Here is a 123,605-nt window from a genome sequence, read left to right as displayed (position 1 = left end):
TTGGGTTACTTGTCTTTTTATTATGGAGTTGTAATAGTACATAGTTTTTCTAGATAGAAATCCTTCATCAGTTATGTGATTTAAATATTTTCTCCCATTCAGTGAGCTGTCTTTGCCCTTTTTTGATGGTGTCCTTTGAAGCACAAACTTTAATTTTGATGAGGTCCAATTTATCTTTTTCTTTCATTGCTCATGCTTTTGGGGTCCTATATAATTCTTGGGTTTCCCTGGTAGCTCAGACAGTAAAGAATCTGCCTACTATGTATGAGACCTGGGTTGGATCCCTGGGTTGGGAATATCCCCTGGAGAAGGGAATGGCTACCACTCCAGTACTTTTGCCTGGAGAATCCCATGGACACAGTTATTACTTTTAGCTGTTTATTTTGAGTTAAGTTTTTTATATGGGGTGAGGTAAGGATTGAACGTATTATTTTGCATGTGGCTATCTAGTTGTCCCGGGGCAACTGTTGAAAAGACTGTTCTTTCTCATTGGATGGTTTTGGCCCCTTTGTAAAACAAATCAGTTAACCACAGATATATAGATTTACTTTGGAGTCTTAATTCTACTCCACTTGTACCTATGTCTTTTCTATGTGCCATCACCACATTTTTAAGATTTGTTTTTTTGTTGCACTGGGTTTTTGTCGCTGCCTGCAGGCTTTCTCTAATTGTAGAGAGCACAGGTTCTAGGTGCTCAGGCTCAGTAGTTGTGGCACACAGGCCTAGGTGCCCCATGGCATGTAGGATCTTCCTGGACCAGGGACTGAACCTGTGTCCCCTGCCCTGGCGGGTGGATTCTTAACCACTGAACACCATGGAAGCCCTCATCACACTGTTTTGATTATCATTGCTTTGTGGTAAGTTTTTAAAGATTATTTTCTTCTTTTGAGTCCACTGTGATGCCATATGAGTTTTAGGATTAGTTAGTCAATTTCCACAAAGCAAGCTGGGATTCTGATAGAGATTTCATTGAATATGGAGATTAGGGAGTAGAACAGTTCCCAACTGACAATGGTTCAGCTTACTATTTTTTTACTTTATGGTGGTGTGTAAGAGATAAACATTCTGTAAAAACTGTACTTTGACTTTTGATCTTTTCCTGGGCTAGGGATATGTGGTAGGATATTCTTTCAGGACGTTGGGCAGCAACAGTGAGCCACAGCTCCCAGTCAGCCACACAATCATGAGGGTAAACAACCAATACACTTAAAATCATTCTTTTTCACTTTCAGTACGGTATCAATAAATTACATGAGATATTCAACACTTTATTATAAAACAGGCTTTGTAGGTTTTGCCCAACTGCAGGCTAATATTAAGTGTTCTGAGCATGTTTAAAGTAGACTAGGCTAACCTATGAGTTTGGTAGGTTAGTGTATTAAATGTATTGGCTTAGGATATTTTCAGCTTACAATGGGTTTATCAGGACATAACCCCATGGTAAATCGAATAAGATCTGTAGTGACATTTTAACAATGTGCTCCATGAACATTATTTAGATCTTTCTTAACAATATTTTGTAGTTTTAACAGTACTTCTTTTGTTAAATTTATTCTTAAGTATTCTTCTCCCTTAATCCCAAGTATTCTTTTTGATGCTTTTGTGAATGGAATTGTTTTCTTAGTCTCACTTTTCTGGACTGTTCACTGCAAATCATAAAAATACAATTGATTTCTGTATATTGAACTTAAGTCCTGCAACCTTGCTGAACTCATTAGTTCTAATAGTTTTTTAGTGGATTCCTTAAGACTTCCTATATCTGCAAATACAGTTTTATTTTTCCTTTCCAATCTCAATGTCTTTTCTTTTTCTTGCTTAATTGCCCTGACTAAAACCTCTGACTAAAGCCAAAGCCTTTGACTGTGTGGATCACAATAAACTGTGGAAAATGCTGAAAGAGATGGGAATACCAGACCACCTGACCTGCCTCTTGAGAAACCTATATGCAGGTCAAGAAGCAACAGTTAGAACTAGACATGGAACAACAGACTGGTTCCAAATAGAAAAAGGAGTACGTCAAGGCTGTATATTGTCACCCTGCTTATTTAACTTATATGCAGAGTACATCATGAGAAACGCTGGACTGGAAGAAGCACAAGCTGGAATCAAGATTGCCGGGAGAAATATCAATAACCTCAAATATGCAGATGACATCACCCTTATGGCAGAAAGTGAAGAACTAAAGAGCCTCTTGATGATAAGTGAAAGAGGAGAGTGAAAAAGCTGGCTTAAAGCTCAACATTCAGAAAACTAAGATCATGGCATCTGGTCCCATTACTTCATGGCAAATAGATGGGGAAACAGTGGAAACAGTGGCTGACTTTATTTTCTGGGCTCCAAAATCACTGCAGATGGTGACTGCACCCATGAAATTTAAAAGACGCTTACTCCTTGGAAGGAATTTATGACCAACCTAGACAGCATATTAAAAAGCAGAGACATTACTTTGTCAACAAAGGTCCATCTAGTCAAGGCTATGGTTTTTCCAATGGTCATGTATGGATGTGAGAGTTGGACTATAAAAAAAGCTGAGCACCGAAGAATTGATGCTTTTGAACTGTGGTGCTGGAGAAGACTCTTGAGAGTCCCTTGGACTGCAAGGAGATCCAACCAATCCATCCTAAAGGAGATTAGTTCTGGGTGTTCATTGGAAGGACTGATGTTGAAGCTGAAACTCCAATACTTTGGCCACCTGATGCGAAGAGCTGACTCATTTGAAAAGACCCTGATGCTGGGAAAGATTGAGGGCAGGAGGAGAAGGGGACGACAGAGGATGAGATGGTTGGATGGCATCACTGACTCAATGGACATGGGTTTGGGTGGACTCTGGGAGTTGGTGATGGATAGGGAGGCCTGGCGTGCTGTGGTTCATGGGGTCGCAAAGAATTGGACACGACTGGGTGACTGAACTGAACTGAAAACCTCTGGCAAAATATTGACTAGAAGTGGTTATGGCTGATATCCTTGTATTGTTCCTGATCCTTAAGTATGATGTTAGCTGTAGATTTTTTGTGTAGTTGTACTTTACCAGATTGAGGATGTTCTCTTCTATTCCAGCCAATGGCACCTTAACATTCCCAAACTGAACTCAACACTTGCTCTTTGCTCTACTTCTGTCACACTCAAATCTCTCAGTTGACACTATTATCTCCTGTTTTCTCCCTAGAAGCAGAGTCCAAGAAAGGGATTCTGTGCAAGTGGTTTATTGAGGGAGTGCTCTCAAGTAAAACCTATAATGGAGTGAGTGAAGCAAGATAGGACAAGAGGAAAAGTTAGGCAAAGATACAGGTTCAGCTGATAAGTTTAGCTTCCACTGGGAACTCTTGGCACATAAATGGCTCACCTTGAGGAAAGCAAGGAATTTTGTACCTTAGTATCATTTGCTGACAACACAATTACTAATTACATATCATCACTGATAATGCAATCCCTATCAGAATCCTGACTGACTTCTGAACAGGAACTAATATCATACCATTGACTGTGGTGTTATCCCTGGGAAGGAACAACCTTCCAGGGATTTCCAGAAGTGGCTTTTGTTGGCAGAGAGTGATTCCCAAGAAGATGCAGCAGTGAGCTATTAGCAGCCAACACTCACTTCCTGGTAAAGAGGCTTTGAACAGAGTACCAACAATGTCTACTATATTGGGGCCATTTGTGTTACAAAGTTCTCTATATCTAAGCAGTTTCTCCATAAGTCAAGTTAGTCACAATTTCTGGAAACACAAGAGGGTTTGCAGTTGGTCCAGAAATTGCAGATGACACTCATCATCTTCCTTCAGTGACACCTATTTCAGATTCATCTTCCTGCTGACTACAATTTTTGTTAGTCTAGATAGCTTACCTCTGGGGTGATCCAGATCTTCATCCCTGAGGGTTCTGGGCCCCTGAAGATCATGCCCTACCAGGCCGTAAGTGTTTAGTTATTTACAGTTAAAATTGAGTACAGGAGAACTAAAAGTTAACCCAGGGATCACATGTGCATCAAACACTTTTCTGTTTGTATTCATGATGTAAAAGTGATCCTAACTCCTCATCACAGAGCTAATTATCCCAGACAGTATGGCAAGTTTTCTGCCTGATAATCTGCTGGCATTAGGAGCCCAAAGTGACCAGATGGCAGCCATACCTTTATTAAGATTCTTATGCTGTGCCTGGTAGAAGCATCTCCACTCTGGGAAACAGGATCTCCAGACCCACAGAATTTAAAGTTGCAAGGACAGGAAGTACAAATGCTTCAAGTGGCTCACGGAAGTGATATTGAACAGGGTCACGCCTATCTCCACCCCTTGGTTCCAGAACCCATGAATTCTACCTTTTGTGGATAAAGCACCCTATTATGGTCATGTAGGTTTATACTGTATTGTGAAGGACAGCACTCCATCCTTAATGGCACCACAGATGCACCTTCAAAAGGCCATCCCACTACTCTACCAGGTCAGAAGCTTCTGGTAAAAAGGTATTTTTAGGAGCAGTGGGCCCCACTGTCATGTGCCCATTACTGTACTTGCTTTGCCATTAACTGAGAACCTTGTTCCACGGCATTCTTACGTAGGGCCCAATGCCAGCAAATGGCTCAGGCACTTACAGGCAAAGCAAAATATATCAGTCCTGATCAGAATGTTAAACTGTTGTTTTTTCCAGAATGGAAAAGGTTTGATGTAATCAACTTGGCACCAAATGGTGAGCTGTTCTCATTGAACAGTGGTACTTAACAAGGGGATCAGCACTGCTCTTTGATGCTGACAAGACAGACATTTAGAAACAGCAGAGCTCAGTCAGCCTGGGTAAGAAAGGAGTTCATGTTAACAGGTTGAAAAACAGGCTCCATTTCTGCCACCACAGAGATTCTATTTATAACCACACTATGCACGAACCGGGATAGCTGAAATTGTCCCAACTAAATTATCCTATCCATACAGTTTATTTATTTAGTGAATACAAGTCCCACTTCTGGGGAATACAAGTCTCACTCTCACAGATCCACCTAAACACTCTTTACCAGACCCCATTTTCTGATCTTGCTCCTTTTGGGTCCTTGACCAACCAGCCCACTGACTCTGAGTTCATGTATATCCTTGCCTCCAGCCACTTCTTTCTCCAAAGTGGATGGTCAACTAAACTGCCTAAAGTCCTACTCATTGAGAGAATTTCCCCTCATCACTGTCTCTTAGGATTCAGGACCACTCAGGAAAAGGCTATTGAGAAGCAGCAGTCCTCACTTGGCTTAGTTTGCCCTAACATGATCAAGCTAGGCCATCCACAAACCAGACTTGGACTTTTTCCTCTGTCAAATGGTTGAAGGAATTCTTATGTTGCCATAGGTATGAGCTACAAGAAAGGTTTTAGTGCAACAGATATAGGTAATATGAAGGCCTGAGGCCCTTTGTTTAATTTTCTTGTGCCAAGTTTGCTTGGGCTTCTTCCAAAGTGAACAATTTCCACTGTAAAATATATTGTTATTGTATCCACCGAATCTTATGACTTGGCATGTCTGACAATAACACGCTGTTTATATGGGCAACTGGTCACATAGTCACTTGATATTTTGTGGTCAGACACTGAATTTCTTTCAGGACCTAACAGTATGCCAGGAGATGCTTTGCAATGGTGAAACTTTCTCTACTGCAGAAACAACCACCTAACTCCAGAACCCTAGAGATCTGTGCTGGAATTCTCCTACTGTGGATTGCCAGACAATTCACACATCTTTTCTTACCACAGGTACCTCTAGTACCATGGAACTTTCCAGGTGTTATGACCCAAGCAGCAGGACTGCTTGTATGGTAGTCTGGACCTGCTGTGAAGGCCAGTATTGTATTCCCAAGCTCAGACTATGCTGCCTCCAAAACTGTAATATGCCTACCAAGGTATTGAACTTCTTAGGATAAAAGGCACAAGATACAATAACTTATATTTACCTTAGAAAGGATCATTGGACACGTAGAAACTTAACCAACATGGCAGGGCCCTGCGTCTTTTGAAAAATTTATCTTCTACCCTCTGGAGTGTATGTGTCTCAACAAGGAATCCAGAATAATTGACACTGTTTGTTCATCAGATCTGATTAGTACATCCTCAATACCTGAGTAGTATAAGCTTAATAAAGCAAACAAATGGGATATATTACAGAATATCCAGATTCTTTTGGACTGTACTGTGACAGGGAGAGGAAGAACTAACATAACTCTATATTAAAATCAAAACATATATTGTTGACCATCAACTGCCGCTCCAACTAATTCTGATACTTCTTCCTGATTAATATTGAAAGAACATACTCACTAGATTGGGAAACTTTCTGTTAAAAAAAGGCCAAATAGTACAAATTAAGAGCCACATACCTGTATCAGAGGCTGTGTCACTCTCCAGTAAATGTGTCCAACCTCTTACGAGATGGGCCACAAGGGAGTGTGTTTCTCTCTCGTGGACTCAACATGTGTTTGTAGGTGAAAAGTCTTGTTATCTCTACAAGCCAGAGAAGCTCATCCAATGTAAGATTTGTTGTGTTCAACCAGAATATCAAGTCTAGTTGTAAGGGCCAGAACAGACCCTACAGTTGTAAGGGTCAGGACTACTAACTGCGCAAGTTTACAGCAGTCCGTTTAGTCGGTGTTTGCAAGGGCCAGATGGTGAGACTAAACGAGGATATGATGGGGACCAACACCCTGTACCCTTTTTAACTCTTAAAGAATATAACTAATTGCTGCCATTTCCCCCAGAATGCAATAGTACTTATTTACTATTCTCGGCAGAGGTGGGGGTGTAGTTTTAGGGATTCTACTTGGGCTTTCTGCCGACTGCCAAATATGTCCATTCAGATTACCTATCGCAACTGGAAAAATGACTATAGATTTTTGGACCCACCGTGAGACAGACTTGGGCAAGCACTCCAGTTATTACCTGATCCCCTATTTTCCTACTGTAATTGGGTTGGGGTGGGGGCTGCAGGGATAGGAGGTGTGTGGCAGTGCTCTAAGTCCCTGGGTTTCAGTGTCAACTCAGACCCTGTATCCTTGTATTCCAACTAAAAAAATGTGGACAGTCTTCTTTCCTGAGTGTGTGGTTAACTAGGTAAATGGTGTGGTCAACTGAGGAATTTAGCCTGAAAATTGTCTCAAGCCTAGAAACTAGGCAAGGAATTGTGACCTTTCATTGAAGTTACTGACCTCAGTCTTCTGTTCCACCATTCTTGGTTACTCTTAATTATATGTAAATTGATTTATCCTCCTTGACTATCTATGGCCTCTAGGACTCACTGTCCATTAGTCCCCTCCTCTTTGACCATGCTGCCCTTATGGAAATTCATTCACTCTGCTTCTGAGAGTGAAGTGTTGCCATTTGGTCTCTGCTTTCAGAGGCAAATGCTAGGATCCTATCATCCCCACCACTACCAGGGAAACAAGTTCTTAAACAACATCCTCTTCCATCAGCCTCCACCCAGAGACAACCCTTCTTAACTTCTCAAACATGCTGGTGACCCCTTCATCAGGGCCTTTCCTTTATAAAAAATTTTCCCAACGCCTTCCTGAGAAACAGTCAGCAGGTGGATTTTCCAGTGACATATACATTCATTCTGGCATGCATACTTCCGCTAAGACTTTTGATCACTTCTCATATGGTCTGTCATTTCTCCCTGACTTACTGTGGGCCATCATTTCTCCTAAGCTCCCCAAAAGCCATCTCAATAGCATAAGTGCCTCATGGGATCCTTGGGCTGCGGGTTCGATCCCTGGGTCAGGAAGATCCCCTGGAAGAGGGCATGGCAACCCACTCCAGCATTCTTGTGCCTGGTGAATCCTATGGACAGAGGAGCCTGGCAGGCTACAATCCATGGGGTCGCAAAGAGTTAGACATGACTGAGGCGACTTAGTACACACACATGGGGCCCTTATTAGGATGTTCCAAAAATCATAGGAAATGGACCCCATTATCACAGTATTAACTTGATTCTTAATTCATTAAACCATCTAAACAACCAAGAATTTGTTTTCTAATGTACAGAATTTTGGAGCAAGGGGGCATTTCCTTTAAAGTATGACAGTAGCATAAACCGGAGAAGGCAATGGCACCCCACTCCAGTACTCTTGCCTGGAAAATCCCATGGATAGAGGAGCCTGGTAGGCTGCGGTCCATGGGGTCACTGAGGGTCAGACACGACTGAGCGACTTCACTTTCACTTTTCACTTTCATGCATTGGAGAAGGAAATGGCAACCCACTCCAGTGTTCTTGCCTGGAGAATCCCAGGGACGGGGGAGCCTGGTGGGCTGCTGTCTATGGGGTCGCACAGAGTCAGACACGACTGAAGCGACTCAGCAGCAGCAGCAGCATAAACATGCACAACTGAAAACTAAGCTTTGTACTGGTTATTTTAAGTAGCAAAAGGAAGGCTAGAAAAATACTAGAAACTTCCTTACAGTGACACATTCTTGCTAAAGAAAAAGTTCATTAAAAGCAACACTCAGATGGAACAAGTATAGAAATGTATCTATTTGGCTGATGCAGCTGTGGAGAGACTGAGGAGGGCCCCAGAGCAGAGCTACTCAGGTAGTTGGAAATTTGTACTGATCTGTGAGTAGTTTACCACTCTGTGACAAGACGAGTTAGAAATTCAGTTTTTAGAAACTTTTTAGCATTTTATTTTTTCATATTCATTTAGGCTGTGCCGTGTGGCATGTGGGATCTTAAATCCTCGACCAGGGATCAAACTGGTGCCCTATGCATTGGGAGCGTCGAGCCTTAACCACTGGACTGTCAAGGAAGTCCCCAGCATTCCAACATTGCTATAATATCTGAACGCATAAAGAGTGGCTTTATCAGGCAGAAGGGATTTGGTCAGTTTGGTGTTGTCAAACTTATATGGTGGGTCGCCCACAATATGAACTGTGCATATGGAAAACATACTGGTGGGCAAAGGACAGGATACTTGTAAAACAGAACACCTGGTCCTTTACCAAAGGACCTTTACCAGTCTGAGAAAGACTGCTCTATCTTTCCATGAGCCCTAGAAGAGTTCAAATAGTATTTTTGGAACAGACAGTAACCTGAGGCCAATCAAATCATGTTCAATGAAAATGAAAATGAAAATGAATGTCTCAGGAACAAAACTAAGGTGGTACCTGTTTAGGTTTCTGGAGTAAGTCCTGGCCAGGCCACAGAAGTGAGAATGTGTAAAAGAAAACTGGCACATGGATCAAGGGGCAGGGCCCTTCTGTCCTTCCCACCCCCCTTCCCATCCTCGTTCAGTTTTTGGCTAGAGCTATAAGGAGACAATTTTGGCCATTCATGTCCTGTGACCACCATCACAGGTCTGCTTGTACTTTCCCATCTCTTGCAGAGGCGAGGAGTCTCAGACTCAGGCCTGGGCTCTTCCCTACTGTGAGGTACAATAGCTGGACCTTCCTAAACAGCCTGAGGTCTTAAAAATATTTCCTTCCTCACCAATACCACAGAACGTGTAGGGGATCTTAAGGGGAGACAAGTCTTAACCCAAGGGAAAGTGTCATGTCAGGTGATCAGAGTGCCACAAATGGTAAGTACAAATTTGCTCTGGTAGTTATTTTCTGAGTGCTGAACGAGGACAGCCAGCTGGTCTGAACCAGAATATCCACCAACATGTGGTACCCAAGATCTACAGATCCACTGGCTCCCATAGTGAAAGGCAAGGTCAGCTCCAACAAAAAAAATTTAGAAAACATGTTAACAATACATTACTAATATTAACATAATAATGTAAAATGTTAAAATACAATACCAACTGAAAGGCTTCAAAAACAGAGAAAATGAGGAATGGTGGTCATTCAGTCTGCTCTACCAACTGAGGTGCAGACTGAGCTGGGAAGAGACGTGATGGTAGAACCCAGCAGTGTTAAGCTAACACACCTCACACGGCAGCGTAGAGAAGCTGAGGAAGATTAGGAAAAGAGCTGGATGAAATACAGACTACCGTCCTCACTCAGAATATTTATTTGTCAGGAAAAAGGGCGCAGGCAGCATCCCACCTCCCTTTTCCCAAGCTACCTCCCTGAATCAATGGGCAGCAGTCAAAGAAATCAGAAGTGTACGTGTGTAAAAGAAAACGGTATGCAACTGGGGAAGAGCAGTCATTCACTTCCTAGACACACTATAATTACAGGCTTGCCAGCGAGACAGCAGGGCTGGTGAGAGTGGTGGATGGACTAGAACAGGGGAAACAGGACAGGACTTTTTCCTCACAGTTTGGGCTCAGAGAAGGGTTGGAATAAAGAGGTATTTAAAGTAGAGAGATGAGAGGAGAGGTAGGGGGTAAAGGAAGGTCAAGGGCTGAGTTCACCCAGATCACATAGCATTATAGAAAGAACCAGGGCAGCTGCTTGAGTTCTCAGGCTGGACAGGGAGCTGAGGACTCTGTACCTGGAGAGAGAATTCCAGGGCTTCTCTTTCAACCTGTGATTAGATGCAAAAGGCCCCCACTTACTTTGGAGAATTCACAACAGTCTGAAGGCAAGAGGGTGTGGCGACAGACCTACGGCCCCAGCCCAGGCTAAGTTTCTTTGCACTCATTCCCAAAGGCCCTGCTTAAGAGAAGTACAGAAATACAGAGTCTTAGGACGCTGTCCCTGATCCCCAGGTCCAAGAGAGGGAGGAGAGACAAGGCACGAAGACCTCGGGTACAAAAGTGAACATCAGTGTGGCCCTGTGTAACATGACTTTGGGAGAGGGAAAAAGGTGCCTGCCCCCAAAGAGTTGCCTTCCTTCACTTGGAAGGTAGCTGGGCCTTTGCTAGCAGCAGAAACCACAATGGAAAGGTTCACAGTAATGATCTGCAGAACAGGCCTTATTCCTACAAAGAGAAAAAGCCTCAGCTGGTATGACACAATCTTGGGTGGGATGACAGATGGCAGTGGGCAGCCACTCTGGTAGACGACACTCCTGCCTCAGTTCTCAGTGCTTCTTCTGACTCCAGACGTTCCCCCATGGCTGGGAATCAGGGAAGAAAGTGTGCTGTGTTTCACATGATCAGACACTGTTCGCCATTGGCACCTGGTGGGCCCGATAGATTAAGGGCATCCAGGTCAAAGTTGAGGCCAGGAGGCTGGAGAAGAGATGAAGGGACTCAGATAACTCCTCCCATTTCAAAAAGTTAGAGCTTTTGAAGGTCTATCCCCTGCAGCCACTATTATTACCTTAGGCGGAATCACTAAAGGTTACAGAATAATGGAAACTTGGGCTCAGATTAAAGTCTACAAGATGGTATACTCACCATCTCCCCAGCAAGCTCTTTTGGAGGATGGCCCAAATCTTGTAGCTGGAAAATAAGGAGGAACACGAGATAAGCCCGTGCCTTGTGGCCTCCCCTGTGCGCCCTCCCCAACTTTGGTTCGGCTGTGTGGCCTCCTTTCAGGATCTGCCTGCAATGAACACTCAAGCAGAAAGCAGCAGCAGGCAGACAGTGAAAGGCCTTACCTGCTGCATAAGATCCAGCACCACCTCAAAACGAGCCTTCTGAGTGGCCTCACTGTCTGTGGGGGTCTCTGCCTCAAACTGCTCACATATTTTGCCCATGACACTATGTTGTTCCTGATATTTTTCAAATTGCTCTGGAGGTAGAGAGTCTCGGTGAGCCCGCAACCATTCTGGATACTAAGTAAACAGAGAATGGGTGGTGAAGAATTAAGTGAACAATGCGTAAGTAAGGGTCATAAAATACGAAGAACACGAAGGGGCCAGAAAGAGAGGAGAAGGAAAAACTAAATAAGCAAGTTTAGCATGAGAAGCAGCACTGACTTCAATCAGATCACCTGGCTATGCTAGCCTTTATGGTCACCATTTATGACAAACTTTTTCTGTGACGAGCCAGATGGTCAATATTTGAGGCTTTAAGGGCCACATATGGTTTCAGTCACATATTCCTTCTTTTGTGTTTAACAACTTTTAGAAGTCTCTCCAGTAACACTATAAACTCTTTGATGGCAGAGACCATCATTTAAACTACTCTTAAAATTGTTCACAGCATAAAGTCAGTAAACCATCAGTGACATCTTGTTGGAGAAATGAATGAAATTGGAAATGCAAGAAGGAGTTGATCAGACAACAACAGAGTCTTAGACTAGTTTATAGAAAACTATTAATAGAGCTGAAGGATTTCCCTGTCTACCTTAAATATCCTCAGTAAAGTAGCTTTACTCTCTTGGAGACACAACTCCTCCCTAACTCTCCCCCTCCAAATAAATAAACAAAGGAGAAAAAAAGATGAACTTGTACACTTGAGTTACTGTCTTTACAGTCTCTAAATAGACAAAGTAGCCCATAGGAGTTGATACAATGAGGAATAAGGAGGAAAAGCATAAACAGAAGTTCACAAACCTTTTCTGTGATTTCCTTCAGTGACGGGTACAGCACATCCCTGGACAGTAGGTTCTGCATGATACTCTGCATGATGGGGAGGATGGTCCCTTCCCCATCCCCTTCGTCCATGCCCAGCCCTTCCATGGCCTTGGTCAGTTCCTCTTCTGACATGCCAGAGTTCTGGAAAGGACAGAAGAGAAATGAGCAAGTATACCACCTTCTTGGGACACTTACCAACTTTTCAGGTGGGAAAGAACTATTTAAACATGCCTGTAGCAAAATAGTGAGGCAAGAACAGACTTGAGATGATAGCCAAGAGAGTCTGTCTTTTGAGACTCTGCCAGTGAAGTCTCTGTGAGTGGGACCCTTGTGGTTCCCTATCTCTTCCCCCTCACCTGAAGGTCAGTGGCATTCTTGGCTAGTCCACTTAACGTCTCCTTTAGGCAAGAGGTGAATTCTTGTTGGGAAGTCGCATCACTGCCTAGGAGAGATGAAAAGAGCCTAAGTCATTTAGGATTTTAACTGTTTGCTTGCTTAGACTGACCTGGTTACCAGCTTGGACATGGAGCATTTATTAGTGAATTACTACACTCCAAATCTTTGAATACTCTACGTTTATCTTCATAGTTATTTCCACAAATCTACGTGGACTGTGTCTCAGTTTGTTCTCTACAATGACACCCACATTAACACTGATCTTTAAAATTATCCCTTTTCAATAATCTTTTCTGTTACTTTCCAACCTATCTCACCCCTTTCATTAAACAGGGTCTCCTTTTTCCTTCCATCTCCTCCCCTATACCATGGCAGTGGTATCATAATTCCTGTCAACTTTTACAAAAAATTTTGGTGTTGTCAAGGGACAATAACCCAAGAGGTTTGTTCAGATATTTCCCACTGTTTCCCCTCCTTACCTACTCTCCCAGCAGCCTCTGAAAGCTTTTGGAACTGCTCTACCAGGTGGGGCTCTTCCTCAGCCAACTCTTTCATTGCTTTCTCAAACTCTGCAGTGGCTTGGGAAGCCAGCTCGCTGTCAAACAGTTCCTGGAAAAACTTCTCCTGGGAGGCAAAGAGGGCATCCTGCAGGCGACAACGTGGCCAAAGTACATCTCTTACTTGGCGCCCCACTGTACATGGTTTCTGACAGAAGCCACAGGCAGTGGCTCTGGGAGATGCAGTGCTTCCCTCCTACCCACCTCAATTGGACATTCTGACTACTTCTCCTTATGAGAACAGCAAAAAGGCATCCGGCCACTGAGGGAAGGCAATGGGCTGGCATTCCCAATCCAACCATTTAAATCTGTTCTTTGAGATCCCTCTACTTAATCTCAAGTCCCTGTTTCACAAGGACTGAGGCCTGCAAGAGCACTCAGCAATGTGAGGCCAAGGCACCCTCCCCGACTCCCTTCTGGCCCACAAGGGCCTGCCCCACCTCTGCTTGGAGCTGCACACCCATCCCCTCCCCATCCCTTAAGTGGGTAGAATTTATACTTTGGCAGTGTCTCCTGGCGATCTCTTCTGGGGCCCTGAAGCATCAGGGGCCGTGGTGGTAGGAGGGGGTGCTGGGGAGGGTTTGGCCTTATCGAAATCATCAAGAGCACCTTCAGAGACAAGAGACACAGTGTATATGTTGGTGATGGATGAGAATGCAAGGCTAGAGGGGTTTCTGAGCAAAGCATTAAGAAAACAATCTTTCAAGCTGCCAACCTTCCTAAAATGCTCTCCTTTTTTGAGTCTCCCTCTCCTGACCCACTCTTCAATAAGCTTCTCCCTCCCCCTCCCCATTATCTAATGTATTGTAATCATAGAGGAAGAAATCTCTTAAGGTGGAAAAAACATCTCTCAAAGCTGTAAGACGACAGTTCATCTACATGATGCCTCTTTGCCATACTTTAATGGTTCCTAGAAATCCCATACAGATATTCAAGGGGAACAGAGAACACAGATGTCCTTAACCTCCCTAGAACTCACTCTGGAGCCCTACAAGGAATAATCTTTGGCAAGAGAGCAGAAGCCTTAAGATATTTCACCCAGCTTCCCATGGGTCCTGGTACAAACTGAGGGACTCCATATTATACTCCACCGGAGGGCCCTGAACTCTCTTTTCTCTTTCAATTTAGCTCTCCCTCCCCAGAGTTGCTAGAGCTCCCTGTGGCCTCATCTCTGCAGACTCACACAGTCACTTAGCACTTCTCACCATTTCTGTTTATCTTTCCACCTGCCCACTCTGTGACTGAGCAAGAGACAAAAAGTATTCACCTCTACCCTGAAAAACCTCTGTTCTCACCACCACTATATTTGCCAGGCCTAGGAGTAAGACACCAGCCCCACTCTGGACAAGAAACCAAACCAGAGAGGAGTGGATGGCAGGGCTGAGAAGGAAAAGTACAGCCACCTCCTTTCAAAAGAGAACTGTCTTACCCTGAGGCTGTCTCACCCTGTTTTTCAAAATAATGGGAAGGGTTTGAGCTCTGACATGATGAAAGAACTGGAAAGGGGCCTGGTGGATGAAAGGACTGGGAGAAAGAAAGGAGTGTCTTTTCTATTAAGGAGGGCAGGAGCGTGCACAGAAGAACGCACTACAGGTTTGCTAATAGTTAATGGAAGCAATCCGTGGTTGTTCGGTTCGCTGCCCCCCGAGGACCAAATGCTGCTGCTGGTGGGGAGAGTCAGGACTTCAGAACTTACTAATCTAAAGTAAGGGGAGTTTGGAGAGGGAGCGTGAAACGTCCTCTGGGTTAGTTTCCCCTCCGGCAGAGTGATCAACAGTGTGGGCCGTTCAGGGACCCAGAGAGAACTCCTCAACTACCGCTGTAGAGGAAGGAGAGGGTGACCCAGAGATTTTCTCGAGGGTCGCAGTCAGACTCTCCGCCCCCGGCCAGCCTTTGGCGAGCCTTACTTGCTCCGCCCCAAACATCGCAGGTTTACCTACCCCCCTGAATGGACCCTTACATCCGCCCTCTTTGGGGCTTTCCCATGACGGGCTCTTACTTTCCAGAAGCTCTTCCAATTCCCGGTCAGCTTCGGCCCGGACACCACCGTCCCCCTCAGCCGCGGCCATCTTGCCACCTCTGACTTGCCGTAGGAGGTGGGACTCCGCAGCTCCGCTCGCCCCGCCCCCGAGCCCGCCCCTCTGCTCGCGCAACCAATGGTATTGTTGGTCCGTGCCAGGCCGCCATTTTTAAAGGGACAGGAGGCTCCAATTCCCACCCCTGCCACCTCTCTTCTTTCTACTGACACGTTGACCTAACAGAGGTGAGTTTACTCTTACCTTCTGCCAGGTTTTTTTTTCTTTTACTGGCCTGGCTTCCTTTCTTTCAACTTCCCACATTACCTGGCTTCCTTATTATTTTTTCCAGAGCTGTGGGTATGCCAAACTGGGACAAACTGCCTACGAGCCACCAGAAGCTGTGCATTTGTAATCAGTAAGGCAGTTGCAGTTACGGCATACCCAACATGGTAGTTTTATCTCACTTCAGTATTTTACTCACATGTCATCTTCTCTGAAATGCCTTCTTTGGCCTCACTAAATAAAACTGCAACCCCTCCCACACACATACATATACAAATCCTGTCCACTTTCCCTCCATTTTTCTCAACCCTTACCTCTATCTGACATACTGTATGTTTTACTTATTTATCATTTCTATCTCCCCTTAAGCCCTTTGCAATTTAAGCACGATGATGGCAAGGATTTTCATCTGTCATCTTCAGTGCTGCATCCCTAGCTCCTGGGCTAGGGATTAAAACTTAGGCATTCATTGTCTACTCTTTGCTCTCTCAGATCCTAAAGAGGCATGTTTCTCTGCAGAATCTACTGGCTATCTCACATTTCCTGTACCCCATTAAAACTATCACAGGGCCAAGAACTTAGAACTCGATTATTAATCAAATTGGGTAGAAAAGTGACTCTTGGACTTTGGATTAAGCAAAAAGGCTACTGTAGAGTTCCCTTCCCTGAACAGAAAAACATCTACTTGTGCTTTATTGACTACACCAAAGCCTTTGACTCTGTGGTTCACAACAAACTGTGGAAAATTCTTCAAGAGATGAGAATACCAGACCACCTGATCTGCCTCCTGAGAAATCTGTATGCAGGTCAAGAAGCAACAGTTAGAACAGGACATGGAACAACAGACTGGTTCCAAATCGGGAAAGGAATCCACCAAAGCTATATATTGTCACCCTGCTTATTTAACGTATATGCAAAGTACATCATGAGAAATGCTGGGCTGGATGAAACACAAGCTGGAAACAAGATTGCCGGAAGAAATATCAATAACCTCGGGCATGCAGATGACACCACCCTTATGGCAGAAAGTGAAGAAGAACTAAAGAGCCTCTTGATGAAAGTGAAAGAGGAGAGTGAAAAAGTTGGCTTAAAACTCAATATTCAGAAAGCTAAGATAATGCATCTGATCCCATCACTTCATGGCAAATAGATGGGAAACAATGGAAACAGTGAGAGAATTTATTTTCTTGGGCTTCAGGATCATTGCAGATGGTGACTGCAGCCATGAAATTAAAAGACACTTGCTCCTTGGAAGAAAAGCTATGACCAACCTAGACAGCATTTTAAAAAGCAGAGACATTACTTTACCACAAAGTTCTATCTAGTCAAAGCTATGGTTTTCCCAGTAGTCATGTATGGATATGAAAGTTGGAGTATAAAGAAAGCTGAGCATTGAAGAATTGATGCTTTTGAACTGTGGTGTTGGAGAAGACTCTTGAGAGTCCCTTGGACTGCAAGGAGATCCAACCAGTCCATTCTAAAGGAGATCAGTCCTGGGTATTCATTGGAAGGACTGATACTGAAGCTGAAACTCCAATACTTTTGCCACCTGATAGAAAGAACTGACTCCTTGGAAAAGACCCTGATGCGGGGAAAGATTGAAGGCAGGGGGAAGAGGGGACGACAGAGGATGACATAGTTGGATGCATCACCGACTCAATGGACATGAGTTTGAGCAAGCTTCTGGAGTTGGTGATGGACAGGGAAGCCTGGTGTGCTGCAGTCCATGGGGTCACAAAGAGTTGGACATGACTGAGTGACTGAAGTGAACTTCCCTGACTTATAGCCTTTTCTCTACACAGAAGTGAATCATGTGTAGTTGGGGGAGACTCAGATAAAGACAACTCCAGACATCCCTTCCCTTCTCTGGAATTGTTCTATTTAGATCTGCCAGAATGCATCAACTGCCTTAGACAAACCTACTTTACCACTTAGAGGGCATCTGCTGTTGTTCAAAATCCTATGTGGGGCACCATGGAGGACAGAGAGAGAAATCAGGACCAGCCCTTGCTGTTAAGGTAGTTGTCTGGGCATTAGGCTGGAGGTGGGTATAGACATAGACACAGCAAGTATGGCCAAGGTCATTGTCTTATAAGAATTCAGGATAAAGTATCATAAAGTTTAAAAGGGAGAAACCACATCTAAATGAAAAAACTCACTTCCTGACTTTCATCCTTAGCTTCCTAAACACACTTGAGTACTATGTCAAGCACCAGATTAGGTACTTACTCTTTCCTTGACATATAAGGCACATACTTTTAAAGTCATACCTGTGCAAAACCTGCTGTGATCGTCCAAGCACACGTACTGTAACTTGGGAAAAACACTCTGAACTAGAAGTCAGAAGACCTAAATGCTAGTCTCAACTCTGTTATTAAATTGCTTTGCTCAAAACCTTTCTCCACTCTAGGACTCTATTACAAATATGATTAAAAAAAAAAAAAACAAAACAAAACATGAAAGCTGAAACTCTAAGGTTGTTTTCACATCTAAACTTCTGTAATCTAATTCTTCCCTGATTAATCTCTTTCTCCCCAATAGCTGTAACATCTATTCCAGGTTAACTCCAAACTGCTTATATGTGTCTCTCTAATACAACTGTAGTTACAACAAGCACATGTTACAGGTATTTCTATTGGCTTCACATTAATATAGTACTATAAGTATGCTAATAAGGAAAGTATCAGATAATTGAATGGAGTTGAAAATAGGCATGGTTGTTCTATTTCTTAAACTCGCTTTACCATTTTTTATGAATTTGTTTACTGGTTGCACGGGGTCTTTGTTGGTGTATGCACTTTCTTTAGTTATGGAGACAGGGGGCTGCGCTTCAGTTGCGGTGCATGGCTTCTTGTTGTGGAGCGCACGCTCTAGGTGTGCAGGTTCAATAGTTGTGGTGCATGGGCTTAATTGTTCCATGGCATGTGCAGTCTTCCCAGACCAGGGATTGATACCATGTCTCCTTCATTGGCAGGTAGATTCCTATCCACTGTACCACCAGGGAAGTCCATTAAACTTGCTTTACTACTGAAACGCCTAACACCTCATCTCAGTATTTACTCATCTCCTACCTTTCATGTATAGTGAACATTGCTGCAAGAGTATTTTACAGCCTTTTCTTTGTATCACTCTCTTGATTAAGGACATTTTTGGTTCTCCACTGTTTATTCAGTTCAGTTCAGTTCAGTCGCTCAGTCATGTCCAACTCTTTGCATCCTCATGAACTACAGCACGCCAGGCTTCCCTGTCCATCACCAACTCCCAGAGTTCACCCAAACTCATGTCCATTGAGTCGGTGATGCCATCCAGCCATCTCATCCTCTGTCGTCCCCTTCTCCTCCTGCCCGCAATCCCTCCCAGCATCAGGGTCTTTTTCAGTGAGTTAACTCTTCGCATCAGGTGGCCAAAGTATTGGAATTTCAGCTTCAGCATCAGTCCTTCCAATGAACACCCAGGACTGATCTCCTTTAGGATGGACTAGTTGGATCTCCTTGCAGTCCAACAGACTCTCAAGAGTCTTCTCTAATACCACAGTTCAAAAGCATCAATTCTTCGGCATTCAGCTTTCTTCACAGTCCAACTCTCACATCCATACATGACCACTGGAAAAACTATAGCCTTGACTAGATGGACCTTTGTTGGCAAAGCAATCAGAACACTGCTGCAAGAATATTTTACAGCCTTTTCTTTGTATTCCTCTCTTGATTAAGGACATTTTTGGTTCTCCACTGTTTATTAATCAGCTTCAAATTCTTGTCTGGTATTCAATTACTTCACATTTATCCATTTTGTTTCCCAGTTGGTGATGGACAGGGAGGCCTGGTGTGCTGCAGTCCATGGGGTGGCAAAGAGTCGGACACGACTAAGCTGAACTAAGATTATGTAAGCTTCATGAGGATTGTCCACTTTTTTCATATCCCTTAGTTCATTATGTTTATATTGATATGCAAAACTAATTTTATAATTTAAGTTTTAAACTTAAAAAACTTTTACCAAAATAATCAATTTGCCTAGGTTACAATAAGAATGTTTATAACTGTTATGAAATTAGTATGCAAATTTTTTGAAAAGGCAGACTTATTTTGGGGATACTATGTTTAAGAAGGCATCTTTTTAAAAAAAATTTTAAAATGTGAGATCTTAGTTCCCCAACTAGGGATTGAACCTGTGCCTCATAGAGTGGAAGTACAGTCTTAACCACTGGACCAAGGAAGTACCAAGAAAGCATCTTTTAAAGCTAAAAAGATACATAGGCCTGCACTCTTTGATGTAGGAATCACACAATTCTAGGAGTTTATCCTCCAGGCTCACTTTCCCCACCTGTACAATGTATGTTCAAGATAGTCATTGCACCACTGTTTATAATAGTCAAATATCAATCAATAAGTATATCCATCAATAAAAAGACAACTTAAAATCCTTAAGTAGTATGCTTCCATTTAGATACAAATAGGGGGATAGGGAAGAACACATTGACATCTGCTTGTATATACATTTTAAAAAAAACCTCTGGCAGGATTTAAGGAAGCTAACAATGGCAGTTACCTGTTTTGGGGAAGGTGATAGGAACTGGGTGGCTGAGGGAAAGCAGAGGAGGAAGACATCACTGAATAGCTTTCTAAATTTATTGATTTGTGAACTAAATGTACTGTTTATTGAAAACATGAATTTGAAATGACAGTACATATTTTCATCAAAGGTGCATTATATCACACTACCAAATTAATCTTATTACATGACAAGCAAAATATGTTGTACTATATAGAGTGTATTACTAATTAGCAATAGATGGAAGGTTACAGTCAACAATGGAATAGGGAACTACTTGCTTTCTACCATTCTCACAGCAGTTTACTTTAAAAAAATCAATGGGTATTTACTATCTTTGTAATTAAAAATAATTATTGAAGGAAAGATATCTGCTTGGATGGGGCAGCTACATGAAGTAAGGAGGAATGTGAGCGTGTCCAGGAAACAAATGACAAACCACAAAACTCTCATAAAAATCTACTTTATTTCGTGTGAGAAACAAAATACAGGAACAATCTTTGGAAAGAATCAACAAAAGGTGATATGCATTTCTGGGAAAACAAACAGTTTCTTCTCAGACTTTAAGTTTCTGGGCACAGAGAGGCTATATCTGCCTAGGAGTTTAAATGCCCAAGGAAAATGGGGATGGCTAAGAGCTTGGTATGACTGAGTTAAAGACGCTATCTTATTTATTACATCTCATTCCTTTCTAACAAAAGGTACACATGGGGTGGAAAGGGAAAGGATAAATATTGAAGGAATTTACTATTTAAATGTTCATCACAAATGTTCTTTGAAAGATCTAGGCTGGAAAGGCAAGGCTAAGTGTGACCACAACTATAAGTCACCTTGAGAAGACGAGAGGTTCTCAGAGGCGACAACAACAACAAAGTCAGGTTTAGACTTGATTAGCCATACAAGAAGAGAAAAGGACATTAGATTTTAAGGCAGGGAGAACTAAACACCAACACGAAGAGTAGTTAAGGAAGAAAGAGCTAGAAGAATATAAAGACTCTGCAGGAAACATGGTGTTTCACCCTACACACAGAAAGGGGCCTCAGCGAAACTGCAGAGGGCTGATCCTCAAACCGATCACGTCTTTGCCAATCTCTGTCACCTGTGGAAGAAGAAAAAAGATTAGGGGTTTTTGAGGGTGAGAAGCCTAGAGAGTCTACTCCCTGCCCTCCTAGTGAGCACAGGAGAGTGCTTTGTTATGGTTACTGATTGGTAAGGAGTGGTGGGGAGAAGTTCTACCTTTCTCCAATGTCATTACCTTAAGGTGTGAGGCGGGAATACAGGAAACAAAAGGACCAATATGCCTTCTTTCCCCTTCCCTCAATACTCTAGATTCATTTCTCAAGGACAGTACTTACCGTAGTGACCTTGCAGATCTGACCCTTAAACTCAGGGGAATAGCAGGCTCCACTGAGCGGACATTTCTCCACTGGCTTTCCACGGTAGATGGGCCGATAAGATGCAGCACAGATGTCGAAAGGGTTGTGCATGTCATAATTGAGCTGATAGGCATCTGTGGGGTTTTTCTCACAGGCAGACAGGATTTTGCGGGTCTAAGGGAGGGAAGGAATGTTTTATTTAAAAGGACTGAAAACTGCACACCACAACTCAAATGACCTCAACACCATGGTTTAGCAGTTTCTTTGATGCAAGAAGCAATTGTACTGAGTGAATACAGAATATGTCCTCCGCACAGGTCATATGAAGGAATAATAACTGCCATTCCTATTGTATCACGGTTTTTCCTTTTCTATCCCAAAGTGGCCCTATGGAACTAGACCCATAGTGAAGTGAAGTGAAAGTCGCTCAGTCATGTCCAATTCTGCGACCCCATGGACTATACAGTCCATGGAATTCTCCAGGCCAGAATACTGGAGTAGGTAGCCTTTCCCTTCTCCAGGGGATCTTCCCAATCCAGCGATCGAACCCAGGTTTCCCGCACTGCAGGTGGATTCTTTTACCAGCTGAGCCACAGGGGAAGGCCAACTAGACCCATACTTCTCCACGAAGTCTGAGAATTGTCAGGGTTAGCCAGGAAAGGGTTAATACTGGCTTTCACTGCCCAAATAAAAAAGCTTTCAGAAAGCACAAGTAATGGGACATGTATATATATGGAGGTAACTGGTGTTGGTAAGGAGAAACCTTGAACTTAAGGACAGTGCGGGGCTGACTTTCAGCTACAGAGGAGCTATTTGATGTCACAGGTCACATTCTCACAGTGGAGCAATGTCTGAGTAAGGTATTTGCTTAGTTTCCAGGAGTTAAAGGGGGTCCTCATGCCATACAGAGGTCCTCATCCTCTGTATGTAAACAGAGGATGGCATCTTGTTGGCTCTTTTGTTGAATGCTGTAATACAACACTTTGTTTCTGAGACAAGAACCTTGGTCTTTGACCCCCTCCATGTAAGAGGAGATCCAGTTCTCCTATGCTCACTGAAGGAGTTCCCATATACCTGTTGAGCCACCTCCGGCTTGGGCCCGAGTTCCAACAGGCGCCGAGCAAAGGCGGCAGCAGTCCTGAAGTTCTTGAGCTTGAAGAAGAGGTTGAGGGCTGTACGCAACACCAGGATCATGTGCACTGGCTGCAGGTTTGAGTGGGTGAAATAGGCTGCCATCTGGTGGACAGAAGGAGGAACATGTCAGGCTGATGCTAAAGCTAGGCTAGATCATTTATAAGTTGTTACACATGCATTAAAAACACAACAAAACAACCAAATAAAAACCAGACTGGCTATAAAACAGAGAAAGCTTCTGCCTCCTAGTTATAGAGAACTTATGGGATGAGAAAGAAAGGTGGAGAAATACATTCTATTGTCACAGAAACAGGCCCAAATTTCTCTTACTCCCCACATTGAGACCTAAAGAATTCAGACTCCATAGAGGCTTCCCAGGTGGCACTAGCAGTAAAGAACCCACCTGCCAGGGCAGGAGAGGTAAGAGACCCTGGTTCGATCCCTGGGTAGGGAAGATCCCCTGGAGACAGAAATGGCAACCCACTCCAGTATTCTTGCCTGGAGAATCCCATGGACAGAGGAGCCTGGCGGGCTACAGTCCAGAGGGTCGCAAAGAGTCGGACACGACTGAAGTGACTTACTATTTATTCATTCAGAGGGTATAAGGGAGGATGCCTCTGTACTGCTCAGAGGTCTTACCTCACAGATGCGCTTCTGCTGTTCTAGAGTTTCCTTGGGCAGTTTCTTCCTTTCTGTCTCCATGGACAAACCCACAATGTACTCACGGCAAATGGTGATAAGCTGCTGAGCCTGGAGATAGGGGACAAAAGAAGGTCACGGTACAGATGCACGACTGGGGGGGTGCCTAGCACTGTGACAAGCAGCTAGACTGCTCTCACCTCTGCAATCTCTTGTTTATTGTCTACAACAAGAAGTGGCACGCTGAGTAAAATGGACCGGAATTTTTCCACAGCCTCCTCAAACTTGCCAACTGTGGTGAGCTGGTAGCACAGCTGCAACCGTTGGATGAGGTCATTAAGCTTCAGGCCCACAGCTGGTACACCGTTCTTCAGCCCTGCATCCTTCCTGAAAGAGAAAAGTAGAAAGAAGACAGGATGATTAGGAGCCCACCTCAACCTAACTTCTTCTGGAAACATGATCACAACAGCCTACAGTGAAAAAAGCCAGGGAAAAGTGGCAAGTCAAAGATCTTTTCCTACTAGGAAACATCAGCTCTGGGACAATGCTGATATTCCCTGAGGCTACCATCTGAAATATCTACCACAAGCTGGAACAGAGAGAAGCAAGGGGCCTTACCAATTGCGATTAGGATAGCCATACATGGAGGGCAGGCAGGGCAGAGCCTGATAGGTGGTGCGGCCTCGGGCATAGGTCTGCAGGAACAGTTGCTTGTAGGGGCCAAACTGGGTTACCCCTACTTGGTCGTGAAGGAGCTGGAATACAAGAGGAAGAAAACATAAGGATCTGAGCTCTGCTACTTAAAAACTAGTTGACCCTGGGCAAGGTATTTAAGTTCTCTCTACTTGGTTCCTCATCAATAAATTATATTTAATTATAGGACCTACTTCATTAAATAATACCCATAAAGCATTCATGATAGTGACTGGCAAACAGTCAACATTAGATGTTAGTGCTTGCTGCAGCTGTTGGTACTGTTATTGCTACCACAGCACATGGCTTAGTGTTCAAAACATACACCTGTTCATGAAGGGGTGAAGGGGTGCTGACTTCATTGATGTGAGCCAGAAAGCAGGCTATAAACCAGTGGAAAATGGCTGGAAGAATCCTCTTTAAGAGATTACTAAGCCGTACTGAAAGCAGATGAGAGGTGATACATATACACCTCTGCCCTTGTGGGTATAATAATTTCCATCTGGTTAAGATGAGTCAGCCATCCCCCTGGGACCCCAGGCACATTCGGTGAAGGCCAAGGTAACTTTAAGACTCACTCGCATGGCTGTTTCAAAAGAGCCGGCCAGGATGTGATCAACTGGAAGCTGAGAGTTATTACACCAGATCTAACAAGGAACAGAAAACCCAAGACAAGTGAACTTTTGCTCTTTCTCTTCCCAACAATCCTACTCTATATCTGTAACAGAAGAGTGTCAATATTCTTTACACATGTAATCAAGTATAGCCACCTCACAAACATTTACCCCTCCAGGGCTGTATTTCTCTGCTTACCTGAGTTGGGCTGGTTCCCTTGGTTGGGGGCACAAAGAACCCATCCTCAGCTCCCCCAGCTGCCCCAGGGGGTATATCCTAGGGGAAAAAGAGAAATGAGTCATTTTTTAAGGCATTCAAGCAATTTGTCCTGATCAGTTCAGTTCAGTCGCACAGTAGCATCCAACTCTTTGCGATCCCATGGACTGTAGCACGCCAGGCCTCCCTGTCCATCACCAACTCCCCGTCTACTCAAACTCATGCCCAATGAGTCGGTGATGCCATCCAACGATCTCATCCTCTGTCGTCCCCTTCTCCTCCCACCTTCAATCTTTTCCCAGCATCAGGGTCTTTTCCAATGAGTCAGCTCTTTGCATCAGGTGGCCAAAGTATTGGAGTTTCAGCTTCAGCATCATTCCTTCCAATGAATACTCAGGACTGATTTCCTTTAGAATGGACTGGTTGGATCTCCTTGCAGTCCAACGGACTCTCAAGAGTCTTCTCCACCACCACAGTTCAAAAGCATCAATTCTTCAATTGATGCTTCAAAAGCATCAATTTGTCCTGATAAATCTAAACAAAACTATCTTATTCCCAGCCTCTGCTGGTGAGGGGTGGTGGTTGTGGAAGATGATTCTCAAAATAGTAGAAATTTCAGTAGTTGTAACAAAAGCTATATACGAAAAGTTCCAATTCAAACAAAAAAGCTTGCTGCCTTTTCATAAGCTGCCACTGTACAACCCTAGTTATGTTCTTCTATCTTTCAAGTGGGAGATAAAGAGCAGATTAGGAGGATCTAGATCTCCGCCCTTTTGGGGTCCTTAGGACAGGGGTCGGGGGGTGACAAGGCTGCTGACCTCCACAGGGGTAAATGGAGAGAACCATACAAGGGTGAGAATTCCACTTACCAGCTCAGGAGGAAGCTCCAGATCTTCTTCCACATCCCAGCCACCTCCTTCTTCTTGTCCCTTGCCAAGAGCATCATCCCCCAAACCTTCTGTAGCCTCTACAAACCCATCTGTAAGGAAAATCCAGGCACAAAATAGATTTGCAACATGACAATTTTAGCCAAAGGCAAGAAAAATGTTGGGATCCCATGGTCCAGGACCCTGCAGAACTGCCCACAGCCCAGTCCCACTCCAAGGAGCCCATCTGCCCAGAACAGCCCGAGATGAGCATCTTACCTTCATCCAGCTGCAGCTCAGCATCCTCTCCCCAGCCCTCAGTACCAACAGTGTCAATGTCAATGTCAGCAGCCAGCGCGCCTCCCTTCCCTACAGTGGGAAGGGACAGAAAGGAGCTGGTTATAGTCGGTTAACTCTGAGATTCGGCCTCCTCTGCAGGCAAGATGTATCCCTAAGAAGCAGGTGCCAATGCTTTGTCTACTTACTGTTTTTGTTTATTATTTGTTTTTGTGGTATCTATGTCATGCTAACTTGCAGGTTAGCATAGGTTTCACAGAATGAAGGAATAGAAGAGAGATGAAAACAACTGACCTTCCTGCTAGCAAAAACTGCCTCTTAAACAATCTTTTCCTAACCAGCCTTCGGTACCAATTCTTGGCATTTCTTGCTGAGATCTTTGCTAAGTTAGCACCACTACTGTGTAAACAGGGTGTGAGGACAAAGGTTAGAGGGGAGGATATGGACGAAAGAGCAGTGCTGGGTACAAAATGCCCAAGGTCTATTTAAGTAGGCTCTTAGTTGCCAAGAAACTCGGAAGAAACAAATTAGTAGACTTTTCCAAGAAAACAGTGTAAAGATGAGTGGCAGTGAGTATAGTCACATGACAGAATTGAGGCAGCTGAGGTTTGTATCTTAAGATTGTATGTCATGAATGATAAAACACAGAATGGAGAGTATGACTACATATATGGTAAAACCTAAGAAAATACACCGAAAGTTAACAGTGGTTGTTAGAAGCATGAACCAAGAGACCTCTTTCCCTCCTATTTTCTGAATTTTCATATCTCAGCATGATTTTATTCAGTTTTTAAAAGGCTGTACAATAACTCTGATTGGCATTTCAGTGCTCCATGAGGCGTCACACAGAAAAAAGAATAGATGGAAAGGACATTATGGCTAAGGGTACTCTCTAGAACAGTTTCTCACAAAACAAGCACACAACAAAAATGCTATGGAAGAAGTGGACATCTACCCTTGCTGGCAATGGAGCCCTCGAAGAACCCTTTGGACACAGTCAGTAAGGGCCAGTTGGTATCCAACGGCATGATGGGTGCAGGTGGCTGAAGCAACTTGGCATTAGGGTCAATGTCGGGGATCTGGAAGGCAAGAGAAGGTTAAAAGCAAACAGCTCTCAGGAACATTGTAGGGGAGGTTGTGGAGCTTCTTTTGATCTCAGTGGGAGTGACATTTATAAGTTTGAAAGTGAAAGTGAAGTTGCTCAGTCGTGTCCGACTCTTTGTGACCCCATGGACTGTAGCCCACCAGGCTCCTCCGCCCATGGGATTCTCCAGGCAAGAATACTGCAGTGGGTTTGCCATTTCCTTCTCCAGGGGATCTTCCTGACCCAAGGATTGAACCCAGGTCTCCCGCATTGCAGGCAGTCGCTTTAACCTCTGAGCCACCAGGGAAGCCCCTTGTAAGTTTAAATAGTCCCAAGATATCAGAGTTAATCCTGTAATCAGAGACACTTTACATAAAGACTCACTGTCTCCTTCTCTGGGTCAAATGTCTCCTTCAGGCTCTCAGCTTCTTCGTCTAAGCCGTGGGTAGCAGCTGTGAGATAGGCCAGTGACTCTGTGAAGAAAACAGACTTTGTGGTAAAGGTACATTTCCAAGTGTACCATCAGCATCCTGATGTCAGCCTCCTGGTATTCAAGTCCTGGCATAATCCGCTTCCCTTAAGTGTGGGCTGGACTTATGGACTCACTTCTAAGGAACAGCACGTGGGAGAAATGATGGGATGTCATTTGTGAAATCAGCATACAAAGATACGGCTTAATCTGAGGGGCCCCACCTGCTCTAAGGGAAACCAGCTGCCATACTGTGAACCGCCCTATGGAAAAGCCTACATAGCAGAAAACTGACGTCTTCCAGCAGATAGCCAGCGAGGACCCAAGGCTTGCCCACAGCCACACGGTGAACATGGGAGTGGATCCTCCTCCACTTGAGCCTTGAGAAGTCTGCAGTCTTGGCCAACACCTTGATTGCAGCCTAATGAAAGCTAGTGAGCCAGAGGCTCTCAGCTAAGTCACACTGCAAACTGAGATAACCAATGTTTATTGTTTTAAACTACTGTTTTGGGTAACTAGCTATACAGTGATAAATAACTAAAACAGTTGCTTATCCTTAAGATCTATCAGTGTTAACAAGAACCTTGAACTCATTCCTTTCTCTTCTCTTTCACATCCCACATCAGTCCCCTTCAACAAATTATGTTGGTTCAACCTTTAAAATATATGCCAAATCTGACCACTGCTCAGCTGTTCACAGGCAGCACCTTGGTCCAAACCACATCTTTCACCTTTCTTATTCCCTAATGTATCTCAAGTGCTAGTGTGATGCTTGGTATATACCGTGGGTTCTCAAAAAATATCCCTTAAATATAAAATAAATATATGAGTAAAACCCCCAGACTTGAAGTAAATAATAAAACTCTAATGGCATTCAACCAACTACATTTACTATAGTATCTGCTCCAGGACCTTTTAAAACCCACTTTCCCAGTGATATTAGCTATTTTCCTACCAGTGTCTACAGAAACTATATTTTCTGGCCGTCCCTCCATTTGGCTTTGAAGAAAGTCTTCTGAGCATGGTAGGAGCATGCGGTCTCTTCTGAAAAATGTGCAATGAAGGAAATCCCCTCACCACTATACATGAATAACTTGCCATAAAGAAAGTACTTCCTGAGGCCACCCCCCACCCCATGTGAGTTCTGGATACTTACGCTGCCCACAGTTCTTCAGGATCCGCACCCGCTCGGACACATCTCCCAGGTAAAGGGCATTCTGATAATGGCCACTCATGTCCTTTCGTATCTCAGCTGCACCAAGACAGTAAGAGGCACTCAGTTAGGTCTTCTCTCTCAAGTTCTCTCTTGCCTCTATTTGCCGTCTTCCTCCCCACAAAGACCCCTCTTCCCATCCTTAGTTTCTGGGGTCTTACCAATCTTCATCATCTTGCGAAGTTTCTCTAGGTTGCCAGTGATAAGGTACAAGAAGGAAAGTTTGTCAAAGTTTTTGGTGCGCTGATAACACATTTCCACAATCTGGTGGTTCCCCTGTAGTAAGGCCACCTCTCCCAGCTTTTCCCAGCAGTTCTTGTCATCTAGTGCTTTGGCTGCTTCCAGAGCAATCTAAAGAATCCCCAGGATTAGAGTTAACAAGTTGGAGGTTATTATGACTGAAAACCAGAGTCTGCAGACAAAATGTCCATCTCTAAATAAATCTTCCAAGCAACTCTTTATACTTCATTCCACCTAGCTTTGCTTTCAGTAATTCTACTGAAAATTCAATCAACAAATGGGATCCCTTAGGATCCATGGATCGAAGTGTCAGATCATATTATCTTCCTCCTCAGAAATTTACAACAAAATCATCTTCTAGCAGTTACTGATTTCATACAGTCAATTGTTGCTTAGCTATCATATTTCCTATCTGCCAGGTCTGACGAACAGTGTGGCTCCTCAGAAGAAGTAATGGAAGAAGGAAGTTCAGAACTATTTCCACCCACTTAAAAATAATGTTTACAGACTCTACACCTCAACATTTAGTAAGTGTTCCTTCATCCAAGCAGCCAATCGGCAAATCAATGTCAAGGAAATAATGAGATTTTTCTAATTCTATCCTATCATGCTTCTGTTGTAAAAGTTATTGAATTCAGACTAACTCAGAATGACAACAACAGTAGAAATGCTGTGGCAGAAGCAAAAATGGGCAAATAAGCAACAGGAAGATGGCTCCACAACTTAAAAAATCCTAAAATTCATTACATTGGCTGAAGAAGCAAGCCCAGAGTAATGTCTTCCCAAGGCCACCGTAACCCCCTCGCCTCCTCTGCAACAAAGTAGGGGCTTATAACCCTACTTCTCTCACCTCAATGTTTCCACACTCCAGTGCCAGACTAAAGCGAGTTTTTTCATCCTTGACGAAATGCAGTGCCACTTCAGGATATCCCTTCTTCTGAAGATAAGCAATGATAGACTGGCCTACAAGTTTCGCATTTCTCACCATGTGTAGCACCTAGACATTTGGGGTGGGGTAGGCAGGAAATAGAGATCATTTATAGGAAAAAAGGAGCACTGCCCCTCTCAATACTCCTAATATGCTTCCTCATTTCATACCTCGTCATATTTTCTGTTGATCAGGGCCAGTTTGAACTTGAACTCAGTGGGATCAATGGTGAGCACCCGAGGACGACACTCCCTGTCCAGGCAATATACATTGTTGCCCTTCACCCGCGTGACGTAGATAGGTAAATCCAGAGTTCGGATGATCCCGTAGTCCCTGAGAATAAGAGTTGAAGAGCACAATTTTCAGCAAATGCATGGGTAAACCCAGCCTATAAGGAAGTAAGACAAGTCTAGGACCTAATCTTTTATCTTCTCATTACCCCTTTCTCAAGTGCCATTTGAACAATGGTATAGATGTGAAGTGAGTCAAAAAACAGCAGAACTAAATGCCAGACTTATTTGATTCTCTTGTGTGAAGTGGGAAAAGGTGGGGCAGATGGTATGATTTCTCTTTATAAGCTAATACTCTACAGTCTAAGAGACACAGCTATCAGAACCAGACCTGAAAGTTAAAAATCTTAAGTTCTGATATATAATCACTAGCCCGCTGCTGCTACTGCTTAGTCACTTCAGTTGTGCCCAACTCTCTGATGCTAGGGACTGTAGCCTGTCAGGCTCCTCTGTCCATGGGATTCTCTAGGGAAGAGTACTGGATTGGGTTGGCATGCCCTCCTTCAGGGGATCTTCCAGACCCAGGGACTGAACCCGGGTCTCCTGCACTGCAGGCAGATTCTTTTACTGCTGAGCCACCAGGGAAGCACCACTAGACTACTATCAACAGCTAAATCCTTCCTTATAAGCTATAAGTGAAAGTAGAAGACAGGTACGTGTGACGACTTCTGACATACAAAGAAATGATGCAAAGCATGTAATGTTTTAAACTAAACAAAAATTAAAAGTTTACAAATGAAAACTTATGACTATAGCTAACACAATACTTGAAGGATAATTTATAGTGTTAAGTACACACATATTAGAAGAATACTCAAAAATTAATGAGCTCTATATGTTTAATATTAGGAGAAAGACTAAAAATTAATAAGTATCCATCTCAAAGACTTTATTGTTCTTTTAAAAGTTAAAACAAAGAATATACTTGGAAGGAAAAGAATAAAGCCAATAGTAGAAATTAAGAAATAGAAAACAAAAATACAATAGAGAAGTTCAAATTATTTGAAAATAGCCTAATAAACTAAAAATAAAGTGGAAAAGATTTGTGGACCTACTATGGCAACCCACTCCAACATTCTTGCCTGGAGAATTCCATGGACAGAGGAGCCTGGGGGCTATAGTCCCCAGAGTCACAAACAGTCAGACACAATTGAGAGACTAACACTTTCACTTTCTTTTACCAGATGTAAAGACTTACAAAACTATAACACTCAAGACAGTGCAGAATTCGATCGCAGATAGACAAAAGACCACAAGAAAACAGATCTTTGCATTTCTGTAAACGTGATTCATATATCACAAAGATGGCTCTGCAGAACTATGGGGAAAAGTTGGTATTTTTCAATACACGCTGCTGCTGCTGCTGCTGCTAAGTCGATTCAGTCATGTCCGACCCTTTGCGACCCCATAGACAGCAGCCCACCAGGCTCCCCCGTCCCTGGGATTCTCCAGGCAAGGACACTGGAGTGGGTTGCCATTTCCTTCTCCACTGCATGAAAGGGAAAAGTGAAAGTGAAGTCACTCAGTCAGGTCCGACTCTTTGTGACCCCAAGGACGGCAGCCTACCAGGCTCCTCCGTCCATGGGATTTTCCAGGCAAGAGTACTGGAGTGGGGTGCCATTGCCTTCTCCCTGAGTGTCCTTATGAAAAAGGAAAGCTGAGCCCACTACACTTTATACCATATACAAAAATCAACTTCAGGTAGATTATAGACCTAGATGCAAAAGGCAAAACTATAAAGTTGTCATAGGAAAGGTAAAAGAATGTTCTTATGATCTTGGAGTCAATAAAGATTTCTTAACTAGGACACAAAACTTGATATCCATAAATGATAAGGTGCATAAACTCAACTACATTAAGAACTTCTGTTCATTAAAGGATCTCAAAAGAATAAAAAAATATGCAGCAGAATGGGAGGTGATATTAGTACTTGCAATACACTGCCGTCAAAAGGACTGATGTTCAGATAAATAAAGAACTCCTATAATAAAAGAACAAGGATAACTTATTTAAATGAAAGATAAAAGCCTTGAACAAAATTCATAAGAAAGGAAATACTGATGGATGGCTAAATAAAAAAAGTTGTCTAATCTCCTTGGGAATCAGATAATAGCAACGTAAAATTACAAAATACATCCCATATCTGCCAGTCAAAAATGAGTCTGACAAAGGCAAGTGCCCGCCAGGGTGACAAGCAAGGAAACTTTTATACAATGCTGGGGGGCATGCAAATTGCTAAAACCACTCTTTCACATTAGTGAGCAAATGTGAAGATAAGCGTGTTCTACGACCCAGCAATTCTGCTCGCGGGAAACGCCCTAGAGCAATATATGTGCATATGAACCAGAGTACATGTAAGAATGTTTAAAAGAACATTGTTCCTAATAGCCAAAACCTAGAAATCGCCCAACTATTGGTCTAGTATAGAACTGATAAACTGTGCTATATTCATATAAGCGAGTATTATACAACAATGAAAACAAATAAATTAGAGCTATAACATGGATGAATCTTACAAACAATATATTGAGCAAAACAAGCAAAATATAAAATATATTCAGCATGACTTAATTAATATGAAGTTCAAAAGCAGGCAAAATTAAATCATTATTTTATTGATAAAATAATGGTGGTAAAATTGCAAAGAAAAGCAAGGAAGAAATTATCATAAAAGTCAGAATAACGTTTTCTTTGTGTGGTGAAGAGAGAGAGTTGTGATCAATAGGGACCACATGGCAAAGGGAAATGTTCTATTTCTTAACTCGGGTGGCAGTTACACAGATGTTCATTATATAACTGTTTGCTATTTCATATATTTATAACCTATATAATTTTCTATATTTGTGTCATATTTCACACAATTTTAAAACAGCTGAAAAAAGAATGTTCTGATGCCTCCAGCACATATATGCCAAACAATGCTTTTCCATAAAGACAGTTCAAGGAGGACTTCAGTATGTCTCTTGAGACAGGATAGTGATTTTCAGAAGCCACTTTCTCCCATTCTGTATTTCAGATAATTAACTTACCCAGTGGTGACAGCATATTTGATGTGGTTGCTTGTGGTATAGATAAATACCCCACTCTCATCCCAGGCCCCACTCTTGACACGAATGTTCTCATGAATGTTACATAGAGCCTCCAGTTTGCGGTTACAGATCACAATGGCTGTAAGAGGCATAGGACATGAGTGCTCTGCTGGACAGGGTGAGTGAAGTAGGCTGGCAGGGACGGGGAGGGAGGGGCTGGTCTCAAATCAGGGTGGATATAATCAAGACTTACCATGTTTGGCCAGTAGTGCTACATGGGACATGTCTGCTGACCAGATAACATATTTCACCTTGGAAATCTTCACAGATGCCAGAGTCCTGGGATAGAGAGAAGGGCAAACATGAGTGGGTCTGATCCCCTTGTTCCAGGTTATGACTTACCGCCTCTTCATCTTCAAATTAATGTAAACCCTAATTTCTCTCTTTTTTTTTTTTTTTAGCATTTAATTAATTTTTTAACACCAAAAACATTTTGTATTATGGTATACCTGATTGACAATGTTGTGGCAGTTTCAAGTGACTGGCAAAGGGACTCAGCCATATATACATATGTATCCATTCTCCCCCTAATTTCTTAACACCAAATAAGCATTTTTGTATTACAGTTCGGTGACAAATATTTTGGCTCACACTGTACACTTCCACCTTCCTCAACTCCCTGACCCTCATTCCCATGTGTTATTAGGAACTTGTGTATGTCTATTTTCACCACTGCACCATAAGCTCTGTTAAGTACAGGAACTATGCCATTCATTCCTGTGATCCTATTCTAAGTCCCAAGAGCAACCTTTGTTCAGATAAATGCTCTGAAAACAAATTAACAAGCCCCTTGTAACGCTTGTTGTGTGTGTGTGTACAGGATGGAGGGTGATCACAGAGGGAAAAAACTGATGAGAAAGAGCCTTGGAATTATAGCACAAAAATTGGCCAAGCCACAAGTCAAACTCACTTGGGGAAAAAAGCTCCCACTAAAGATTTCCACCCTCCCCCACTATAAACCTGTCTGCTTAGGGATATCTGACATGTTACCGCTTCTGCTGTACATCAAAGAGCGTGATGGATTCTGCATCTCGAAGCAGGAGGTTGCCTGTGCCAGCATAAAAAATCTCATCGCAGTTAGGCACCTGTACCTTTTTGGTGATCTCATTCTTTAGATTCTTGATCAGAAGCTGAAATGAGTATACAAGGTGGGGTTAAGAGGAATACATGTAAGATGACGACAGGTGACAATGTCCCTTAGCAATTATTCCTCAGCTTTGATAAACCATTTGTTTTCTTTTTCTGGCTGTCCAGGTCAATCACCACTATATGTAGACCACTCTAGCTAAGATCCTCTTGATAGGGTCTTAATAGCCCTTCTTTTTTCTTCAATTGAAATATCCTAAGTCTAACTAAAATCTGAATTCCTTAATCAACCAGAGAGAGAACAGAGCACTTCTGGGGCTTAAATTTTTGTTAAATATTTTCTTGAGAGAGCTTTGCTTAACTCTTTTAGAATCCATTATATTTTAAATACCAATGGATGTAGTAGGATAAGGCAGAGGATCTACTCCTTATCCAGCTCACCTATTTGGGGCGGGGGGGTGGGGCAGGGGGACAGGCCCAAGCTGCACGGCTTGCGGGATCTTAGTTCTCTGACCAGGGACTGAACTCTGGCCCCGGCAGTAAAAGCACTAAGTCCTAACCACTGGGACTTACCAGCTCACCTATTTCAAATTTGATGTTTCTTTGGCCCCTGTGTTATCAAGAGTGAGTTTAGCTTGGTTCTTAAGCCCAGAGCCACAGTGATCCTCCACCCAATCAAATCAATTTTAAGGCCTTTTTTTCCCCAAGGGGTGTGGGGTAGAACTAAGGAGAAAGAGGGTTTCCCTGGTGGCTCAGACGGTAAAGAATCTGCCTGCAGTACAGAAGACCTGGGTTCAATCCCTGGGTCGGGAAGATCCCCTGGAGAAGGGAAAGGTTACCTACTCCTACTTCTTCTTGCTTGGAGAATCCCATGGACAGAGATGCCTGGCAGGCTGCAGTGCGTGGGGTCGCAAAGGGGACTAACGCTTTGTTGTGTCCGTGGGGACACAACCAAGGGACTAACACTTTCACTTTTTTTAGGAGAAAGAAGCCAATACACAGGAAAACAGCTGCCCAAGGGAGAATAAGAGAAAAATCATGCTCTTCATTTTGCAATACAGAGGTCAATGCCACCACACTCCCCAAATTAATTTCCCTTTTTAGTCTTAACTCACCGAATGCATCCGATCTAGGACAGCAAACCGATTTCGAGCAACCCAAACAGCTGTCAGGCCTGAGGATCGTTTCCCTTCAGGAGCTAAGAAGAACAAAACCAAAGGGCAGGAGCATGTGGTAAGCTACTGGCAGGTGACACAGTCAGGTGCCATGAAGCTGCCAGTCTTGCTGGCTGCCATGCTGGCTTTGCCAGTTCAGCTGCTTCCTAACTAATTCAGCCATAACCTGAGGCTATTGTCAGGGACTTTTCCCCACCAGTCCCCTCCAAACTCCAACCTCTACCCCTGCCAAGCCTCTTTTCTCTAGGCCAAGTGATTTGAGCCAACACCATATACTGGCAGAGAAGGACCACCCATCTTGGGAGACAGCACACTCCATCAAGTTAACGAGCAGGGCCTCTCTGGCCAAGCTGTGGCACAAAGCAAGCAGCCTGTGAGTATCTTGGACCTCCTGTCTCAACAAGCTAGAGGAGAGACACAGCTCTCTCTCCAGGACCCAGCTGCTCTGCTGCTTTTAACATGCAAATACAGACCTCCTAGTAGAGCAGGGTGGGGCACAGAGTTCCTAACTAAATCCAGGCAGTTCTATGCTGGGCAGAATTTTGCACCAAGTTGTTGCTCCATTAATGTCAATCAATCATTCTTAATACCAGGAAGAAAGTTACAAAATGCTTCTCAGTTTCCAAGTATTTCACTGACTAATTAGAATTCTAAATAGGCACTCCACCCTCTGGGAAACTTCAAAGGGGATACACAGAAGGATGCACTAAATACTCTTATCTATCAGTATCAGCAGGACACTGGACAATACACACTGGCCAGCCTTGCCAGGCCACCCCTTGACAACCAGAGGTCTCAGGCAATTTTAACAAAATTAATTATTATCACAACCAACAGTCCCATTTTCCAGGGGCTGGAGAACCACATTATTCCAGCTTTTGCTCTTTCTCTTCCTCTATGTTCCCTATCATTGGACTCTATCTTTATTCCTTTAATAATTACCATCTCCCTCATAAAATGGAAAGGAGAAAATAAAAGTGGTTATAAGAGAAAGCAAAAATATTTTAGACTCTATTAACTGTAAACAGATGGGGAAAGGAAGCAAGGGGATGGATAAGCAGGGACTAGATAAAAAAAATTGGTCAGAAATGGCTCAACTGATTAATTTATAAGGGAGACTTTTCATTTATGGATACCAAAGACATATAGGTTTTCTCTTCTCACCATGACCACACTTACAGAACAGTGATCATATTAGCAGCAATAATGACACAGGAGCACCCACAATAGGGCAGAACTAGCAAAGTATCTCTCAGACTCTGTTGATGGGGTCTAAAATATCATGGAAGTATGCTGTTAAGAGTAGGGACCTGAGGTACAAGCCTCTGACCTACAAATCAGCTGGAGGAAGTACACTAAAGGAGACTCCAATCTATTCTGAGAATGTTTTGTCAGCAAGTGCTAATGGTAAGGACATTAACAAGGGATGGTGGTGATGGAAGAGGTAGGCAGGGTCTCAGCTGGATCCTGGGATCCCTGGTGGGGTGTGGGGCTGTTAACAGCCTCATCGTTTTGACATGCAAAAGGAAGCAAATCGGATCTGGATATGGATGGGAGAGCATAAATCCCTAGTCCCAGGATGAGACATTGCAAGATTGGAACCACATTTTTAAATAAATGAAACTACCAGGGTGAAAGTCATATCAGCTGACAATAAACTAGGATAACATGCTGTGCTGAAAGAGAAAACGGAGAGTGTCTAATAACCAAATTATAAAATATATATATCTAGCTGGAGTAATAAAATGGAGGAGGAACATGAATATTTCACACCATGGTCGCCTCTGATGCAATTGGCAGCAGCACCTGCCAACGACATGAGTGATGTGGCCATGGCCTGGGGATGGAATGAAAAACTTGAAGAGAAGAGATGATTCGGGTGAGGAGAGCTAGGAGCAGAGCTGGGAACACAAAGAGAATGCCTACCATCAGGATTCTGGGAGTCAGCATCCTTGGGGATGGTATACAAGTCATAGGTACTATTTTCTAAATTGCTGGCTCTCTGTAGAGGAATGGGAGAAATTAAATTGTTAGTAGGAGTCCCCAAGATACCAGTTTACTCTGACATAGAAAACAGTATCATTACACAGATAGCAATCTGAAACTATACTCTTCACACCCTTCACTCAGAGGACATTTGGATGCTTCTACAGCTAAAAATTATAGGGCTCTTTGCCAGAGAACTCAGCATTCACATAAGTTTTGTTGCTGTTGTTGGAGTCGCTAAGTCATGTCCAATTCTTCGCAACTTTTCCTTTTATCTTCCAAAGACATAATTTCTGAATGAAAGCAAGGACTGCTCTCTATTCCACAAATTAACAGATTAAGAAACCAATATTCCAATGCCCCACCTGAGTAAACTCATCAACTTAAAGTCTGTTTGAAGGGAAAAAAAAAGACATTAAAGAAAATTGCCAGGAGGAAAATATGGGACAGTTAAGATATTGAAAAAGGACTGGGATCAGAAACTAGAAGTCCTATTGGGAAAAATAAGTTTTCATTCTTCTGATTTGGCAACCAGGGCAATAAAATTAGGATGTTGTTTCCTTTTTTAAAAAATTGTATGGCAAGAAATGAGGCCCCAAGATAACAATAACGAAAGGAATGCCTCTCAAAATCAGCTCTACTATTTTCACCCAAATAGAGAGATCAAGATAAGCATCTCCTTTGCATAGGATACAGTCCCAAACATACTTTCAAATTACTTTTAGTGATTTGGGTGATTTGACTTGATGCTCCATTAAGTTTAGAAGTTGTCAGCCTTATGACAGATGTAAGTACACAAACCCTGAACATGAGAACAGAAGTCTACCTGGTTTGAGCCTTTGTTTACTATTTCAGCTCTCTCAAAATGACCATTAAATAGTTTCTAAGAAGCCATCAGAGATCCTCTACGGGTATGAAACAGACCTATGGGAAATGAGGAAATGCCAGGAGGTTTACTTACTGTACACAGTAGGACTGCGTTTTCTGCTGGATTGTACGACATACTGAACACTGGAAACTTGGAACCACTAGAGATATGTATACCAAGAAAAGAGAAATTTAGGAAAGAGATATAATGAAAACAGGAAAAAAGGAATTACTCCTGTACTTCCTTCTTATTTAATCTTTACACATATACTTATCACTTTTATAATCAAGAATAAAAAATTAATGAATAATGCATCTATTTCTTTCTTCCTTTAAGACTTAGGGACTCCCCTATTTCAGCTTTGAGTGAAGTGTTTTTAAAAAGCTCACCTAGTACAAGTCTACTTATTCAACAGAAGGTATGGTGAGCACTCACTGTAGTGAGTGAGACTGGTTCTTCCTGGGTACAAATTCCTACACATAATTGCAGTGGACACCACAGAGTAACATGATGTGATTTGCTTCGGGCTAGTTTCTCCTGTCCCTTGGAATATTAACATAAACCCATCTCTTTATTGTAGTAATGCTGGAGGGTGACTGTCAAACCCTTATGCCAAAGCTTGCTACCATGAATGTTTCAGCATGCTAATACAGCTGGCTTTCCAAGAGGATAGCTCCTTTTCCCAGGCACCCCAGAGGTTATTGTATCTTCAGAGTTAAGAGTTTCCAGAGACATATATTCTGGTTTAGAGTTGTGTGCATTTTGCTGAAAAGCAAAGAAAGAGTTATAGAAAAGAAATGCCAAATAAAGGCAAACAGGTCTGTCACCAAGTTGGGCTACTCTCAACCAGGAAACTTTCTCCAGTTTTCAAGACACCTGCCAAACTGGCTGTACGATTTCCTTTCCTCAGGATCTCTAACATTCTTAACAGGGGCGCTCCCATTCGTCTCATGACCTTGCCCAACATGCTCCTGGGGATTCTATCTGTGACAGGAGATGAGATCCAAAATGTTGTTAAAAGAACAAGAGTCCAGTTTGCAGGTACTGTATCATGGTAACAGATGAGACAATTTGGAGGGAAGAAATTAGTCTAATTTACCTCCGCAACTGCATCACAGCTACGTCTTTGGAGCTGTTGAAATCCAACTGACGTAAGAATCGGTCCTTGACATAATGGAGCATATTGCCATGAACAGCATAGGCTGGCCGTTCTCGTTCCAGTTTAAATACAATCATGCCACCATCATGGCCTGGGCCACAGGGCAAGGGAGGAAGAATTAGTTGCAGGTAAGAAAGAAAACTGGCAACAGCAGATACATGAAGATAATGACTGTGTATGTATGCTACAAACAAAGTTAAGACATTTAAATGCAATCTTTATTTGTCTGAATGCCCACAATTCTTGGAATCTTTATTCAAGTGAACACCTGTAAATCCTTCCCCAATACTCACTCTATCATACTGGCACATTAGACAAGTCCTCCTTCATGTTCTAACAGCCCGTACAAACCTCCATCATAGCACTTATCTTGCACTGTAATTGTTTAGGTATATCACCCCCACTATACACTGAGCTCCCTGAAAGCATAAATTACAATAATTTCCATCATTCCCCAGTCACTATCATATAATAAACATAAAAGGTATGTGCTGAATAAATGAATATTAGTTTAAAAAGACTTCCTGATTCTGTTTTTTAAAAATGTTTCACTTTTCTCTACCAGCATTATCCATCCTTCAGAAAAACTTTCAATCTTTGTCCTCCAAGTGTGCACTCCACACATAAACCAGATCATGTCACTCCCCTACCCAATACCTTCCAATGGCTTTCCATTCATTCAGGATAAAATCTTAAATTCGAATGGCCTACAAGGCAAAGTCCATTCTGCTTTGGTCTTACCTTCTATTACTTCACCTATTATTGGCCACTGTGATGTTCCTCAACATGTTAAACATCTCTCACATCACGGTCTTTGTATTTGCTGTTCCTATTGTCAATGCATATGTGATTCCTCTTCACTTTTTCAAAGCGGCAGTCCTACACTCTTCCCTCTCTATCCCACCTACTTTTGCTTAACTCTCCTTTAAAGCAGTTTTCACCATACAATGTTACACATATTCATTGTTTTATGGGTCTATTTCCCTTCACTACAAACAAAAATTCCAGGGCCTCAGGCACAGCGCTCCCCAGGGACTGCCCCAGGCCCATTTCCAGCCCCAGCCACCCCACCAAGATGCCACCGGCCCACACTCCCCAGGGCCTACGCCTGCCCATGTGCACTCCAGCTCCAGCCAGCCTGCCAAAGCACCAGGTGCAGTCTACACAGGAGATGCTCTCACACAAGGCCACTCTGTGAAGACCAGGAGAGGTAGCTGTTTTGCTTAAATCCACAGAAACAAATGCCAAAAGTCATTCAAAATGAAGAGACAAGATGTTCCATACAAAACAACCCCAGAAAAAACCCTAATGAAAGAGGTAAGTAATTCACCTGATAAAGAGTTCAAAGAAGCAATCATAATAATGCCCACCAAACTTGAGAGAAGAATGGAAGAACTCAGTGATAACTTCAACAAAGAAAATATAAGAAAACCAATCACAAGTGAAGAATACAATAACTGAAAAATTATGCTAGAGAGAATCAACAAATTAGATGAAACAGAAGAACAGATATTCGATCTGTAAGACAGAAGAGTGGAAATCAATTGGAACAGCAAAAAAAATTTTTTTAAGTGAGGAGGCTTAAGAGACTTCTGGGACAACATCAAACATACTAACTTTTGCATTATAGGATTCCCAAAGGAGAGAAAGGAACAGAAAATTTATTTGAATAATAATGACTGAAAATTTCCCTAACCTGCAGAAATATATATCAAGGGCCAGGAAGCAGAGATTCCCAAATAAGATGAACCCAAAGAGATCTTCACCATGACGTATTTTAATTAAAATGGCAAGAGTTAAAGAGAGAATCTCAAAGGCTGCAAGAGAAAAACAATCACATACAAGAAAAATCCTGTAAGACTATCAGCTGATTTTACAGGCCAAAAAGAAATGGCACGATACATTTAAAGGAAAAGACATACTACTTATCCAGCAAAGCTATCATTCAGAATTGGAGAGTTTCTCAGACGAGCGAAACCTTAACAGAATTCATCACAACTAAAGCAGCCTTATAAGAAATGTCAAGGCCTCCTTTAAGCAGAAAAGGCCACAACTAGAAACAAGAAAATACATGAAAGGAAAAATCTCACTAGTAAAAGCAAACACATAGTAAAAGCAGTGGATCAACCACTTAAAAAGCTAATATGAAGGTTAAAGACAGGGAGAACAGCTGACCCTTAAACAATACAGGTTTTAACTGCACTGGCTCACTTATATGCAGTTCTCTTTCACCAAGTATGTATGATAATACTACATAATCCATGGTTGGTTGAATCTTCAAATATGGAACAACACATCCAGAGATTCGACTTTAAACTTATACACAGGTTTTAGATTGCACAGACGGTCAGTGCCCCCAGTTTCCACACTGTTAAATGGTCAGGTGTAGTACAATCAACTATAATAAATAGATAAGGGAGGGCCTTCCCTGTGTGGTCCAGTGGTTAAGAATCTGCCTTCTACTGCAGGGGATGTGGGTTCAATCCCTGGTCAGAGAGCTAAGATGCCACATGCAGGGTGTGAGATCTAAGCCCCCAAGCCACAACTACTGAACCTGAATATCACAAGTAGAGAGAAGCCTGCACACTGCAACGAAAGATCCTGTGTGCTGCAACTAAGTCCCAACACAGCAATAAATAAATAAAAATTTTAAAAAAATAGTTAAGGGATACACAAAATAAAAATATGACATCAAAAACAAATGAGGTGTGTGTTAAAAATGGAGCGCTTCTAGAATCTCTTTGAACTTAAGTGACTATCAGCTTAAAATAGACATATATATACAGTTCAGTATATATGAACCTTATGGTAACAACAAACAATGGACAGACAAAAAATAAAGAGAAAATCCACACGTACTAACACTAAAGGAATCCATCAAACTGCAAGGGAAGAAACCAAGAGAACAAGACAGAAACAGAGAAGAACTACAAAAACAACCAGAAAAAAATTAACATCATGTCAATAAGCACATGCCATGCTGTGCTCTGCTAAGTCACTTCAGTTGTGTCTAACTCTTTGCGATACTATGGCCTATAGCTCTCCAGTCTCCTCCTCTGTCCATGACATTCTCCAGGCAACTGGAGTGGACTGCTATGCCCTCCTCCAATAAGCAAATGGTTATCAATAATTATTTTAAATGTAAATGGACTGTGTCAACCAAAAGACTTAGGGTGGCTGAATGGATTAAAAAAAAAAATGAGATCTATCTATATGCTGCCTACAAGAGACTCACTTTAGATTTAAAGACACACAGACTGAAAGTGAAGGAATGGAAAAAGATATTTCATGCAAATGTAAGAGAAAAGAAAATTGGGACATTTCTTATATTAGACAAAATAGATTTCAAAACAAAGATCATATCAAAAGACAAAGGGCATTACATAATGATAAAGGGGTCAATCCAACAAGAGGATATAATATTCGCAAACATTTAACCACACAACACAGGAAAACCTAAATACATAAAGCAAACATTAATAGAAATAAAGGGAGAAACTGACATAAAGGGAGAAACTGACAACACAATAATAGTAAAGGACATTATATTCTACCAACATCAATGAACAGGTCACATACAGACAGAAAATCAATAGGGAAACACTGATCTTAAATGACACATTCCCAGACAGAATTAATAGAGAACATTCCATCCAAAAGCAACAGAATACATTCTTTTCCATCTGGGAGTTGGTGATGGACAGGGAAGCCTGGCATGCTGCAGTCCACGGGGTTGCAAAGAGTCGGACATGACTAAGCGACTGAACTGAACATTTTTTTCAAGTGCACACTGAACATTCTCCAGGACAGATCACAAGCTAGGCCACAAAACAAGGCTCAATACATTTAAGACTGAAATAATTTCAAGTGACTTATTCAACCATAAAAGTATGAATCTAGAAATCAACTAGAAGAAGAAATCTAGATAAAACACAAACACATAGAGACTAAACTATAAGCTACAAACAACAGGTAGGTCAACAAAAATAACAAAGAAGAAATAAATACCTGGAAAAAGATGAAAATGGAAACAAAATCTATAGGACACAGCAAAAGCGGCTCTAAGAGGAAGTTCACAGTGAAAGAGGTTTACTTCCAAGAAACGAGAAAAATGTCAAGCAATCTAAATATATTAAAAAACCCAGAAAATGAAGAATGAGCAAAGGTCAGTGAGTATGAAGAAGAAACGATAAAGATTAGAGCAGAAATAAATAGAAACCAAAAAAAAAAGGAAGGAAAAAATTAAGAATTGGCTCTCTGAAAGATAAAATCTACAAACTCTTAGCCAGACTCATCACAAAAAAAGAAAGCCCAAATAAAATTAGAAAGAGGAAAAATTACAACTGATACCAAAGAAATACAAAGGATTATAAGAGAATACCACAATGATATGCCAACAAATTAGACAACCTAGAAAAAAAAGGATGAATTCCTAGAAACATACAATCTTCCAAGACTGAGTCATGTAGAAACAGAAAACCTGAATAGACCAAATACTACTAACAAAATTGAATCAGTAATCCACAAACTCCCCAAAAACAAAAGTCCAGGTCCAGATGATTTCACTGGTAAATTCTACCAACATTGAGAGTTAATACCTATCCTTCTCAAATTATTCCAAAGACTGAAGTGGAAAGAACACTTCCTAACTCATTTAATGAGTAAAACATTGCTTTGATACTAAAAAGCTGACAAAGACCATAAGAAGCCAAAAACAGGCCAATATCCTTGATGAGCATAGATGCAAAAATCCTTAACAAAATATTAACAAACCAAATACAATATATTAAATTATTATAACTCAAAAAGTTCCATAAACTAAGGGACATTGTTTTATACACTGCTAGAATACCAGCACCCAGACTAGGGCTGATACTCAGTATGCATCTGCTAAATTGATGAGTAACACTCAGCTTCTAGCTCCTCAGTCTGAGAACCTCAAGTGTCCGGTATTAGTCTCTAAGTCTCCTAATCAAAAAGGAACTAAGGAACTAATCAAGAAGAATGCGCTGTAGGAGAATTCCCTGGCAGTCCAGTAGTTAGGACCCAGTGCTTTCACTGCCAAGGGCCCAGGTTCAATCCCTGGTCAGGAAACTAAGATCCCACAAGCCACATGGTGTGCCCACCCCCTCACCCCCCGCCCCGCAAAAAAAAAAAAAGAGAGAGAGAGAATGGGCTTCATTATTAAATGAATTTTGGAGGAAAAAGAACACTGTGCCAAGAAGATATAGGGGGGAAAAGGAGAAAAGCTTCAACTACATGGCTCTTAGACTTTACTTTGCCTTGTCATCCTACCATATACTTACTGGAGACAAAGTTAATGGAGAATCACTCTCAAGTCTTAAAAACTGAACCAAAGTGAACAAGAGAAGAAGTGGCCCTTACCTGCTGCAAAGAGGTTAAGGTTAGGGTGGGCAGCTAAGACCCAGAACCGATCATGGTCCCTGCGGAATGTCTGAACTCCAGTGCTAGGAAAGCAAAAGGTATACAAAGAAAAATATTAATTTCCAAGAAAACTTCAGCCTATCACATGCAAGAGTATTGAGCTGTAGGCCAACACACTGATAAAAAGTAAACCAAGTACAGTGAAGGGACACATTTTAAATAAAGACAGCCACAAATTCTACCAAAGAACAGAAAGAGGACTTTAAACCGACTCTATTGCTTTGGTATTAAGACTTCCCCACTCATCATAATTTTCTACCATGCTGTTTTCATTTAATATTCCTTATTTCTGTAGCTACAGAAGAAACTGCTTAAATATAAAGCAGAAAAAGAACACAAGCAGAAATTTCTATTTGATGGAAAATTTGTAAATGATGGCTAATCTCTGGGTCCCTTTGAAAGGTTGTTGTTGAATCACACAAAGACACCAGGATTTTTGGCCCCCGGAGGAGAAGAATTCAATCTGGGGCCAGAAACGAGGCTTGATTGCTCAGAGCTTTTGTGTAATAAAGTTTTAATAAAGTATAAAGGAGATAGAGAAAGCTTTTGACATAGGCATCAGAAGGGGGCAGAAAGAGTACCCCCCTGTTAGTCTTCAGCTGGATGTTATAACACTAGCAGTCTGTTAATAAAAGAAAGGAATGTCTTAAAACTCAGAATCGCACCAGGCCCCTCACCCATAAGATGCATTTTGGGATAATCTTGGCACCAAATGGTTCATCCTAGGCCATAAAATGATTAACTTGAATCTTGTAGAAGGACAGGTTACCATACAGATAGTTTCATTTACATAGATTAGGGCAACAATATCTGAGTATAACATACTGGTTTGTCAAGTAGGTTCTGAGCTATTAGGCAGGACCAACTTGAAGACAGAGTTTGGGGTAAATGTATAGTATATTAGCATAACTTAAGACAAACACTTCCATAAAAAATGCATTGGTTATCTCAAGGTTTGGGAATAGTTAACTTCAGGTGAAACCAGGTGTCATTATGGCAACACAGTATTTTAAGAGAAATCTCCTTTTAAATTTGCATAGAGAAGGAAAAAAATATCGCTAGTTTGTTTCCTCCTGCAGCTTAAGAGAGATAAAAATGTCTGACACTTGCAGGCTATTTGCTCTGTTTGGAGACCCCTGGCCTTCCTGCCTGTTACCCTCTCACCTTCAAGTTTTCATAAAATATAATTTGATTTTTCTATATGCAGAGGATGATAAGAAACAAAAATTATTAATCTGATTTTTTAAAAGAACAGAGTAAAAGAGAGAAAGGGGCTTTCTCCTGGGTTTGGTCACACACCACCATAACCCCCTTACCGCTTAGACATGTCCCAGACTCGGATACTCTTGTCCTCAGAATTGCTGAGGATCAACTCTTGACGAGGGTGGAAGACAGCACAAGATACATTGTTGTAATGGCCTCGGCAGGTATCAACTTCCCATGCTTTTGATTCTGAAAGACAAAAAAGAATTAGGTCACCACAATTCCCTACTACTGTAAGTTTGGGATTTTGAATTATGACATCCTTTAACCAAATGCTGCTTTTGCTAACTCACTTCAGTCGTGTCCGACTCTGTGCGACCCCATAGACGGCAGCCCACCAGGCTCCCCCATCCCTGGGATTCTCCAGGCAAGAACACTGGAGTGGGTTGCCATTTCCTTCTCCAAGGCATGAAAGTGAAAAGTGAAAGTGAAGTCGCTCAGTCGTGTCCGACTCTTAGCGACCCCATGGACTGCAGCCTACCAGGCTCCTCCATCTGTGGGATTTTCCAGGCAAGAGTACTGGAGTGGGGTGCCAACCAAATGCTAGATACTACAAAATCTTAAGTAGTATCCCACTTCTTTCTAATAGGTCAATTTCCTTCATTTATGACTCTGAATCTAAGTATTTCTTTATTTCATAAAGAAGATGAACTATAGCACCCCTTCTCTGTCATTCTTCATCTCCTTACCCTGCCTTGTCACTAGCTGCCATTATAAAAGCTTCATACGGCAGGAATTTTATCTGGTTTAGTCATCACTGTATCTTCAGAGCCTTGAACAATGGTTAATACAAAGTAGGTACTCAATAAATAGCTGTTGGATAAATGGAATTCTTTATTAAAATTACGTTCATACTCCTCCAAATCAGGATACCATCAAATGAAAAAAAGGGAATAGAGCAAATGTCATGTTCCCAGGATAAGCCTAACAACCTAAGGTAGAAAAATGGGTCACTAAATCCAGAACACCTGACTTTTTCAGCTTGCTGGTCAGCAGCCAATATTTTAGGTATGATAACACTGTTACCTCACTCACCATTCATACGCCAGATCTTCACTTGACGGTCATCTGCCCCAGATACAATGAGTGGCATAGTAGGGTGAAATGCAGCCCAGTTAACTCCACGATCATGACCCTGTACCAAAAAAAAAGTGGTTTGCAAAACCAAAAAAAGTGATTCTTCATATCCATTACTCAAAGCAATGGACCAGTGGACCATGCTCATGGTCATAAAAAATGTCTCTGATTTTCACTCCATGTGAAAAAGACTCAAGGGACCGCTGCTGTAAGATTTGACCATGAGTCACTAACTACATCAGTCTATCCAATAGTATTCCCAAACTCTCATGGGAATTCCCAAATCCCTTCTCCTCTAAATTCAGCTTCATTTGCATTTGGGATATACTGTCTTGCTTTGTTTCTGGCCAATTATATTGTATTTCTCCAACCAGCTATTAGCATCTCAAAAATAAAGACCAATTTAATAACTTAATGAAGAAATTCTCAAAGTGTGGTCAAGAAACTCTATCCCCAAGAACTTTTTAGGAAACCCCAGCAATGTTAAAAATTACTTTCATAATACTACTAAAATGCTATATACCCTTTTCACTCTTATTCTCCCATGAGTATAGAGTTTTACAGAGGTTACATGACATGTGATGATGTCATTGCTTTGATGGCTAATAGACTATATCCTTATATATCTCATATTTTTAAAAGTTCTTGGTTTCAATTTCAAATATGGTAAAAACTGACAGATATAATGCACATAAAAACTCTCTGGGGTCCTCAATAAGTTTTAAGAGTATAAAAAGGTTCTCAGACCAAAAAGTTTAAGAACTGCTGATTTTAAGATATCTTTTATAAGATACCTTATAAACCTATTTATAAGTTTATACTCTGTATCTGAATCACAGATAAAGTAGTGTCAAATTAGCAGTATTTTTGAGGTACCATACTGTGGTGAAAAACACCTGGGTTCTGGAGTCAGACAGACACAAATTCAAAATTCAAAAATTCAAAATTCAGTTCTTCAATTTACTAGACACGTGTGTGTGTGTGTGTGTGTGTGTGAGTCACTCAGCTGTGTCCGACTCTTTGCAACCCCATGGACTGTAGCCTGCCAGGTTCCTCTGTCCATGAAATTCTCCAGGCAAGAATACTTGAATGGGTTGCCATTTCCTTCTTCAAGACACAAGTAGATTTTGGTAAATAACTTACTTTCTCTAAACCTCAAATTTTTCATCTGCAAAAGGCAGTTAATAGTATCTCTACCTGCAGACAGCTGTAAAGATTAGATACTTTAAAAAATCTAGTTTCTTTCCCTTATGCCTTTCTATTTTCCCACCATGCAAACAAGTTACTTACACATGGCTGGTTCTCAATAACTTTGATTAACTATCCTCCCCTTTCCCCAGAGGCTTCACAATGGACTCTGCTTTGGGATGGTGATGGAGCCTATGCCAGCTTTCTCCCTCTCTCCCCAGTGGGTTTAAAAGGTAACATGATTCTCGCTCAGGTAGCACTTAAACTTCAATTGCCTACTGGCTCACCTACCATTCTATTTTCAGTGCCTCAAATGGCACCTGGCACTCAATAAGCCCTGCATAAGCTTTGGTGAAGGAATGAACGCATGAACAGAACACTGTCACTGCTTCCCTGGAGAAGAGCCCACATCCAGCCACTGGCTAGAGAGATAAGTACCTCTAGTACATGCTTCACCACTGCATCCGTAGTTCCAAACAGATCAACCCCCGTAATTCCTCTCACATCCGACTCCACTGCACCAGGGGACAGGTTTTTTTTCCTTAGACCTTTGAAGGGGTGAGGAGTGGGATGAAAGATGTAAACATAATGTTACCAAAAAGAGCACAGTAATTGAAGCACCCAAAGGTACAGTGATACACCAAAATTAAGGAAAAAGAAGGGAAAAAGAAATTTAAGGAGACTGAAGAAAGACGCAAGAGCTCTTATGTATCTCAAATATAAAACAGTTTATTTGGTGGATGATATTGTAAAACTATAAACTGCAAAAAGTGTACTCTTATTTCCTTCTTGACTCTTGGGCAGTGGACAAAATGATTAAAACTCTCATTATTCCTTTAAACACTTGCTCAAGAGACTGGTTATAGATCTGAATATATGTATTTTGTCATTAAAATTTTCAGAGGCTACAGGGAGAAACCAGCCTGTAATTTGAAAACAACAGAAAAAAGACACCAGGATAAGGTCAGTCTTATGTGTATAGGACCAACACCTATGGCTCAACAACAATCTGTCTTTAAAATCTGAATTATCTGTGCTATAGTCAGAACCCAAATTACGATAACACGACTACCTTACAGGTGAAAAGCATCTTGCAGTTTTCAAAGTTGATCTGATTAACCCTCTGAGGTAGGCAAGCAGATATAATAATACCAGTTTATAGATGAGAAAATGCAATTGGGACTAAAATCCTATCTTCTGGAGTATTTGGAAGGTGGGGAGAAGAAAATGAAACTACTTGGCATTTACAAAATTAAAAAGCCAAATATCTGTAATAGAAGGGGGAAAAGCTATCATTGGAAACAAAACCTAAAGTAGTTTTAAGTCTAAATGTTGGCACCTGTAAGAAAGTACAAAAAATTTAAGTTCAATGACTGTATTTATCTTTACTGTTTTAAAGTTACAAAATAACTTTTCTATTATAATGGCATATAAACATCAGCATTAGAGAAGCAAGTGCTTAAAAGGGCACAACAGTTTTACTTATCTTGCACCCTGTCCATGGTAAGTATTTAGCCAACTGATAGAAATAAGGCCAATGCTTAAAAAAATAAAAGAAGCATTCTTCCAAGGCTTCATAAATACATTATTACAGGGATGCCTCCTTTCACTTATTTCACTTTATCCATTTAATGGGATCTGTCAACTTTTTCTAATGAGTCTGATGCATGAAACAGATTCAAAGGAAGATACAAAGACAGACAGCTGTGAGGAACTTCACCTCCAATAAGCTTCAACAAACACATTAAAAGGAAAGCTGTATGACAGAATGGAAGCCTTTGTTGTGATTGCTTGTAACGATCCAGGAAAAGGGGAAGAGCAAAAACAGACAGATGAATAGTGACAGGCAGTGAAAAGATACTTTGAGAAGAAATATTTGAGCCTTCAACAAGCTACTCACTAGGACTGAACGACAGATGGAAAATTTCTACAGCAGCTACTCAAATCCAGAGGGAGGGGAGGACACTCTCAGAATGGACCAGTTTGATGCACACTTCCCAATGGGAACCAGGGGAAGTAGTAAAAAAGAGAGGCATGAGCACAGGATTTGGCAGCAAATTAATACTTTTTTAGTAGTCATTTCAAAGATTAAGCCTGGCTTGACATGCAAAAGTATAAGCACATTAAAATAATTTCACTGTCAGTTTACTTGGAAGCTCAAGCTAAAAAAAATAACTTATTTTTAAAATCTAGGTTGTAAATATATTCCCTTTAAAACAAATATCTTTTGCCAGGCTAATACAAAAGATCAGGTTACACTAAGCCCCCTGGCTTAATCCTCATGGGAGAGGTATCTAGAACACAGGTTTTCCTTAAAGATCTCTGTTTTCTTATTATTTACTTAGTGCAGAGAGTGTCCCTCTTCAAAGAGAGGTACTCAGAAAGATTAGAATTTTAACCAGTCCTCTAGATTTGAGGGTTTTTGTCTTCTGACTCAGAACTAATTTTTTCCTCTTGGAAATACTGTCAATATTAGCTCTAGTTCCTAACAAAGCTGACTGCTAATTTCTCTTCCTGTGTTCAGATTTATTTGAACCAAGGCAAAAGAACCCTGCTAAAAAGAGTATGCTGACTTCTAGAGGAGAAAGAATGTGTAAGTCTATCCCAAAGGCTCCTTCCACTTGGTTAAATACCAAAGCATCTCCTTCCACTCTGGTTAAGGGGTTACTGGAAATCAAGAGAGTTGTGAGTACAGAAAAACACTTAGAAATGGTAAAGAGAGCATTAACATTAGTAACATTAGTACAAAATTTTCAGTACCACATATACTAAGTATAGCAATTATAATGGTATTATATAGTAATCCATGCACTTTACACATTCAAGAGCAAGCATAAACCCCAACTGGGGTCAAACTTTCTCCCTCTCTTCTCTGATTTAGGGCCTTTGATTCTGATGCAAATGTTTTCCTACGAAAGTGAAGAAAATAATTTCTTACCCTGGGCATTTCATGAAGACCAAAGAGAATCCATTTACCTAAGGACCCCAAATTGCTTTAGCTAGGTTACAAGGAAACTGCTCTGCCAGCTTCAGGTGGCATAAACACTACTCTTAAAGAGTGGAGCAGTATAAGGCCCTTCTCATCCCCATGCTCTAGGGAAGATTTAAGCCCCAGTGGTCTAAGGATTGGTTTATGCATATAACAAATTCACTTCTCTGTGATCTAGAATGGAAGTACTTGTACACCATTCTTAGAACTGAGAAAACAGTCACTAAAAACTGTCTTAGTAGCAGGTAACTCTCTCACAGATCCCCAGTTGAGAAAGGCTATTCTAAGTAACTGCCCCTGGTCAGCTGAAACAGCATAAACTGGGATCCAGCCCCATTTGGCTCCTAAATGCTGAGACAGAGAGGGCTTTGAAAGTGTGCACAGTTAAAAACTATTAAAAGTCAAAGCTTGGTTACTGGAGGAGTGAATAATAAGCTCCCTGGTACTAGCAGTGAGGAGAGGGCACAGGATCCACAGTGCCTGTGCCTACCTCTTCCTGCTGGCATGGCTGGTCACATCTGGGTGTACTTCAAAAAACCTAGCTAGTCTGACGAAAAACTGCAATGGCAGAAGCCCTTAGGAGAACAGAGTAGGACTGCCCTATCTCCAATACAATCTTGTTTCTACCACTTCTTTCTTGATTCTGAACCTTTGAAAACTGCAGAGCATGATGCAGAGCTTTTACTTTCCAACTGTCCTCATCTTCCCCTTGGCTTGTTTCCATACTACATGAATCTTAAATAACTGCTATTACAACATTCCAAATGTTGCTCCCAGGAATCCAAATTTTCAACTTGCTGTTTATTAATGGTTAGAACAGCAAGTATTAATATCATACTGCTCCAGCCCACCACAACACAAGGAGTTGGGAAAAGTTATCAACTTTCTTTGTTACCACAAAGAACCAGGTAAAGACCTACAAGGAGTCCTTTTCACAAAATGGAAACAGTGCTCTGTGGACTAGCCATGGACTTTTCAGAGTCCAATCTCTAAGAGTTTTTAAGGCAACAAACAAGTAGAAACAATTTAGCAACTGCTAAATAAATCTAACTGGGCAGAGAACTATAGCATTTAGTTTCATTTCCCTACTGAATTTCTCAACAAAGCACTTCCATTTTTCTAGTATGTCAATCTCATAGGTACAACCCTTTCTCTGCATTTAAATTCTCAATTCTCCTCTATACAGTCCTAAAAATTTAAATTCTTATCCCCAAATTAAGATACTGTATATAAACTATGAAAGGAGGAATTATCCCAACTACTCAAAATCTACAAGTTATTTAATTTTTCATCCTGGAAGTCTGCCTGTTAAAAGGTTTTCTGGACATGAAAATCCTTCCTCCAACCCTCATTCTCTTTACAGTAGACGGTATATAATAGAAGGATTTTCCTATTTCTAAATGAAGCCACAGGATCTAAAAGCCCTGTTTCCCTGTACTAATCTATTCCCCAACTTCATTTCTGTCAAAGATTTTTCTTATTTTAGTGGAAAGCTTGATTCTTAAATACTCCCAACAGTACAAAGACTGATTTAACTAAGAAGTGGAATTTTCTTAAAATTAAATTTTCTAGAGCAACCACTTTCCTGAGAATACTTCTAACGTGAACCATCAAAGCACATTTAATATCTTCAGAAACAAAGACACTATTAAATGAAAACAGAATACTCTAAATTTTTCTGTTCCAACTCAACTACCCTCACTATTTTAAGCAATTGCAGTTTTGCGCCAGACACAACCAGGCTGTCCCCTGAACTTGGGCAGCTCACCAGAAATATCCCAAACGCGCACAGTCTGGTCCAGGCTGGCTGACACGACCAGGTCTTCTGAAGGGTGGAACTGAGCGCACATGACGTAATGATTGTGCCCTGTTAACACACTGCAAGAGGGAAAGAAAGACAACACCAAATCAGAGGCCGGAACCAACAGGCTCCCACATGTCAAACGCCATATTCCACACCGAACAGGTGCACGTCCAAATACACTCTTTTGGAGGCCAAGGCAAGTCATCCTAACAATTCTGAATTAACAATAATAAGCAGAGTCGGCTGTTTCAAGCTTGGCTCTCTTCTCGCTTGTAATGTTTCAGTGTTTATTACTAGTTTCAAAAGAACTGAGACTGCACAGCATTCCTCTCATTAAAGATGCATTAAACTATCAAAATAAATGAAATCTTATTCATACTAAAACTATCTGTTAGCTTTTAAGGGGGTATCCCTTTTAAAGGACGTCACTTTAAATGGTCCTTACATACTTATCAGATCAGTACATACTTATAAAAAGCTCTATAACCAAACACTAGGCAGGACAGAGGTCTAGACCCTGACTCAGGTTTCTCGGAAACAGAACTGAAAACCAGCTAAAAATTTTGTCCCAAAAGCCTAGCTATATGACTTCTTTCCCCTGGAAAGAAATGATCAGAAAATCCAGGTTCACATATTACTAATGACACTGCTTCTGTATTTATCTTTTTATATACAAGAGTGTCTTACAATCAGTAATTAATCAGCAGACATAGCCCATTAGGGACAGGAGATGATTGTTCTAAAGAGAAGCTGATTATAAGAAAACTAGAAACGAAGATTTTTTTGAGCTCTCTGTCTCCTGCTTTACCAGACACAGGTTCTGGACTGCCAATTCCACACTCGGATGGTCTGATCATCTGAGGCACTCAGAATCCAAGGGTATTCCTGAAAAATATTCCAGACAAAGGGTTTGAACATTAACAGACGTGTTCTTCCAGGTTCCATTTCTCTCTTTGGAGGAAATATTTCATTGTCTGACATCTCAGCTAGTCTCTAACTGATTCTGAGTTACCAGGCTAGTGGTCTATTCCTCCTTACCATGCTACCAGCTCTTCCCAACGTTGGTACTTTCAACTATAAGGTTTAAGAGTGGAAGCAAGACCATGATAGATTCTCAGAGACAAATAGTATAATATATATTTACAATTACTTTTACATATGTGCTTATGTATATGTGATTTATATTTATAAACAGTTAATCTTGTAAATCAAGATCCTGTGAAAGGATCTCTACTTAACTCTAAGATTGGAATATTGTTTTAAAGTCTGACTTGTCCCTGCCAGACCATCCAGTCTCAAAAAATTCCAGAGTCTCAGAGAAGAAAGCAGAAAGTAACATGTAAAAACAATTCATCCCTTCTACAGTCTTTAAACTTTTTAAGAGAAGGAAGTATTTCTTAGTCACAGTTGTCTCTCCGGTGTTTAGCAGAGAACTTAACGAGCACAAGTAAGCACACACTTACTAAACTGAAAAAAATAAAAGGAAGTAAGTTTTTCGTAAGTTCACAGCTGAATGGTAACTTGTTCTGGGCAAGAGTCTTCAGTGAGCCCTTCGTGGCAATGACAAACAGTTCCTTCTGAATAAGTTACCTATTGAATGGTTGTCATTCTCAACTATTTCAGCTATAATTTTCACATTCATCTTCTCCTATTCTACCCTAATTCTTTTTAATTTTAAAAAAGGAAATAGAGTGTAATTAGCCCAGAATTTATTGTTTATTTTGTTATACTTTTTCTTACTTAATTCAAGAGACTTAAGTTTACTAAAATAGTACAAGTTAATTCTAATAGCATATATTAATAATTATAGAGAAATCCAGTCAGGATGGGATGAGATTAAGAGGCTGGGAGTCTTAATCTTTAACTCAGTATCTGTCTGCTATGAAACCTAAAAATCAAAAAAGGTAGTAAACTTGGCTCAGGGAACAGCCTCTACCAGACCCTAAAGTCCTAGGATAAAAAGCACATGATTGTCAATGCTTCAAAACATTGGTTAGCATCAAAATGACATCTTATCTTGACATTCCTCCAAGAAACACCTACTTAGTAACACCCCACATGTGATTAGCCTGCAAACTTCTGTTTGCCAGTTCAGCAAATTTAAAATCAAATCTCTACTTTTCCTTACAGAGAATCAATGCCTTCCTCATAAAGGCCACTGAATCCAATTAAATTCAAATATAACCCCGAGTGCTTCCTCTTACAGAAGCAAACAAAGCAGAGAGGCCGACACTCCACAGATCCTAGAAGAATCAATAATGTGATTCTGTCATCAAAAGCAATCTTCAGGAGCATGGAGAAGATTCCTACAGGGAAACTGAAGAATGCTCCAAAGCTAGAGCTACAACAGTTACTTACATGATGAAAAAATGTAGTGCGGATGTAGTCTAAGTGCCCAAGCAATGTGAAGAGACAGCGCCGAAGCTTGTAATTCCACACCTGCAAAGACAATAATTCAACTAAAGGAATAAGGACATAAAGTTGTGAGCCTCCGTAAGGCCCAGGTTTCTCAATAAACAAGGTGGGATTTATCTTTTGGCATCTTTAAATAGGTAGAAATCTTGACAGGGAATCTTGTTTAAGGTTGGAGGGGAAAAGACTATGAATGAAAATGTAAGTCAGCTACACATGTGTGGGGAGAGGAAAAAGCAAGGCTAAGGAAACCTAAAAGATAAAATGATGGAAAGGTTTTTCTTTTTTTCTGGGAAGAAATCATGTCTATTTAATAAGACAAAATGTTTATCTAAGGCTCAGCTTGAAACTCTTCTACTGAATAATTGTGTTCTTAGCTTGAATACAGACCCCTTACTTGGTGCTTACCTATCACCTTAATTGTGGGTAAAAAAAAGTAGGATGGATATGACTTCAAAGGAAACAATAATATAACATATAGCATCATCTTTTGTTAGGCTTGATGGCAAATGATGCCCATACATTCATGGTCTGTACTCACCTATCATGCAAATATACTTTAACTCAACACTATGGAAAATACAACATTGCTCAGATAGACTGAGCTAAGCAGAAAAATATCATATTTAGATAAGAAGTTAAGACAGCTATCCAAGTATCAGGCATCGATGGACACAATTGAGAAAGACGCTGAAACCAAGACCATAAATGTAAGACAGCTCACACTTCCCATCCAGAAAAACTCCCAAAAGTATAAAAAGAAAACAGATGCCTTTTTTCCTTCTATAAAATTTAATGCTTCTTCCGTCTATGGGGTCGCACAGAGTCGGACACGACTGAAGTGACTTAGCAGCAGCAGCAGCATAATCTATCCAGGCCAGCCTATTACTATTTTTTCCTATTTTCACTTAAAAATTGTTTTCTTTCATAAATCACAAGTGATCCATTTCCTGTAACAAATTTGAATAACCCCAAATCCAGCATTTCCAAACAAGAATGTAAGCTCCCTAAAGGCAGGGTCCTTGTCCATCATGCTCAAAACTACACCCCCAGCATCTAATGTAGCAGTTAACACTTAGTAGGTGCACAAAAGGGATGTACAGCAGAAATGAGAAAAGATAAATAACACAAAAAGTGAAAATATTAGAATATCCTCACCTTCATCTGTTGAGTCATCTATAAATAAATACACATGTATACAGTGGAGTTTGACTTTCACACAAAAATTAAGACTATACCATAAATACTATTGTGTTAACTAGCTTTTTCCCCCTTATAGAGTTCAGTTTTTTAAACTTTCATTATTTCTTGCTTCAGATCATCTTGATTCCTTTATAGGCCTCTATCAAGTTCCAGAACTATGAATTCTGAAAGACCTATAGGGTTTTTAGACCCGAGCCATTTGTGATTCCTATCTTACTCTGTGTAAATCAGGATTATACTAATGCTACGTTTATCTGGGTGTAGCAAAAAATATGATGGTCCACAAATATGACTTTTCAAGATGCTCCTACTTTCATCAGAGAAATATAAATCCCAGCATGACAGCACTACATACCCATCAATTAGCTAATTTCTTTATTTAATAACATCTTTCAGATATAATTCAAATCCCATATAATTCACCCATTCTAGAATACAGTAGTTCTTAATACATAGTTATTTAACCATTAGCACAATCAATTTTAGAACATTTCATTACCACCAAATGAAAACTATACCCATTAGGAGTCATTCCTCATTTTCTCCCAATCCCCTCAACCTCCAGACAACCATTAATCAACTGTCTCTACTGATTTGCTCTACTGATCTGAACACTGCAAGTAAATGAAAGATAATTCATTTTCAAAAGTACTAATGACTTTGGGAAAAAATTGTTTTCTTAAATGTCACTCAGTGTTTGTCTTAAACAGATCATGAAGAACCCAAGTTAACCATGCGTAATACTCAGTGGTCATCACTTTTCTAGAAATAAGACCAAGGAGAGACAGCCTGAAGAGCTCCTGAGGTCCATCAGGTGGTCCAAGCTTCCACTGCCTGCCTCCAGGATCAGTGCCTAAAATCTAGGAAGGAGCTGTGCTCCCTGTCATTCTAATGCACATTTTCTCTACAGATAGCTGTCACTCCTCACGCCTGTTACATAAGTCCTACTGTATAATTTATAGCCTCCTAAGGTAGCTTCTGAAAAAGATTATTTTTTTCCATGAAGTAAATTTCTCTGGTGTGGTTGGATACGTCATCTCCTCTGCATTTTTAATGTCACGGCCGAAGCTCACACTGTCCCTTTCGCACACAGACTTTTGTAATGGTCTCCTAACTAGTATCTGCCTCCAGTCTTGCCTGAGTCATCCAATCTTCTCTCTATATTGCCATTTAAGTAACCTTTTTTATTTTAAAAGAAGTGTGAACCTGGGGGCTTCCCTGGTGACTCAGTGGTGAGAAACGGCCTGCCAATACAGGAGACACAGGTCCGATTCCTGGTCCGGGAAGATCCCACATGCCACGGAAGAACTACGCCTGTGCACACACTCAACTCCTGAGCCCGTGCACTATAGAGCCTGTGCCCCAGAGCAAGAGAAGAAACCACAATGAGAAGCCTGCACATAGCAATTAGAGTAGCCCCCACTCAAGCAACCAGAGAAAAGCTTGCACAGCAACAAAGACCCAGTCCCGCCAAATAAATAAGTACGTAAACGTGAATCTAGTATCACCCCTCTATTTAAACTCCTTTAATGGTTCCTTGTTATTTGTATGATAACATCCAAACTTCTGAGTACTACAGAGAGGTCCTCCATAATCCGGCCCTTCTCATCTTCTGCTCCTCTCACTTCTTCCAGATTTTATCCAAAACTAATTATAGTTTCTCAAATGTATCCAGCTATGTCATGCTTTTTGTTCTTGTACTTAGATTGTCCTTACCCATTTCACTTTGTTTATCTATGGTATATTCACTAATCTGTACATGTCATTATTAGGGTGTATATTTAACTCCTCCACTAGAATAAAAGCTCCTTGAGAACAGAGGCCATTTCTTATTTACTTTTGAATTCTAAAAATAAAAAACAGCATCTGCAACATAGTAAGCATTCAATAAATGTTCACTGGATGCTCTGGATAACGTCAAAAGCCTGAGCTCTATACAAATGAGACATCTGGTTTTTCAGTCCCTTCTGTGATTCCCAAACTTCACATTGCCTGTCCTTTACTCCCAGTCATGACAAGCCCGCTATACCTTAATCTTATAGTCATCTCCTCCAGAGACAAACAGTGGCTGCTGCTTATGGAAGTCAATGCCTCGTACTGGACCTAGGGAAGAAAGCAGGCAATACATGTTAAAAAGACAGTTATGCTTCGAGTCTCTAAGGTGATTCTTATTCAGAATTTTCCAGTTCTATCCCTCCCATGTTCTTTAATCCTAAAGAAAGCTTAAACTACTCCAGAAGACAATACTTATATTTCTTTTAGCTTCTTCCTAGAAACTGTTATCTTACCATCATGCTCATCAAACTTGTCAATGAGGGTACACATCCGATAGTCCCATAACTGGATGACTCCATTGTGTAAACTGGTCAGGATCCAGGGTCTTTTGGGGTGAAAGCTGAGTCCTGGATTAAAAAAAAAAAAAAAAAAACAACGATCCAATGAGCAAAGCCCCACAATATCACCTCCTGCCAACTGTGATAAGAAAATGGGACAGCTAGGTAAAAACTGGGTTCATATATTCATTCACTGGATGCCACACATTGTGACTTATATGGTATCATGTGTTGGATTTTTTTGTTATATTACCTTAAATACTGCTGGGCTCTGATTTAGGATGCAGTCACTTGGAATTAGTTGATCCTTTTGAGGCATGCTTTTTAAGTTTTGGATGGGTCCACAGCAGCCTTTAGCCTAGATCTAATCTGGCATCACTGTTAAAGCAATACCCTTTTGAGATTTCTATATGATGCCCTATAGTATTAGGAGGTCTATACTGGCCAGTGGGAACACAAATTATTCCCAGCTCTATGTGAGCTCCACGGATAGTTCTGCCTTCTCCTCTCCAGTGGTTCTTTCCCAGGCCTTGGTTTATTTCCTCACATGCATTAGTACTCGGACAAAGGCCTGACAGGATCCCCTGCAGAACTTCAAGTTCCTCTGTGCAGTTCCTCTTCCTTCTCTAGTATTTTGTCCAGCAAATTCTAGCTATCTTGGCTTCCCCGAACTCTAAACTCTGTCTTCTCAGTGAGACCACAGGGCTCTTCTCCTCCTCCCTGTACTTCAGCCTGGAAACTCTCTCCAGGTAACAAGCTAACACAATCATAGGATTCATCTTGATTCTTTTTTTAAGTAATTTTACTTATTTATTTATGGCTGTGCTGGGTCTTTGGGGCTGTGCAGGTTCTTCTCGAGTTGCGGTGGGCAAGGGCTGCTCTTCATTGCAGTGTGCAGGCTTCTCATTGCAGTGACTTCTCTTGTTGTGGCGCACAGGCTCTTGGGCACACGAGCTTCAGTACTGAGGCACATGGGCTCAGTAGTTGCGGCTCCCAAGTCCTAGAGCACGAGCTCAACAGTTGTTAAGCCTCACGGGCTTAGCTGCTCTGTGGTATGTGGGATCTTCTCAGACTAGGGACTGAACCCGTGTCTTCTGCATTGGCAGGCATTCTTTACTACAGAGCCATGAGGGAAGCCGGACTCATCTTGTTTATTTCCCTTTTCTCAAGAGTCATTCCCATGGAGTAAGAAATGGCAACCCATTCCAGTATTCTTACCTGGAAAATTCCACGGACAAAGGAGTCTGGTGAGTTACAGTCCATCCGGGTCACAAAAGAGTTGGGACATGACTGAGTGACTGAACAAGCAAGAATCACTCTCCTGCACCGCCTGTTTTCCAATGTCTGAAAAACTTTGGTTTCACACGTTTTGTTCAGTTGTGCAGGTATTTAAGGTGGGACGATAAACCTGGTCTCTGTTACTCCATTATGACTGGAAATGCGAGTCCACAGAAGTTCGGAGAGTATACTTTCAGGTTTTTAATGCAATACATATTGTTTTATGAAACTGGAGATAACATTTTAATGTTTTACAAACTTGATTTCACTTAACTACATATAATGTATCTCATAACATTTTAAGTACATCTAGACTTAGCCTCTTTCTTTTTAATGACTGCAATGTACAAATATACCACTTTTTAAACTATTCTACTAATGGGCATTTAAGTTTTTTCCCCTTTTATCTACCAGAAAAGATGATCCAATGAAGATGTTTCCACACATAATCCAGTCTGTTTGTATTATTACTGATTTACACTAAAGACTAGAAATCAGATTTGTTCAGGAACAGGGTATGTACATTTAACATTTTGGTAGATACTATTTGATTGCAAAAAGACTGTATCAACATATAGTCTGACCAAGTTTCTGAAGGTACTAAGAATGGGATGTTATCAGTTATTTGTTATTTTGTTTTAGTACTCTAACATCACTTCTTTCATTACTAGTGAGGTAAAGAGTATTTTCATTTATTTATTTAAAACTTTTATTTCTTCTTCTAAGCTGTCCATTTTCCATTAGGTTGCTCATTCCCCACTCTCCTTCCCATTATATACAGGAACATTCATTAATAGATATTAACTCTCAAATATCTTGATATTCCCTCTCTGGCCAATTTTCTTCCCTATGCCCGATAAGGAAATTAGGAGCAGAAGAGAAAGCTCTAGGATTATAAAGACACATTTCAACCATCCAGGAATTCTTAAGGGCACTCTTCTTTATGATCAAGATTCCCAAGAGACAAAGAAACTTCTCAAAACTTATTCTCACATTAACAATGGCCTCCAGTTTTTGAGCTATTGAGTCTACACCAGTCATCTTTTATATACTTTCTCATTTTAATTCTCTCTAAAAAAGAATGTTAATTATTCATGTATTACAGATAAGGAAATAGATTTAGAAATGTTAAGTTGCCCAAAGTCCTGCAGTTCATTACTGCTGCGGCTGCTGCTAAGTCACTTCAGGTGTGTCTGACTCTGTGTGACCCCATAGGCGGCAGCCGACCAGGCTCCGCCGTCCCTGGGATTCTCCAGGCAAGAACACTGGAGTGGGTTGCCATTTCCTTCTCCAATGCATGAAAGTGAAAAGTGAAAGTGAAGTCGCTCAGTCGTGTCTGACTCTCAGGGACTCCATGGACTGCAGCCTACCAGGCTGCTCCGTCCATGGGATTTTCTAGGCAAGAGTACTGGAGTGGGTTGCCATTGCCTTCTCCAAGTTCATTACTGAATGTTTCAGAATTCCAAAGTAAGCCCATATGACTCCAAATAGCAAGTTTCTAACCACTTTGTTATGCTGCATCTTTTATAAAAAAATTTTATATTAGTAAAGAGTCAAGGTACAAATATTTTCCCCAAATCTCTGCCTCTGCCATTCTAACATTCTAAGAGACTACTATTGCAGTATCAGTTGTTTGCAATCCACCTACATTCAGTGACGCACAAGTTTTAGAGCTGTCATATTCAGGAAATAAAAATAAAAGACGTCCCATTAAATTTGAACTTCAGATAACCAACAATACTAAAATGTTACTTGCTTTTTATCTGAAATTCAAATCCAATTCAGTTCAGTTCAGTTGCTCACAGTTGCTCAAGAGTCTTCTCCAACACCACAGTTCAAAAGCATCAATTCTTTGGCACTCAGCTTTCTTCACAGTCCAACTCTCACATCCATACATGACCACTGGAAAAACCATAGTCTTGACTAGACGGACCTTTGTTGGCAAAGTAATGTCTCTGATTTTTAATATGCTATCTAGGTTGGTTTTAACTTTCCTTCCAAGGAGTATGTGTCTTTAAATTCCATGGCTGCAATACCATCTGCAGTGATTTTGGAGCACCCCCCCCCCCCAAAAAAAAATCTGACACTGTTTCCACTGTTTCCCCAACTATTTCCCATGAAGTGATGGGACCAGATGCCATGATCTTCGTTTTCTGAATGTTGAGCTTTAAGCCAACTTTTTCACTCTCCTCTTTCCCTTTCATCAAGAGGCTTTTTAGTTCCTCTTCACTTTCTGCCATAAGGGTGGTGTCATCTGCATATCTGAGGTTATTGATATTTCTCCCAGCAATCTTAGTTCCAGCTTGTGCTTCTTCCAGCCCACCATTTCTCATGATGTACGCTGCATATAAGTTAAATAAGCAGGGTGACAATATACAGTCTTGATGTACTCCTTTTCCTGTTTGGAACCAGTCTGTTGTTCCATGCCCAGTTCTAACTGTTGCTTCCTGACCTGCATATAGGTTTCTCAAGAGGCAGGTCACATGGTCTGGTATTCCCATCTCTCTCAGAATTTTGCAGTTTATTGTGATACACACAATCAAAGGCTTTGGCATAGTTGATAAAGCAGAAATACATGTTTTTCTGGAACTCTCTTGCTTTTTTGATGATCCAGCGGATGTTGGCAATTTGATCTCTGGTTCCTCTGCCTTTTCTAAAAGCAGCTTGAACATCTGGACGTTCAAGGTTCACGTATTGCTGAAGCCTGGCTTGGAGAATTTTGAGCATTACTTTACTGGCATGTGAGATGAGTGCAATTGTGTGGTAGTTTGAGCATTCTTTGGCATTGCCTTTCTTTGGGATTGGAATGAAAACTGACCTTTTCCAGTCCTGTGGTCACTGCTGAGTTTTCCAAATTTGCTGGCATATTGAGTGCAGCACTTTCACTGTATCATCTTTCAGGATTTGAAATAGCTCCACTGGAATTCCATCACCTCCACTAGCTTTGTTCATAGTGATGCTCTCTAAGGCCCACTTGACTTCACATTCCAGGATGTCTGGCTCTAGGTCAGTGATCACACCATCGTGATTATCTGGGTCGTGAAGATCTTTTTTGTACAGTTCTTCTGTCTATTCTTGCCACCTCTTCTTAATATCTTCTGCTTCTGTTAGGTCCATACCATTTCTGTCCTTTATCGAGCCCATCTTTGCATGAAATGTTCCCTTGGTATCTCTATTTTCTTGAAGAGATCTCTAGTCTTTCCCATTCTGTTGTTTTCCTCTATTTCTTTGCAATGATCGCTGAGGAAGGCTTTCTTATCTCTCCTTGCTATTCTTTGGAACTCTGCATTCAGATGCTTGTATCTTTCCTTTTCTCCTTTGCTTTTCACTCCTCTTCACAGCTATTTGTTAAGGCCTCCTCAGACAGCCATTTTGCTCTTTTGCATTTGTTTTCCATGGGGATGGTCTTGATCCCTGTCTCCTGTACAATGTCACAAACCTCCGTCCATAGTTCATCAGGCACTCTATCAGATCTAGTCCCTTAAATCTATTTCTCACTTCCATTGTATAATCATAAGGGATTTGATTTAGGTCATACCTGAATGGTCTAGTGGTTTTCCCTACTTTCTCCAATTTTAGTCTGAATTTGGCAAGAAGGAGTTCATGATCTGAGCCACAGTCAGCTCCCGGTCCTGTTTTTCCTGACTGTATAGAGCTGTGAGATGAGAATAAAAGTAGCAGTACAGGACCCGGGAGAGGGGAGGAGAAAGAAACAGGGGGCGAGCCAAACGAACCTCCTGCGGTGCGTTAACATTGCAGTTAAACCAAATCCCAAGGGCACACTAAAGGCGACCGGACTGCAGGTGAATCGCCCGCCAGGCCTAATAGCCTCCCTCTGTCTCAGGTTCCTCTAGGTTCGTACGGTGGGCCCAATTCAGCCCGTTAAATCTTCCCTCTCTCTTCCGCAGTGACAGGGCTGCCCCGACATCCAACCTCCGCGCTCCCTCTTTTAATCTCCATTACCTTTAACCCGCGCACTCTTGGTCTCAAATTTGGTTAGCATCCTTCAGGTTCCGAGCTGTTAATCCGAGTCCTGACACTCCCTGCCGCCCTATGGTTGCCTCCACGTCAGCGTCCCTCCGCATCGACTCCCGGAAGTTCCACGGATACGAACTTCCGGCCCCAGGAGCTCCGGGCCATAGAGACGGAGCCAGGGTTGGCCTAGAGAGGCCACTGCCGGAGAAGGTGGGAATTGAGGCTTCCGCTCAGCTGAGAGGCAAGATGGCCACCGCTGGGGGCGGCTGTGTGGCCGACCCGGGAAGTAGGAGTCTTCTTCGCCTTCTGTCTTTCTGCGTCCTACTGGCAGGTGAGGCCTCCCCTGCCCGTGAGCTCCAGTCTGTAAGGAGAACCCTCCGGATCTGCTCAGCCGCGAGGGCTGCCGTCTCCCATCTGGTCCCCGCAGCCCCTCCGTCCCCCCACCCTGTAAATCCTCTCTTTTTCGTTCCTACGACAAAAGTTCCCCTTTGCCTGGACCTGAGGGTCCCTTCTCCCCCGCGGCAGGTCAAGTCTCCCGATTTCCTCTTCCAGGCCTCTTCTTGAACTTCCAGCTCAACTCTCTCCCACTTTGTCCGGATACATCGTTTCCCCCACGGCCCAGCCACCCCACTCAAAATCAGAAAGGACAAGTGTTAAGAGTTCAGCTTTCTTTCCAATGCGTTTAGACTTTTAAGATGAAAGCGCCTGGTTCTGTGGGTGCATTGCGGCGCTAAGGAAGGTAGATGCCTTATTTCTTTCTCGTTTTATTCCATCGTAAACCCGCGTCCCTGTGCTTCACCTCCGTTTGTCCCATTAATAAAGTGAGACTAAGGTAAGATATTAGTTCTCTTAACTGTTTATGCAGTGAAATAATGACTCAACGAACTTTAGGCATTTATAATGTGCACAGGTGTTTGCCTACACGCATTTACTTTCTGGTATATGAGGGCCTAAAATGCAAACATGCCTGTTTATAGACATGATGATACCTTCCCCCAAATTGAGATTGTTTGTTTAAAGATCTCCAAAGGAGAAACTGGGCTTCCCTGGTGGCTCAGTGGTGATGAATCCGCCTGTTAATGCAGGAGACGCTGATTAGATCCCTGGGTCGGTAAAGATCCCTGGGGAAGGAAATGGCAACCCATTCCAGTATTCTTGCCTAGGAAATCCCATGGACAGAGGATCCTGGGGGACTACAGTCCATGGGGTCACAAAAGAGTGGCACTAGACTTAGTGACTAAACAACAACAACAAAGGGAAAACTAGCTGCCCCACACTGTGGGCACACACAAATTACTTACTAATATTAAATTAACTGACAGGGTATATGGCATAAGTTTTCTCCCAGTTCTGTTCAGATTTCCTGGGAAAATGTCTCAGGGAGACTTTTGTTGTTGTTGTAATCTATATTCTTAGACTGGCACCAGTTTATTAACTAATTAGTGATGTATATACAGAGTAGAAAAATGGAAGTGTGGTTGAGTATGCAACCAGAAGCAGGTACATCTAATGCTAAATGCCTTTGCTTTGATGAATCAAGTGTTTTCTCTTTAAGCTTCAGTGTCAGTCGCTTTATGATTTGTAGCAACCCTCTGTGGTACATAGCTGAGTGCATTTATTTATTCCAGTAATGTTCCTAGGAGGTGAGAAGGGTAGACATCAGTCCCATTTTGGGAAGTATGATATACCCAAAACTGTTCAACCTAGTTGTGGTATGACAGGCTAGCACCAATGTCTTCCAATTTCTTCTTACATTTTTTATCTTCTGATCAGGTTTGTGTGAAGGAAACTCAGTGGAGAGGAAGATCTACATCCCCTTAAATAAAACAGCTCCTTGTGTCCGTCTGCTTAATGCTACTCATCAGATTGGCTGCCAGTGTAAGTTGAGATTGGGAACTGTGTTCGTGGCTGTTGACATTTCAGTCTGTGCCCTGGGTGTAATGATTCAAGTCTTGTAGGTAACCTCAACACAAACTAGGCGATGAGGGTAGTAGGTGGTAGAGAACCATTGGTCAAACCAGGCGAGGTAATTAATAAGAACAAGCATTGAGGAAATACTACATACTAAACTTCTTATGTGTGCATATCATTTAACCATCACAACAACCTCATGAAGTAGCCCCTGTTATTACCCCGCATCTTACCAATATGAAACAGAGACTTAGAGAAGTGAGTAACTTCCAAGATTGTCCTGCTGGTCAGTGATGAAGCTTGGATTTGGTGGTCTAAGTTCTAATCTAGGACTCTTAACCACCCAGTAAGTTAGGTAGAAAGCCATACTCTTTCTTAGGAGAAGAAGCCTCATACTCTATGAAGTCCAGTCATCATCTGCACTCTGAATGCTCTTTTTGGAACCAAAATAAGCTTCTTTAAGGCAGTGAACCCTTTGAAGAAGAAGACATTGAGAAAGCCAAATAGTTGCAAGAGGAAATAATAAAGCATTTAAATTTGTCTTTGTGTTTTGTAAATGTGTCCCATGTCAACGTGATATGGTTATAAAACTATGAGGGAAAAAAGTTGTAATCAAAAGGCCGAATTCTCCAGTTCCTTGCTACTTAACCTGTTGTCTTCAGATTTTGTTTGTTGGATAGTAGCTTTGGTAGAATGTAGTTTTTTACAGGGAAGCAGGAAACTCAGAGTCAGATCTTGGCTTCTTCATCAAATTGGTTCCCTCTGAATCTGTTCATTCTCGTAAAAATGGTTAGAATATAAGTGCACAAAGCTGAAAGTCAGAGCACCTTTAATAGATGTTTATTGGTGATGCTAAGTGCCGTCTCAGCAGTACTTTGTAATTGTCTGAAACCTCATTTGGTTGTAAAAAAACTAGACACTGGAAGTGAAGGACTTGCTCAAGGTGGCAATTACTGTTTTTCTACCCACCCATCCCCTGGCTATATCCTGTGTTAATTATCCATGTCCTTGTTACAGCAAGTACTGGGAGTGCGTTAACTGGTTCCAAACAGCTCCAGTTAAAATTTTTGTTGGACCTTGTTCTTAAATTAGGCTTGTGAGGAGAAGGGAGCCAGGTCCAGTGTGGACTGAGATCAGACTGTACTGATGGTCTTGCTGGAACTCCACTTTAGTGCAAAAAGCGAGGCTCCCATCCTCCTGAAGCTGAGCTCTACAATATCTCCTCTGGGACTGAGTCGTTCTGCTACATGTCCTTAGAGCAGCCCTGTGGGAAGCAAAGCAGTAGCCTGTAGAGATAAAGCCTGGAGCCAATATGGAGAGGCAAGAGGGGAGGGGCTGGTCTCTGGCCACTTCCTCATTAGGATCTTGTTTCCTTTTCAGCCTACTTATTTCTAAATCTTACTTCATATCTGTCCATCCTGAGCAAGCTACACCCTCTTAAATTTGGAGTAAAAGACCTAGATTTGATTTTCTGTTTCTAATGCTCTGTTTCAATTGGACCCTTTTAAAGGTGCTCAAAAGGGGTAATCTATAGCTTTCTTTCCTTTCCTTTTCTTTAACTCTTTCCGTATAAAATGAGATACTTCCAAGTTATCCATAAAGCATCCTGGGGTAATATATGTGTCTGCTCCTGGCCTGGGGTGAACAGCCAAGCTCTTTGGAGATGTTTGGTCCCCAGAAATGAGAGGACTTTTAATATCAGCACATCTAATCTCTTTGAGGACCATCATTTGGGAAGTTCTGTTCTACAGATCTCCTTGAACCTCTTGATTTAACCTTACCCAAAACTGACCAAAAGCAAGTGAAGTCTTACCCAAATAGGGCAAAGGAATGGAGATCCATGGAGGCTATGAGGGCACGGAAATCTGCACAAAGGAAGATTTAGTGCTGGAACGCCAAGCTTGATGTCTAGAGCCTGTCATTTTCTGGAGAAAACACATATTTAAAAACTTTGGTGTCTACTGCTACAGAATCTCATATATAAGCCTTAGTGAGGTTGAGGGAAGAGGACAAGAAAATGAAGATCACAGAGCCTTTCTGACATTTAACAAGCAAGGCCTGTAGTAAGACTTCTGAGCTCTTTTGTCCTCCATTCTTTCCTAGTAATCTTCCGATGGAACCAGGGCAGTTCTGCCCTTCAGTTTCACTCTAGAGTTGGCTGCATTAACCCAACGTCTTGTGACATTTTGGAAGTGGGGCGGGGCGGGGTGGGGGTGGGGGTGGTGAATAATCTGCAGAATCAGTAAGGCAAAGTCAGAATTTTTAGCTGTGGATGCTTTAATTTGACTCATTCTATCCTGGCAGCTTCCATTAGTGGGGACACAGGGGTTATCCATGTAGTAGAGAAGGAAGAGGACCTGCAGTGGGTGTTGACTGATGGCCCTAACCCCCCTTACGTGGTTCTGCTAGAGGGCACACTCTTTACCAGGTAAGAACTCGGTGTTCCTGCTGGGGAAATGCATCCAGAGAAGGGGAGAGTCAGGGAACAGTCTTCCAGCTTGTGAGTGTAAACTGCCCTCAGCTTCCCTGGTCCCGCCAGGCAGGGGGTGGGTTGGTGCTCAGAGCAAAAGATGAGCCATCAAAAGGAGTCTCGGTGACCTTGTAAGTAGAACTCTAGGTGTGTAAGGACCCCAGGAAGGAAAGGGATGTACAGAGAGGGGTAGATGAGATGAAGCCTTGAGCTCAGATTAGGTCATAGTTTTCGTTCAGAAACTAAAAGACCGAAAAGACAAGAAATGAGTCAGCAGTGGTGATTCCCCTAATTCTGCATTTGTTTCTACCCTAGAGGGCAGGATGTCAGGCTGCCTGATAATCTCCCTCCCTTCGTTCATGGCATTGTTGCCCCATTCCAGGGATGTGATGGAGAAGCTGAAGGGGAGATCCGGCCGAATTGCTGGTCTTGCAGTGTCTTTAGCCAAGCCCAGTCCTGCCTCAGGCTTCTCTCCCAGTGTGCAGTGTCCCAATGATGGGTTTGGTAAGAGCCCCAGTGGGTCAGGGCAGACTGCTGTCACCCAGAGCTCATCGTTGCTTCGTTCTCTGGGGGTTGGAGGTTGTGAAGGAGTATGTGTTTGTGTGTATGGTGAGCAACTGCCAAACAGGATTTCTTTGTCTTTGCCACTCATCTCTTCTGTCTCCTGCTCCCCTATCCTGTTTACCTTCCATTCTCCCTTTCTGTCACATGTTCAGATCCCCAACTGGCTATCCTAGGGGTCCCTGATACAGTGTCTGTTTTACTGTAGGTGATGAGAAGTTGATGCTTGCTTCTTTTTGAGTCACTCCCTCTGGAACTCTTAGTCCCAAACCTGTGATATCCTAGCCATCCTCCCTTACCTGGTTTCTAAGTGCTTGGTGTCCCAACATCCTATCCCCTGTCCTCCCTTTCAGGTGTTTACTCCAACTCTTATGGGTCACAGTTTGCTCACTGCAGAGCCTTTCAGTGGAACAAGGTGGGTGACGGCTTGGCTTATGAAGACTTCAGTTTCCCCATCTTTCTTCTTGAAGATGAAAATGAAACTAATGTCATTAAGCAGGTAATGACTCTGCCAGCTCTTAGCACTTCTTACTTAGAATTATTTGTCAGGCTCTCCTCCTGTTTGGAGGGAGCCTCATTGTACTAGTCTACCCTCTGAAAGGCCGTTGCTCCAAGAAGAGCCAAGAGGTTTATTTTTTTCATATTCCCCTCTCCTATTTCTCTTCTGCCTTAAAGTATAACATTAAAGGCTTTTAGACTAGAACAAAACATAAAGAATGTTCAATATGAGATAAGCTGTAGAGCCATGACTAAGAACACGGTATGGTAAGAGCATTGGACTAGGAATTGAGAGATTCAGTTTAGTAATTTCTGAAGTTCTTTTTAGCTCTAGTGTTCTCTAATTCTAAGCTAATATTCTCTAATTTTTATACACAGAGCAGTTAAGAGGTTTGTGCAAAAGTTTAATGGTGAGTTGATGTCCAGGCTGTCTTGAATTTGCTTTTTTCATCTCCCAGTTTGGTGCTGTTTACAGCAAATCACATTAGAAACAGTGACCAAAGCTCCATATTGAACCAGGCCATTTGGTATAGGGTAATTTCATCAGCCCCAGCTAAGTCGTTGAGTCTGTGACCCTTGGCACCTCTTGGTGACTTGTTCTTTTTGACCTTATAGCCCCTGTGGTTGTACCAGACAGGGTACAGTCCTGTAGCTCAGGGACAGATGTGGGAGCGGCTGAAGGATGGAGCCGGGCCCTCCTCCTTTTGTTGGGTGTGGGAGGGACGCTACAGCTCCAGCCTCACCAGGGTCCTCCTCCCCATGTAGTGCTACCGAGATCACAACCTGAGTCCGAACGGCTCAGCGCCGGCCTTCCCGCTGTGCGCCATGCAGCTCTTCTCACACATGCACGCTGTCGTCAGCACCGTCACCTGCATGCGGCGCAGCCTCATCCAGAGTTCATTCAGCATCAGCCCAGGTGGGGCACGTCAGGGCGAGCTGGCTGCCCGGGGTGGGCTGAAGGGGCTGCCAGCGAGCGTGGCTGAGACCACTGTAGGGGCAGGGTGGACCCAGAAGGGGGCGCTGGTCAGAGCAGGGAACATCAGGTGGGCAGAAGGGGCGGCCAGAGAACATGGCTGAGACCACTGTAGGGGCAGGGTGGGCCCAGCAGGGGGCTCTGGGCAGAGCAGGGAGCATTGGAGAGGCGGCCAGCGAGCATGGCTGAGACCGCTGTAGGGGCAGGGTGGGCCCAGCAGGGGGCGCTGGGCAGAGCAGGAAGCATAGGGCGGAAGAAGCGGGACCGGTTCCACACAAATCGAGGTAGGTTGTCTCCAGCGGCAGAGAAAGCAACGTGGAAGAACGGAGCCGGAGAAGTGACTCGCAGAGTTCGTGGGCCCTGGTCAGAGGCCGCCTCCGTAGCCGCCTTCTCCCTGTGTCCTGTTCAGAAATCGTCTGCGACCCCCTGTCCGACTACAACGTGTGGAGCCTGCTGAAGCCTATAAACACATCTGGAACACTGGAGCCCGACGACAGGGTGGTGGTGGCTGCCACTCGAGTGAGTGTTGGCCCGATCAGGGTGGGCAGGACTGCCACAGAGAGGACAGGCTTGTCAGGCCTCTAGGTTGCTACTGTGGGGAGCCTCAGACAGAGCAGGATCTGGACTGTGGGTGTCTAGCCATTGCCCCAGGATATGGATGTTTTCTTGGCCAGAGCAGGGGAAGGGGGGACTAGGATCTGGCCCGAGTTTCCATTTTCAAAGTGCACCCCCTCTGCCTTGTCTGCTGCATCCAGCTGGACAGCCGTTCTTTTTTCTGGAACGTGGCCCCAGGGGCTGAAAGCGCCGTCGCCTCCTTCGTCACGCAGCTGGCCGCAGCTGAAGCCCTGCAGAAGGCACCTGATGCGGCCACCCTGCCCCGCAACGTCATGTTTGTCTTCTTCCAAGGGGTGAGGGCTCTTTCGCTGGGGTGGGATGGCGGGAAGAAGCAGGTGGTAAAGGTGGGAGGGGCTGTGGTGTGGGGAAGATCTCAGCGCTTGGCCCAGTTGCTATTCAGCTTTTGAAAAGTCTACGTGTCTCCCCTTCAGGCTCCCTCATCACAGGAAGCATTTTCACCCTGACCCAGAATTGCTAAACTGCCGACTACCTCACTCCCCCACTGGTGCAGTCTATTTATTTTATTCTGTGCACCCTTCCCCTGCCTCCTTCACCCAGGAGCCCTGAGGCTCCTGCTTCTCCCTACCGCCACCACAGCCTGGCCACGGAGTAGGGGAACCAGCAACTGTAGCTGAGTGGGTGGAGGTGAGGGGAGAAGCAAGAAGCAGGCACATAACAGCTGGTGTCTGCCTTGGGCCTATGCACTGTTGCTCTCCCCATGTCTGGGCTCAGGAAGTCCTGTGACACACACATGTGAGGCCTCGCCGCAGCTGGGAGGCGGGGTCGGGAGGAGGGCAGGGTCGAGTGACTCGGCTAGCCAGCAGTTGAGATAACGCAGACAGTAGTAGCCTTTGTGCCTAGGGCTCTGAGGATCTGGCCCTGGGTCACTGAGGCTGCCCTCATGCTTTGGGATCTCTGTTCCTTTTCCCACTCGTCTGTGCCCCTCAGGAAACTTTTGACTACATTGGCAGCTCGAGAATGGTCTACGACATGGAGAATGGCAAGTTTCCTGTGCAGCTAGAAAACATTGACTCATTTGTGGAGCTGGGACAGGTGTGGCATGTCTCCTCCCCCCTCTTCCTTGCCTCCTCAAAGCTTTCCCTCAGCTATTCCCTCATCCTCACTGAAGGTACTGCCGCCTCTTCCCTTGACCTCTGCTCCCACTCCTTTCTTCCTGGTATGGGCCAGAAGAGGAGACTAATTATAAACGTTGCTCCTTCATCTTACCTCCAGGTGGCCTTAAGAAACTCACTAGAGCTTTGGATGCACACCGACCCCATGTCTCAGAAAAATGAAACTGTACTAAACCAGGTAACCTGAGCATCTCTCCCCCTCACTTCCTGTTTCAGCAGCTCAAAATATGGGCTTGCCCTGGCCTTATCCCCACCGGCCTCCAGGGCGTGTGAGACAGGACCTTAGGTTGGGTGTTGACTAAAAGGGTGAACTCTCCACCTGTTCCAGTTCCCTGGGAAAACCATAAGCTCAGCTCTTGTCACTGTTCCCTGGGATGGGTAGTTCTCTGATCATCTGGTACCTAGCGAGCTATCACTGCCCACTTAAGACAGGGTGTGAGTGTCTCCTTTCTTCCCTGCTACCCCAGGGACCCGGCTGTCCTGCTTACCCTGCCCCATTCCTGGCTGTGTCAGACTCCCTACCCAAACTGTTTTCCACTTCCCTCACTCCTTGTTCAAGACCCTCCCTCCCTCAAAGTACAGCTATAGCTCTGTTTTATCCCTGAGGTCCTCTTCCTGCCAGCCCAGCTTCACTATCACCCCTTCCTCTTACAGCCTAGACTGGACTACTGGTATGGCACGCAGCACTGTTTTGTATTATTTTTTGCTCCTCCAGTTCTGCACAGTAAATAATTAGTAAGACATCGGCTAAGACAATGTCCTGAGGACAGTTGGGTTTACCTATAAATATGGAAAAGAAAAAAAAAAAACAACCACAGATCTCTTCCTTCTTTGTGTGGTGATTTAAGCAGGATAGTAGACACTGCAGGAAAATCCAGAGAGGCTTGATCCCAAAAGGCTTGCAGGATTTAGATCCAGGCGGATTTAGGGCTGCTTTGAAAGTTGGGGAGCATTTCAGGACTGAGGGACCTCCTGCTTCCTCCCCTCGCAGCCTCCGTCAGCTCATGCCCCTCCTCTCCCAGGTGGAGGTGCTCCTGAGCACCCTGGAGCAGAGTGGCGCTGGTGTCCCCACCGTCGTCCTCAGGAGGCTGAATCAGTCCCAGCCTCTGCCACCGTCTTCTCTGCAGCGATTTCTTCGAGCGCGAAACGTCTCTGGCGTTGTTCTTGCTGACCACTCTGATTCCTTCCATAACCTGTAAGCATTGCCCAGCCCGCCTCCTTGTCATTCCTGAAGAGGGTCTGTTCTGCAGTCTGAGGCCCGCAGAGGGACAGTGTCCCTTTGTCAAGAGGAGCCTCTGCCCGCCCCTGTCCCCATGCCATCCTCTCCAGAACCGCAGGTCAATCTGTATTCTTTGTTCAGTGTCCTGTTCTCATCTCACACGACCCTCTTGTTGGATGAGATGTTCATTTTAGAAAATAGTCCTCAGCTGAGTCCCTTTGTAGCTCGGTACTCCTCACCCGTGGTTCCACCTCTCCATGCTTTCCGGGGGCCCGAGTTCCCCAGGGCTGCCAGCAGAGGGCATCGTTACAAATGCACAGTACAGTGGTGATGGGGAGCCCGTGGCCGGAGGACATGGAGCTGTCCCTGCCCGGGGCTGGCCCACCGGGGACACAGACGGTACTCACCCTGAAATGTCACATGTTCTTACTGTGTGGCAACTGCGTGTGGTTCAGTGTGGGTGTGAAAATGTTCCTGCAGCTGAGGGGGCTCCAGAGATACGGGGCAAGGCCATGCTAGTCACTTTTCTGCCAGTCCTGACACCCCTAAACTGCCCCTAACTCGATGCCTAGGGCAATGGGATTTTATTCAGGCTGGATTGCTAGGCCCCCAGCCTCCCTTCAACAGGCCAAGTGAGTTTCTTTTTTTTTTAACTTACTTTTTTTTTTTTGGTGGTACTGGGTCTCTGTTGCTCTGCAGGCTTTTCTCTAGCTGTAGCGAGTGGGGACCGCTCTAGTTGCAGTGCATGGGCTTTTCATTGTGTTGTGGAGCACGGGCTCGAGGGCTCGAGGGCTTCAGTAGCTGTGGTGTGTGGTCTCAGTAGCTGGGGCTCCTGGGCTCTAGAGCACAGGCTCAGTAGTTGTGGTGCAGGGGCTTAGTTGGTGATGGTATGTGGTATCTTCCTGGACCAGGGATCAAGTCCATGTCTCCTGCATTGGCAGGCAGATTCTTGACCACTGAGCCACCAGGGAAACCCCCAAGTGAGTTTCTGAGTCAAAATGCATAAGCTCTGATTCTCCAGCCTGTGCTCAGTAGCACCTTCTCATTTATTTGGGGTGGTGAAAGTTCCAGTACGTAAGATCAGCTCTCTTCTCCAAACCTATCTTCTGTACTGCTGTGTGGTGAGAGGTGATCCATCATTTGAACACACGTTGGACTTGACCATGTGATTGACTTGATTCCTTGTAGAGCAGGCTATTCAGTGATGGTAGAGGCTGGGAGCTATCTCCTCCTACCTTCTCTTCTGAGATCTGCCTCCTTGGGGCTCCAATGAGTACTGAGGTGGTTTGACCTTGTGTAGTGTTACATGTCTGTGGACAAGCCTGCTCGACACCCTCTGCTCCCAGCCACCTTCACTATGAATGTGCGTTGAAACGATCATACGACTGCTCTGATAATGCGTGCTCTCAGCCACCCTTCTGTATCTCTGACCCAAATGACACAGAAGTGTTGCTGATGTTTTAGGACCTCCCAGGAAGGCGCAGATTCTGCATTTTGGTCTCATTTGCCTCTTCTGTCTTGTCGGTCACACAAGTCTTTGTATTCAAGCACTCCCACCTGCGCTCATACTTCCCCATCCTCTGTTCCTTCTTCAATGTGGGACCCTGATTTTCTCTCTTCCCTCATCCTTGGATGAGGAAAAATGAGACCCCCAAGTTCCTACAGGAGGGACAGTGGAGGGAGGAAAGGGCTGGGCCCTGGCTGAGTGCAGCCAACGCTCATTCTGGCTTTCATGGCAGCTATTACCAAAGCATTTACGACACTGCTGAGAACATTAATGTGACCTACCCTGCAGGGCAGAGCCCTGAAGAGGACCTGAACTTTGTGACAGACACTGCCAAGGTAGCGCCCGGGCTGGGGGGAGCACGGGGACCACAGTGCACGAGGCTTACATGTTCGTGTTGGGGGTCAGGGGATCTGGGCCACTCAGCCCCTCTTCTCCTCCCGCAGGCTCTGGCAGGTGTGGCCACGGTGCTGGCACGCGCCCTATACCGGCTCGCAGGAGGAGCCAGCTTCAATGACACCATACAGGCTGATCCCCACACGGTAGGAGCAAGTGGGCCCCTGTTCCTTTCTGTCTGTCTTCCCTGGTGGCTCAGACGGTAAGGCGTCTGCCTGCAATGGAGGACCTCTGGGTTGGGAAGATCCCCTGGAGAAGGAAATGGCACCCCACTCCAGTACTCTTGCCTGGAAAATTCCACAGATGGAGAAGCCTGGTGGGCTACAGTCCATGGGGTCGCAAAGACCTGGACACGACTGAGTGACTTCCCTGGCACACAGTGGGCTACCGCATCCTTTATCCTGGTCCCCTCCTGGTCTCCCGCACCTTGGCATCTAGCAGGCTTGGACGTGCGGGTGAGGACCGCTGATGCCCTGGGCGTTCCCCCAGCGGGCCTCATCTGTCTTCTCACCAGCCACCATTTTCCCTACCCCAGTGTCTGGCCAATCTGGTTCCTACCCCATGACGGAAATCTCTACTAATAAAACTTTGCTTGGGCTCCAAGTCTCCCCCATATCCCCATCCTAGGTTACCCGCCTGCTCTATGGGTTCCTGGTTAGAGCCAACAACTCATGGTTCCAGTCTATCCTCAGGCCGGACCTCAGGTCCTACCTGGGTGAGTACCTGGCGTGGGGTGGAGTCCTTAACCAAGGGAAGGGATACAGAAAAAGTCATCATTTTGACTTAATCTTTACTTCTTTCTTTTTCCTATTTTCTTGCCCCCCGTTTTCCTCTCCTCCTCCTGAAATTTGTTGGATTCTCTTCTCTTGACTTTCTCTTCTCTGGCTGCTGCCAATCTTGGGCTCTCTCTGGCCCTGCCCATCTGCGCCTCACCACCGCCCCCCGCCACCCACTGAATCCCCCCTTTCCTTGTGGTCTCCGCCCAGGTGATGGGCCTCTTCAGCATTACATCGCCGTCTCCAGCCCCACCAATGCCACTTATGTTGTACAGTATGCCTTGGCCAACTTGACCGGCAAGGTGATTGACCTTACCCGAGAGCAGTGCCAGGACCCGAGTCAAGTCCCCACTGAAAACAAGGATGTGAGTGGTAGTGGACATAAGAGGTGACCCCAGGGCCCCCTGTACCCGCCTTCCACTGGGAAGGCTGCTGGATCTCCTAGGCTTGGACCCAAGGGATTGGGGTGGAGAGGTGGAGGGATGCAGCCCGTTGAACTCGAGTACTGAAGAGGCAGCAGCCTGGGTCAAAACGGACTAACCAAACGGTGAAGGGAGTGGGTGAGAGAGGTCTGCGTCAGCCCCTTGCTGTGGCCTGTGTCCTGTGCAGCTGTACGAGTACACCTGGGTTCAGGGCCCATTGAACGCCAATGAGACGGACCGGCTCCCCCGGTGTGTGCGTTCCACGGCACGCCTGGCCAGGGCCTTGTCCCCTGCCTTTGAACTGAAGCAGTGGGGCTCTACCGAATACTCGACGTGGACCGAGAGCCGCTGGAAAGACATCCGCGCCCGGATATTTCTGATAGCCAGCAAAGAGCTGGAGGTGAGATGGGGAGGGTGGGTGGCAGAGGTCTCTTTGACCTCTCTCTATTGCCTCTTGTCTCTTACCCCTGCTAGCTCCCATTTGCCCCCAAAACCTGCTGCACGTCTGTCCCTGGTCAGCCAGCATGCACCGTTAGGAAGCTTGTCCCCACGGACAGTTTGCGTATGTGTTCGTCCTGGCCGTGTGCACCCATGGAGACCCAAGGGGACAGTATGAGCCCTTCCCCAGCTCCACTGCTGCCCGGCATACCCACCTACCGGAGCTAGAACGTTGCTCTAATGCCTACTGAGCACCGGTCACAATCACGTTATTGGCCACCAGAGAATCAAGGTCATGGCCCTGCCTTCAGGATGCTTAAAATCTAAGTAAAAAATGAAAAGCAAGGACAGAGGTATTTTACTCCTCTTTCCAAATGGGGAGGCTGAGTCCCCAGACTGGGGAGATGTTGCCTGTCATGGTTCAGTACTTGGTGATTAGAGCCAGCTCCAGGATTCTAGTGCCCTGCCTCCCCGCCCCGAGCAGTTACCACAGCTGCCTGGAGTTCTGAGAACACCTTTCTCCTCCCCTGCCCACGCCCTCCTGCAGTTTATCACCCTGATAGTGGGCTTCGGCATCCTTGTCTTCTCTCTCATCGTCACCTACTGCATCAATGCCAAAGCCGATGTCCTTTTCATCACTCCCCGGGAACCAGGATCTGTGTCTTACTGAAGAGGACCCCAGCTTTTCCCTCCAGCTCTGCAGTTCGCTTCCTAGATCATCTGTCCCACTGGGACATAAACCACTAGTTTGTCATGGAACCTCTCTGGGCCTGGCTCAGACTTGACGTTGACATAAAGCGGAACTGCCCAAAAGAGACCGTGAGAGATAATCGAGTCACCCACCGCCCGCATCTCCCTTTTCCTGTCTGCTCTTCCCTGTTCCTTCTTCCTTGCCCCTGCCTGATCCTGGGATGATGAATAGAAGCCTCCTGCTCCTGTCTGACTCCTGCCCCATGGTGGTTCAGAGCTGCCTGCCCTAACTTCCCCTTCTTCAGCGTCTGTTTTCTCTCTCCTTCCTGCTTGTACCTCCCCATGCTCCCTGCTCCCCCCTCTCCCTTCCTGACCAGGAAGGACATGAAGGGTTGAATGCCAGGAACAAATGACAAGGAAGCCCTCAGGAGGATAGGGCCATCTGTGGGCTGAGCCTTCTGTCTCCCTCCAGCTGTCCCGTCTCCAGGCCCTTAGATGGCACATCAGGGGGTTGTGCTGCTGGGTGGGTATCCCACCTCCAGCCCACAGTACTCATTTGTAATTTTTATTATGCTGTAATATCTATTTTTGTTTCCTTTTTTTTCTTTGTGTGTGTGTATGTGTGTGTGTATGTAAATATATAAATAGCGAGTTTCATTAAAACAGACTGCCCCACACAACCCGTACCATTACCTATTTTTTTCCCCAGCCCCTTTGTTCTGTGACCCTAGATTAGAGACGTAGAATTGCAACCTCCCGTGCTTTCTTCTCAGTCCCCAGAGGGCCCCAGGAGTATGACTGTCAAAAACCACAGACACTCTAGCAGAAGAGTTCCCTTCTGACCCCTGGTTTTCCTCTCGTGAGAGTGATGTGAACAGTTTCTTGCGACTCTGCGTTTGACAGACATTTCTTTCCCTATCTGATACCCAAGCTGGGGCACAGAGAGGAAGGGAGTACAGCAGGCAGCCCTGACCCTTGAGTAACTCACGTCTGGGGTGAAGGGAGAAACACTCACAGCTAGGTGCAGTAAATGGAGAAATCGCAGCCTCTCCACAGTGCTCTGGCAGCACATGGAGGGGTTCAGGGCAGTGTGATGGCATTTAGAAAGCTGCAGAGAGGAGGCCCTTGGGCAGCGATTTAGAGCTCACCAGGTGTGGAAGCACAGAGCCAGGAAGAGGCATGGGTCACGTTTGAGAACTGTAGGTTGTTCAGTGTGCCTGAGCCATAGAAACAGGCAGTGAGGCTGGGGCAGGTCACAAAGACGCTTGGGTGGCATGCTAAGCAGTCTGGGCTCCGTCAGTGGGCATGTTGTAGACCAAAATGAGTAGTCTTACAGGCTTCTAGAAAGGATCTCTGTGTGCTAGGGAGGAACTCGAATTCCCTGGGTCCTCACAGGCAGAATTCGGGAGTATGGCAGAGCTGCTGGATGTTGCTGGGAAGGGGCTGAATCAGCTGAGCGTGGAAGCGAACCTGCAGGAGTGGCGCCTGAAGCCAGCCTTCTCCCCTCACTGTTGGCCAAGAGCCTGTCTCCAACGTGCGTGAAGACAGCAGAGATGGAAACGAACTGGCCATTTTCAGAGTCCTAAGCACTCCTCGTAGTTTCCTGATAGAACTATTTACCTTTGCAAATCCTGCTGAGAGGAGGTGATTTTTCTCGAGGTTTCTCTCCCAAGTTCCCTCAGGGGGCTGTTTGGGGTTTGGGGCCGTGGGGGAAATAAACCCCGCCGCTTTCCCTCCACCACACCCCTCCCGGTTTGAGCTGGAGAAGCTGCTCCGTGCTGGCGGGAGCTGAGCACAGCTGCCACCATCGCCTGGGCCCACTCCACGCCTCCCTCGGCCAACAGGTCTCCCAGCGGACAGAGCACTAAGCTCCCTCATCCTGCTGGCAGTTTCGGGAAGTGGGGAAGTGGCTGCGAACCAGTGAGGGGGCTGAACAGGGAAGCAGAGGGTTGGGAAGAATCAAGGGACGGGGTGGGCAGGAGAGAAGGATACAGGATGTCAGTCCCTGCCACCTGGGGAGGAATCTGCAGCGAAGCTTGTCTTTTGCTTTCCACACTATGCCTACCCCACACTCCCTCCTCTCCCTGAAACTTACAAAACCAAAGAACATGGGTTTGTGGGCTCCATGGAAGGGGCATAGACCCTCACTGGGGTCCCTTCTCTGAGACCACAGTCTGACTCCTCCCCTGGCTCCTTCTGTGTCCTGGAAACCACACAGGACTGACCAGCAGCATCGTAAGGCCACAGACTTAACTCCTTAGCCTCCCTCTTCTCTCGGTCCAAGGCCCCGCTCAGTCCTGTGCCTTCTAAAATTTGTCATCCCCTCCCTGCACCTTGCCTCCTTCCCTTCTCTCCTTGCATCCTACCCACTGCCAGTTCACACTGCGCCTCCTCCACTCAACCCTTGTGCACAGTTGAGTAACTGACTACCCTACTCCGGGACCCAGTCTGTCCTGTCTCCACTCTGAGACGCCTGGTCCCTGGAGACTAGACCGAAGGCTTTGCTGTTCCCTGGTTTCTCTTCCCAGCTTCTCCGAGTAGAGGGTTTACTCTCCTGTTTCCCACATCCGGGTCACTGCTCCCAGAGGCGCACCCTGGGAGGACGTATTCCCATCCAGAGTCTAGTGTTCTGCACCAACATCCCACCTTGTTCAAAAGGACTTTGTTTCTTCCAGGGACCATATACTAAGACCTTAGGAATTGTGTTTATGGTCTAACTCATTTGATAGATGGGGAAACGGCAGCTCAGAGGAGTGACGTGGCTTGCTGAAGGCTCCACAGCATATTAGAGCTGTGTGAGACATTTCTTATATCTGCACTGGCAGCTACAGCGGTAATAAACATTTATTGAGCCTGACAATGGGCAAGGCACTCTGTCCCAGCATCATAAAAGAGTGTGAGATACGGCAACTTCCCATAGAGACTTGGGATCCAGAGTCTTGATGGCAGCATGGGATAAATAACCAGGCCAGGCAGCATTTGCTCCGTGCAAAATCAGTGCTATAAACAGGTTCTACCTGAGTTCAGAGGATGGAGGGTTTGCTCTGGGCAGGCTTGTAGGGAGGAGTTTCAAATACCTCCAGTGCTGTGTGTGACTTTGGAAAGGGCACTCCCCTCTCTGGGCCCCAGTGTTTTCATCTGTGTGCAGTCAGACCAGGCTGTCATCTGAGGCCCTGCCCTGCTCTGGCCACCTCTCTTCCCTTTTCCCTTTCATCTTAAACCCCTCAGGGCAGGGGATGGCTTGAAGGGTTGGCTGATTCACGAGCTTTCTAAGGTGGTTACAAAGTTCTCCCATGGGAGAGGGAGGCCTGGGTAGGAGTGGGGGGCTGATCGCCCTCTAACACAGGGACAGATGACTGTGGGTAGTGGTGTGGGGTGGTAGAAAAGCCATCCTGAAACTCAGCCTCCCCAACTCAAAACAAGCTTGGTGGGGCTTGCTGAAGTGACCTTTGGGAAGCAGAGAGCCTTGGAAGGTCAGGGTCAGGTGGGATCTGATTTCTTCCGGAGCCCCACACTCAGAAGGTAGAGGGGCTTGCACTTAGCTGTGGTGAAGGGGGCAGCTGGAGCCCCTGTCCCCATCCGGAGAGGCCATGGAGGCAGAAGGGGAGGGGGCACCTCAGGAGGCCTGAGGAGATGATGCAACTGTGAGTAAATGTTACCAGCGCTGGCTCTGGCCGGCTGGCTGCTCAGGGGCTGCGGGCCGGGACCCCAGAGTCCCCTCTTTCTTCCCCCATCAGCTGAGGAGGAGTTAGAGAAACTGGAGGGAAAGAAGGAACAACAGAGCCAAAAGGATATCTGGGAAAAGAAAGAAGGGAAGGGCAAGTGGCAGTAGGCAGTCCTCGTTGGGCTGAAGGAGGGAAGGAGCCGGGGAGCCTGCGAGGGAGCTGAGCCTGAGGGGAGAGAGGCCGGGCGGGCAGGCGTGGCCAGGGGGAGTGGGCGCAGAGCTGGTGGTGACAGATGGGTGGACACAAAGAGGAGGGCTTGGGGGAGACAGATGGATGGGGGAGGGGGTAGGAGAGGCTGCGGGGGGCGGGGGGTGGGCAGTGGTCGGAGGAAGCCCTAATGAGATTGAGGATGGGCTTGGAGCTGGGGAGAGGTGAGCAGAGAGGAGGGAAGACAAAGGCGACAAGGCCTAGGGGGTCGGGGGTGAGAGAGGGCGCAGGGGCTTCCAGCGGGCTGGCGGCAGAGAAAGGGACAGATTGCTGTCCGCCAGGGTGGTAGAGACCCGCTGTCACCTCGGGGCACAGGGGTGGAGACAGGGAGACAGAGGGAGAGCTCCTGGAAGCAGCCAAGGGAGGGAAGGAAGGAAGGAAGGAGATCCAAGACAGCCGCTGCTTCCCAGGCACACAGCGGCTCCTGCCCGAGGCTCCTGTGACCCCGAGCACAGCTGATAACAGCCCCGCCCCCCAGCCACTCCTGGGGAAGGGTCCGGCGGTGTGGCACAGCGAGGGTTAACGCCGTCTGCTCTCCCTGCCAGTCGCTTGCCTGGTTGGGTCCCCAGGGCTCCCCACATATGTCACCCCCTCTCCTGCCAAACCCACGGCTTCCAGCTTCTCCAGGCCCTACCCCCACCCTCAAGGAGCAGGCCCCTGCCCCTGTGTCTTCCCTACCTCACCCCCACTTCCTCCCTCACCACCTACCTCACAGGCCTGTACTGCAGTGATGAAAAGAGATGGTGAGGAACAATCTGAAAAAAGTGAATGCCTTATAAAATGCAAAACAGCAATGAAGGCAGAGAGCCACATTGACCCTCCCACCCCCATCCCCATCCTCCTGCCCCCCACACAGCAAAGGCCCTTAAACAACTCCCAGGGTTCTCCTCCCCCTCAGGGCCTGGGGCTGCTGGCAACCCAGGCTGACCTCCGAGCTCCCCCCAGCCTCCCTCAGTCATCATGCCTCGTATACATGTGCAGAGAAGCTTCTTGCCACCTTTGAGTCACAGTGCACGCCCTAAGGGCTTAGGGGGCCTAACACTTCCCCATGCGCAGTGGCACAAAAGCCCTGTGAGGGAGGTGACAGTGTCACCCTTTCACAGATGACAGCGTAGGTTCAGTCAAGGTTAATGATGTGCCCAAGATCACCAGGACTCGGACCCGGTCTGCCGGCCCCAAGCTCAGTGGAATTAGTAGCTCTGCCCACCACGGCTTGTTTTTAGCTCCTCATCACCGCGCGGTGGTTCAGCCGGTAGAGAATCTGCCCGCAACACAGGAGACCCGGCTTGGATCCCTGGGCCGGGAAGATCCCCTGGAGGAGGGCACGGCGACCCATTCCGGTACTCTTGCCTGGAGAATCCCACGGGCAGAGGAGCCTGGAGGGCTACAGTCCACAGGGTCGTAAGAGTCGGATGTGAATTAGCAAATAAACCACAATGACCATCTCATGCGCATGCGTGCATGCTAAGTCACTTAAGTCCTGTCCAACTCTGCGACCCTGTGGACTGTAGCCCGCCAGGCTCCTCTGCCCGTGGGATTCTCCAGGCAAGAGTACCAGAGTGGGTCACCGTGCCCTCCTCCAGGAGATCTTCCTGACCCAGGGATTAACGAACCTGTGTCTCTTGTGTCTCCTGCATTGGCAGGTGGGTTCTTTACCACTAATGCCACCTGGGAAGCCCTTTATCACATGCTTATGTTCTTCTTAGCTGCTCTCCCAAGGAACAGAAACTGATCTGTGAGTGAAGACTGGGGCTGGAGGCTCCAAAGTGCAGGATCCTGGAAGGACAGCAGAGGAGGCAGAGGTGGTCCTGGAGCACTCTCTTGCCCGTTTGTGCCCTCAGCCCTCAACTCACGCTGGGCACAGCCTGGGCGGGTGCTCCAGGGATGGAGGTTGCAGAGCCACTGTATCTGAGCCAAACTGCCTACAAGGCAGGAGGCTGGGAGCAGGATTTGGTTTCTGTCTCCCATCTCCACCCTACCACGGTTCCTTTCTGCCTCTTGGGTCCTTCCAGGCTCTGCTGTTCTCGCCGTCTCACCCTTGAAGCCAGGCCTGACCGTGTCAGTAACGTCCTCACTTTCACTCCGTTTGTCCTGTCTCCCCGCCTTGTCTCCCTGTCTCCACTCATTTTTTTCTTTCCTCACAACCCTCTGCGCTCTGCCTCCCTCGTGTCTGTGTATCTCCATGCTGTCTCAGAGGCCCTCAAGACTTTCCCAGCATCAGTTTCTGTCCATCCCTGAATATCTGTTTATTCTCCACATCCGCAGTTCACCCAGCTCTGTGTCTCCCTAACCGTCTCCTCTTTTCATGTCTCTCCCCACATCTCTGTCCCCCTATATCTTGCATCCCCGAGTCTTTCACAAAGCCTTGGCAGCCTGGCAGCTCTGCTTCCATCTTCTCTCTTTGGTCTCTGTCCCCCCTACCCCTCCATCTCCCCATCAGGAGTCTTCCCACTCCTCTGCATCTTTCCCGTGTCTGTGCCCTGACGACGCTGCTTTCTCATCCTTTCTCTGTCTCAGTGTCTCCCCATGTCTCCCGCTTCCTTTCCTCTGTCTCCTCTCCATTTCCCATTCGTTCTATATCTTTCCTCTCCTCCATGACACTCTCTTCTGAATCTCTTAGTCGCCCAATTTCCTTGGATGGGGTGGAGGGCAGGAGGGTGGGGGAGGTAGGATTGTTGTTGCTGGGGGCTCATTAGGTAGAGATTGGTTTTTAATCAGCGCCATGGCAATGATGATGCAAGAGCTGAGATGCCACCTGATCCCCTGCCCCCCAGCCCCCCTCCTCAAACCTCCTTTCCCCTCCAGCTCAGCCCATCTGCTGGCGCCTGGGCACCTGTCTGGGCCTGCCCAGGTGGGATTTGGCACCTCCCAGACCTGGGAGTGGGGGTGGTGGTGGGGGAGCTTGGGAAAGAATTACAGGACTCCCCTTTGGGAATGCCTTACCCTGGAGAAAGCCCAGAAGAGGTTGATCAGCAACAGGGAAATGGCAGGTGCTTCCAGAAGCCTGAAGGTAGGCTGTGCACCTACTAAGGTCCAGGCCTATGACATGCATTATCTTACTTAATCTCCCTGGCAACCTAAGCGGCAGCTATAGTTAACCCCATTTTACAGAAAAGAAGGGTTGAGGCTCAAGAGGGTTTCCCAGGTGGTGCTAGTGGTAAAGAATCCACTTGCCAATGCAGGGGATGCCAGAGATGTGGGTTCAATCCTTGGGTCGGGAAGATCCCCTGTAGAAGGAAATCACAACCCACTCCAGCATTCTCACCTGGAAAATTCTGTGGACAGAGGAGCCTGGCTGGCTACAGTCCAGAGTGTCGCTAAGAATTGGACATGACTAAGGCTCAAGAGGTTGTTACTTGTCCAAAGTCACACAGCCGACAGAGCTTTCTTCACTGTAGCATACAGTCTCTGGGAGTCTTCACAGCCACGGTTCATTGCTGGATCTTCACAAAGGTTCAGTGAAGACGCTCAACAGCTGATTGGGGAAGAGAACTTTAGGTACTGAAGCATAGCCTACTGCCTCTCTGTGGTGCTTCCCTTGCTCCCTTGCTCCTGCCACCCTGCATCACACACACACCCCCTCAGATACGCACACACATGCACAGCCAGACTGGAGGCAGCTGAGCTATTGATGTGAACTCAATCAATGCCCATTTGCATATTGTTTTATAGCTGGTGTTCTGCGTGGCTCATCTGATACCCCAGCATGCTTGCCGCCTGCCTAGGTGCCTGCCCTCCTCCGCCAGTGTCCTTCCCACCCCGGTTCCTCCTCTCTCGGCACTCCTGTGCTCTGCTCCTTTTAGCCTCACCTCTTTCCTCCTGAGAGTCCCCAATTCCCAGTGGGTCCGATGGGGCCAGCCAGCCTAGAAAAACTCTTCATAGGATCTGCATCAGGCATCTGACCCCACTCCTCCTCTGGTGATGGGATAGGTGGGAGGCTGGGGGCTGCGATAAGAGGGTGCAGTGAGTCCCAGGGGGTGACGAGGGCAGGGGCCTGAACAGTAGTCCCAGGTAGGCTGGCAAGGGGGCTGGTGGGAGCCAGCCTTACGAAGAATGAGAGCTTGGTGAGGGTAAGGACTCTAGGGTCCTCTTCCATGCTTTAGTGCTGTCCACTTGCTCTTTTCTAGACTTCCCTGTTAGTACCTTGGGGAGTCTTTTTCCCAGGGAAAAGGAGACGGGAAGGGGCTATCATAGTCCAGCTGGGACTCAGAATGGGACCATGGTTTAACCTGGCTTGCCAGGGGCCTCTGTCCCTGCCGCCTCTGGTGTGAGAGACTGAGGGGGTTCATCTGTGATCCTGCCCTGGCTCTCGCCCCAGCCCCACCCCTTCCCCAGCTCTCCATTTCTTGCTTATGAAATATGCATGGAGAACAGATGTCCCTGCTCCCCCACTCCCCGCCCCCCTCAGGGCCAGCCCCCGCCCCCAGCTCCCAAGGGGGTTCCCAGATCTCTCTGCCAATGGCTGCCTGGCCTGACTGTTTAATATTGATGAGAAAGGGGGGCTGGGCCAGCCAATGGAGAGCTGGGGGTGTGTGTGTGTATCTCCATATATATACATAGGGCTGGGCCAGCTCAGGTGTGTGTCTGTGAGTGTGTGTGTGCATGTGAGTGTGGGTGGCCCCAGTACCTGGCTAAGCTTACCACCTGGGCCCTCTATCCCCAACATGTGTACCCCTCTCATCTGCCCCGGAGCCTGTACAGCCATGCCACGCTGCCCTGGAGAGGTCTAGAAAGCTGGTCAGTAACTTTGCAGACGGATGAGCTCTGAGCAGCCAGAGGAGACTGGGGCTGTCAGCGCTGGCCCCCTGTCCTGCCAGTTTGGATCCCCTCACAGGGTCCTCCTAGGTAAAGGGGGAACCATGGGCTGGGAAGGCTGGGCGTGTCCCTCCCACTCTCTGGCTCAAGTCCCCTCCCAGAGCCTCCCTCTAGTTCTGTCTCGTGCTGTGTCTCTCTGCATCCCTGGACCTCCCTCTTACCCACTTCTCCCCTTGGACTCTTTGTGCCTATCATTCTCAGTGGGGCTGGGGATGGCAGAAGCGGGGCAGGAAGTCCTTCCCCGGATGCTTGGAATTGCAGATCTTCGGAGCCTGGAACTTTGAGAGCAGAAGTGGATTTTGGGGCGAGGACTGACTTGATGGGTAAATAGACGCTGCTGTGCAGATTGGAGTTGGGGAGGACAGTGGGGCAGGTGGAAATGGGACTGGGGTCAGATTGGAAGCAGATGGAGTGGGCTGGGGGAAGGAAGGGTAAAGTGATCAGGGATGAAGGAATGTGGGGGCCAGGGAGAGGGGGAACCGGGCTGTGACTGGTGTGGAGAACCCGGCACTGAACTCCTGGAGCATGGAGTGGGGAGTTGCAGCATTAACACATACTGGGAGGTGCTGACTTCAGGGCCTCCTACGCTGTCGCCTAAATTTCAGCACTCACCTTCTTCTGTTTTGTGTTATGGTTGTGTGTGTACATGCATCAGATGGTGATGATCTCACACCCGTCAACCCTCAGAGCTTACTGTTAGTGAGCTACTAGGTTGAGCCTCTTTTCTGCATGGTGGGGCGGGGCAAGGCTGGCGAGTCCTGACCCCTGTGAAGGTCTGCTTCAGGCAGGAGAACTCAGGCTGGCGAGGAAGGGGAGACGGTGATGGCGAAGGAGCCTCTGTGCTTCTGTTTCTGGAAGTTAAGTCCGCAGGGCCCACAATGAGCGATCTGCTGTTTCAGCCTGACATTCCCCCAGAGCGAAGCCCTTTCCTCAGCCTTTCCTGGGCCATGTTCCAGCTGCCTCTCCCTGACCTCCTCTGCTCTCAGAGACAAATAAACCTTAGCCAAGCCCCAAACACAGGTCCCTAAAAGCTATCCCTATCCTCCTCTGCAGACCATCTCTGAACTGCCCTTGAGCTGGGAGAGGATGTGGAATGGAGAGCTGATTACATTCCCATTCCCCAGTCTTCCTTGCACAGTTGCCAAAAGGGCCAGGGAACAGCAAGGTCGAGAGTGTTGATGACAGAGCTGGAGGAAGGGGCTGTCTTGGGCAGGGGGACTGTTGCCAAAGGAGCTACGCCCCCCTGATTCTAGTGGTCAGGGTGGTAGGATCTGATGTCTGCTATGGTCCTGTTGTGTGGGGTTTGGGGGCTGGGAAGGACTGAGCTGGGTAGCAGTGCTGAGCTCCATATGCCCCAGTCCACTCTACAAAGGGCAATCTGCGTGCTTATCACCCTCACCCCTGCACACACACGTCCGGAAGCAGCCAGGGTGGAGAGGGGCCCTGGGAGGGAGGGGCTGGCAGGGCCAAGGCTTGCAACGTTCCCCTCACAACTGGGAGAGGTTTAGAGCCATAGCCCATCTCTCTTGGAGCTGTGGCTCCTCCAGTCTTGCTTAGTCCTCTGTCCTTTTAATTATTAAACATTTTTTTATTGTGATAAAAACACATAACATAAAATTAGAAATTTTAAGTGTATGCTTCAGTAATGTTAAGTATATTCATGTTGTTGTGAAACAGAGCTCGGGAACTTTTTCATCTTGTAAACCTGAAACTCTGTAACTTTTTAGTGATACCTCCCATACTCCTGGCCTCAGACTCTGAAGCATCATTCTACTTTCTGTGAACTACTTAGCTGCATCACAGAAGTGGAATCATAGGATATTTGTAATTTTGCAACTGATTTATTTCACTTAGCATAATGTCCTCAAGGTTCTTCCATCTTGTAGCACTGGTGATAGGATTTTCTTCCCTTTTAAGGCTGAATAATATTCCATTGTGAGTATATGCCACGTTTTTTAATCCGTGCATCTTTTGATGGGCGTTTGGGTTGTGTCCCTATTTTGGTTATTGTGAATAATGCTACAGTGAGCATGGGGGTGCAGACATCTCTTCAAGATCCTGATTTCGATTCTCTTGGACATATACACAGAAGTGGGATTGTGAGATCATGTGGTACTTCTATTTTTAATTTTTAAAGGAAACTGCATACTCTTTCCATAAAACAGTTGCACTATTTTACAATCCCACCAATAGGGCAAAGTGTTCCAATGTCTCCCTATCCCTGGTGTGTGTGTGTGTGTGTGTGTGTGTGACAATAATCATCCTAACAAGTGTGAGGTTACATCTCATTGTGATTTTGATTTGCGTTTCTCCGATGATTAGTGACGTTGATCATCTTTTCTTACGTTTGCTGACCATTTGTATATCATCTTTGGAAAAATGTCTTTTAAGTCCTTTGCCCATTTCTTGGTCAAGTTTTTTTTTTTTTATTGAACTGTGGGAGTTCTTCATAATACTCTGGATATAAATCCTTTATCATCCATATTATTTGCAAACATTCTCTCCCTTTATTTGCAAATATTCTTGCCCTTTCAGTCTGCTGATTGTGTCCTTTGATACCCAGGCGACTTTAAGTTTGATGTAGTCCCATTTGTCTATTTCTGCTTTTGTTACTTGTTCTTTTGGTGTCATACGTGAGAAATCATTGCCAAGTCCAACGTCATGAAGTTTTCCCCCTGCGTTTGCTTCTAGGAGCTACAGCGTTAGGTCCTACATGTAGGTCTTTAATCCCCTTGTTTAGTTTTATCCTGCCCTGTATTCTTCTCACCGGTTCTCCTCCTTTTCAGTTGCTGACTTTCTGGGTCTCCTCCTTTCTTTCCAGCTTTCCTCTTACTTCTTTACCCTGGGGCCACCTGCTCCTCTATCTTGTGCCCCCCACCCCCAATCCTCCCCTTGTTCTGCTGTCCTTTCCCCAAGCTTACAGTACCTTCCCCCTCCCAGCCCATCTTAAACCTTCCTCCTGGCTCCACATCTCTGAGCTGTCCCCTCCTTCCTGCCTCTGACCTTATTCATTTCCCCTTCTTTCTTCCAGACTCCCGACCAGAACCCTGACCATGGAACCCTGAAGTGGCTCTGACTTCCTGAGCTCAGTGGCAGACCTCCCCACCCCAGGCCCTTCCTGCCCCTCCCGCCACCAGCTTTTAGGCTCCCAGAGGGAGGGGTGGGGAGGGGGTCCTGATCTCACAGGGCGGGGGGCATCCATCATGATGCTCAACTCAGACACCATGGAGCTGGACCTGCCTCTCACCCACTCTGAGACCGAGTCCGGCTTCAGCGACTGTGGGGGCGGGGCGGGCCCTGACGGGGCGGGGCCTGGGGGGCCGAGAGGGGGCCCGGCCCGCGGCCTGGAACCTGGAGAGCCGGGCCGGAAAGACCTGCAGCACTTGAGCCGTGAGGAGCGCCGGCGCCGGCGGCGCGCCACAGCCAAGTACCGCACGGCCCATGCCACGCGGGAGCGGATCCGTGTGGAAGCCTTTAACTTGGCCTTCGCGGAGCTGCGCAAGCTACTGCCCACGCTGCCCCCCGACAAGAAGCTTTCCAAGATTGAGATCCTGCGCCTGGCCATCTGCTACATCTCCTACCTGAACCACGTGCTGGATGTGTGAACATGGCCTGCCTCCCCGCTGGGTTCACCCGTCTCCCCGGGTCTCGCTGGGGTCCCTTCTCACCCGCTCACTGCTTAGAACGGCCTCTCCTTCCTGAACCCCTGTACCTCGCATGGCATGTACCCACAGGCCCCGGGCCCAGGAAGAGTGCCCACTGGTGGGTCATGAAAGCGACTTTCTTTGACTCACCCAGGCACCCAGAGGGCTCCTTTCATGGGTACCTTCCACGGTTAGTGGTTGGGGCCCAGCTGGTTAGAAAAGCTTGCTGGGGTGGTGGGTATAGTCTTGGCGTCTCCCCCTTGGCTCGCTCATGGGCTGCTGCCTCTTCTCCTCCTAGTCCCAAATTTTCAGAGACTTCTGTGCCCCTTCCCCAGACCCCAACTCTGCCTCCCACCCTCTTTCTACCCTGTTCCAGCTTCTCCTGTCCATAGTAGGGAGGGGGCATGAGAACAGGAAGGGGGAAGGCTGGGATTAGAGTGGGGTGGGCTTTTTCTTAAGCATCTCAGTCTAGCCCTGGGAGGCAGGGGCTCAGGGAGTTAACTCCTCTGAGGAGCATCTCAGTAGCTGGGAATTGTGGGAAAACTCCCTGTTTTCTATGTCTTTCCTGAGGCTTAGCATATACAGACCTCGGTTCTTACTTGGTAGTGAGTGCCTTGCCCTCTCTGAGCTATTTGGCCCTCTCCCTTCCCCTTCCACCCAAATATCCTGATTTGCTTCCTCCTTGTGTGCAGCTAGAGAAAGGGAAACCTAGATCTTGGGGTAGGGGAGCATGTCCCCAGACTCAGCCCAGAGTATCTGCAAAAGGGCCCTGCAGTGGGTGGGCTGGATCTCATGTCTGCTTCCTCCTCCCCCGCCCACCACAAAGATGTGAGAAGCCCACACTGATTTCTCTGTCGGGTGCAGGGGTTATGCCCCATTATTGCCCTCTGGGAAAGCTCAGCTCTTTTGCCCCATGACTTGTTTATTGTATTTTTTTCTCTTTCCTTAAGCTGCCTTTAGCAGGGGAGACCCCTATCCCACCCCACCTTGAGGCCCTCTTGTCCCCACCCTCCCCCCACGTTGCTGAGCCCACCTGCTCACTAGCTGGGGTCAGTGATGGAATGAAGGGCCAGAGAACCTGTGTAGAAGAGATGCTCTCCCACACTCCCCATGTTCCACCTCCCTCTCACCAAACTCCTAGCTCTACAAGGATATTATTTATTTACGTATTTATTTATTCATCTATTTATTTACTTATTTATTTATAAATATTACTATTTATTGCCGAGTCGTGCACTTTGGGGTAGAGTGAGGAGGCTCCTGGCAGCCCTCGCCTGGCCTCTCTTACTTCCTCCCTGCTTATTCCCTTCCCTTTCTTGTTCCTTCTGCAGCTCCAGGTGTGTGGGGGATCCCTTTCCCTCACCACACCCATATCCCCTCCTAGGACCCATCTGTCCTGATACCCTAATCCTTGGGATGATACCCCCTTTACCCTTCCAGTGCTCCTGGATCCTTCTTCAGCTCCCTTCATCCCCAGACAATCCCACCCCAGTCCTGCCTGCTTCTTTTTTCTTTCTAACCTTCCCCCAGGATCCTCACTTCTTCCTAAGAACCCCTCCCCAACAGTGGGCCCTCAGGGGTCTGTGTCCTGTGTGTGAGTCCCTCCTGTTGAAATTCTGATTTCATATACAAGGAAAAATTAAAGTGACCTCATTCTAGTACCAGGTACGGCTGTGGATCATTCGACCGGGTTGGGACGCTGGCTTGCAGGTTGTGGTAGGGCAGGCATTAAGGGTCCCAAGCTTTGAAGACTTTTATGGGGTCACGAGAGCTCATTATGGTGGGAAAATGAAAAAAGAGAGATGAGGGGTGCCAGAATGTGTAGGGGAATGTGTAGCAGGTCCCAGGCTCCTCCACCTAGAGTGGAGTACCTCCATCTTGATCCCCATCCAGGGACACCTACTGACTCTTCTGATGTTGTGCTTCTGCTCCTGTGCTCTGTGGATCAGAGAAGGAGCTGAGTGTCCTAGTGAAACCCATGTTAAACGTGTGTCTGTGGGTCCCCGCTGCTGGGCTATGCAACAATTCATGCCGTGGCTATGAATCATTATTGCCTCTGAGCTGGGTCAAAATTCCTCGCAGTCACAGTTCTTGGCCCATTTTGTGTTTCTCAGCTTTTGGATACAGGAAAGACCACAGTGGAGCCCCCGGGACTAAGAGGGAAATAGGGGCAGGGCTGCAAAGGGGAGCTGAAGGAATAGCAAAGGAGTCCTGGGAGAAGCTCTAAAGCTACCTTATAGTTGAGGGAACTAGAGTCCAGAGAGGAAAAGAGCCTTGCCTAAAGTCACACAGCTAGTTAGGGGAAGAGAGGAAGTTCACACCCAGATTTTTCTATGTCCTGTATTCTGCCAGTACTTCTCTGCTTCTCTGAAATGACCCAGCCTGCCAGGTGCTGCTCTATGGGCTCCTTTTTTAACAGGAACTTCAATAAACTAGAGAGTATTCAGAGTTGTGCGGTCAAGAAGGCACCACACACTTCACTTCTGTGAAGTCTGGAGATAACTTCACAGAAGGAGCAGGTGAAACACGGAGGCTATGTGTCTTTACAAGTGTAGAAAAAGTGAATGTTGTTCAATTGTGTCCAACTTTGGTGACCCCATGGACTGTAGCCCACCAGGGTCCTCTGTCCATGGAGTTTTCCAGGCAAGAATACGGGAGTGGGTAGCCATTTCCTTCTCCAAGGGATCTTCCCAACCCAGGGATTGAATTTATTGAACAATCCAGGTCTCATGCACTGCCGGCAGATTCTTTACTGTTTGAGCCACCAGGGAAGCCCTTTACAAGTGTGGACTTAGGGATAATAGGATACCCATCTTCAAATATTGAAAGAAAAACAAAAACAGACATTCTATGAGGCCCCAGGAGGCAGAATGAAGACCAGCAGGTGGAAGTGACAGGAAACAGGTTTTTAACTCCAAAAAACGTTGCAACATCTGGAGCTGTCCAGCAGTGGGAGTGCCTGCCTCAAGGAGGAGGAGTCCAAATAGGCAGCATTACCAGTGAGCCATTCCTGCAGAGATGAAACACTGGCTAGGTAGACTTGATGATCCTTTTCAACCCTAAGGTCCCAACACTGGGTGGAAAATGCTGGGATGTCCTTCAGCACCTGATAGGTGCTGTTGTCATCTCTGATGGGCAAAGAATGACATCAGCAGCAGGAGCAGTTTGAGTTAGACTCAGGGAGGAACGCCCATAGAGGAAGAGGCTGACATCTTCCCTTCCCATCTGATTTAGATGAAATGTGCTCTGCCTAGAGCATGGCAAGAGGGAGGGCTGAACAGATACCAGGGAGAATCTGAGGACTACAAGGGGCCAGGGCTGGAAGGGAACAAGAATTTGCTGACTCCAACACCCTTGTTAAAGAGCCAGTAAAATGCAAAGGGGATGGAACTCCTTCACGATGGTGGATTTAGAACCGGTGTCTTCCATTCCTGGCCCCGAGATCGTTGTGCTTTCCCCTGCACAGCAACCTCAGTCCCCTGAGCGCCCTGCCTCTCTCTCAACACTGTGTCCCACTGGAAAGCAGAAGGGGTTACTGGGCCCCTCCCCTCAAGGATCCCTGAGGGCCTGGACGTGGTGAGAGGGGGCAGCTGCAGCTGTTCTACTGCTAGCTCCGAATTTCTTCAGATAATCAATTGGCCTCGGCTGCCGCTCTGCTCCACAGGACTGGAGATGAAGGAGGTGAGAGTGGGAGGGGGAAGGGAGCAGGGGACCAGGCCCTGGGAGAGGAGACTCTCAGGGAGGTAGAAGTCCCTGGATGAGGGGAGAGAGGGCACTCCAGGGCTAACGTTCAGGGAGTGGGAAGGAACAGAAGGTTAGAAGAGGAAGCATCTAGGGGGTCCTCATTTCACAACCTCCAAAATGCAGCACGTGGGGCCAGTGGGTGGGCAGGGGTGGTTTGGAGGCACCTGGCAAATGGGTCTTACCCCTTCCTCCTCCAGCCCCTTCCCATCAAGCCCCGCCCCTTTCAGCTTTCCAAGTCCTCTGCTATCCCCGGTTGACTCCAGCCTTGACCCTCCCGTGCTGTCTGTCATAATTACTCCCCTCTGCCCTTTTATCCGTAAACTCCACCCCTAGTGACAGACAGCAGGGCCTCAGGGGTTTGAGAGGATGAAGGGGACCTCTTAGCCACTCCTCCCCTCCCTCCCTCACACACACACACACACACACACACACACACACACACACACACACACTGTGTAGGCTGCCAGGCATATGGCCCCTTTGTACCCACACAATGGAGACCCTGCCTGTGCCCCTTTCATCTGGGCACAGCGCTCCTCTCCCTCTTTCACTCACCTTCCTTCCTTCCCAGTGCGGTGCTGGCCTTCTTTGCCTTCTCTTTCTGACTCTTGCTTTCTTATGTCCTTTCCATAAGCTCTTGAAATCTGATTGAGTGAGGATTGGAGGCAGGAGAAAGAAGCTGACAGGAAGGTCACAATCCCTGAATGCTAGTTTGCCAGAGAGAAGCGGGAAGAGAGCAGAGAGGGAGCTGGGGAGAAGGGAGGTGGTGTGGTGGCCACAGCAGAACCAGCAGCGTTGTGCCGGAGGGGAGAGAATGCCCTGTGGCCTAGCCCCATCCTCGACTTTTATGCTTTGTGCCATAATGAGCAAAGCACGTGCCTCCCTGCGCCTCAACTTCCTCCTCTGCAGCATGTGAAGGTAAGACCTGCCTCGCAGGGATGCTGAATCATCACTGATTCAATGGACACGAACTTGGGCAAACTCCGGGAGATGGTGAGGGATAGGGAAGCCTGGCATGCTGCAGTCCCTGGGGTCGAAAAGAGTCGGACACAACTTGGCCCCTGAACAACAACACAGGGATGTTAGTTAGGAAGGTTAAATGAGATCATCTGGCGGTGCTTAGCATGATGAAGTGAAGTGAAGTGAAGTGGCTTTGTCGTGGCCGACTCTTTGCGATCCCATGGACTGTAGCCTATTAGGCTCCTCCGTCCATGGGATTTTCCAGGCAAGAGTGCTGGAGTGGATTGCCATTTCCTTCTCCAGGAGATCTTCCCGACCCAGGGATCAAACCCAGGTCTTCCGCATTGCGGGCAGACGCTTTACCATGTGAGCCACCAGGGAATACGTGCTCACTTAGGGCACCTCAGGGGCTGTAAGTAAGAGGGCCAACCTGTACTGTTGCCCAGTTTGTGCAGCGTACCGTGTGCCAGGCCAGAGAAGAGAAGGGGCCACCAGACTAGCTGTGCCCTTGGTGCCAGGGAGGATGCATGGCTCCTCCAAGAGGTGGCCTTGGAATCAAGCTCCCCGTGTGGGTTCCTGGGCATCAGTCAGGAGTCCAACCAAAAACTTGAGAGTCCTGACCATCTTGGAAACCATGATACAGTAGGAGGGGACAAGAGACTTGGTGGGGGGCACTAGAGAGTGGGATCCCTTAGCCCAGGCTTCTCTGGAAAGTTGAGTAGAGCCAAAGTCTGGCATCTGCTAAACTGAGGATGGAGACAGTGCCGTTGAGGAGAAGAGGGAGTGGGTGCTGAGGAAGCTGAAAAAGAGGGAGCCCTGGGTCAGGGAATATGATCAGAACGCTGTGTTGGTTGGACCTCTTGCTCCTGCTCTTCCCTGTTCTTCACATAAAGCCGGTTTCTTTAAGCCAGTTCTGATTGTTTCTTGTGGAGCACTGCCCCCTGCTGGCCATAGTCAGGGATGTTCTCACATTTCTCCCTCTGGCTGGGAGCTGCTGTGCTGTGCTTGGTTGCTCAGTCTTTGAGACCCCATGGACGATACTGCGACCCTCTAGGCTCCTCTGTCCATGGGGATTCTCCAAGCAAGAATACTGGAGTGGGTTGCCATGCCTTCCTCCAGGGGATCTTCCCAACCCAGGGATCAAACCCAGGTGTCCCACATTGCAGGTGGATTCTTTACGGTCTGAGCCACGAGGGAAGCCCTTATAAATACACATATACATGCTGTGCTGTGCTTAAGCATTTATACGTGGGAGCTGCTAAGAAACAGGAAAAGAGAAGACCATGCTAGACTGGGGACAAAGGATGAAGGAGATGTGGTGGGACCTGCAATCCAAACTCCTCTTCTTGCCAGAGGTTTCTGGAAGGTGAATGTGGGTTGATTGCTGTCTGGGGATAAATATAGAAATTCATAGGTGTTTCATTTACATATAACAGTGCTCTATAATTTTCAGATTGTTTTTTCCTGTGTCCATTTTTATTCATTTTGTGTGTGTGTGTGTGTGTGTGTGTGTGTGTGTGTGTGTGTGTGTGTGTTTTCTGTCTCTGGGGACGCTTGGCTGCTCTTTCGGCGGCTGTATGTGCATATGTCAGTGTGCTTGTTTTCTGTCATTTTTCATATTGGAATCTAAGTGACAATTGTCAGGTATGGTGCAGAGGCCTGAAGCTGTTTAACTTCCTCTCCTTCCGTCTAGGTCTTACTTCTGCCTCTCAGCTCCATCAGCCTCATGGTTATTTACAAGTGACAGTCTTCCTGCCCTGCTTCGATTATTCCAAGCAGGAGAGCCTTGTTTTGCTTTAATCTGCGACTCTTGGGTTTCACCTGGTTCCCAAGTGAAGTGAGAGGGACCTGAGATGAGTACTTCTCTGCCATCCTTACTGGCAATTATACTCCAGCCTTCTTTTATAACCTTGTAGCTGTCTCCTTCACGAGTCAATCCCATTTAATTCAGTACATTGTCCATTTATTAACTAGCCAATGTGGGCTAGACACTGTTGTAGTTTCTGAAATACAGGCCTACACTCTCCTCACTATCTGCTGGGGCGGCAGACATGGAAACATGCATTTCCTGAGGATGAAAAGCCTATGCAAGGAACAGAAGTCAGGCTTTATTCAGAGGGAGTGTTGATGAGGAAGGAAGCAGGTAAAATCTGAGCTGGGTTTCAAAGACTGAAGGGGATTTGCCAGATCTATGAAGGTGCTTGCAGAGAATTCTGCAGTATGTTGCCAGGACCCCCCTTTACAAATCTCCTCCTTCACTGGACAAAGCATTCGCCTCCCCAGATACAGCAGTGTTGACTCACAGCCAAGTCTCTCCAGAATTGCCTGTGGAGGAGGAAAGCCATCTTGCTTCAGGCTGCACTCCCTCCCTAGGCAGTGTGCACGCAAGGACTGCTTGGTGTGTGGGTTTACACAGCCCCCTTCCGGGGACAACCATGAAGGGCTAGCCCAGCTTGAGAATCCCCATGGGATTGCCGGATGCCTCTTCTGCAATCGCAGTGTATTTCAACTTCTCTTGCAGCTTAATCCAGCCTCTCTCACACCTAACAGGTATTCCCGAGTTCCCTCCGGGAAGCACCCTCCTGCGTATACCTCAGTGTGTAAGAATCTCTTTTCCAGGAAACCCTACTTGAGACAGCGGTATTCCAGGTAGAAGACACTGTGCGTAGGAAGGCATGGAGGCCTGAAGAGGCCTTGTGAGCAACGGTACACTGTGAACAGTCTGGTATTGTTAGGACTTAAAAATACAGTGGGCTGGTGTGGCAGGAGAGTGATGAATGGCAGTGGTGTTTGTTATGCTAGGGAGCATGTCCTTTGCCACATGGAGATGGGAAAATAGTAAATGCTGTCTGTGAGTGCGTTTCCAGTTGCTTCAGTTGTGTCTGACGCTTTGTGACTCTGTGGGCTGTAGCCCACCAGGCTCCTCTACTCATGGGATTCTCCAGGCAAAAATCCTGGAGTGGGTTGCCATGCCTTCCTCCAGGGGATCTTCCTGACCCTAGGATGGAACACGTGTATCCTGTATTGCAGCCACCTGGGAAGCCCAGTAAATGTTGTCTAGCAGGGTGGATAAACACCATCAGATTTGCAGTTTAGAAATATCACTCTAAGGTCAGTTCTGAAGGCAGACAAGCAGCAGTAGGCTCTGTGCTGTGAACAGTTTTACAGGGTCAGGTGAGAGGAAAAGAGAGTCTCTTTAGGCAGTGGCAGAGGGAATGGAGAGGAGAGGACAGATTTAGGAAAGCTGTTTAAATGTAGGTTCAGTGGGACTTGGTGATTTATGAAACGTGTTAGGTTAGGAGACAGCTCCCAGGTTTCTGGCTTGGGAGCCCGAATGAATGGTGGTACTACCTTCCAAAACCGACCAAGTGGAGGGAGGGACCGTCGGAGGCTGCGGCGGGGATGGTGGCAATAGTGGTGATATACGAAGGACACGATGAACAAGAGCTGCTGAGGGCGGATTCCCTGGCGGTTCAGGGGCTAAGACTCCGTGCTCCCAATTCAGGGGGCTCAGGCTCTCTCCCTGGTCAGGGAGCTAGATCCCACATGCGGCAGCTAAATGTTAGCATGACACAACCGAGAGGTTCCCGAGTGCTGCAACTAGGGCCTGGTGCAGCCACATCAATACATAGTTTTGTTTTTGTTTTAAGAGCCATTGAGGAGCTGTCCAGAAAGAAGCTAGTTCTCTGGGTTTGTGACTAAAGAGCTGGGCCTCTTTACTAGGATACCTCCCAGAAATCTCCACCTTCATAACCCTAAACTGGCCTCCTTATTCTCTCCACCGCTCAACTCAACTTTTCCGTTGGTATTCTTAAATGAATAATGAACCATCCACATGCAATTGCCCTGACTGTCACACTTTGCTTTCCTTCTGCTCCTACCTCCAGTCCATCATCAACATCTATCCATTCTGCTTTCTAAAGCAGACTTGAAACTGGTTTTGTATTTCCACCAGTACCACCCCTGCTTTTGTCTGCCCGGACTACGGCAGCTGCCAAGCTGTCTCCTTGCCTCTTGGCTTCCTCTCCTTAAGTCCACCCGCCAGACTGCCAGCAGTGATCCACCCCCAGTGCATATCTAATCAGGACAGTTCTAGACTCAGATCCTTTCTGTTCAGTTCAGTTCAGTCGCTCAGTTGTGGCCGACTCTTTGCGACCCCATGAATTGCAGCACGCCAGGCCTCCCTGTCCATCACCAACTCCCAGAGTTCACCCAAACTCATCAGATCCTTTAGTGGCTCCCTATTATTTCTAGCTGACCCATTGGAATAGACCCTGATGCTGGGAAAGATTGAAGGCAAAAGGAGAAGAGGGCGGCAGAGGATAAGATGATGAGAGAGCATCACCAACTCAGTAGACATGAATCTGAGCAAACTCTGGGATAGTGAAGGACAGGGAAGCCTGGTGTGTTGCAGTCCACAATCAAAGAGTCGGACGTGACTTAGAGACTGAACAACAACAACATTGTTTCTGGAATAACATCCAAATTCTTCAACATGGCATGAAAGTCCCTTCATGGCGCAGCTCCTGCAAACCTTTCCACCCCCAACTATTAATACTATCCCATCCTTCACACTTTGTGCTCTGATGTTCTAAGGAAGTCTCTGACACACTCCACATCGTTCCCAGCTTCTGTGCCTTGGCTTGCGTGGTTCCTCTACTTACTGCACTTATGTCTGTCAACCCTTCAAGACAACAGAGATAGTTTCAACTCTTCAAGACAACAGAGATGTTTTCTCTTCCAGGACATCCCAAACTTGGCTCCTCCTGCTTCCTCTTAGCTTTCAATGCATGTTTCTGTGCACATCTCAATCACCAAGTTGAATTGTACTGAGATCATCTACCTATTATCACATGGGTTTTGGTGTGACCTGGAGTGAGTTACTTGAAATCTTCAAATATCTGTATTCTTATTAGAGATAACATGTAAAGCCCCTAACCCCATGCTAATGCATAACAAAGGTCAATATGCAGTGGTTATATTAAGAGAAATTATGCTTTTATTGTTGCTATATTGCCTGAACACGCACCCGTTACCATTTACCTTGAGAATATGTATTCATCTATTCCAGTCCATTTGACTTTTCAGATGAAGTTCTCATAAGTTATTTTCTATACTATTTCCAACCACACACAAGTGTACATTTCTTTATACCCTTCATAGCAAAGGATATTATCATTCTTTTTAAATTTTTTCTAACTTTATGGGCAAAAGAAATATCAAATTTTTCTTCAACAAGAACTTTCCTTATCTGAGGTTGATGATAATTTCATATACTTATTAGATGTTTGTGTTTATTCTGTGAATTGCCTGTTCATTTCACTGACTTATTGAAAAAAGCTTCTTCATTTATCTTTTAAAATTTTTATGCAATATTTTTGCTTTTAAAAATACAATTGAGGACTTCCCTGGTAGTTCAGTGATAAAGAATATACCTTCTAATGCAGGGGATGCAGTTTGATCCCTGGTTGGCGATCTAAGATCCCACATGCTGTGGGGAGCTAAGCTGCTGTACTGCAACTGAGACCTGAAGCAGCCAAATAAATGCATAAGAGTAAAATAAAATAATACAGTTGATTTTAAGTAAAACAAAAATGTTTCTGTTCTGCTTTTGTTCAACTGCAATAATTTTATCAAATAAATGCCTCAGTTTGTGGCACATTGAATAATTTGTCCATGCCCCACTTTTTGTTGCACCCTCTTTCCCCATCCTTGACCCTATTTTCCTTGCCACCCCTCCCACAGGAATCTACTCATTTACTTAGTGCATGTCTTTGAATCTCCCTTTCATCCCCTTATTGATGCATGAGTGTATCCATGATCAGTGCATTACATTATTTGCATGTTTCTATATTTCAGGACAATATTGTGATGTATAATATATCTTATTTTTTTATTTTTACTGAACATTGTGTTTTAAAATCCTATTCTGCGTTTCCTGTGAGATGGAATCTAAAGCTCAATATATGGGCTTCAGAAAGTGAAGAGGAACTAAAAAGCCTCTTGATGAAGGTGAAAGTGGAGAGTGAAAAAGTTGGCTTAAAGCTCAACATTCAGAAAACGAAGATCATGGCATCTGGTCCCATCACTTCATGGGAAATAGATGGGGAAACAGTGGAAACAGTGTCAGACTTTATTTTTCTGGGCTCCAAAATCACCGCAGATGGTGATTGCAGCCATGAAATTAAAAGACGCTTACTCCTTGGAAGGAAAGTTGTGACCGACCTAGATAGCATATTCAAAAGCAGAGACATTACTTTGCCAACAAAGGTTCGTCTAGTCAAGGCTATGGTTTTTTCTGTGGTCATGTATGGATGTGAGAGTTGGACTGTGAAGAAGGCTGAGCGCCGAAGAATTGATGCTTTTGAACTGTGGTGTTGGAGAAGACTCTTGAGAGTCCCTTGGACTGCAAGGAGATCCAACCAGTCCATTCTGAAGGAGATCAGCCCTGGGAGTTCTTTGGAAGGAATGATGCTAAAGCTGAAACTCCAGTACTTTGGCCAATTCATGCGAAGAGTTGACTCATTGGAAAAGACTCTGATTCTGGGAGGGATTGGGGGCAAGAGGAGAAGCAGACGACAGAGGATGAGATGGCTGGATGGCATCACTGACTCGATGGACATGAGTCTGAGTGAACTCCGGGAGTTGGTGATGGACAGGGAGGCCTGGCGTGCTGCGATTCATGGGGTCACAAAGAGTCGGACATGACTGAGTGACTGATCTGTTCTGATCTGATGGCTCAGTAGTAAAAAAATCTGCCTGCAGTGCAGGTGATGCAGGAGACACGGGTTCGATCCCTGGTCAGGAAGAGCCCCTGGAGGAGGGCATGGCAACCCACTCCAGTATTCTTGCCTGGAGAATCCCATGGACAGAGGAGCCAGGCAGGCTACTGTCCACAGGGTTGCAGAGAGTCTAACACGACTGAAGTAACTGAACATATGTTGAACTAGTTCTTTTTTTATCTGCATATGCCATATGCATATTCTATTGATACCATGTATTCATTATATAAGATCTTCCCCCAGTTTTTTCCTGCAATGGATATCCTTGAATATATCAGTTTATTTATCCTTTGCAAGGTCATTTTTGGTGATTATATCCCTAGGAATGGAACTGGGTTATAGAGTACACACATATTTAATTTTATGAGACACCTCTAAACTGTACTATAAGACGTATCAATGCACCTTCACACCAGCAGCTTGTGATGGTCTCTAATTCCTACCACCTCAGCAGCAAGTGACATTATTCTGCTTGTAAGTTTTGCTGTTCAGGTAGAGGTAAAGTGGTAAGTATTGTTTTACTGTTTTGTTTGATTGTTGGGGATTTTCTAATTGATTGTAGGATTATAGGGTTGTAAAATCTATGGAATTATAGATACTATTTTGCCATGCAAAACATTTTTATTTAGTCAAATTTATAGTTGTTTTCTTTTATGGACTCTGTATTTAAGCCTTGGCCTTCCCTGCTCCAAGATCATAAGATAAAAAAGAAACTCCATGGCTTCCTTCTAGTATTTATAATTATTGTTTTAGTGTTGCTGCTGTTTACCTTTGGCCCTTTGATCTACCTGCATTTCATTAGATATAAGAAATGAGATAGTAATCCAATTTTTCTTTTTCCCAATGATTAGCTAATTATCCCAATGCCATTTATTGAACAATCCATCTTTTTTTTTAAAGAGCAATTTTATTTATACCTTTGCAATATTTTTATGTATCACTTCTTTTTTTAATTTTGAGAATTATTTTTATAATCTGGATAAATTCTTTATCAAATATGTGATTTGCAAATACTTCCCCTGAGTCTGTGACTTATCTTTTCACCTATTAGATGTGTCTTTTGAAAGCACAAGTTCTTATATTTTGGTAAAGTCCAATTTATCATTTTGTATCTTTTAAGGACCATGTTTTGAATGTCATATCTAAGAGCTTTTTTCCCATCCAAATGTCACAAAGATTTTCTCTTACATTTTCTCTGGAAGTTTTATGTTTTACATTTAGTTTTGTGATCAACTTTGAATTAATTTTTATGTATGATGCAAGATATGGATTGATGTTCTTTTCCTGGATATGTAGATACCCAAATGCTCTATATTAGAAAGACTATCCTCTGCATGTTTATCAACGATCAGTTGATCATATGTATGTGATCTATTTATGAACTCCTTATTCTGTTCCACTGATCTATTTATCTTTTTTTGCCTATGCTCTACTGTCTTGATTACTGTAGCTTTATAATAAATATTGAATTTATATAATATAAATTGCTCAAATTCATTCTTCTTTTTCAAAGTTGTTTTGACTCTTCCAAGTACTTTGCATTTCTATATCATGTTTAGAATCATATTGTCAGTTTATATTAAAAAAAGATTGCTGTGATTTTGTTTGGGGTAGCATTGAATATTTAGATAAGTTTTGAGAGAACTGAAATGTTAACAACATTGAGTCTTCTGACCCATAAACAGTGTTTATCTTCCCATTTATTTAGGTCATCTTTAATTCATCTGAGCAATGTCTTCTAGTTTCCAGTACACATCTTTTCTCAGACTTATCTTAAATACTTTATATTGTTTAATGATGTTATAGATTATAATTTTAATTTTTTGAGTGTTCTTTGCTAATGTTATGGGCTAAATTGTATCTCGCCCAAGAGTTATGTAAAAATTCTAACCCCCAGTTCCTATGAATGTGAACTTCTTTGGAAATAGACTCTCTACAGATGTAATTAGAGTTAAGATGAGGTCATACTTATTAAGTAGGGTGGGTCCTTAATCCAATATGGTTGGTGTCCTTATAAAAAGAGGGAAATTTGGACACAAACATACAGAGAGGGAAGATAATGTAAAAATCCACAGGGAACAGATGGCTATGTGAAAACAGAGGTAGAGATTGGAGTGATGCATTTATGAGCCAAGGAACCCATGGCTTGCCAGAAAACAACAGAAGCTAAAAAAGGCAAGGAAGGATTCTCTCCCAGATCCTTCAGAGGAGACATGGATATGTCAACCACTTGATATCAGACCTCTAGCTTCCAGAACCGAGTTGTTGTTCAGCTGCTAAATGAAGTGAAGTTGCTCAGTCGTATCCGACTCTTTGCGACCCCATGGACACCAGGCTCCTCCGTCCATGGGATTTTCTAGGCAAGAGTACTGGAGTGGGTTGCCATTTCCTTCTCCAGGGATTCTTCCTGACCCAGAGATCGAACCCAGATCGCCCGCTTTGTAGACAGACGCTTTACAGTCTGAGCCACCAGGGAAGTGTTCAGCTGTTAAGTCACGTCCAATTCTTTGCTACCCCATGGACTGCAGCATGCCAGGCTTCCCTGTCCTTCATTATCTCCCAGAGTTTGCTTAAACTCATGTCCACTGAGTCAGTGATGCCATCCAACCATCTCATCCTCTCTCACCCCCTTCTCCTCTGGCCTTCAATCTTTCCCAGCATCAGGGTCTTTTCCAATGAATAGTCTCATCACATCAGGTGCTCAAAGTATTGGAGCTTTGGCATCAGTCCTTCCAATGAATATTCAGGGTTGATTTCCTTTAGAATGGACTGGTTGGATCTTCTTGCAGTCCAAGGGACTCTCAAGAGTCTTCTCCAGCACCACAATTCGAAAGCATAAATTCTTTGGTGCTCAGTCTTCTTAATAGTCCACCTCTCACATCTGTAAGTGACTACTGGAGAAACCATAGCTTTGATTATATGAACCTTTGTCAGCAAAGTGATATCTCTGCTTTTTAATATGCTGTCTAGGTTTGTCACAGCTTTCCTTCCAAGGAACAAGCTTCTTTTAATTTCGTGGCTGCAGTCACCATCCACAGTGATTTTCAGTTCAGTTCAGTTCAGTTGCTCAGTCGTGTCCGACTCTGCGACCCCATGAATCGCAGCACGCCAGGCCTCCCTGTCCATCACCAATTCCTGGAGTTCACTCAAACTCATGTCCATTGAGTCGGTGATGCCATCCAGCCATCTCATCCTCTGTCATCCCCTTTTCCTCCTGCCCCCAATCCCTCCCAGCATCAGAGTCTTTTCCAATGAGTCAACTCTTCGCATGAGTTGGCCAAAGTACTGGAGTTTCAGCTTTAGCATCATTCCTTCCAAAGAACAGCCAGGCCTGATCTACTTTAGAATGGACTGGTTGGATCTCCTTGCAGTCCAAGGGACTCTCAAGAGTCTTCTCCAACACCACAGTTCAAAAGCATCAATTCTTCAGCGCTCAGCTTTCTTCACAGTCCAACTCTCGCATCCATACATGACCACTGGAAAAACTATAGCCTTGACTAGATGGACCTTTGTTGGCAAAGTAATGTCTCTGCTTTTCAATATGCTATCTAGGTTGGTCATAACTTTTCTTCCAAGGAGCAAGCGTTTTTTAATTTCATGGCTACAGTCGCCATCTGCAGGGATTTTGGAGCCCAAAAAAATAAAGTCTGTCACTGTTTCCACTGTTTCCCCAACTATTTCCCATGAAGTGATGGGACCGGATGCCATGATCTTCGTTTTCTGAATGTTGAGCTTTAAGCCAACTTTTTCACTCTTCTCTTTCCCTTTCATCAAGAGGCTTTTTAGATCCTCTTCACTTTCTGCCATAAGGGTGGTGTCATCTGCATATCTGAGGTTATTGATATTTCTCCCGGCAATCTGGATTCCAGCTTGTGCTTCTTCCAGCCCAGCATTTCTCATGATGTGCGCTGCATATAAGTTAAATAAGCAGGGTGACAATATACAGCCTTGACGTACTCCTTTTCCTATTTGGAACCAGTCTGTTGTTCCATGTCCAGTTCTAACTGTTGCTTCCTGACCTGCATATAGGTTTCTCAAGAGGCAGGTCAGGTGGTATTCCCATCTCTTGAAGAATTTTCCAGTTTATTGTGATCCACAGAGTCAAAGTCTTTGGCATAGCCAATAAAGCAGAAATAGATGTTTTTCTGGAACTCTTTTGCTCTTTCCATGATCCAGCAGATGTTGGCAATTTGATCTTTGGTTCCTCTGCCTTTTCTAAAACCAGCTTGAACATCTGGAAGTTCATGGTTCACATATTGCTGAAGCCTGGCTTGGAGAATTTTGAGCATTACTTTACTAGCATGTGAGATGAGTGCAATTGTGTGGTAGTTTGAGCATTCTTTGGCATTGCCTTTCTTTGGGATTGGAATGAAAACTGACCTTTTCCAGTCCTGTGGCCACTGCTGAGTTTTCCAAATATGCTGGCATATTGAGTGCAGCACTTTTACAGCATCATCTTTCAGAATTTGAAATAGCTCAACTGGAATTCCATCACCTCTACTAGCTTTGTTCGTAGTGATGCTTTCTAAGGCCCACTTGACTTCACATTCCAGGATGTCTGGCTCTAGGTGAGTGATCATACCATTGTGATTATCTTGGTCATGAAGGTCTTTTTTGTACAGTTCTTCTGTGTATTCTTGCCATCTCTTCTTAATATCTTCTGCTTCTGTTAATCCATACCATTTCTGTCCTTTATCAAGCCCATTTTTACATGAAATGTTCCCTTGGTATCTCTAATTTTCTTGAAGAGATCTCTAGTCTTTCCCATTCTGTTGTTTTCCTCTATTTCTTTTCATTGATTGCTGAGGAAGGCTTTCTTATCTCTCCTTGCTATTCTTTGGAACTCTGCATTCAGATGTTTGTATCTTTCCTTTTCTCCTTTACTTTTCGCTTCTCTTCTTTTCACAGCTATTTGTAAGGCCTCCCCAGACAGCCATTTTGCTTTTTTGCATTTGTTTTCCATGGGGATGGTCTTGATCCCTGTCTCCTGTACAATGTCACAAACCTCCGTCCATAGTTCATCAGGCACTCTATCTATCACGTCTAGTCCCTTAAATCTATTTCTCACTTCCATTGTATAATCATAAGGGATTTGATTTAGGTCATACCTGAATGGTCTAGTGGTTTTCCCTACTTTCTTCAATTTAAGTCTGAATTTGGCAATAAGGAGCTCATGATCTGAGCCACAGTGAGCTCCTGGTCTTGTTTTTGCTGACTGTATAGAGCTTCTCCATCTTTGAGCCCAAGAAAAAAAAATCTGTCATTGCTTCCACTTTTTCCCCTTCTATTGTCATGAGAAAAGAGTTCCAAAGAATAGCAAGGAGAGATAAGAAGGGACTTCCCTGGTGGCTCAGATGGTAAAGCGTCTGTCTACAATGTGAGAGACCTGGGTTAGATCCCTGGGTTGGGAAGATTCCCTGGAGAAGGAAATGGTAACCCAGTCCAATACTCTTGCCTTGAAAATCCCATGGACGGAGGAGCTTGGTGCAGGCTACTATCCATGGGGTCGCAAAGAGTCGGGCACGACTGAGCAACTTCACTTTCACTTTTCACTTTCTTAAATGAAGAATGCAAAGAAATAGAGAAAAACAGTAGAGTGGGAAAGACTAGAGATCTCTTCAAGATAATTGGAGATATCTAGGGAACATTTCATGCAAAGATGGGAATGATAAAGGACAGAAACAGTAAGGATCTAATGGAAGCAGAAGAGATTAAGAAGAGGTGGCAAGAATACACAGAAGAACTATACAAAAAAGATCTTAATGACCCAGATAACCACGATGGTGTGGTTACTTACCTAAAACCAAACGTCCTGGAGTGTGAAGTCAAGTGGGCCTTACGAAACACCACTAGGAACAAAGTTAGTGGAGGTGATGGAATAACAGCTGAGCTATTTCAAATCCTAAAAGATGATGCTGTTAAAGTGCTATACTCAATAGGCCAGCAAATTTGGAAAACTCAGCAGTGGCCACAGGACAGGAAAAGTCAGTTTTCATTCCAATCCCAAAGAAAGGAAAGGCCAAAGAATGTTCAAACTACCGCACAATTGCACTCATCTCACATGCTAGTAACATTATGCTCAAAATCCTTCAAGCTAAGCTTCAGCAGTACATGAATCAAGAACTTCCCGATGTACTACCTGGATTTAGAAAAGACAGAGGAACCAGAGATCGAATTGCCAACATTCATTGGATCATCAAAAAAGCAAGAGAGTTCCAGAAAAACATCTACTTCTGCTTCATTGACTATGCTAAACCCTTTGATTGTGTGGATCACAACAAACTGGGGAGGATTCTTAAAGGGACAGGCATACTAGACCACCTTACCTGCCTCCTGAGAAACCTGTGTGCAGGTCAAGAAACAACAGTTAGAACTGGACATGGAACAATCAACTGGTTCAAAATTGAGAAAGGAGTATGACAAGGCTGTATATTGTCACCCTGCTTATTTAACTCATATGCAGAGTACATCATGTGAAATGCGGGCTGGGTGAAGCACAAGCTGGAATTAAGATTGGCAGGAGAAATATCAACAATTTCAGACATGCAGATGATACCACTCTAATGGCAGAAAGTGAAGAGGAACTAAAGAGCCTCTTGATGAAAATGAAAGAGAGTGAAAAAGCTGGCTTAAAACTCAACATTCAAAAAATGAAGATCGTGGCATCCAGTTTCACGACAAATAGATGGGGATAAAGTGGAAATAGTGACAGATTTTATTTTCTTGGGCTCCAAAATCACCGCAGATGGTGACTACAGCCATAAAATTAAGATGCTTGCTTCTTGGAAGAAAAGCTATGACAAACCTAAACAGTGTATTAAAAAGCAGAGACATTGCTTTGATGACAAAGTTTTGTATAGTCAAAGCTATAGTTTTTCCAGTAGTCATGTACGGATGTGAGAGTTGGACCATAAAGAAAGCTAAGCGCCAAAGAATTGATGCTTTTGAATCGTGGGGTTGGAGAAGGATTTCGAAAGTCCCTTGGACTGCAAGATCCAACCAGTCAATCCTAAAGGAAATCAACCCTGAATATTCATTGGAAGGACTGATGCTGAAGCTGAAGCTCTAGTACATTGGCCATCGGAGGTGAAGAGATGACTCATTGGAAAAGACCCTGATGCTGGGAAAGATTGAAGGCCGGAGGAGAAGTGGGTGAGAAGATGAGATGGTTGGATGGCATCACTGACTCAATGGACATAAATTTGAGCAAGCTCCGAGATGGTGAAGGACAGGGAAGCCTGGTGTGCTGCATTTCATGGGATCACAAAGAGTGGGAAACGACTTAGTAATTGAACACCAACATCTGCATATCTGAGGTTTTTGCTATTTCTCCTGGCAATCTTGACTGTAGCTTGTTTTTCATTCAGTCCGGCATTTCACATGATGTACTCTGCATATGAGTTAAATAAGCAGGGTGACAATATACAGCCTTGTCATACTCCTTTCTCAATTTTGAACCAGTTGATTGTTCCATGTCCAGTTCTAACTGTTGTTTCTTGACCTGCACACAGGTTTCTCAGGAGGCAGGTAAGGTGGTCTAGTATGCCTGTCCCTTTAAGAATCCTCCCCAGTTTGTTGTGATCCACACAATCAAAGGGTTTAGCATAGTCAATGAAGCAGAAGTAGATGTTTTTCTGGAACTCTCTTGCTTTTTTGATGATCCAATGAATGTTGGCAATTCGATCTCTGGTTCCTCTGTCTTTTCTAAATCCAGGTAGTACATCGGGAAGTTCTTGATTCATGTACTGCTGAAGCTTAGCTTGAAGGATTTTGAGCATAATGTTACTAGCATGTGAGATGAGTGCAATTGTGCGGTAGTTTGAACATTCTTTGGCCTTTCCTTTCTTTGGGATTGGAATGAAAACTGACTTTTCCTGTCCTGTGGCCACTGCTGAGTTTTCCAAATTTGCTGGCCTATTGAGTATAGCACTTTAACAGCATCATCTTTTAGGATTTGAAATAGCTCAGCTGTTATTCCATCACCTCCACTAACTTTGTTCCTAGTGGTGTTTCGTAAGGCCCACTTGACTTCACACTCCAGGACGTTTGGTTTTAGGTAAGTAACCACACCATCGTGGTTATCTGGGTCATTAAGATCTTTTTTGTATAGTTCTGTGTATTCTTGCCACCTCTTCTTAATCTCTTCTGCTTCCATTAGATCCTTACTGTTTCTGTCCCTTATCATTCCCATCCTTGCATGAAATGTTCCCTCAGTTCAGTTCAGTTGCTCAGTCGTGTCCAACTCTTTGAGACCCCATGTATCTCAGCATGCCAGGCCTCCCTGTCCATCACCAACTCCTGGAATTCACCCAGACTCACGTCCATCGAGTCAGTGATGCCATCCAGCCATCTTATCCTCTGTCGTCCCCTTCTCCTCCTGCCCCCAATCCCTCCCAGCATCAGAGTCTTTTCCAATGAGTCAACACTTTGCATGAGTTGGCCAAAGTACTGGAGTTTCAGCTTCAGCATCATTCCCTCCAAAGAAATCCCAGGGCTGATCTATCTCCAATTATCTTGAAGAGATCTCTAGTCTTTCTCACTCTATTGTTTTTCTCTATTTCTTTGCATTGTTCATTGGTGGCTCAGATGGTAAAGCGTCTCGCTTACAATGCCAGAGACCTGGGTTCAATCCCTGGGTCGGGAAGATACTCTGGAGAGGGGAATGGCAACCCACTCTAGTACTCTTGCCTGGAAAATCCCTTGGATGGAGGAGCCTGGTAGGCTACAGTCCTTGGGGTCGCAAAGAGTCAGACACGACTGAGTGACTTCACTTTCACTTCACTTCTTCTTTTCTCTCCTTGCTATTTTCTGGAACTCAGCATTTAGTTGGATAATCCTTCCCTTTGCCCATTGCCTTTGGCTTCTCTTCTTTTCTCAGCTCTTTGTATGAAGTGAAGTGAGTCGCTCAGTCGTGTCTGACTCTTTTCAACCCCATGAACTGTAGCCTACCAGGCTCCTTGGTCCATGGGATTTTCCAGGCATGAATACCGGAGTTGGTTGCCATTTTCAAACCCAGGTCTCCTGCATTGTAGGCAGACGCTTTACCATCTGAGCTTCCAGGGAAGCTTCAATCTCACTCAGCTGTTTCTAAAGGCTCCTCAAACAATTACTTTGCCTTGCATTTCTTTTTCTTGGAGATAGTTTTGGTTACTCCTCCTGTACAGTGTTATGAACTTCTGTCCATAGCTCTTCAGGCACTCTGTGTACCAGATCTAATCCCTTCAGTCTACTGGTTACCTCCACCATATAATCATAAGGGATTTGAGAACTGTGAGATAATACATTTCTGCTGTTTGAAACCATCTCAGTTTGTGATATTTTGTTGTTTTGACAGCTTTAGGAAATTCATATAGCTAGTATTCAGAAATGTAATTTATTTTTGCATATTGATTTTATATATTGAAAACTTGCTAAACTTAGTTATTAGTTCTAATAACTTTTTAAAAAGATGTCATTGAATTTTCTTTAAAGATGATTATGTAAGGTAATGCAACCCATTCCAGTACTCTTGCCTGGAAAATCCCACGGACAGAAGAGCCTGGTAGGCTGCAGTCCATGTGGTCGCGAAGAGTCGGACATGACTGAGCGCCTTCACTTTCACTTTTCCCTCTCATGCATTGGAGAAGGAAATGGCAACCCCCTCGAGTGTTCTTGCCTGGAGAATCCCAGGGACGGGGGAGCCTGGTGGGCTGCCATCTGTGGGGTCGCACAGAGTTGGACACGACTGAGGTGATTTAGCAGCAGCGGCAGCAGGAAAAATTATTCATTTATTTATTCCTTTATTTATTGACTGGGCTAGGTCTTCATTGCTGCGTATGGGCTTTTCTCTAGTTTCAAGGAGTGGGGGCTCCTCTCCGCTTGCAGTGCGTGGGTTTCTCATTGCAGTGACTTCTCTTACTGCAGAGCATGGGCTCCAGGTATGTGGGTTTCAGCAGTTGTGACACATAGGCTCAGTAGTTGTGGCACACGGCTTAGTTGCCCCACGGCATGTGGGATCTTCCCAGACCAGGGATCAGACCTGTGCCCCCTGTACTGGCAGGCAAATTCTTAACCACTGGACTATCAGGGAAGTCTGATTATGTTGTTTCTGAATAAAGACAATCTTACTTCTTCCTTTCCAATCTTTCCAATGCTTTTCTTTTTTTTTTCACATATTACACTGGCTAGAACCTCCAGCATAATGTTGAGCAAAAGTGGGGAGAACGTACATCCTTGCCTTTTTCCTGATCTTAAGAGAACCAATCTTTGAATATGATGTTACCCATAATTTTTTGTAGATGCCCACTATTATCACTCCAAATTTATTAAAGGTTTTTTGAAATTAAAAATTGATATTGAATTTTTGTCAAATGTTTTTTTGATAGATATTGAGATGACCATGTATTCCCTTTGCCTCCTTTTTAATCTTTTAAAATGTTTTCAATGTCTCAAACGTTAAATCCACCTAGAATTTTTTGGTCCGGATGTATTATCCTTTTTACATGATGTGGTATGTGACTTGCTAAAATTTTGTTAAGGATTCTTTAACTATTTTATATTGGATATTGGTCTGTAGTTTCCTTGTAATTTCTTTGTCTTATTCCAGTGTCAGAGTAATGCTGGCTTTATATAATGACTTGGTAAGTATTCCCTGTGTTCTACTTTTCTGGAAGAGCTTGTATAAAATTGATATTGTTTCTTTTTGAAATATTTGGTAAAAGTCACCAGTAAAGCCATTTACACCTGGTGTTTTCTTTGTGGGAAGGTTTTTAACTACAATTTAATTTCTTTAATAGTTACAGGGTGGTTCAGATAATCTATTTCTTCTTGAGTGAGTTTGACATATTGGTACTTTCAAGAGACTTTTACATTCATCTAAACTGTCACATTTGTCGGCGTAGAGCCACCTTCATACTTATTTTCTAATATCCTTTTAACACCTTTAGAATCTGCAGTGATGTCATCTCTTTCATTACTGATATTAGTCATTTGTATTTTTTTTTTCCCTTGTTTTTCTGATCAGTCTGGCAGATTTATCTCTTTTGCCTATCTTCTCAGAGAACGAGCTGCTGGTTTCATTGATTTTCTCTGTTAATTTCCTATTTCGTTGATTTCTGCTTGGTTTTTATTATTTCCTTTCTTTCACTTACTTGGGGCTTAACTTGCACTCTTCACCTAATTTTGTAGAGTGGAAGCTGGTATCTTTGACTTGAGGATATTTCCTTTTCTGTTCGTAGGCTGATAAAGCTATAAATTCCCTTTCAGTACTGCTTTAGATACATCCCACAGATTTGATTATGTTTGTGTTCCTATTTTCATTCAGTTCAAAAACTTTAATTTCTCTTTTGATTTCTTATTTTATCCATGAATTACTTAGAAATGTGTTACTTAGTTTCCAAATATTTCAAGATTTTCCAGCTATCTTTCTATTATTGATATATAATTTAATACTACTCTGGACAGAGAATATATTTTGTACCATCTGATTCCTTTTAAATTTATCAAGCCTATTTTTATGACCCAAGATATGGTCTATCTTTGACAGTCTTCCATGTCACTTGAGAAAGAAGTGTATTCTGTTGTTGTTGAGTGGAATGGTCTATAAATGTCAATTAGGTCAAGTGAGTTGATAGTGGTGGTCAAGTCCTTTATATCTTTATTGATTTTCTGTCTTCTTGTCTTATGAGTTGAGAGATGTTTATTGACATTTCTGATTATAACTGTGTCAATTTCTCATTGTGGTTCTATCAGTTTTTGCTTCATGTACTTATTTCTGTTACTAGGCGTACACATGATTAGAATTATTATGTCTTCTTGATAAATTGACCTCTTTATTATTTAAAAATGATCCTCTTTATTTCTATTAATACCTTTGCCTTGGAATCTACTTTGCTGCTAAGTCGCTTCAGTCGTGTCCGACTCGGTGCGACCCCATAGACGGCAGCCCACCAGGCTCCCCCGTCCCTGGGATTCTCCAGGCAAGAACACTGGAGTGGGTTGCCATTTCCTTCTCCAATGCATGAAAGGGAAAGGGAAAGTGAAGTCGCTCAGTCGTGTCTGACTCTTAGCGACCTCATGGACTGCAGCCTACCAGGCTCCTCTGTCCATGGGATTTTCCAGGCAAGAGTACTGGAGTAGGTTGCCATGGAATCTACTTTAGTACAGTAGCACAGTATTAATATAGTTAACTCCAACTCTATTTTGATTAGTGTTAGCATGGCATATATTTTCCCATCCTTTTACCTTTAACCTATTCATAACTTTATATTTAAAGGTGTTTCTTGTAGGCAGTACATAGTTTAATATCACTCTTTATAATTCAGTCTGACAAATGCTGCCTTTTAATAGGTGTGTTTAGACCATTTACATTTAATATGATTATTGATATAGCTAGGTTTAAATTCTCCATCTCGCTATTTGTCATGTATTTGTGATATCTTTCCTTGGTTTCTTTCTCTCTCTTTTTCTGCCCTTTTCTCAATAAGACAACTGAAATTCAAAATAGAAAATATGGTAAGAGAAGTTCAGAGAAAAATTTAGGATTTTAGAGAGGGGAGAGATTAAACTGATCACATTGGTGGTGTCAGGAATAACTTAACAGAGAAAACAGCGCCTGAATTGGACCTTGAAATATTTTGGATAAGGGTGAATGTAGTGTAAGGTATGTGGGATGAACAAAGGGGATGGAGGCAGGAAAGTATGCATCTGGTTCGGGGAAAAATAGATCATCCAGATGGCCTGAGGAAGAGTGGGGGGAGTAGATGTGGAAGGTACTTGTGCTGTTGCCAGCTTCCTATAGATATCCCCACCCTGATGGCCTGCAGACATTTAAGACACCTGTCAAATGAGACACCTTATCTACCCTTCAAACCTACTCTCTCAGCAGCTCCTACTTTGATGTGTGGCATCACCATCTTCCTTAACATCTATACCAGAAACCTGAGTCATCTTAAATGCTTCCTCTTTTCTCAGCTCTGTGCATCCCACCTGCAGGTCACATCTGAAAGCTGGACTTTCATTTCTATTCCCCTACTCTTGCAGCCTGCTTGTTCTGTCTCACTCCTCAACTACTGCATTAGTCTTCCACCGGTCTCTCCATTTCTAGATTCTTCTTCCTTCCAGTCATCCTTCACTCAACCACTAACTTCCTGAATCCCCTGAAAATGAATGTGAAATTCTACGTGCAGTTTTTTTTTTTTTTGGAGAGAGCCTGTAGCTTTCACCAAAGTCTCAAAGAGAGCATGGGTCCACAAAAAGCTAAGAGCCACTGCCTTGTAGCTTTATTTGACGTGAAACAATGAATATTCAGTTAATATGGTATAGTTGACAGACTACTGAACAAGAAATCAGGACATTTAGTTTCCAGTTTTGGTATTGCCATTTAATTAGCTGTATGATTCTGGGACAATGAGTTACCTGCTCCACCCCTATTTCCTTATCTGTAAAATACAGAAAGATCCCTTTGACATCAAGCATTCTAGTTTATCTCCTCTCATACTCTTCTTCTTTCTGTTTCACTAGACAACATTTACTGCTGACTCTCACTTACTGAGCCAAGTTCTGGGTGTCGAAAGATACATTAAGCACTGCTTCTTTCACTCCAGAAGCTCACAGACCAGCAGGACAGAGAGAAAAGTAAATAGAAAATCACCATAGAATGTCATAAAATGCAGAGCTCTGAGAGTGTAAAGGAGGCTCTCTAGGGAAGGGAACATCTAATTCTGTTCAGGAAAGTTGAGGAGGAGTCAAGGAGGAGACATGGGGCATCCCTGAAGTCTCCAGTGGTCAAGAATCTGCCTGCCAATGCAGGAGATGTAGGAGACGTGGGTTTGATCCCTGGGGTTTGGAAGATTCCCCTGGAGAAGGAAATGGCAACCCACTCCAGGCTGTAAGCGTTGGACACAGCTGAGCACACGTGCACAAAAAGAAGACCAAAGCCGAATCTTGAAGGACATACAGAATCTCTAGGCAGAGAGGAGGGGGATGAGATATCAGGCAAAAAAAACATGATGTAAAGGGAGTACTTTGTTTTAGTCGCGAAGACTTTTGTGATACCATGTAAAGGCAGAGGCAGTAACAAAGCCTCAAGCTGGTAGAACAACCAGTTGGTGGGTCTAGTTAGAAAATGTGCATGTTGCAAGTTTGAGATTTGAATACACAAGGAGCAATAGGAGATAAGGCTGGAGGAGGAGACTCAAGGTCCTTACACAGAGTGCCAAGAAGTTTTGACTTCATCTTGTGGACAGTGGGGAGTCACTGAATTGTTTTAGGCAATGGAGGGGTAGACTGATTTCTCTTTCAGAAAAATCACAGTGGCAACAGAGAGAAAGATAGAGTAGAAGGGAGTGATCCAAGTTTGGAAGTGAGAAAGGTCTGAATAAGCCAAAGGACTTGGGATGGGGGAGGGAAGATAATATGTTTCATTTAAACCTATTACATTTAGTGGACCCAAAGAATAGGCAAGTTAAAATGTCCTAGAAATATGAGCTTGATGTTCAGAAGAGAGATCTGGATTTAGGAACATCAATAAAAGACCCTGATGCTGGGAAGAATTAAAGGCAAAAGGAGAAGGGAGTGGCAGAGGATGAGATGGTTAAATAGCATCATCAGCTCTACGGACATGCATTTGAGCAAACTCCAGGAGATAGTGAAGGACAGGGAAGACTGCGGTGCTGTGTCCATTGGGTCACAAAGAGTTGGATACGACTTAGCGACTGAACAACATCAATAAATAAGTACTGACTGAAGCTAAGGGAGAGAATGACATTACTTCGGGAGAGCATTTAAGGTAAGGAGTCAAGGGGCCAAAGGCTGCATTCTTCGAAATATAGATATGTGAAATCAGGAAAAGGGGAGTTATTGAGAGGAAGGCTGGTTATAAGGAGCTGAAGAGTGAAGGATGGTGGTAAGGAACCTATTCTTTTTTTAAAAATTGTAATCGGAGGATATTTGCTTTACAGTATTGTGTGGGTTTCTACCATACAACACATGAATCAGCCGTAAGTGTACATACAGCCCCTCCCTCTTGAATGTCGCTCTCACCTCGAATGCCATGCCACACCTCTAGGCTGTGACACAGCACCAGGTTGAGCTCCCTGTGCTGTAAAGCAACTTCCCATTAACTATCTGTTTTACATATGATAATGTGTGTGTTTCAATGCTACTCTTTCAATTCATTCCATCCTCTCCTTCCCCCACTGTATCCACAATTCTGTTCTGGGTCTGCATCTCTATTCCTGCCCTGCAAGCAGGTTCATCAGTACGGTTTTTCTAGACTCCATATGCATGCATTATTAGTTTTTCCCTCTTTGACTTACTTCACTCTGTATAACAAGCTCTAGGTTTATCCACCTCACTAAAACTGACTCAAATTCATTCCTTTTTATGACTAATATTCCATTGTATATATGTACTACATCTTTACCCATTCATCTGTTGATGAATATCTAAGTTGCTTCCTTATCCTAGCTATTATAAATAATGTTGCAATGAACACTGGGGCACATACATCTTTTTTGATTATGATTTTCTCAGGGTATAGGGCCAGTAGTGGGATTGCTGGGTTATATGGTAGTTTTATGTGAAATAGAAAACTCTATTTAGTTTTATAAGAAATAGAGGAAAACAATAGAATGGGAAAGACTAGAGATCTCTTCAAGAAAATTAGAGACATGAAATGGGAATATTTCATGCAACCATGGGCACAATAAAGGACAGAAATGGTATGGACCTAACAGAAGCAGAGGGTATTAAGAAGAGGTGGCAAGAACACACAGAAGAACTATACAAAAAAGACCTTCATGACCCAGATAACCATGATGATGTGATCACTCACCTAGAGCCAGACATCCTGGAATGTGAAGTCAAGTGGGCCTTAGGGTTAATCACTATGGACAAAGTTAGTGAAGGTGGTGGAATTCCAGTTGAGCTATTTCAAATCCTAAAAGATGATGCTGTGAAAGTGCCGCACTCAATATGCCAGCACATTTGGAAAACTCAGCAGTGGCCACAGGACTGGAAAAGGTTAGTTTTCATTCCAGTCCTAAAGACGGGCAATGCCAAAGAATGCTCAAACTACTGCACAATTGCATTCATCTCACATGCTAGTAAAGTATGCTCAAAATTCTCCAAGCCAGGCTTCAATAGTACATGAACTGTGAACTTTCAGATGTTCAGGCTGGATTTAGAAAAGGCAGAGGAACCAGAGATTAAATCTCCAACATCCACTGGATTATCGAAAAAGCAAGAGAGTTCCAGAAAAACATCTCCTTCTGCTTTATTGATTACGCCAAAGCCTTTGACTGTGTGGATCACAACAAACTGTGGAAAATTCTTCAAGAGATGGGAATACCAGACCACCTGACCTGCCTCCTGAGAAATCTGTATGCAGGTCAGGAAGCAACAATTAGAACTGGACATGAAACAACAGACTGGTTCCAAATCAGGAAAGGAATCCATCAAGGCTGTATACTGTCACCCTGCTTATTTAACTTATGTGCAGAGTACATCATGAGAAATACTGGGCTGGATGAAGCACAAGCTGGAATCAAGATTGCTGGCAGAAACATCAATAACCTCAGATAACGCAGATGACACTACCCTTATGGCATAAAGCAAAGAGGAACTGAAAAGCCTCTTGATGAAAGTGAAACAGGAGAGTGAAAAAGCTGACTTAAAACTCAACATTCAAAAAACTAAGATCATGGCATCCGGTCCCATCACTTCATGGCAAATAGATGGGGAAACAATGGAACCAGTGACAGACTATTTTCTTGAGCTCCAAAATTACTGCAGATGGTGACTGCAGCCATGAAATTAAAAGACACTTGCTCCTTGGAAGAAAAGCTCTGACCAACCCAGACAGCATATCAAAAAGCAGAGATATTACTCTGCCAACAGAGATCTGTCTAGTCAAAGCTATAGTTTTTCCAGTAGTCATGGATGGATGTGAGAGTTGGACTATAAAGAAAGCTGAGCACCAAAGAATTGATGCTTTTGAACTGTGGTGTTGGAAAAGACTCTTGAGAGTCCCTTGGACAGCAATAGGATCCAACCAGTCCATCCTAAAGGAAATCAGTCCTGAATATTCATTGGAAGAACTGATTCTGAAGCTGAAACTCCAATACTTTGGCCACCTGATGTGAAGAGCTGACTCCTTGGAAAAGATACTGATGCTGGGAAAGATTGAGGGCAGGAGGAGAAGGGGATGACAGAGCATGAGATGGTTGGATGGCATCACAGACTTGATGGACATGAGTTTGAGCAAGCTCCAGGAGTTGGTGATGGACAGGGAAGCCTGGTGTGCTACAGTCCATGGGGTTGCACAGTCGGATATGACTGAGTGACTGAACTGATGGTAGTTTTATTTCTAGTTTTTAAAGAAGTCTCCCACTGTTTTCCATAGTGGCTATATCAGTTTACATTCCCACCAATGTGCAAGAGAGGAACCTACTGTTTAGAGAACACTGGACGATAAGAAAATAAAAGAGAGGGCTGAAGCAAGAAGAGGCTGCAGAGTGGTGGGAGATGTTTTATTTTGCTACTAGAGTTGGAAGTTATAATAGATACAGGAGAGCCTGGGGATAAGAGTTGGAAATGGGAATGGACAGGATCTAATGAAATATGGAGGGATTAGTCCTAGGCAAGGGAGGTGGGGGCATTCATTGTGCCAAGAAAGGAGGAAGAGTATCACAAAGAGTTTGATTTAGTGGTTCTCACATTAGTATTACTAAGGTAACTTACCTGGGACTTCCCTTATGGTCCAGTGGTTAAGGATCTGCCTGCCAACGCAGAAGACATGGGTTTAATCCCTGGTCTGGGAATATCCCACATGCCACGGGGCACCTAAACTATGCTTTACAACTACTGAAACCTAGCACCCTAGAGCCCTGTGCTCCGCAACAAGAGAAGCCACTGCAAAGAAAAGCCTGTACACCACAACCAGAGAAAGCCCTTGTGCAGCAACAAATATCCAGTGTTACACACACACAAAAGTGCTGATAGCTGGGCTACAACCTGGAAGTTTCTGGTTTAATTAGTCTGGCATGGGTCCTGGGTATTGGTATGTTTTCAGAGCTTCCCTGGTGATTAAAATCTGCAGTCACGGTTGAGAACCACTGGTTTAATTATAGGCAACTTTTAAAATTGGTGATAATAGGATGGGATCTGAGGAAGCTCACACTTGATAAAGATTGGACGCATAGGGACTAGTAAAGCTTGGGGATAGGTGAGGAACAGAGGGGCTTCTCAGGTGGTGTTAGTGGTAGAGAACCCTCTGGCCAATGCAGGAGACAAAGAGACGTGGGCCAATCCCTGGATTGGGAAGATCCCCTGGAGCAGGGCATGGCAACCCATTTCAGTATTCTTGCCTGGAGAATCCTGTGGACAGAGGTGCCCGGCGGGCTATGGTCCATAGGGTTGCACAGACTCGGACACGACTGAAGTGAGTTAGCACACACATGTGCATGTGGAATAGAGAAAGAGAAGGAAAGTTAGAAGGGAAGGAAACTAGTACTAACTTAGTGACTTTTATGTGACATTCATGTGGCTATGAATGAGGTTTGGTCCTTGTTCTCAAAGAGATCAGGAGCTTATCTGAAAGAGACTCCTCACAGCAAACCTATTACATCTTACAGTTCTTAATCAAGTATGGGCTTTTTATTAGTTAGTTAGTTTGTTTGTTTCCTTTTTCACTGAAAGTGAAAAAAATCCAGTTATTTCACAATACAAACTGGGTCTGGAAATACTATTGTAAGCACTGAGACTAGCCTTTCTAGGAAAGTGGGTGCTGGGGAGAAAGCACAAGATAACCTGGGAGATTGAACTGTCTCCAGTTTTATTAACAGGGTTAAAAAGATGGTGGTTCTGGTCCTGCATGGGGTACATTACTGGGGTTCGCTGTACCTGGGAGGTGGCTGATATTATTAATCACTGACATTGGAAACCTTTGATGGCTATTCTATAGGCTGTGAATTCCATATCTGGTCAAGATACTAAGGATTCCTCTTTCTAAGCAGTGAAGCTGGGGAAGGGCCCTACTTTTCACCAAAATTGAAGACCTAACCTTTGCCACTCTGGTACGGGCCCTTACTTCCAGGAACAGCTTCACCTGCATGGAAAGCACACGCTTCTTCAGCGCTGACCCTTCCTTGGAGAGCGTCCACTGCCACGTCTTGAGCCCTTTGCATCTCTGCTGGAGACTCAAACTTCCAGGGTTCCGGGGGGGCCTGTGGCTGGCCTGCCCCAACCCTGCTGCCTCAGGCCCATGAGCTGGTAAGGAGTTGAAAGGATTATTACTGAGGACCCTGGCTTTTGTCTGGATGCTCCCTTCCTTAATCAAGATTCACCAGAGCACCAGGAATCCCCGAGGCACATAAGAGAATGGGGACGTTTGGCTGGGTGTGGACTGGGGCACTCTGGCTTTGCTCGGGGGTTCCTTCTGTTACCTTATTAGTTCTATTTTATATGCAGAAGTTGAGGCTTGAAGAAATTAAGAAACTTGCCCACGTGCTCCAAGTTAGGAGCTGTGCGTTTGGAGTCCAGTCTGCTCCACTCTGTTGTCCTTCAGCCTCCTGACCTCCCTCGGTCACTGTAGGTTGACTTCTTTGGGAAATCCTGTCACCTCAACATTCTCCTCCCTGCTAAAGAATTAGACTAGTTCCCTTGGGCCCCAAGGTGCATGGGCCTCTTCTTTGGGTCTCCATTTCTTCATTCTGTGAATTAAGGATATGTGAAGTCCAGATGGGCTTCCATCCTAGGGGTTAGGGTGGAGGGCAGTTCAGAGCATAGATGCATGGGACACACACACACCAATCAGATTTAACGTCGGACCTCTCCTCTGTAATCCAGTGGTTTCGTTACAGAGCTAAAAGTGAAAGCCTCCAATATCATCCTCAGAGAGAGAAGAGGGATGGAACTTATTCCAGTTTGATGCCTGATTTCTGTTAATCCTGAAGCTTCATTTGTTGACATCCTGACTTAGGTTTCAAGCTTTAGGTGGGGAGAAACTACAGAGTTATCTGTAATTCTGGCACCAGAAGTCACGTTTGCCATTCTTTGGGCCCTTTTGAGGTCTGTGAAACGGGCTACCATCATGTTGAACACAGTTCACAGTAAACCTGCTGGATAGTCAGCCAGGGCTGTGGCAGCTAGGGCAAGCCTAACACTGTGTCAAATTACATACTTGCTGCCCAGCACGGGGGTGTGGGGGTGCTCTGCGCAGAGCTGGTAGTACCCTAAGCCTACCTCCCTTTATCCTTCCCCAGCTCTCCTGCCAGCTATCCCCCATACAACTGGTCATGGGCACCGCCAAGGCCCCGAGTGCAGCTCAGGGCCTGGCACGTGATAGGCACCCAGTACATGAGCACTCAGATGCATGCAGGGACTTGGGTACCTGAAACGATGAATTTGCACATTTCATGTAGTCTTGGTGCTGAGTCACTTGCTGACCTGTGATGTGGGAAAGAGGATGAAGAAAGGCAAGTGTTTGGGTGAAGAAGGGAAGTGTATCCTAAGGCTCTCTTAAGACCTAAAGAATGACATATTGGAATGGTCACAGTGCAGGGGACAAAGATGATTCTGTTCTCATCTTTGGTCAGGTTAGAATGGATGACCAAAGGGAATGAGATTAAGTCTCAAAAATTTTTTTCATCAGAGAGGAGAAAAATCCCCAAACAAGTCAGGTACAGAGTCTGGGAGTCTCCTACCCTGAGACTTTTAATCACAGGGTTGGGTGAGAAGGTATCAGGATTGGAAGCCAGAGGATGTTGAGAATGCGGAGAGACCTTGCCCTGCTGGAGAAGTGTGCAAAGGTGTTTTGAAGTATTACTATTCTAAATAAGTGGAGAATTGCACACAATACTAATGATTTTGTAACAATACTTTTGTTTGCACTCACTCCAAGGGCTACATAGACTTCTCACAAACCCAGACTTTTGTAATGGGGGTCAATCTCTTTGGGTTCAAAGCTATTATGACCCAACTTCATGAACCTAACTGGTTTCTTGGCGTACTCTAAGGCAGGAATGCCTGATTATGTTGGATACTGGTGATACCCTACAATCCTTGTGTAGTGCTATGAACTCCAGGATATGTGAAACCCCTGGGGACGAGAGCCTTGCCTGCTTGGGGTTAGGGACTCGACAGGCCAACGCATTTTTACACTTGGAGGTTTCCTGGGAGAAGGGCCTCTCTCCCCCGCCATCCAAACTCCCGGGCGCCCTCGTCGTCCCCCCCTCCCCAACTCCCCTAGGGCAGGGTTCCCTTTGTAATTAATCTCAACGCTCAAACCAGAGGGGAGGAAAAAAAGTGTTAATGAGAGAGCATCCCAGACTGACTGGGCGGTCTCCGCTCGCAGCTAGAACACCAAGTAATTAAATTATTTTGGGAAGCGGGGGGGATATGGTGGTGACAGTGTCAGAAAAACTCCCGTATGAATGGCAAGAAGGGAGCGTTTCTCGCCAGTAATTAAAATCAAGGATGACTTTCTCTTCTCGCAGCCCTCGGGGGGTAAAACTCAATCTTTCCACGTCCCAGATTCCACTGGATTTCGTGTAGCCGGGTCTGTGGCACTAAGAATTGAACATC

The 123,605-nt window shown here is 44.6% G+C and overlaps 4 protein-coding genes across 6 annotated transcripts; 2 read left to right on the top strand and 2 right to left on the bottom strand.

Annotated features, from left to right (window-relative positions):
• Window positions 1-9,951: 9,951 nt before the first annotated feature.
• PEX19 (peroxisomal biogenesis factor 19) lies at window positions 9,952-15,437 on the bottom strand. Its single transcript, XM_019988049.2, has 8 exons — window positions 15,320-15,437; window positions 13,820-13,929; window positions 13,243-13,408; window positions 12,724-12,809; window positions 12,347-12,508; window positions 11,447-11,623; window positions 11,244-11,288; window positions 9,952-11,075 (listed from the first exon to the last, which is right to left on the bottom strand). Exons 1-8 carry the CDS (start codon window positions 15,387-15,389, stop codon window positions 10,992-10,994), a joined length of 900 nt encoding a protein of 299 aa, XP_019843608.2. The 5' UTR covers window positions 15,390-15,437; the 3' UTR covers window positions 9,952-10,991.
• Window positions 15,438-20,615: 5,178 nt separating this feature from the next.
• On the bottom strand, window positions 20,616-64,701 carry COPA (COPI coat complex subunit alpha). 2 transcript variants are annotated; one of them, XM_019988005.2, is made up of 33 exons: window positions 64,547-64,701; window positions 59,261-59,374; window positions 59,002-59,075; window positions 55,716-55,796; window positions 54,166-54,242; window positions 53,322-53,431; window positions 49,003-49,112; window positions 47,335-47,434; window positions 46,353-46,488; window positions 44,977-45,059; window positions 39,532-39,682; window positions 38,526-38,592; window positions 37,505-37,580; window positions 35,519-35,601; window positions 34,308-34,447; window positions 33,511-33,596; window positions 33,258-33,423; window positions 30,109-30,271; window positions 29,861-30,007; window positions 28,932-29,121; window positions 28,714-28,809; window positions 27,473-27,561; window positions 26,960-27,083; window positions 25,987-26,076; window positions 25,711-25,820; window positions 24,824-24,901; window positions 24,589-24,657; window positions 23,936-24,072; window positions 23,518-23,704; window positions 23,318-23,428; window positions 22,619-22,780; window positions 21,524-21,718; window positions 20,616-21,267 (listed from the first exon to the last, which is right to left on the bottom strand). In XM_019988005.2, exons 1-33 carry the CDS (start codon window positions 64,584-64,586, stop codon window positions 21,208-21,210), a joined length of 3,702 nt encoding a protein of 1,233 aa, XP_019843564.2. In that variant the 5' UTR covers window positions 64,587-64,701; the 3' UTR covers window positions 20,616-21,207. The 2 variants fall into 2 exon arrangements, with proteins under 2 accessions (XP_019843564.2, XP_019843572.2); XM_019988013.2 differs by having other exon boundaries at window positions 33,258-33,396.
• A 31-nt stretch (window positions 64,702-64,732) lies between these two features.
• Window positions 64,733-81,024, top strand: NCSTN (nicastrin). 2 transcript variants are annotated; one of them, XM_019988023.2, is made up of 17 exons: window positions 64,733-64,889; window positions 66,332-66,436; window positions 68,774-68,897; window positions 69,322-69,443; window positions 69,854-69,999; window positions 70,764-70,914; window positions 71,381-71,490; window positions 71,727-71,879; window positions 72,535-72,639; window positions 72,820-72,897; window positions 73,742-73,914; window positions 75,678-75,780; window positions 75,889-75,984; window positions 76,466-76,553; window positions 76,825-76,979; window positions 77,224-77,436; window positions 79,560-81,024. In XM_019988023.2, the coding sequence occupies exons 1-17, from the start codon at window positions 64,805-64,807 to the stop codon at window positions 79,704-79,706; spliced, it is 2,154 nt and encodes a 717-aa protein (XP_019843582.1). In that variant the 5' UTR covers window positions 64,733-64,804; the 3' UTR covers window positions 79,707-81,024. The 2 variants fall into 2 exon arrangements, with proteins under 2 accessions (XP_019843582.1, XP_019843589.1); XM_019988030.2 differs by lacking the exon at window positions 79,560-81,024 and adding an exon at window positions 78,022-78,844 and having other exon boundaries at window positions 64,734-64,889.
• A 6,349-nt stretch (window positions 81,025-87,373) lies between these two features.
• On the top strand, window positions 87,374-92,219 carry NHLH1 (nescient helix-loop-helix 1). Its single transcript, XM_019987992.2, has one exon. The coding sequence runs from the start codon at window positions 90,115-90,117 to the stop codon at window positions 90,514-90,516; it is 402 nt and encodes a 133-aa protein (XP_019843551.1). The 5' UTR covers window positions 87,374-90,114; the 3' UTR covers window positions 90,517-92,219.
• Window positions 92,220-123,605: the final 31,386 nt, after the last annotated feature.

The sequence above is a fragment of the Bos indicus genome, chromosome 3, assembly GCF_029378745.1.
Source record: "Bos indicus isolate NIAB-ARS_2022 breed Sahiwal x Tharparkar chromosome 3, NIAB-ARS_B.indTharparkar_mat_pri_1.0, whole genome shotgun sequence".
Lineage (NCBI taxonomy): Eukaryota > Metazoa > Chordata > Mammalia > Artiodactyla > Bovidae > Bos > Bos indicus.
The sequence above is the reverse complement of the archived record's forward strand: the minus strand, read 5'-3'. Positions and strand labels throughout refer to the sequence as shown.

Bases quoted from the DNA above. Each gene is read 5' to 3' on its own strand.
- PEX19 (XM_019988049.2), bottom strand. From the start codon at position 15,389: ATGGCCGCGGCTGAGGGGGACGGTGGTGTCCGGGCCGAAGCTGACCGG. The intron at 12,509-12,723 runs GTGAGGGGGAAG...TGTCCTTTCCAG, and splicing joins AGAATGCCACTGACCTTCAG to AACTCTGGCATGTCAGAAGA. The intron at 11,076-11,243 runs GTGAGTATACCA...TCTCTTCTCCAG, and splicing joins AAGAGCTTGCTGGGGAGATG to CCTCCTGGCCTCAACTTTGA.
- COPA (XM_019988005.2), bottom strand. From the start codon at position 64,586: ATGCTAACCAAATTTGAGACCAAGAGTGCGCGGGTTAAAG. The intron at 33,424-33,510 runs GTAAGTCTTGAT...CCTGTCCAGCAG, and splicing joins AGCACTACTGGCCAAACATG to AGCACTCATGTCCTATGCCT. The intron at 25,821-25,986 runs GTAAGATGCTCA...TTTTCCTTACAG, and splicing joins TGAGCTGCAGCTGGATGAAG to ATGGGTTTGTAGAGGCTACA.
- NCSTN (XM_019988023.2), top strand. From the start codon at position 64,805: ATGGCCACCGCTGGGGGCGGCTGTGTGGCCGACCCGGGAAGTAGGAGT. The intron at 72,640-72,819 runs GTGTGGCATGTC...TCTTACCTCCAG, and splicing joins CATTTGTGGAGCTGGGACAG to GTGGCCTTAAGAAACTCACT. The intron at 73,915-75,677 runs GTAAGCATTGCC...CTTTCATGGCAG, and splicing joins TCTGATTCCTTCCATAACCT to CTATTACCAAAGCATTTACG.
- NHLH1 (XM_019987992.2), top strand. From the start codon at position 90,115: ATGATGCTCAACTCAGACACCATGGAGCTGGACCTGCCTCTCACCCAC.